The 126,585-nt window shown below is 41.6% G+C and overlaps 1 protein-coding gene across 4 annotated transcripts; it reads left to right on the plus strand.

Annotated features, from left to right (window-relative positions):
* Positions 1–2,119: 2,119 nt before the first annotated feature.
* On the plus strand, positions 2,120–72,149 carry oacyl (O-acyltransferase like). Of its 4 annotated transcripts, XR_012101215.1 has the most exons (16): positions 2,120–2,368; positions 4,802–4,941; positions 6,232–6,310; positions 8,947–9,088; positions 9,184–9,422; positions 16,873–17,043; positions 24,022–24,124; positions 31,824–31,925; positions 43,900–44,065; positions 50,743–50,822; positions 52,325–52,438; positions 53,722–53,848; positions 58,050–58,236; positions 61,254–61,396; positions 67,178–67,288; positions 67,989–68,097. XR_012101215.1 is itself a non-coding variant. In XM_073064178.1 (15 exons), the coding sequence occupies exons 1-15, from the start codon at positions 2,224–2,226 to the stop codon at positions 68,091–68,093; spliced, it is 2,043 nt and encodes a 680-aa protein (XP_072920279.1). In that variant the 5' UTR covers positions 2,127–2,223; the 3' UTR covers positions 68,094–72,149. The 4 variants fall into 4 exon arrangements, 3 of the variants coding, with proteins under 3 accessions (XP_072920279.1, XP_072920280.1, XP_072920281.1); XM_073064178.1 differs by lacking the exon at positions 67,178–67,288 and having other exon boundaries at positions 2,127–2,368; positions 67,989–72,149; XM_073064180.1 differs by lacking the exons at positions 6,232–6,310; positions 67,178–67,288 and having other exon boundaries at positions 2,129–2,368; positions 67,989–72,149.
* The last annotated feature ends 54,436 nt before the right edge of the window (positions 72,150–126,585 follow it).

The following is a 126,585-nucleotide window of genomic DNA, read 5'->3' on the forward strand; positions in this document are numbered from 1 at the left end:
ACATCGATGTCAGTGTCCTGATTAAGGGTCTCAGCCCAAAACATTGACAGTTTAATCTTTCCCATAGATGCTGCATGGCCTGCTGTGATCTTGCAGCATTTGTGTGTTGCTTTGGATTTCCAGCAACTGCAGATTTTCTCATCTTTGTGTTTATCTCTGTCACCCCCCCCCCCCCATACTTTGCTTCAACCACCTTAAAATTATGCTCTCTGGTATTAGTCATTTCCACAAAGGAACTGGAGTCTTGCTTAAGAAGTCAATATCAAATATGGATAGAAATAAAGCATATTCTCTGATAAAATGTACATAAAATATGTAGCCAGAGGTACTTCAGTGTGGAAAGGAATGAAATCACTCAAATTCAAGTTTAATTATCATTCAACCATACATGTATATAGCCAAATGAAACAGCATTTCTCTGGGACTAAGCACAAAATACATTACCAACAGCACACTGCACATTGCATATAGCACAAATAGCACATATGTTTATGATCTCAGAAAACCATACTGCCACAAAGGAAAAAAAAACATAGCCCAAGTCCCTGGGTGGCATGACTGTCTTGGCATGGTAAGTTGGTATGGACCAACTTGTTCTTCCACAAAATAAACCGTGGAGGGCATCACTGAGTGAACACCAGAGGGCAGCACCGAGTGAATACTGGTGAGCAGAATCAAATGAACACTAGACAGAAAGCGCTGACCAAAGGGGGCCAGCCCTCAACTTAGAACGGATTCCAGTGTGCCCACAGAGGCCTCTCCCACACTGCCTCAGCGTCTCCTCCCCTGGCAACTCAGGCTGGACTATGATATCGCTTGCAGAAAAGAGAAAGCTTTGATTTAATTATTGACAGCAATCAGTGCATGTGCTCTCTATCCGACAGTTAACAGGTAATATACACCTGTACACCAGCTCGTAAATGCAAATATTTAATCAGCCAATCATGTGGCAGCAACTCAATAGACAAAAGCGTGCCGACATGGTCTAGAGGTCCAGTCGTTGTTCAGAACAAACATCAGAATGGGGAAGAAATGTGATTCAAGTGACGTTGACTGTGGAAAGATTGCTGGTGAAAGACAGGGTGGTTTGAGTATCTCAGAAGCTGCTAATCTCCTGCAATTTTCATGCACAGCACTTGTGCGAGTTTACAGAGAATGGTATGATATATAAAATAACATCCAGTGAGCAGCAGATGCGTGGGCAAAAGTGCCTTGTTAGAGGAGACTGCCTAGACTGGTTCAAGTGACAGAAAGGCGATAATAAATCAAATAACTACATGTTACCACAGTGATGTGCAGAACAACCTCTCTGAATGCACAACATGTTGATCCTTGACGTGGATGGAGCACAGCAGCAGAAGACCATGAACATATGGTCATACTGGAGGTGTTGCCGTGTACTGTAGTTGATACAGAGACTTCAGTTGATCTTTGTAGGAAAGCTAAACCTTATTGTTCTTAGTAATAAGTTGCCTATTATTAAAAGCAACCTGGAAAACCTCAAAATAATATTATTCAATTTGGCTTGTCATGTATTTAATTTCTGGCTAATTGCCGCAACAAGCAATGTATTTACTATCGAATGCATGAATGCGAAAATGTAATTTCTAGTTCTCATTAGACCGTCTACTCTGCCTATTTCATTACAGCCACTCTATTTAGAAAGTATTGATTAGTTGTAAAGAAATTTTACAAGCTTTGTGAATTTACTAAAACATTTCATACTTTTTTCCCTTGTTGCAAATGGATTCAAGTGCTTTTATTTTGTTTCTTTGCAAATTTATTTCCTTGTAAAAATTTGTTTCCCAGCAATATTGAATTGAATGTCACTTCATTATACAACTTAATAGGGATTGTCGTCAATGGAAATCAGTTTGTAGTAAGCTCTCAACTTACTTGGATAAATTTGTTTTCACAGGTAATGACCATGACAATGATGCGGTGAATCAGTGTTGTCTCTGAAAAGATGCTGTGATTATTGTTCTCTCAGAAGGGAATTTAATCCTGTGGACATACGTGTCCTTCAGCAGAAAAGATGTTCAACAATTTTATATTTTCCTTTGAATAGGACCAATTTCATGCTTTAAATTTTCATGGTATAAATCTGGATCTTTTGACGTGCCATTTTGATAGTAGCATTAAGAGCTGATCTCAAATGACATCACAGATCATGTCCAGTATATATCCAAAGGGCAGCACTGGGAGATTTATTACCTAGCAAAAATGTTAGGAGTTTTAATATTTTTTATGCTGGCCCTGCAACAATGTAGGACTTTACATAGAAACCTCTCTTCAAAGTGCCTAGAAGATAGCATTAAGTTTCTTCAGGATCTTCATTCTGAGCCTCCAGAAGAATATGCCGTAATGAGTAAGTACATCAAATGCTGTCTTTTCCCAAGAAGTATTATATTGTGTTTAATCTAAGATTTAAAATGCCCAAGCCTATTGAAACTTCCTCATTCCCTTTCCCCACCCTCTTTGTTCTGATATCTTCCCTCTTCCTTTCCAGTTCTGAGGAAGGGTCTTGGTTCAAAAAGTTGACTGTTTATTCCACTCCATTGATGTGGCTTGACCTGACGAGTTCCTCCATCATTTTGTGTGTTGTTTTGGATTTCCAGTATTTGCAGACTTTCTCAAACTTAGTGAATTGAAATATTGATTTGAATATTGAAAGGCCTAGAGTGGACGTGGCGAGGATGTTTCCTATAGTGGGGGGAGTCTAGGATCAAAGGGCACATCCTCAGAATAGAAGAACATCCTTTTAGAAGAGAGATAAGGAAGAATTTCTTTAGCCAGAGGGTGGTGAATCTGTGGAATTTATCTCCACAGATGGCTGTGGTGGCTAAGTCATTGGGTATATTGAAATTGGAGGTTGATAGGTTCTTGATTATTGTGGATGTCAAAGGTTACGGGGAGAAGGCATGAAAATGGGGGCGAGAGAAGGAATAAAGCAGCTATGATGGAATGGCAAAGTAGACTTGATGGCCAAACAGCTTTATTCTGCTCCTCTGTCTTATGGTCTTAAGAGAATAAACTGGACCTCCAGGTGAAGAATCCACGTGAAATAGGATTACAGAATCACAGGAATGAAATGGAAATGAAACGGGGAATTGTGGACTTTGTGTTGTATATTTAGTGCAATTAAAGTTCAGATCTGAAAGAAAAGGAAATAAGGAAGAAATAGAATGGATCAAAAAGAAAAAAAAATATGTAAAGAGGCAGAAGATTAAGTTCATGTAAGTTGGCCACTATGTCATGTTGCCTGTGCCATTTCTGGAGAAAAGATGAAACTCAGCCAGAATATGTTCAGAATTTTGACTTCTGAGTGAAACCTTTCCTTCGTCACCACTCTTGTGTTTCTGGATTTAAGAATTCCATTCTGACAAGTAGGAAAGGAAGTATAGTACTTTGCCTTTTAGGACTGTATGTATTAGACAAAAGAATCAAATACACAAAGTACCTTTGCGGTATTGGTTGGGACGTTCAGAAATGCAGATTTTGAGTAGGTTTGGATAGTTGAACCAACTATCTTCCTTTCTTTACTTAGAGTGAAGTGGTAGTTTGGTTTATTAACATCTCATGCACCATGGTACAGTCTTGTGTATTGTTCATACAGATCAATTTATTACAACAGTGCTCTGAGGTAGTACAAGGGTAAAGAATAACAGAATGAAGTGTTACAGTTAGACAGTGCAGTGCAGGTAGATAATAAGATGCAAGATCTCAATAAGGTAGATTGTGAGATCAAGAGTCAAACTTATTCTACTTGGGAATTGTTCAATAATCTCATAACAGTGGGGTAGAAACTGAACATGTGCCTGGTGGTATGTATGTTCAGTGTCACCAACTCCAGCCTCCTGATAGCATCCCCTTGTACCTTAAATGTTTATTCTCTCATTACTCATTCTCTTTTCTTGTCGTACAATGACAGAAATTATCAACACTTTGTAACCTCCTATCAGACCATAAGAGGGAGCAGAATTAGCCCATTGAGTCTGCTTTGCTATTCAGTCATAGCTGACTTGTTAACCCTCTTAACCCCATTCTGCCTTTTCCCCGTAACCTTTGACACCCAGACTAATCAAGAAACTATCACCGTCAACTTTAAATATAGCCATAGCTTGGCATCTACAGCTGTCTGTTGTAATGAATTCCATGGATTTGCCACCCTCTGGCTAAAGAAATTATTCCTCAAATCTGTTCTAAATCCTCTAAGAGGACCACAATCTTGTTGTTGGGTTTGGAAGCTTGCGTGCCTCACTGACCTGGAAAGCTATGCTGGCTGGAGTCAGGGCTTTATGATTTGGCTCTTGGTAGGGTCGCCCATACCAAACAGGTCAAAGGGTAGAGGCCAGACTAAGAGCTGTCCACCGGTCCTCCAGGTTCGGGAGTTCAGCTCAGGTCTAATAACCCTGACTGTTAAACCAAAATTGCTATGGAAACAGCAATGAAAGAATCCTACATCTGAGTGTGACGGTACTCCCGAATCTCCACATGGGACTTGTATGACTGACAGTAGTGAAAACCAAGAGGAAGTTACTGACACAATGAAGGAAGCTCTGAACACCACCAGAGATGGAGGACCTTCACTGCTGCCCTAAATGCCAGTGGCATAATGGACAGTAAGTAAATTCTGATCTAAGCTCCTCCATTATAGGAAGCATCCTCACACCATCCACTCTGATGGCATTGATTTTGTCTTTATTTCATTACACCTACTGTTCCTTTCAGAACTTGCTTATGTCAAGAAAAGTCGTCAGCAACAAATAATAATGATATCTTTTTCTTTTGGGAAATTCAGTGTATGACTCCATTGGGAAGGAAAACAGCAATATTCTACACGGAAATATTGATCAATTGGGATCATATAGTGAATGCACCTCAGCTCAAGCTTCCTCCGGAAATTTTAGTGGACAATATTGTAAATTAACCATCCAACAGGTATAGCATCGCTCCTCAATCAATCAAACATTTGCTATCTGTCATATAGAACTGAATTAGTAAATTTATAGTAATTTATACTAATTTATATTAGATATCTTTTAAAAGTAAATTTATTATCAAAGTACATACTGAATATGTCACCATTTCCAACACTGAGATTCATTTTCTTGAGGCCATACTCGATAAATCTACAGAATAATAACCATAACAGAATTAATCAAAGACTGCCCAACTTGGGATGTTCAAGCAGAGTGCATAAGACAACAAACTCTACAAACACAAAGAAGAAATAAATAAGCAATGAATATCGAGGGCATGAGATGAAGAGTCCTTTGGTTGTGGGAACATTTTGTTGATGGGGCAAGTGAAGCTGTGTGAAGTTATCCCGTTTGGTTGAGGGGTATTAACTATTCCTGACAATGGTTGGTGAGTCCTGCGGCCCCTGTACCTTCTTCCTGACGGGAGCAGAGAGATTGATACAGCTTTCCTGTGACAGTGTTTCATGTAGGTGTGCTCAGTGGTGGGGAGGGCTTTACCCATGATGGACTGGGCCATATCCACTACCTTTTGTAGGATTTTCCATTCAAGGGCATTGGTGTTTCCACTGCAGGCTGGGATGCAGCCGGTCAATACACATCTATGGAAATTTGTCAAAGCTTTAGATGTCGTGCTGAATCTTCGCAAACTCCTAAGGAAGTTGAGGTGCTGCTGTGCTTTCTTTGTAATTGCACTTGCTTGCTGAGCCCAGGACAATTCCCCTGAAATAATAACACAGAGGAATTTAAAGTTGCTGACCCTCTCCACCTCTGGTCCTCTGAGGATTGACTCATTGTCCTCTGGTTTCCTTCTCCTGAAGTCTATAATCCGCTCCTTTGTCCCGCTGACATTGCATAAGAGGTTTTGTTGTGGAACCGCTCAGCCAGATTTTCAATCTCCCTCCTATATGCCAACTTTGGTTTGGCCTATGACAGTGATGTCATCAGTAAACTTGAATATGCCATTGGAGCTGTGCTTTGCCACACAATCATAAGTATATGTATTTAATGTTTCAGTAATATTGTAAATATGTTTGATTAAGCATACTAATTTGAATAATTCACTCTGGGTTATGTGTAAAAATGCGTGAATTACCTATGTCATGGGGCTACCACATGATAAGTGCGTGCCTCGATTAAAGTAAACTCGAACTATGACTCTCACTCCTGACTCTCTTGTTCTCCTTACAATTAATTTAATGTTTTGGGGTTATCAACCCTAACAATTACATTTTCCTTTTGTTTTGAATAGGGCAAGATTTACTATAATATTGCTGTTTGTATGCCCAGCTCTTGTAAGAGCGATGATATATTGATGCTTGAGTGGCTTGGTAAGATTGAAAAATCTGCTCTAATATACTAAATATCTGTAATATTCTATGGGTAGAGTAGTGGTTAGAGTAACACTTTACCGCACCAGTAACCAGTGTTCAATTCCCAGCTCTGCCTATAAGGAGCTTGTACCTTCTCCCCATGATCATGTGGGCTTCCTCCCTCATTTTCAAAAGACACACGGGTTGTGGTTAGTAAGTTGTGTGCATGCTGTGTTGGCATGGTGACGCTTGTGGCTGCCCCTATTGTTGGATGCATATGAATGTATGTACAATGCACATGTGACAAATAAAGCTAATTTTCTCCCTTAAAATCTTTATGTCACCTGCTTTCAATTGTTCTTTTAATCTTCATTCCTGGGTGTGCTGATTTGTGGGTGAGAAGGAGGCAAAATTCAAAGCTGAAAGTACATTTATTATCAAGGTATGTATAGATGATACAACCTTGAGATTCATCTCCTTACAGGCAGCCACAAAACAAAGAAACCCCACAAGAACCCATTAAAAAAAGACTAACAAACACCCAATCTGCAGAGAGAGAGAGAGAAAAAACCCCACAAATCGTGCAAACAATGAAAGCAGGCAATAGCATTCAGAACACAAATGAGTCCATAGACACGAAGTCCCAAACAGCAAGAGCAGGCCCAGAGTCTCAGCCTCAGTTCTTCAGGTAGCAGAGCAGATCATCACGGAGCATGCAGGCACTAAGCCGAGAGCAGCCGGAGCAGGCCACAGCCTCAGCTTCAGCGTCGCAGAGAGAGGAGTAAACGTCACAGGGCAGCGAGCAGCCCGACACAACCCTTGCCTCTGGTCCCAACACCCCGCCTTTTCAATCCGTCTGGCCCAGCCTACCTGTTACATATCCTGTATTTATTAACTTTTGAAGAAAAGTTGTACTTAAAGATGCAGAGGTTGTTATGATATCTCAAAAAATCCAACTCAGGCTATCTCAGTTTTAAGATGCAGAACAAATAAAAAAAAAACTTCCAATCACTGATTCCTGTGGTGATTGTCCCCTTGTGTGCAGTGTTTAACGTAATGGTCTCTACTTCATTTAAGTTCTAACTGCTTTTAAGCTACCTTTAAGGCTGTTTTCTTATAGTAGAGTACAGCCATGGTCGCTCGTTCAAAGTAGTTGCAATGAGCACCAGAGGTAACAAGGTTCTATTATAATCGGACAATGGGAATGCCCTTCAATCCTGCCCCCCCAACTTAAAAGTGTACGTAGACTCTTTTATTTCAGTTGGTGGTAAAGAAAATTAGTACTATTGTTGAGAAATTCCAAACCATGTAATTAAAATTAAAATTGAAAAATTAAAGTACTCATAAGAGACAAATTTCACTGTATATAACAGAGTGTATACTGTTAAAGTCATGAAACACTACCACACAGAAACAAGCTCTGTGGTCCATCTAAGCTGTTATTCTGCCTAGTCTCATCGACCTGCACCTGGATCATAGCCCTCCATACCCCTCCCGTCCATGTACTTACCAAAACATCTTTTAAATGTTGAAATCAAGCCTATATTCAGCATTTCTGCTGGAACCCTCTCCAGTCTCTGAGTGAAATAGTTGCCCCTCATGTTCCCCTTAAACAGCCTCCAGAATTGAGGCTCCATTTAGAACAGAGGTGAGGCTGATGAATCTGTGAAATCCTTTGCCGTTACAGTTGTGCAGGCCAAGTCATTGTGTATATTTAAGGCCGAGGCTTATAGGTTTGTGATTAATCAGGGAATCAAAGGTTATGGGGTGAAGACAGGAGAACGGGGTTAAGAGGGATGGTGGATCAGCCATGATGGAGTGGCGGAGCAGACTCAAGGGACTGAATGGCCTAATTCTGCTCAGAGGTCTATGGTGTATAGTCTAAACATTTCTCCTTTCATCCTTAACCAATGACTTCCAGTTCCACCCAACCTCGGTGGAAAAGGTCTTCTTGCATTTACCCTATCTAAAACCCTTCATAACTTTATATACCTCTATCAAATCTTATTCTCCTATAGCCCAGGGAATAAAGTCCGAAAGCAGAAGTCCAAGAGCAAAAAGTCACAGAATATTACAGGTTAGAGGCATGCCAATAGAGTGAAGGTTTTGGTATACCCTAGTATGGACAGAAGTAAGTCTGCAAAACGAGATCAAGCCCATCTCTGCTGCTTACTGGCTTGGATCAGTGTATTTGCAAAATGCTTGGGGTTTATCTATCCAGATCACATTCATGGACTGGAACAGGTTGTTTTGACCTGTGTAGTTCAGATTAGACATGTAATATATTACACATGCATATCAGCTATGTAATTCTCACTTACAGAAGTGGTTTCATAAACTTGTCAATTTATGTAACACTCAGGGAAACTGTTGTCTAATACTGTTATATAATTTCCCGCTAAATTTGGCCAGCTGAGACTGATTTTAAATTTTTTCTGTCAAACAGAACACGCACAAAGTATTGGAGGAACTTAGCAGGGCAGGCAGCATCTATAAAGAAGAATAAACAGTTGATGTTTTGTACTGAGAGCTAGAACATCAACTATTTATTTGTCTCTACGGAAGCTGCCTGATCTGCAGAGTTCCTACAGCATTTCCAGAGTCTGCAGGATCCCCAGTGTTTTATAGAACACTAATTTGTGTTTTATTTTCAGGAATTTTCACATTCAAGAACAGGTCCTTCATCGCTCCTTCACCAATGCTGTCATTCATCGTTGCCAATGCTACATACAGGGTGAAAAGTGTTTACTGCCAAAATAACACACCTCACATTGATGTCGTTGTTGGCATTTGTATGTATGTAATAGACGTATTCAATATATTATCACTTAACATCACATTTTTGTGTTTATATGGAGACTGCATCTTACAGTCTTTTCATTCTAAAACAGATTTGTTGCTGCTCTTTTCGTTGCCATGACGATAGCCGGGTCCATATTTATAACAATAAAAGAGTGGAAAAGCTCTGGCAAAGTAATGAAAGATGCTTTAAGCCCAGCTCACAAGAATTATGAGACAGTTTCATGTCACAAAATAAACGGTCAACAGCTACAAGAAGGTATCACAAACTGCAAGCTCGACTCACCAGAACATGGTGTAACCAACGAACCTGAGGAGAAAAGCAGAGTAGGTAAGTTTTTACTGGTAACTTGATGAAAAGAAAATGCAGATTGAAACTCGATCTGCATTAAGAATGAAACAACATACTGAGGAAATTCAAGAGGTTACTGCAGTAACAGTTTTCATTGTTATATTGGAGATCAATTAGAAAAGCCAGAGCTTCTAGTTGAAATTAACTTAAGTTGAGGCAAGTCAGCAACAAATCTTGTGCTCTGACAAAAGAAGTCAGCAGGGTAAATGTAAGCTCTTGTGAAAAGCAAAATCACTGTGGTTCAGCATGAGGTTTTATCATTTTAAATGGTGCTTCAACGTTGATGATGGCTTCTAGTCCAGTTTTGTGGGTTCTAGGATGGCTGATGAAGTCAATGTGGGAACCTCAGAGCCTGTCTGGATTAGAGAACATGTCCTATGAGGAAAGGCCGAATGAGTTAGGGCTTTGCTCTTTGGAATGAAGGAGGATGAAAGGTGACCTGATAGAAGGGAGAACTTTGTATAATTGACTCTGAAGCATTTTGAAATTTGTCCATATTCCTGCACATCGTTCTTTTACTCTCTTGGACAACCGCCTTCAGAGCCACCTCTGAAACAAAAAGTTAACAGTACAGATAATGCTATTGACGTTTAATTAAAAACTTCAATAAGTGTGGGCTTTTCTCCCCGGAGCAAAGGAAGGTGAGAGGTGACTTGATAGATGCGCACAAGACGATAAGAGGCATAGATAAAATGGAACACCAGAGACTTTTTCCCAGTATGACAATAAGACCTTAAGACTAGTCTACTGCCTTCTCCCCGTATCCCTTCATGCCCTGATCAATCAAGAATCTATAAAACTCTGCCTTAAATATATATAAAGACTTGACCTCCACAGCTGCCTGTGGCCAGGAATTCCACAGATTCACCACTCTCTGCCTAAAGAAATTCCTCCTCACCTCTATTCTAAATGGATGCCACTCTATTCTGAGGCTCTGTCCTCTGGTCTTAGACTCTCCCACCAAAGGAAACATCCTCTCCACAGCCACTCTATTAAGTTCTTTCAGCATTTGACAGGTTTCATTGAGGTCACCACTTATTCTTCTGATTTCTAGTGAATACAGGTCCAGAGCCATCAAACGTTCTTCATATGACAAGCTATTGAAACCTGAAATCATTTTCTTGATCCCCTTCTAAACCCTCTCCAGTTTCAGCACATCCTTTCTAAGGCGACAGCCCAAAACTGCTCACAATACTCCAAGTGAGGCATCACCAGTGCTTTATAAAGTCTCACCATTACATCTTTGCTTTTATATTCTAGTCCTCTTGAAATGAGTGCTAATGTCACAACACACAAAATGCTGGAAGAACTCAGCAGGCCAGGCAGCATCTATGGAAAAAAAGTAAACAGCTGAAGTCTTGGCCCAATTCGTCAACTGTTCACTCTTTTCCATAGATGCTGCCTGGCCTGCTGAGTTCCTCCGGCATTTTGTGTGTGTTGCTTGGATTTCCAGCATCTGCGGATTTTCTCTTGTTAGTGAATGGGCTAAAATAGCATTTGCCTTTCTCGCCACAGACTCAACCTGCAAATTAACCCTTAGGGAATCCTGCACAAGGACTCCCAAGTGTCTTTGCACCTCAGTTTTTTGTATTTTCTCTCCATTTGGAAAATAGTCATTGCTTTCATTTCTTCTACCAAAGTAAATGACCATACACTTCCTGACACTGTTTTCCCTCTGCTATTTCTTTGTCCATTCCCTTGCACCTCTACCTATTTTCATATCATCTGCAAACTTTGCAACAAAGCCATGAATTGCATCATCCAAATCATTGGCAGATAATGTAAAAAAAATCGGTCCCAACACAGATCCCTGTTGAACACTACTAATCATCGGTACCCAACTAGAAAAGGCTCCTTTTATTCCCATTCTTTGCTTCCTGCCAAGCAACCACAGTTTAATCCATGCTAGAATCTTCCCTGTAATACCATGGACTCATAGCTTGTTAAGCAGTCTCATGTGTGGCACCTTGTCAAAGACCTTCTGAAAATCCAAATACACAATATCAACTGATTCTCCTTTGTCTATCCTGCTTGTTATTTCTTCAAAGAATTCCAACAGGTTGCTCAGGCAAGATTTTTCCTTGAGGAAACCATGCTGACTATGGCCTATTTTATCATATTCTTTCAATTACCCCGAGACCTCATTCTTAATGATGAACACCAACATCTTTCCAACCAGTGAGATCAGACTAATTGGCTTATACTTTCCTTTCTACTGCCACGCTCCCTTCCTGAAGCGAGGAGTGACCTTTGCAATTCTCCAGTCTTCCGGAACCATTCCAGAATCTAGTGATTCTTGATAGATCATTACTAATACTTCCACGACCTCTTCAGCAACCTCTCTCAGAACCCTGGGGTGTACACCGTCTGGTCCAGGAGTCTTATCTACCTTTAGCCCTTTTAGTCTCCTTCTCTCTAGTAATGATTAATTCACACACTTCATGCCCCCTGACACCTGGAATTTCCACCATACTGATAGTGTCTTCCACAGAGAAGACTGATCCAAAATACTTACATTCCGTTTATCTGCCATTTTATTGTCTGCCAATACTACCTCGCCAGCATCATTTTCCTGCAGTCCGATATTCACGTTCAACTCTCTTTTACACTTTATGTATTTGAAGAAACTTTTGATACCTTCTTAGTATCATTGACTAGCTTACTTAAATATTCCATTTTTGCCTTCTTGATGACTTTTTTAGTTGTCTTCTGTTGGATTTTGAAAGCTTCCCAATCCTCTAACTTGCCACTAATTTTTGCTCTACTATATGCCCTCTCTTTGGCTTTCATGTTGGTTTTGACTTCTCCTGTTAGCCCCAGTTGTGTCATTTTGCCTTTAGAATACTTCTTCCTCTTTGGAATGTATATATCCTGTGCCTTCCAAATGCTTCCAGGAATTCCAGCCATTGCTACACTGCCGTCATCCCTGCCAGTGTTCTTTTCTAATCAATTCTGGCCAACTCCTCTCTCATGCCTCTGTAATTCCCTTTAATCCACTGTAATACTGATACATCTGACTTTAGCTTCTCCTTCTCAAATTTCAGGGTGAATTTAATCATATTGTGATCACTTTCCCCTAAAGGTTCTTCTACTTTGAGCTCTCTAATCAATTCTGGTTCATTGCACAACACCCAGTCCAGAATTGCAGATCCCCTAGTAGGCTCAACCACAAGCTGCTCTAAAAAGCTATCTTGTAGACACTCTTGAAATTCCCCCTCCTGGAATCCAGCACCAACCAGATTTTCCCAATCCACCTGCATATTGAAGTCCCACATGACAATTGTAACATTGTCCATTTGGCATGTATTTTCCATCTCCTGTCGAAGTTTGTAGGCCACATCCTTATTACTGATTGGGGGCCTGTATACATCTCCCATCAGGGTCTTTTTACCCTTGCAGTTTCCTAGCTCTATCCACAATGACCACCAATCCACTTTCCAACCCTATGTCACCTCTTTCTAATGATTTGATTTCAGTTTTTACCAACAGAGCCACACCGCCCCCTCTGCCTTCCTGCCTGTCCTTTCGATACAGTGTGTATCCTTGGACATTAAGTTCCCAGCTATAATCTTCTTTCAATTTTAGTGATTTAGTGTTGATTACACCATCATACCTGTCAATCTGCAACTGTGCTTCCAGTTTTTCTACCTTTCGATTTTATCCACATTTTACGTTGCAACTCATCCTGTTGATTGCCATTTTGCCCTATCAACAGCCTCTCCTCACTACACATTGCCTCTGTTTGCAAACCAGCTCGCTCATCTTCAGCACCATTATCCAGCATTCCTATTGGTCCTTCTTGCATTGAACTACAGACAGCTCAGGGCTCTGGCTACACCATGCTCAACCTTTTGATTCCTGAATTTGTCTGAGTTCTTACCAACATCTGTCTCCACAATCTCTCCACTAATTGCTCTAGCACTCTGGTTCCCACCCCCCTGCAACTCTAGTTTAAACCCCAGTGTGCATAAGTAACAAACCTTCCCTCTAGGATATTAGTTCCCCTCCAGTTCAGGTGCAAACCGTCCTTCCTGTTCAGGTCCCAACTTTCCTGGAAGAGATCCCAATGATCCAAAAATCTTATGCCATCCCTCCCACACCAACTCCTTACCGCATACTAAACTGTATAATCTTCCTAGCACATGACATGGCTAGCATTCCTGAGATCACAACCCTGGAGCTCCTGCCCTTTAACTTAACACCTAACTCCTTGAACTCCCTGTGCAGAATGTCGCCACTCATCCTTCCCATGTCATTAGTACCTACATGGACCACAACCTCTGGCTGTTCACCCTCCCACTTAAGAAAGTGAGGATTCAATCTGAGATATCCTGGACTCTGGCACCCGAGAGACAACATACCACCTGGGAGTCTCTCTCTCACCCACAAAACCTCCTGTCTGTTCCCTTAACTAATGAATGCCCTATCACCACAGAGTGCCTCTTTCTCCCCCTTCCCATCTGATTCACAGAGGCAGACTCAGTGCCAGAGACCCGACCACTGTGACTTTCCTCTGTTAGGTCATCACCCCCGACAGTATTCAAAGTGATATTCCTGTTGTTGAGGGGGACGGCCACAGGGCTATTCTGTACCGACCCCTTAACCCCTTTCCCCTTCCTGACTGCCTCCCAGTTTCCTGCGTCCTGCTCCTTGGGTGTAATACCTGTTTATATGTCCTATCACCCCCTTCAGCCTCCCGAATGACCCGGAGTTTATCTAGTTCCAGCTCCATTTCCTTAATACAGATTGTTAGAAGCTTAAGTTGGATGCACTTCTTGCAATTGTAGTTGTCAGGGACACTGGAGGCCTCCCTGCCTTCCCAAATCCCACAAAGAGGAGCATTCAACCATCCTGCCTGGCATCTCTACTGTCCTAGCTGAGCAGATATAAGGAAGGGAAGGGAGGAAAAAATGGCTAATATGACAGAGTATACTTTTAATGTGATTGGAGGAACGTATAGGGGGGCTGTCAGAGGCAGATTTTTTTACACAAGGAGTGGCGTGTTCATGGAACACACTGCCACGGATGATGGTAGAGGCAGATACATTAGGGAAAGGCAAGCGGAGGGCTACGCAGGAGGAACGGTTTGGTTGATCGTGGAGTAGCTTATGTCAGAACAACATTGTGGGATGAAGGGCCTGTACAGTGCTACATTACGTAGAACATAAAGCAGTACAGCACAGTATTGTTTATGTTCTAAAGAACTGTGCAAAAATCATTAGGCACATTTATATAGCTCAGTACTGTATTTGTCAACGTGGAGCAGAGAGTGCGATTGTAAATTAGGCTGGAGCAAAGGATGTTGGGAATGGTGAGGGTGGAGCGTTGTGGGAGGGTTGTGGGACAGGTGACAGAGAAGGAGTGCCAAGGGTGGGCAGTGACACGGGTACATTCACACCATCCCTGTGACACCAGGCAAGGTCATTTGATTCCAAACAATTGATTATTGCAGAATGTCTCTCTGGTGCTTCCCACTCCCTCCGCTCTCCCCTCCCCTTTTCCCAACCATGATTCCCCTTTCCCACTCTCAGTCCACGATAGAGACCCATATCAGAATCAGATTTATCATCACTTACATATGTCATGAAATTGGTTTGTATATATTTATATATATAAATAATATATCTCTAATACTTTTGCACAGCACTCTATGTACTTTGTTCTAATCAGCAGAAAAGTACAGGTCTTTGAATATTTACCCATAACTTGACCACTGTGCAACAATACCCCATTTGCTATAATGTTCCAAAATGCACACTAAAATTCACTCAACTTATTGAATCCAAAGCACATTTGTCTTTTTTTTAGTTCAACAGTGAAACAACACATTTGACAAGAGATCAGTTGCTAAATGAGGGATAGTTTCAATTTGTAAATTATTTGTAAAACTATATTGGCAATCTGCTTCTCATACAAGCTACATTCTTATATGGATAATTTGTGGTTGGTGGCTTGCCTCTGACCTTGAAGATACCTGTTCTCAGAGATCCATCAGGAAACATGGCACCAAGTTACCGTTTGGTGACGTTGTCCCGAAGGTGGCATGGTAGCCGAGCAGTCAGTGAATCACTTTATAGCACCAGCTATATAAACATATGAGGTGATGGTGAGGGCCTCCGTCGGTCAGAGTTGACCATGGATGTCGCATCCTAGCTGTCTAGATACACAGGCCTGGGCAGTACAATATGACGAGCAAGCTGTTATCCATGTAGCAAGCTCCCCCTCTCCATGCAACTGACGAATCCAAAGGAACGGCGGAGATCGATAGAGTTTCATACCAGCAGCATCACAGGAGTCGCCAGTCAGCATTCAGCTCAACGTAGGACTGCCTTAGGGACTCCAGTTCCGGATATTTCCTCAGGGTTTACTCCCAAAGCCTTCCCCATGAGTGGGCATAGCTGCAAGGCAGCGGAGGTTTGAGATCAGAGTTTTCCTTCCTCTAGATGAGCTGCCAACCATGGCTGACAAGCCCCATCTGCCTGAAGCAACCGGTTTTAAAGTGCCAGTCACCCGCCTTTGCTCCTTCTGTCAGTAGAAATGGTTCTGCCAGGCTTAGTAGCTAAGCCACACATGAAGGCCAGGAGCTGGTCTTGATTGTCAGAGGCAATTTGAGGTACACAGCATTGAGAGCATTTAATAGCTAGTGGGAGCTTGCCCTCCATTACCACACCCAACTGTAACAACCTTAACAACCCATATACATATAATGATTGGGGTTCAATTCTCACTGCTGTCTATAAAGAGTTCATATATTCTCCCCTTGACCACGTGCGTTTCGTTCAGGTGCTCTGGTTTTCCCCACAATCCAAAGATGTACAGTTAAGGTTTAAAAGTTGTGAGCATGCTACGTTGGTGCTAGAAATGTGGCAATACTTACAGGCTGCCCCAGCACGTCACAAACATTGGTGCAAATGATGCATTTCACTATATGCTTCTATGTTTCAATGTATATGTGACAAATAAAGCTAATCTTTATCATAGTGTCCAGCTGGTCCAGATGTTAACAAACTGTCTGAATAGCAAAACTAAATTAAACAAAATGGAACTTCATGGACTAATTTTATTTATTTTTATATTTAGAGATACAGTTCCCTTCGAGCCATGCCACCCAGCAACCCCCAACAATCCTGATTTTATCCTAGCTTAATCACGAGACAATCTACAGTGATCAATGAACCTACCTGGTACTTCTATGGACTGTGGGAGGAAACTGCAACAGCCAGATGAGACACACACAGTTACGGGGAGAAGAGAGGACACCAGGGTTGAGCAAGATGAAATAGTGTTGTGCTAACTGCTACACCACCATGGCACCCAAAGCCCTTTACAACACTTTAAAAGCACTTTACAACTTGGGTAACATCATGATTTTCCGAGAACGCGGTTACAGTTTTATTATAACGTGTTCTTTGTTATTTGGTCTTTGCAGGATTCCTTGAATGGATGCTGACAAGTTTTGCAATACAAAAGAGTATCCCTGCTGTGTTGTCCACCCAGGTCGCTGCAGGAAGCTACTCTGTGTTAAATGGGATCCGAGTCCTGAGTTTATTGTGGATCATTTCAGGACATGTCTGCCAATTTATCCTTCTCAATAATCTAGGTACCTTGGTTAATATTCAACATTATCTGTAAATGCATGTTTCCTTTTTCATGGTTTACTTTCATTAGCAAGATTAGATGAACGGGAAAGTGTCCTAAAAATGTTAATAGGGCTTGCTGTTAAACCAGCTTGTATTTTCATGAAGGAACTCCACTTGCAGGAACCCCAGACCATCAGGTTCAAGGACAGTTATTATTCTTCAACCATCAGGCTCCTGAACCAATGTGGACATCCTCACTCACCTCAACCCTAGACTGATTCCACAACCTACAGACCTGCTTTCAAGGACTCTGCAACTCATGTTCTCAGTACCAGTGGGATGTCTCAGGGATCTGTTCTGGGACCCTTACTCTTTGTGATTTTTATAAATGACCTGGATGAGGAAGTGGAGGGATGGGTTAGTAAGTTTGCTGATGATACAAAGGTTGGAGGTGTTTGGATAGTGTGGAGGGCTGTCAAAGGTTACAGTGGGACATTGACAGGATGTAAAACTGGGCTGAGAAGTGGCAGATGGAGTTCAACCCAGATAAGTGTGAAGTGGTTCATTTTGGTAGGTCAAGTATGATGGGAGAATATAGTATTAATGGTAAGACTCTTGGCAATGTGGAGGATCAGAGGGATCTTGGGGTCCAAGTCCATAGGACGCTCAAAGCAGCTGGGCAGGTTGACTCTGTGGTTAAGAAGGCATACGGTGTATTGGCTTTCATCAATCGTGGAACTGAATTTAGGAGCCGAGAGGTAATGTTGCAGCTATATAGGACCCTGGTCAGACCCCACTTGGAATACTGTGCTCAGTTCTGGTCACCTCACTACAGGAAGGATGTGGAAACCATAGAAAGGGTGCAGAGGAGGTTTACAAGGATGTTGCCTGGATTGGGGAGCATGCCTTATGAGAATAGGTTGAGCGAACTCGGCCTTTTCTCCTTGGAGCGACGGAGGATGAGAGGTAAACTGATAGAGGTGTACAAGATGATGAGAGGCATTGATCATATGGTTAGTCCGAGGCTTTTTCCCAGGGCTGAAGTGGATGCCACAAGAGGACACAGGTTTAAGGTGCTGGGGAGTAGGTACAGACGAGATGTCAGGGGTAAGTTTTTTACTCAGAGAGTGGTGAGTGCATGGAATGGGCTGCCAACAACGGTGGTGGAGGCGGATATAATAGGGTCTTTTAAGAGACTTTTGGATAGGTACATGGAGCTTAGAAAAATAGAGGGCTATAGGTAGGCCTAGTAATTTCTAAGGTAGAGACGTGTTCGAGAGCTGAGTTCACTCAACCTATTCTCATAAGGGCCTGTATTGTGCTGTAGGTTTTCTATGTTTTTATGTTTTTCTATGTTGCTACTGATTTATTTATTTATTTGCACACTTTGTCTTCTTTTCAAAGTTCAAAGTCCAAAGTAAAATTTATTATCAGTGTACATACACGTCACCACATACAACTCTGAGATTCTTTTTCTGTGGGCATACTTAGCAAATCTATAGAACAGTAATTGTAAACAGGATCAATGAACAACAAACTGTGGATAAATAAATAGCAATAAATAACAAGCATGAAACAACAAGATAGAAAAATCCTTAAATGTGTGTGTTTATCCTCTTTTCTTCAAGAGCTTGAACCTAGGGGTATGAGTCTTGAAGCACTTGTACCTTCTACCCGATGGCAGCATGAGAAGGGAGCATGGCCTGGGTGGTGAGGATCTTTGATAATGGATGCTGCTTTCTGCGGCAACATTTCATGTAGATGTGCTCAATGATTGGGAGGGTTTTACCCATGATCTACTGAGCCGAATCCATTACCTTTTGCAGGATTTTCCATCAGGGGCATTGGAGTTCCCATACCAGACCGTAATGTAGCCTGTCAGCACACTTTCTGTTGGGTCTGTGCAACTACATATCAATTACAATAAAACACACATGCGGGGGGATAGCTTTAACTGGTGCATTCACATTGCAGCAAAAGAAAGAGAGAGAGAACATTGCACATGTGTAGACAACATTGTATGCACAGAAAATTGATCAAAACATAGTGCTAAGGGAGGACGGGTCATTGCTCTAAAAGAAATAGATCCACACATTACACTTCCTCCCCCTTTAGATTAATGCAACATAAAACTGTATATGTACAGAACATTCATTTTTCCTTTCATAAACCCATATTTCAAACAAACATGCTTTCACAGTAACAGTCCATAACTAACTTCACAGTTCTAAAGATTCAGTCTTTTGGGTGGTGCCTTGTTTCTTTCAGGGTGGTGCCACTGGACCTGTGGAGTGGCATCAGATTTGGCAGGTGTCTTGTCTAAGACAATGTCCTCAGTTTCCGGTGTTATGTTGCTGTCAGTGACATCATCATCACCGTGAGGAAAGTCTGGCGACTGTAGACTCAAGTGTGCTCTTTGATTGAGTATCCAGTATCTGGTCCACATAATGTCTCCATGTCTGATCTCCAACATCCACTGTGTACATCAGTGGTCCAGTTTTTGTAGCTATTCTACCAGCTGTCTACTTGCCTTCTCGGTGCTAGGACTTCCTGTCCAAGCTCGAACCTCTTGTTGATTCACTTGGCAACTGGTTGAAATGTTTATTCTGTGCTTCCCACTGTAGATCTGGTTTCAGGAGGTCTGTGCGAGATCTCAGGTTCCTGCTCATGCAGATGTTTGATTTGTCATCACATGAACAGAGTTCTGATACACTAAAAAGGAAGTTGTCCACCTTGTGTTGTAGAGAAATGTCCTCCTTGTCCTTTGCTTTAATGGACTTCCTGAAGGTTTGGATAAACCTTTCAGCTAACCCATTCGTTGCTGAGTGCTGACTTGAAATGTCTGATGCCATTTTTCTTCGTGAGCATTTGGAATTCTTCTGACATGTTATCACTCACAATTTGCTCTGTTATGCCGTTTCTGGAGAAGATAGTCCTCAGGGCAGAGACAGTCTTAGCTAGGGTGGTTGACTTCATTGGCGTAACCTTTGGCCACTTCGAATGTGCATCCACAGCAATCAGAGACATGGAGTTCATGAATGGCCCAGCAAAGTCAATATGTACTCTTTGTCATGGTGAAGACGGTCCCTGTGGGGGCGCATTTTGAACTTCTTGCCATCCAAAACAATTTTTGGCCACGTTTTCAGTCTGTTTATCTATTCCATTCTCAAACAGCTTCTGAGTAGCAATAAGCAGCTTTGACAGTCTCTGCTTAGTGCTACCATGTGGGCTGCAATTGCCTGTTGAAGCCACACTGAGAGATTTGATTGAGTGATCTAGTTGGATTTTTCTCAAACATTCACATCCAGAAAGTACTGGCCTTCCACTTTTCAATACATAAAGCTCTAACTGCTGTGTTTGGCCTCCTTATTTCACATTTACCTTCAGTTTGCCTTTGGGAGGTGCTTTTTTGCCTATGTAGGTCTTTAACTGCTCCTGGCCTTCACCTGTGGCTTAGCTACTAGACCCGGTGGAACTGTTTCTACTGACAGTTTCTGCAGACTTTTTCTTTGAACCAACATTCATTTGCATCATGGGGAGATTTGCCACATTGATAACATCTTTGGCTTTTTGCAGCATTCAGGGATATTTTGTGCCGTTCACATTCCAATCTCCTTTTCTGTAGTTCGGCGGCATCCTTTGCTGTAGTCTGTAATGATATTGCAATGGTCAATGCCCGTTCTAAGGTTAGGTTTCTTTCTGCCAGTAGCCTCGTTTGATTGCTTTGACTATGCAAGCCACACACAAGCCTGTCACTTAATGCATCAGAAAGTTCACCTCTAAAGTCACAGTACAGTCGGCCCTCCTTATCCGCGGGTTCCGCACGCGCGGATTCAACCAACCGCGGATTGGGAAAACCCGGAAGCTCTCTATCCAGCACTTGTTGTTTGAGCATGTACAGACTTTTTTTTCTTGTCATTATTCCCTAAACAATACAGTATAACAACTATTTACATAGTATTTATTAGGTATTATAAGTAATCTAGAGATGATTTAAGGTATACGGGAGGATGTGCAGACCTGCAATACATTCAGAAATGGTTTCATTCATTGACTTGTTCCTTTTGTAAAATCTAAATCTCTCAGCTATTACCAGCAGTTTAGGGATCAAGTGATTTTGTAAAATTTTAACAATTTAATTGAACATCTTGCTTGCTGGCTTTTCAGTCATTACTAAGTTGCTGAAGAGGTGGTACATCGTTGCATCCATTAAGCTAAGAAGTGTGGATACTTTCTTTTGCTCCTCCACATTGCTTGTGTTACAGTACAGTTCAACCCTCTCGATATACGACTCCCTGTCTTCATTAGCGCTATCAAATTCATCAACTTCCCAACTCTCTTGACTGAAGCCATCAGCATGTTATTTTCACTTTAAATTCCATGTGTCTTTCACTGTTACTCACGGGTCCTTTGACTTTCTCGTGCTGTTTAACTCTCGCTGTTCTGTTCTGTAAATGCCAGTGCAGTTTGTGATGTTTTCTGACATTCAGGTTTGTACTCGTCACCGATTTGCTGTGTCTGTGCACAACTACATATCAATTAAATAAAAGCATGCCCATGGGAGATGGCTTTAACTGGTGTATTCATGTTGCAGTGAGAGAGAGGGAGGGAGATGGGGAGAGAAACAATGCACAGATCAATACATAGTGCTGGGGGAGGAATCCATACATCCATAAATAGATCCATACATCACACTTTCCATCATGCATCTATAGAAGTTTGCCAAGGTTTTGGATGACGTGCTGAATCCCTGCAGACTCCTGAGGAAGTAGAGGTGCTGTAATGCTTTCTTCGCAATTATATTTATTTGATAAGTCCAGGCAGGTTTTCTGAGAGTGACACCCAGGAATTTGAAGTTACTGAACCTCTCCACCTCTGATCCTCCGATGGGGACTGGCTCATGGACCTCTGGTATCCTTCTCCTGAAGTCTACAATCAGCTCCTTCATCTTATTGACATTAAGTGAGAGGTTGTTGTTATTACACCACTCAGCCAAGTTTTCGGTCTCCCTCCTGTATGCTGATTCATCACCACCGTTGATATAGCCACAGCAGTGGTGTCATCAGCAAACTTGTATTTTGTGTTGGAGCTGTCCTTAGCCACACCGTCATAGTAGAACAGGGGCTAAGTACACATCCTTGTGGTGAACCTGCACATGTGCTCTTTTGCAGATTGCTAGCTTGTCAGTCTTTGTTTATGTATAGTTTTCATAAATTCTATTGTACTTTATTTTCCTGTAAATGCCTGCAAGAAAATAAATCTCAGAGTTGAATATGGCGACATATCTGTACTTTGATAATGTGTTTACTTTGATTTGACTGACTTTAAATTGTCATTTGTAATACAGTATTTATAAATAATTGGGGTCCCTCTTCCACCCACCTGAGATATTTATCAGAAGCTCTGCATACGCAGGCCTTTTAGCATTGTCGATTATCTGTCCCATCTGTCCAACAATTTCTGACCCCCTGCTATCAGGCAGGAGGTACCGTAGCATTAGGGCAAGGACTGTTGGGACGGGAAACTGCTTCTTCCCTTAGGCCAAGAGAATATTGAACTCCCTGTCACCACCCGGTCTCATCGTTGTTGAAGAGCCAGAAATGACTTGTGTTGTAAATGTACCTTATTATTTGTTAATTTATTTATGATAATGTTGCCTTATGTGTGGTCTGTGAGTTGGATGTACTATGTTGTCCACCTTGGCCCAGAGGAATATTGTTCTTGGCAGAGTAAGGTCACAATTTCAAAGTTAATGTCTCAAATAAAGAAAGAATTATTTTTGTCACTATCTAACTGAAATATATAAGAAAATACCTCAGTTACAAGTCTAGCTAAAGCAACTCACCTTTTAAGCCACTGAAGTTTATAAAACCAGATATAGTTGCTGGTTTCCATTCAGGATAGAGAACATCATAGGTCATTTTCCAAGTCTAGACTCTGATCACTGATTAATAAGTAACTATACACCAGCACACAACCTGTACAATATTCTACCTATGCATTACAATGTTTTCCATGGTTACCACACTCCACTGCTTTCTTTAGAGCACCCATATGTAAATTAATGTCCATGAACTGCTGAAAGAAATTATTCACTTAAGCATAGAATTCACAAAGTAAAGTAGGAGGGTTTGTAAAACCTTTGTTTGCTCAATACTTTATAGAACAGAAGAAACCTGCCCCAAGAACTTCTATTTTTGAAACCTTTATTTGTTGCCAGCTGCTGTTTGTGGACAATGAGTTGGTTAGTAGAATCCTTGATCAGGGGAAGTATACCCAGCCAAAGACTTTTATCATTAAAGTGAAATAGTTTGTTGTTAACATGCCTGGTATGGAAACACCATTGCCCAAGAATGGAAAAGCCTACAAAGGGTGGTGGATATAGCCCAGTCCATCACAGGAAAAGCCCTCTCCACCATGGAGCACATATCCAAAGAGCACTGCCAGAAGAAAGCAGCATCCATCATCAAGTCCCTCCCACCATCCTGGCCATGTCCTCTTCTCTCTGCTGCCATTGGGAAGGAGGTCCCAAAGCCTCAGAACCCACACCTCCAGGTCGAGGAACAGTTATTACCCTTCAAACATCAGACTCCAGAACCAGCAGGGATGGATAGCTTCATTCACATTAACTCTGAATTGATTCCACAACCTATGGACATCACTTTCAAGGACTCTATAATTGTTTTCTCAGTGAAGTTCTATCTCTATTTTTCTCTCTCTCTTTCTATCTCAATTTCACTCTCTCTCTCCCTTTCTATCTATCTCTCTATCTCTTTGTCTCTCTATATCTCTATTTCCTTTTGTACATTGGTTGTTTGTCAGTCTTTGTGTTTAGCTAGATTTTCATTGATTCTGTTGTATTTTATTGTTCTACTGTGAATGCCAGTAAGAAAATGAATCTCAGGTTAGTATATGTACTTTGATATTAAATTTACTTTGAACTTTGAGCATTTAAATGGTTTATCCAAGTCTAAATTTATGACTTTCATTTCTTTTAGATAATCCAGTGCAATGGCTGTTGTCTGTTCCAAACAATGTCCTCTATATATTTTCACTTGGTGGCCCTTTTTATTTGTCAGTGGATACCTTTTTCCTAATTAGGTGAGTTACAGGAAAGCTGTGCATTGTTTTAGTAACCACTTGGTCAATGTTATTATCACAAGTCAGCCAACATAATGTTTAGTGAACTAATCTGCAAGGAAATCATGCCAATGCTGTGCACTCAAGAAGCACATTGCAGAGTTTACGTACTGATACACACAAGACACAGAGCTCACATACGCTGTGCATAGTTAATTTAAGGGCTTCACAGACGGTGTCTGGAACTTTATGTACATATTGTTACAGAATAAGAAATATGAAATGACTAAAAGCCCTTAAATGGCAACAGACTTAGAGCAGCGTTTATTGTTCTCTTACATGAGAAAATCTGCAGATGCTGTAAAGCGACACACACCAAGATGCTGGAGGAACTCAGCACATCAGGCAGCATCTATGGAAAATTGTAAACAATAGATGTTTTGTCCCAAGACTAGAGCACAGAACGGTACAACACAATGATGCTGTGTTGACCTATATAAACCTACTCTGTGATAAATCTAACTTTCCCCTCCTATACAGCCCATAGCTGTCTATTTTCTTACATCCATGTGACTATCTAAGTGTCTCTTTAATGTCCTAAATGTATCTGCCTCCACCACTGTCCTTGGCAGTGTGTTTCAGGCACCTGCTACTCTCTGTGTAAAAAAAAATCTCCCCTAAGCTTTCCTTCACTCAATTTAAATGGATGTCCTCTGGTATTGGCCATTGCTGCCCTGGGGAAAATATATTGGCCTATATACTATACCCAGTATTGAGGCTCAAGATCATCCCATCAGACACTTCCATTAGATATATGAGCAGAATTAGGCCATTTGGCCCATTGAGTCTGCTCTACCATTTCATCATGGCTGATGCATTTCCCTCTCAGCCTTAATCTCCTGCCTTTTCCCTGTATCCCTTCATGCCCTGACTAATAAAGAATCTATCAAACTCTGCCTCAAAAAGACTCAATGAACGGGCCTCCAAGGCTGCCTGTGGCAATGAATTGCACAGATTCACCAACCTCTGGCTAAAGAAATTCCTCCTCAACTCTGTTCTAAATGGATGTCCCTCTATTCTGAGGCTGTGTCCTCTGGTCCTAGACTCCCCCATCTTAGGAAACATACTCTTCACATCCACTCCATCTAGGCCTTTCAACATTTGATAGGTTTCAATGAGATGCCTCCCTCATTCCAGGGAGTACAAGCCCAGAGCCATCTCGGTCCTCATATGATAAGCCTTGAAATCCTACAATCATTCTCATGAACCTCCTCTGAACTCTCTCCAAAGTCAGCACATCCTTTCTTAGATAATGAGTCTAGTATGAAATAACTTTTCTATCACTTTGTTAGTCGAACAAGAATCATTCTGTGTGATGTTTTGTCAAAGTTGTGTAAGTATTGGTACTTGTTTCTACCAATAGACTCACACTACTGTATTTGTATATGGACTCATTTTGAAACTTACTTTTGTTACTGTCCAAAAAAAAACTTCCACCTGTCTAACATACAAATTGAAAGTTCTTGTACATGGTCTTAACTACCAAAGTTTTCAGTAACTGGACTTAACAATTCGGCAGATTCTGGAAATCCAGAGCAACACACACAAAATGCTGGAAGGTCTTAGCAGGTCAGGCAGCATCTATGGAAATGAATAAACAGTTGATGTTTCCAGCCAAGACATTTCTTCAAGACTGGAAAGGAAAGGGGAAGATGCCAGAATAAAAAGGTGGGAGGAGGAGAAGGGAGATAACTGGAAAGTGATTGGTGAAACCAGGTTGGTAGGAAAGGCAAATGGCTGGAGAAGAAAGAATCTGATAGGTCTCAGCCTGAAACACTGACTGCTTATTCATTTCCATAGACTACATTAGCTACTTCAACAGTTGCCAGCCTTGACTTTTTGGTCACATCAGGCATTCTTGTAGTTATCTTTCCTTCAAGTTTATCCATATCTTGTACTTTCTCTAATTAGTCATAAGCTCCTCAGGTTCACTCTTTCGTCAATTTTGATGGTGATGATTCTTCACCATCTTTATTGCCAGTGTACCTAGTAGGTTCTTGGCATTTAACAAAGCCCACTGCAGAGGGTCCATACAGAAATGTCATGATGTGTGCTGGCAATGTTGGAACCCTGAGCGGAGGAAAGACAGATTCCAATGCAGAGATGGCAAACGGAGTTTATTCATAAGAATTCCAAATGAATGTTGGTGACTCGGCCAAGCGACACTGCAAGACATATCATTCTCAAAACTAGGATCCTGTGATTAGCACTAATCAGGCGTCCGCTTAAATAATACAAGTAACATGGAATCCCTGAGCTTATCAAAAAGAATTAACAAGTTTGAGCAGAGAGCATCTGAAGACGGCATTACAGAGAGCTTGGGAAAAACTCAAGGAAATCTAAATAATTAACAAATCTCATTGAACAACAATTAACCAATTCAGGAGCTCTAAAAGCCTCTGAGCCCAACGCTCTCCATCGTCTCACACAGGCCCGAAGAGCTCATTACGCAAATGATGTGAAGCGCATGGTGATCCAATAGTGTCTGTGTTGCTTATTTAAGATTTCTTTAAGATTTATTTAAGACATTGAAGGGACAATAACGAAATTTAAATTGAATAAGTATCAGAAAAAATTTATAAGAATTGCTTTGGCAGTAGCCAAAGAAGTTATTGCAGTTACTTGGAAATCTGATTTAAATTTAACTATGGATCATTGGAATAATGAAATACATAGTTGTATTTCACTTGAAAAAATTACGTATAATCTAAGAAATGAATATGATATATTTTTGAAAATTTGGTTCCCATACTTACAAAAGATAGGATTAGATACATAGGTCCTTTGAAGATAAAATTATAGTAATTGGGGAAAGTGAAAATAAATATCAAAATTATTTTAAACTCCATGGAGCATGTGGGGATCCTCCGATATCCAGGCAATCTTTTTTTTCTTTCTTTAGATAAAGGTTAAAGGGGGGAGGGTTAAGGGGAGGGGGGAGGGTTAATATCATTTTTCTTACTATTTTATCACCACATTTATTCTTTGTAATCTCTAAACTTTAATAAATAAATAATATTTTTAAAAAAAGATTTCTACACAGATTACTACCGGAACTGTTTTATGCACGATTGAACTCAACGAGGATGAGAGCAGAGGGTGAGCCTGTGTTCAGTGCCGCCTGCCTCTCCCTTTAGCTTGCTACTGCCAGAGGAAGGTGCCAGATTTTTGGATCTTGTGCAAAGTTTGATCAGCACAGTTTGTGGATTGAGCTCGTTTTTAGAGGACTCTACGTTTCATGTTATATATGTTTCTAGTTGCGAGTTGCTCCTTTTGTTATTGCTATTTTGTCTGGGGTGGACTGGCTCAATGAATGCCACAGCACTAAACTGGCAATTCCTAGACTGTTTCAAGATCTACGTGATCTGATGTTTAAAATTCTAAGTGTTATTTGCTTGTGTTGTCCATTTGCACGATTTGCTCTTTTTTTTTGAGTGTTTGGTGTTTGATGCTTTCTTTGAACAGGTTCCATGGGGTTTCTCTATTTTGTGACTGTTTGCAAGAAAACAAAACTTAAGGTTATATACTGTATGCATACCTTGATAATAAATGTACTTTGAACTTTTGAACCTCTTTGCACATGACAGACAGAAGAGTTAAATTAATGGTGGAGTACGTTTATATAGGTCGGCAGAAGGTCGTGGGCCAAAGAGACAGCACTGTAATGTACTTTCCTTTGTTCCATTAGAAGAGCTCAAATTACATGTCATGGCATAACCTTCAAAAGAACAGCAACATGGAAACAGGGATTACTGTTAACAACCAATATTGTATTTAGAACATTGAACACTAAATCACAGTACAAGCCCTTCAGACCACCATGTTGTGCCAACATTTTAACCTACTCTAAGGTTTAACCAGTAACTGGTTCCTTAAGGTAGTTATAGCTGGGAGGGGTAGTGGAGATAAACTCCCACTAAATGCTCCCAATGGACTGAGTCTCAAATAGCCTCTGACAACCAAGTCTAGCTCCTGGCCTTTATGTGTGGCTTAGCTAGTAAGCCAGGTGGAACCATTTCTTCAACAGGAGAAGGGGCAAAGGTGGGTTTGATGGCACCTTAAAGCCAGTTGCTTCAGGGTGATGGTGTTCACCAGCTCACTTGGGAGAAGGAAATCTCTGATCTCAAACCTCTGCTGCTTTGTGTCTATATCCAGTCATGGTGAAGGCTTTGGGAGTAAACCCAGAGGAAAAATTTGGAGCTCGAGGCCCTAGGTAGTCCTATGTTGAGTTCAACCTGACTGGCAACTCCTGTAACATCATTGGTGTGAAACTGCAGTGGTCTCTGCCATTCCTTTGGCAACAGCAGGCAACAGCTTGCTCTCCATATCATACTGCCTTGGCTTGCATATTATGTGGAAAGCTGAAATACAACATCCATGGTCGGCCCCAGCCAAAGGAGAGCCTCATGATCCTACCTTTCCCTCCTACATAGCCTTCCATTTTTCTATCCTCCATGTGCCTTTCTAAGAGTATCTAAGAGAATGCACCTAATGTATCTGCTTCTACCAGCACCCCCATATAAAGAATTTACCTCTGATATTCCCCTATTCTGTCTCCCAAACAGCTTAAAATTAACAAATAAACTCTCCTCTAGAAGCTGCCTAACCTGCCGAGTACCTCCAGCATTCTGTGTGAGTTGGTCAACATTTCCAACATATCTTGTGTCCAATGTTATGTTGTAGCTGCATTCTGTTTTGAAATTTGAAACTTATGGCTGGTGCCTGACATTTATGGTGACATTGTGTAGCAGTGAGTTAATCTTCCTGATGGTTACTCAGACTGGGCTTAGCTATGGAGAGAAAATTTATCTCTTGTTTGAGGATTATAAACTGACTACATACCATGGCTAAGTATTCCAAACCTGGATAAGGAGCAGAACTAGGCCAAGGAATATACTCTTTTTTTGCTCTATACCACAGTAAATGGAAAGACTCTCTTTGGTATGACAGTAATTGTTCAATTACTGAATTCAATTGATGATTGGCTTTGTAAAATTTCAGTTCAAATTTCAAAGTAAATTTATTATCAAGGTACATATATGTCACCATATATAACCCTGAGATTCATTTTCTTGTGGGCATACTCAGGAAATCTATAGAATAATAACCGTAACAGAATCTATAAAAAAAAACACCCAATTCAGGTGCTCAACCAGAGTGCAAATACAAAAAGAAAGAAATAATAATAATAAATAAATAAACAATAAGTATTGAGAACATGAGATGAAGAGTCCTTGAAAGTGAGTCCATTGGCTATCGGAACATTTCAATGATGGGGCGAGTGAAGTTGAGTAAAGTTATCCTGTCTGGTTCAAGAGCCTGATGGTTGAGGGGTAATAACTGTTCCTGAACCTGGTGGTGTAGGTCCCGAGGCTCCTGTACCTTCTTCCTAATAGCAGCAGTGAGAAGAGAGTATGACCTGATCAGTGGGGGTCCCTGATGATGGACGCTGCTTTCCTGTAGCAGCGCTCCATGTAGACGTGCTTAATGTTGGTGAGGACTTTCCCTTGATGGATAATAAAGAACAAATGAGACAATAAAGATCTGTTGGTAAGGGAAGAGTGTGGGGGTGAGTGAGTGGAAATCAGTTGTGGATTGTGGTAAGCAGTTGGTGGGGGTGGGGTTAGGGTTAGGGTCTCCCAGGAGGGATAACTCTGGGTGATTGTCTTCCAGGTAATGTCAAGTATGTTGGTCATTGGCCCCTTAGGTATTACTAAGTTTTAAGTATTGCAGTATCTTGGCGAGGCCTGTTTTGGAGTATAGTATGCAGTTCTGGTCACCTACCGACAGAAAAGGTATCAATGAGATTGATAGAGTGCAGAGAAAATTTAAAAGGAAGTTGCCAGGACGTGTGGACCTGAGTTATAGAGAAAGGATGAATAGGTTAGGAACTTATTCCCTGGAGCACAGGAGAATGAAGGGAGATTTGATAGAGGGATACAAAATTATGAGGAATATTGAAAGGGTTAACGTAAGTAGGCTTTCTCCTTGAGGTTGGATGAGACTAGAACTAGAGGTCATAAGTTAAGGGTGAAAAGTAAAATATTTAAGGGGGGCCTTCTTTATTCGGGGGGGGGGGTGGTGGTGTGAGTGTGGAATGAGTTGCCAGTGGAAGTTGTGGATGCGGGTTTGATTTCTCCTTGGAGTGGCGGAGGATCAGAGGTAACTTGGCAGAGGTGTATAAGCTGATAAGAGGCATTGATTGTGTGAATACTCAGAGGCTTTTTCCCAGGGCTGAAATGGATAGCAAGGGAGGGCACAGTTTTAAGGTGCTTGGAAGAAGGTACAGAGGAGATGTCAGGGGTATGTTTTTTATGCAGAGAGTGGTGAGTGCGTGGAATGCGCTGCCGGCGACAGTGGTGGAGGCGGATGTGATAGGGTCTTTTAAGAGACTCCTGGACAGGTACATGGAGCTTAGAAAAATAGAAGACTAGGGGTAACCCTGGGTAATTTCTAAAGTAAGTATATGTTTGGCACAGCATTGTGGGCCAAAGGGCCTGTGTGGTGCTGTAGGTTTTCTATGTTTCTATGTTTAAGAAAAGTTTGGATAAGTACATGGATGGGAGGAGAATGGATGGCTATGGTCCAGGTACGGGTCAATGGGACTAGGTAAAATAATTGCTTGGCATGGACGAGATGAGCTGAAGAGCTTATTTCTGTGCTTTAGTGCCATAATAGTCCAATAGTCTATCTGTGTTACCCCACCCTTGAGGATTTCACCTTCACTACCTGACAAACCTCCTTTTGTCCAGCACACCAGCCACTTTCTCTTGCAGAAGGCTGAGGCTAAAGTAAGTTCAAGCTGGTTAAGATGCTCTCCCTCAGTGATTTTCCCCTCCAACACAGGCTTCTTTCCTGGTTCCTGCAACTCGTATGCTTAGCCTTATCCAGGAGATGTGGTGGCCGTAAAACAAAGGACAGATATTTGAAGTCCACCATGTGGTGTAGTTAATTTTTAAGTAATGTTTGAGTAACCTTGCATAGATATTGGTTGATTGAACATTGCTGTTTGTTTAAGTAATTTATTCCAGGTTGTATGTATAAATACGTGAATTGCAGTGCTCCCACGTGATATGTGTGTGCCTTATTTAAAGTAAGCACAAAGTTAGAAACACATTTCAGAATCACATATCTTCCTTTGATTTAGTTTACTATTTTGAAGTCACAAAAATAACGCACCACATCTACTGGATAAGGCTAAGCAGAATGAATTAAATCCACCACCTCTACTGGTTAAATAAAAACCTGTATAATTTAAATAATAAGCAGTTGCTTTATTTGTAACTGTTTTGTGTTTAAGAGTAAGCAAAGCTTTGCATTAAATTAATCACTAAATCACTGAAAACAGTTAAATTCAATTTTAACAATTGATTGGATTGCTACACGGTTTCGATTTGATATACAGTGAGTGGTGGGTACATGGAATGCACTGCCGGGGCGGTGATAGGTGCAGATGCATTATAGGCACATGGAAATCAGAAAAATGGAAGCTTATGTAGGAGGGAATGGTTAATTGATCTTAGAGTAGGTTAAAAGTCTGGCACAGCATAATGGGGCTGAACTCTGTTGTAGTGTTCTTTGCTCTGTGATTTAATAAAACAGAGAATAAGATTTATTAAGACCATACACTAATAGTAATTAATATTGTGATTGTTCCCAGTGGCTTACTGAGTGCCAGGACGCTTCTAAACATGCATCATCAACTTGACCAAGCGCTGGCCTTCAAGATCGTAAAGGATTATGTGATGAAGAGGTTACAGAGGTAAGCTTTAAAGACAACACCACTGGAGCTGGCAGCAGCCTTCATTACAAAGAGTTAACTCACGCAGCAGCTTGTGACATCCACACCTGCACGTTAAATTGTGCAACTCACCCATAATGCTGGAGGAACTCAACAGGTCAGGCAGCATCTATGGAGAGGAAAAAAGATTTGCTGTTTCAGGCCAAGACCCTTCATCAAGAGTCCAGCCTGACCTGAGTTCCTCCAGCAGTTTGCATTCAATTTCTTTATCATTCTGCCATAAACCTTTTAAAATTAGTTTACTTTGTGAGATACTTCACACGAGATCTGCATAGATAATATTGGCTGAAATCAGTTCATCAAGAAGGGTCTCAGCACAAAATGTCGACTGTACATTTCTCTTCATAGATGCTGCCTAACTTGCTGAGTTCCTCCAGCATTTTGCGTCTGTTGCTCTGGATTTCCAGCATCTGCAGAACCTCTTGTGTTTATAAACTGTGCAGCTCTGCAAGTTGGAGTCAGACATAACTCATTTCAGAACAGGAATTGCTGTTGCTGTGCTGACCGTCAGAACTGTCACTAAAATGGCTGCAATAGCATCAGCGTGAGATAGTTTTCTCTGGGTGCAGTCTCAAAATCAGTCAAATACAAAGAAAAAGGCTGGTATATCAAGAGTAAATGGGCTTTTATCAACATCATAAACAGGAGAAAATATGCAGATGCTGGAAATCCAAAGGAACACACAGCCCTGATGAAGGGTCTCGGCCCAAAACACCAACTGTTGACTCTTTTCCATAGATGCTGCCTGGCCTGTTGAGTTCCTCCACCATTTTCTGTGTGGCATCATTAGGCCTCAATAATTTCTTTTGCTTTGAAAAAATAATTTTATAGGTGAGCACATTTCTTTAGATGTAAATAAATTACAGGTATATATATATAAATAGATAGATATTTAGGGTATTTAAGACTTTTGCACAGTACTGTAGCAATTTTATGTATTGCATTGTATTGCTGCCACTCAAAAAAAAATCAAATTTCATGACATCTGTGAGTAGTGATAAACCTGATTCCAATATGGGTCTCTATTCTGGACTGAGAATGGGAAGGAGGCAGAGAGAGGGAAAAAAGGGAAGGGTGGGGAGGGAGTGGGAAGCACTAAAGAGACATCCTGTAATGATCAATAAAGCAATTGTCTGGAACCAAATGACCATCCCTGTTGTCTCAGAGCTGGGTGTGTCTATACCCGCTCCATCCCCCACACCTGGGACTCCTTCTCTGCTACGTATCCCACATCCTTGTCAGTCCCAGATTTACAACCTCGCTCTCCACTCCATGTTGACAAATATAGTACTGTACAAAAGTCTTAGATGCCCTAGTTTTATATATGTCTATATGCGCGCCTAGGACAGTGGTTCCCAACCTTTTTTATGTGATGGACCCCTACCATTAACCAAGGGGTTTGAGAACCTCAGGTTGGGAACCCCTGGCCTAAAACCTTTGCATAGTACTCTACTTTGAAATGTATGAAATATTTTTGTGTTTCTGTCTCTTTTATCTCCTCTCTTAAGTTGCAATGGATTGGATAATTCAAGTTTCCTTCTATAATACAATGATTCAGTGATTCTGTTTCTATGATTTATGCATCTCATTTGGATTTTATCTCTGTTTTATATTTTCCTTTTCAATCTAAAGTATATTGCTTGCCTTACACTTCTGGTTTAGAATCTGTGGGGTGGAAGTTCATCTCAGGCAGAATATGGCTTGGGATGAACTGCCTGTTGCCCCACATCCAAGATTTCATTGTTTCTATTTAGAGGCACAACACGGTAATAGATCCATCCGTCCCACCAGCACCACGTAAATATACTCATATGACCAATTAGTCTACTAACCCATAGGGCTTTCGAATGTGGGGGAAAACCGGGGCACCCAGGGGTAACCAGCCAGTCATGAGGAGAATGGACAAATTCCTTTCACATTCTCAATTAGGTCCCCACCCCTGCAGAATTATTTTACTCATTCTGTTAAAGCTTGAGAATTCTACATCACCATATAGGAGCAGGGGAGAACTCATTGTTATTACTTCATATTCTAAAGAATATCACAGAATGTTTGTTACTCCAACAATCAGCAGAACTTGATTGTTGATAGATACTGAAATCACGAAGAAAATATCAAGGTGCTTTGATATCAAGCAGGTGAACTGAGAGGTCACTTGATAGAGATGTACAAAATGATAAGAGGCATAGATAGTGTGGACAGTCAGACACTTATTCCCAGAGCTGAAATGGCTAATGAAGAGGGATATAATTTAAAGGTGATCATGTCTTCATGCCTCTGCACTCGACCCATTGACACACCACCTTAACAGTGATTGAGTTCCTCTTGTCCTTGCCTACCACCCCACACTCAGCACATCACTCTCTGCAACTTCCACCATCTCCAAAGGGATCCTACCATCAAACACATCTTTGCATCCCTGCTTTCTCCTCTTTCCGCAGGGATTGCTCCCTTCTCCATTTGTGCCTCCCCACTAATCACCTATCACCTTCCAGCTTTCTTCCTTCCCCTCCCTCTCCACCATTTTACTCTGTTGCATTCCCCCCTTCTTTTCCAGTCCCGAAGGTGGGGCTCAGCCGAAACGTCAAATATTTGTTCATTTCCTTAGATGCTGCCTGGCCAGCTGAGTTCCACCAGCATTTTGTGTGTGTTACTTTGGACTTGCAGCATCTGCAGACTTTCTTGTGTTTATATTGAAGGAAGGTATAGGGCAGGGGTTCCCAACCTGGGGTCCACGGACCCGTCAGTTAATGGTAGGGGTCTACGGCATAAATAAAGGTTATGAGCCTCTGGTATAGGGGGTGTCAGAAGTAGGTTCTGTACACAGAGAGTGGTGGGTGATTGGATCGCCCTGGCAGAGTTGCTGGTACAGCAGATACATTTAGGGTATTTAAGAAACTTTTAGAATAGCACATGGTTGATAGAAAAATGAAGGGCTATGTGGGAAGGTAGGGTTAGATTGATCTCAGTAATACACATAAAATGCTGGAGGAAATCAGCAGGCCAGGCAGCACCTATGGAAAAGAGTAAACAGTCAACATTTCGAGCTGAGGCCCTTCATCAGGACTGGAAAAAAGAGATGTAGTCAGAGTAAGAAGGTGGGGGAAGAGGAGGAAGAAGTACAAGGTAGAAGGTGATAGGATAATCGGGAGGGGGAGGGGAGGGGTGAAGCAAAGAGCTGGAAGTCCATTGGTGAAAGAGACAAGAGGTTGGAGGAGGGGTATTCTGCTAGGAGAGGACAGAAAGCCATGGAAAAAAGGGAAGAGAGAAGAGCACAAGAGGAAGGTGAAAGGCAGGTAAGGAGATATGGTTTTGAGAGGGTAACAGGAATGGGAAATGAAGGCGATGGGGCAATTATCGGAAGTTTGAGGAATTGATGTTCACACCATCTTAGATTGATCTTAAAGTAGGTTAAAAGGTCAGCACAGTATCATGGGCCGAAGGGTCTGTACTGTGCTGTGATGTTCTGTGTTCTATGAATGTGGTGTACAATCTAACATAAGTTTGAATAGAACTATTATTGTTCTGACATGTGAGGACAGTAAGAACAAATTAACTTAGACAGCTCATTCTAATTGACACAGATCTTCTCAGGACAAATAGAGTTGAAGGATATTCTCCCAGCCAGTACGTCTCCAGCTGAGACAAACACTCGGATGTAACTTTCCTCGTTGCAACAGGATTTAACCTTAGCATGTATGTGTCATCTAATAGCTTAGATTTATTATGACAGCTAATCATTTGAATTAAGAAGGATAGCTCATGGTATTGATAATCACAACATCTGTATGACAAAGAGAACTTTCTGGAGTCTGTGTTCATCACTGCCATTTCTTACCTTTGTATCTTACTCCCTGCACTCTTCATAACAATTACACTCCAAACAGGAATTGGAGAGATCAAATGATTGAAAATATTTGGACATTTTTTAGAAAAATGACACAACATGGCAATCTGCTTTCCACAAAAGAAAAGACAGGTCAATAGGTTAGTCTAATCATCAGAACTGAAGCCTCAATAATAAGAGAAGACAAATTTATAGGGCAAACATGAGGAAATCTGCAGATGCTGGAAATTGAAGCGACACACACAAAATGCTGGTGGGACACAGCAGGCCAGGGAGCATCTATAGGAAGAAGCTCTGTTGATGTTTCGGGCCGAGACCCTTCGTCAGGACAAGTTTATAGGCTGAGATAAAGGCATAGGAAACAATCAATATATATTCTAATCTTTGAAAGGAAGACAAAAGAGACAAAAGGTAAATTCCTGGCAACACACAAGTTACTGAAGTTACTCAGCAGGTCAGGCAGCAACTCTGGGAAAGAGTAAAATAGCCAACTTTTCAGGCCAAGACCCTTCAGCAGGACTGCAGAAAAAAGATAAGAAGATGGTGTAAGAAGGTGGGGGACGGGGGGGGGGGTGGGAAGAAGTACAAGGTAAGTGGTAGGTGAAAACGGGAGGGGGGAGGGGGTTACAGCAAATTCCTAATCACTTAAAAATAAACCTAGAACCTGTTGAACATGGGGCACTTAAAAAGCGATCATGCAGACAGCTGAAAATTACAAGTTCAAGGGGTCTGATGTGAAGAAAATCTAGAAGCCCATGTTTTCGAGTTCGGTAAAAGACCAGCATACCAATTGACTCTGTAAAATGATAAGAGGCATAGATTGAGTGGACGTCTAGTGACTTTCACCCCGGGTGAAGATTGCTCATGTAAGAGAGCATAAATTTAAGATAATAGACGTTTAAGAGATTCTTGGATAGGAGGAGGCCCTCTACTGGTTGAGATCAACCGTGGATGTTGAGTCCTTACTGTCTACGTGACACACCAGCCAGCTCAGTATGACATGGAGAGCAAGCTGTTGCCCATGTAGCACGCTCCCCCTCTCCACACAGCTGACAAACTGCAGAGTCCGATACGGCTTGGCACCAGCGGCGGTGCAGAAGTTACCAGACCGCATTGAACTCAGGGTTGCTCTAGGGACACCAGCTTCGTATTTCTACCTTGGAATTTATTCCTGAAGTCTTCCCCATGAGTGGGTATAACCACAGGACAGCGGAGGTTTGAGATCAGAGCTTTCCTTTTCCCAAATGAGCTGCTAACCTCGGCTAATGAGCCCCATCTGCCCAAAGCGACTGGTTTTAAGGTGCCGGTAACCTGCAATTGCCCATTTTCCTGTCAATAGAAATGGTTCTGTTGGGCTTAGTAGCTAAGCTACACATGAAGGCCAGTTGGTTGTCGGAGGTTACTCGAGGAGCATGCCCACATTAGGGACATTTCAGAGACTCTTCGAAAGGTACGTGGATGATATAAAAATGGAGGACTATGTAGGAGGGAAAGGTTAGATTGACCCTGAGGTAGGTTAAAAGGCCAGCACAACATTGTGGGCTGAAGGGCCTGTACTGTACTATGTTCAAAAATAGACATCCTTTCCAATCAGCAGAGATTCTTTCTGAGGAATCGGCAGCTAAAATATCGATTTATTTGTCATCGCCATGATTCTAGGTAATGAAACAAAAAAAATGATGCAACAAATGTGTATGGTTACTAATAAAATCCAGAATCTCCTCTTTTCCTGGGAACACAAGAGACTCCTGATGGTGGAACTCTGAAGTAACACGCAGAGGAGCTGGGGGCTCTCAGTGAGTCAGGCAGCCTGTATGGAAGGAAATAGACAATCAATGCTTCTGGTTAAGACCCTCCGTCAGGACTGGAAAGAAAGAGGGGAGATAGCAGTTTAAAAAGGTTGAGGGTGTGTAGGAGCAAACACGAGGAAATCTGCAGATGCTGGAAATTCAAACAACAACACACACAAAATGCTGGTGGAACACAGCAGGCCAGGCAGCATCTATAGGGAGAAGCGCTGTCGACGTTTCGGGCCGAGACCCTTCGTAATGCCCCTCCTCCCCTTCTTACCCCATCCCTGACCTATTTAGTTGTTTGCCTGTTCTCCATCTCCCTCTGGTGCTTCCCCACCCCCCCTCCTTTCTTTCTCCTGAGGCCTCCCGTCCCATAATCCTTTCCCTTCTCCAGCTCTGTATCACTTTCGCCAATCACCTTTCCAGCTCTTAGCTTCATCCCACCCCCTCTGGTCTTCTCCTATCATTTCGCATTTCCCCCTCCACCCACTACTTTCAAATCTCTTACTATCTTTCCTTTCGGTTAGTCCTGACGAAGGGTCTCGGCCCAAAACGTCAACAGCGCTTCTCCCTATAGATGCTGCCTCACCTGTTGTGTTCCATCAGCATTCTGTGTGTGTTGAGGGTGTGAAGGAGTCAGGCAAGAGCAGGTGGATGACAGGTTGATCCAGGCGAGGGAGGTGACAGGCAGGTAAGGGAAAGAGGGAGGAGAATGGAAATGATGTCAGAACCCAGAAGATGATAGGTGGAAGTGACAAGGAACTGAAGAAGATGGAACCTGATAAGAAAAGACGGTGGAACTTGGAGAAAAGGGAAGGATATGGGAAGGGGAACCAGTGAAAAGAAAATGTGGGTGATGGGCAGATGAAGAGGGTGGGGCAGGAGACAGAGATCAGGTGAATGGGGGCCAGTAGAATCTGGAGGATAAAAGTTGGTGGAGGAGAGGCAGAGGGGACAGGTTACCAGAGGTTAAAGAATTTGATATTCTTCCCAATGGGTTGTGGAACCAAGGTAGAATATAAAGTACTGTTGCCTAATCTGCACCTAGCTTTGACCTGGCAGTGGAGGAGACTGTGGACAAACATTTTGGTGTGGGAATGAGACAAGGGTTTTTGATTTACCTTAACTTTTTTAACAGGTACGGACTTCCTGTATTCAAAAAGTAGATGAAGATCTTTATTGGGATTTTTCTCAAATCTAATTCATCCTGAAATGTTCAGCCAGCGTTGATCAATCACAGTGAAATTCAAATATTTCAGCTTCACTCCATAATATAGGGTGCCACAGTTGCATTGTGGGTAGAGTAACATTATTACAGCACCAATAACCCGGATTCAATTTTGCCACTGTCTCTAAAGAGTTTGTACGTTCTCTCTGTAACCGTGTGGGTTTTCTCCGGGTGCTCCACTTTCCTCCCACATTCCAAAGACATACAAGTTACTAGATTAATTGGTCGTATGAGTGTAAATTGGCAGTGTGGGCTTGTTGGGTCAGAAGGGCCTGTTACTGCACTCTATTTCTAAATAAATAAATAAACTGGAAATAAAAATAACATCCCCATTCATTGGGGTGCCATCCTCTTAGCCATTAACCTTTGGCATTCGAGGCTACAGAAATCACCTTAAATTATTGTAACTTTTCAAGGCTGTTGCATACTGTCCCCAATGTCACTATTATTGCATTTTATACTTCTGCATTTGGTTTCCAAGTGAAAATTCCAAACCTCTTTCTGTATTCTGTGAAATTATAGGAGAGACGCAGATTCTAACTAGGTCATAGCCCACCAATCTCCCGCAGAACCTACAGACTTAACACATGTAACATTTTCTGAAAATTTGCTAAGGTTGTCATTACAGACCTACGCCATGTGCTGTAATTAGACCTGCCGTGGCTGAATGAACAATAATTGCTCTCAACCTCTGTAGTTCTGAATTATTTTAGATCACTGCTCAAGAACATCTATTAATTAACTGCACATAATTATGCAAAGCAATAAAAAAAGACAGAACATACAGTATATTTAAATAGTACTTTTCATCTCATCATAAAGTTAAAATTACCTTTTAAGTGTAATTACTGTTATTTAATGGTGGACAATGCAACCAGTTCACAGGCAGCAGGGTTCCACAAGTAACAGGAAGGTGGACAGCTAGGTAAAGAGTTTTGGTAAGGTAGCTTGAGATGTAGATATCAGTAAAACTATTCTCATTTTTAGTAAATAACACCGTGGTGGTTGTCCATCGTGTCTGATAATGACAAGAGAGTTTTGGAAAAGCCATTGCACTGGGGCAGTTCCACTCTCTCAACCTCAGAAGTCCAGGTCCAGTGGCACGAACAAGTGTCACAAACTGGGCTATTCCTTGGTTGCAGTGACATCTCTGATGTCCTCTGTGCCTTGTCATGTCCTTTGCTCTTCACGGAGTGCTGCAGGACTGCCCTCCTGGTGTTGGATCTCACTGTAGATCCCATCTGCCCAGTCTTCCGGAGCGGACTTCGCGTGCTAGGACAGGCTTTGTCCTGATCCCACCGGGGTACGAGGCTGTTAGGTACCCTCGCCTGGTTTAGCCTGCCTGCTGAAGTGGTGTACTGGCCTCTGGCCGCTGTTGCATGCAAACAGCTACCTGGAGCCACAGGTTAGAGTTGAGCATCCGGTGAGGACCAAAGGTGAGTGAGCTGGCCCGGAATGGACACAACAAGCCCCTTCACCAGAGATGTTACCCCTCCTCCAGGCAACCCATCCACCCCAAATAAATTACATGAAAATACTGTATATCTGTGCTTGATTTAGTGTCACATTGAAAGAACGTTTGTTTGAACAACCCATCAAAGCAGTTTAAACATAGAAACATAGAAAATAGGTGCAGGAGTAGGCCATTCGGCCCTTTGAGCCTGCACCACCATTCAGTATGATCATGGCTGATCGTCCAACTCAGAACCCTGTACCTGCTTTCTCTCCATACCCCCTGATCCCTTTAGGCACAAAGGCCATATCTAACTTCCTCTTAAATATAGCCAATGAACCGGCCTCAACTGTTTCCTGTGGCAGAGAATTCCACAGATTCACCACTCTCTGTGTGAAGAAGTTTTTCCTCATCTCGGTCCTAAAAGGCTTCATCTTTATCCTTAAACTGTGACCCCTTGTTCTGGACTTCCCCAACATCAGAAACAATCTTCCTGCATCTAGCCTGTCCAATCCCTTTAGAATTTTATATTTTTCAATAAGATCCCCCCTCAATCTTCTAAGTTCTAGTGAGTATCTTCTAAATTCTAGTGAGTTTGAAATGTTAATCCAAGAAGATGTGTTTAAACCATTAGCCGAGGCTTGAGCACACATTTTGCTGAACAACAGACATAGTAGTGACCGAAGATACACCGTAATTAAATCTTCAGGATCATGATGGTTCATAATATACTGATACTTGCAGTATCACTGAGTATCACTGATACTTTCATCAATATTATTGAAATTATATTTAGTAACATTGTGTCTTTTAACATGAAACCAAATGATGCAGGAAACCATAATGTATAAAACTGAATTCGAATATACAGTAGAACTTAAAAATTCTAGCTGTCTTGTTTCTGAATAGACTTTGGCTGCAATATTAAAGAGTGAAGTGTGCTTGTTGTTCATTTCACTGACAGCTGGCAATAGGATTAGCCCAGATTGCAGAACACTAACTATTTGATGCACATGTTCAGTGTGATCTCCTCTACAATGGGATGAGCGAACAATGAAATCAAGTGTGAGGCTATGAAGATATCATGTAGATAAGGCATTAAAACATCACGTTTCCTCCGTGTGCATCAGTTTCCTCCCAAAGATGTATAGGTTAGGGTTAGTGAGCTGTGAGCATGTTATGTTGGTTGTGGAAGTGTGCGGTGACTCTTATAGGCTGCTCAGAAATAGTCGCTGATTTGATTTGATGCTAACAGTGCATTTCACTTCATGTTTTGATGTACATGTGTCAAAGCTAAAGGCTAATCCTTAAATCTTTATTATCTTCTGAACGATATTTACATCAAAAGTAAAATGATTTAGCTTGCTTTTTATTTTAATTTTCTCAATTATGGGAATGACCCAAACCTTACATCCTGTTTAAAATTCCTGGTTAATTTTGTTTTTGTTTCAGGATTTCCAAAATGAAAGAATAATTATTAGAATATCTTAATTTTTTAATGTAAATCTAAATGTTTACATTTCCTTTTGTAATCTATGAAACAAATATACTGTATCACTACCTTCTACTCGAGTCCACTCATGCTAAAATTATTAATTGGCTGTGTTACCCTGCTGAGCATTGTGGGTAAGCTGTGTAATGTCTGGCGACACTTGTGGGCTGCCCCCAGCGCACCCCTGCTGTCACCATGCATATTCTGCCAAAATTCAACTTCCATTCAGTGAAATGCATCGCATCCATTAACAACCACCCCTCAAGTTTGTTGGTTGTTGACACAAGTGACTTATTTCACTGTATGTTTCGATGTACACGTGATAAATAAAGGAATCTTGAATTCTGGCAGCAAATGTCCCCCTGGGTGAGGTAGATCAGAAAAAGCAATGTAAACTGAAATTAGTTCTGCTAATTAAAAAAATTATAATAATCATATATTACCACAGCAAACTATGACAGGAATAGGTACAACTGTCAGCACTAATCATGATGCTTTATATATCTGTTATATTTGTGGTGGCCTTCTTTAAGATTTTCTAATTAGAATGAACACAATGTCAAGTCCGAGGTATAAGAGTTGCCTCAGGAAAGAGGTTTCACTGAAGAGCCATAGGCTGTGAAAATAGTTGCTCGATGATAGACCGACTTTATTTCAAAATGCGTAAGGAACATTTGTAAGATATATGCAGTACTGTGCAAAAGTCTTTTGCACACATACATATAGCTAGAGTACCTAAGTCTTTTGCACAGTAATCTAGTAGTTTTATATATACACTACACTGCCGCCACACAAAAAAAAACAAATTTCATGACTTTTGTGAGTGATAATAAACCTGATTCTGATTTTTTTTTATGTTTTACATTTTATTTTATTGAGATACAGCGCGGACTAGGTCCTCCAGCCCTTCGATCTGCGCCGCTCAGTAACGCTCAATTTAACCCTAGCCTAATCACAGGACAATTTACAATGACCAATTAACCTGCCAATTGGAATGTCTTTGGGCTGTGGGAGGAAACTGAACACCTGAAAGAAACCCATATGGTCACGGGGAAAACTATCAAACACTTTATGGGCAGTGCGGGAATTGAATTTGGGTCGCTGGTACTGTAAAGTGTTGTGCTAACCACGATGCTAATGTACCTCCTAATATGGGACTCTATTGTGGACTGAGAAAGGGAAGGGGAAAGGGAGAAGGGAATCATGGTTGGGAAGAGGGGAACGGAGAGGGGAGGGAGTGGGAAGCACAAAAGAGACATTCTGTAACGATCAATAAACCAATTGTTTGGAATCAAATCACCTTACCGGGTGTCTCAGGGCTGGGTGAGTCTGCGCCCCACCTTCCACCCCTGGCACTCCTTATCTGCCACCTGTCCGACACCTCTCCCATGGCACTCCATCGTCACCATCCCCAAAATCCTTTACTCCTGCCAGATTTACAAACTCGCTCTCCACTCCACGTTGACAAATACAGTACCGTGTAAATGGCTTAGGCATCCTAGTTACATATGTGACCTTTGCACAGTACAGTACTTTATTTCAAAATGTAAAGGGATCATTTTAAGACATATGGATACTTGTACAAATGGTAAGAGAATGTTGTTACATACAGTAGCATAATGTACAACACCTTGCAAGAGTAAATCATAAACACAAGAGATTTTGGAGATGCTGAAAATCTTGAGCAACGCACACAAAATTCTTGAGGAAGTCAGTAAGTCAGGCTGCATCTATGACAAACAGTCGACATTTTGGGACGAGAGCTTTGATATGGCAGGGATATCACACCTGATTCTCATTCTGATTCATTTTGTGTGTATTGATCATGTAAAAGTAATGAACTGTTTTTATTTTGCCTTTGTTTTGGCATTTGTACTCTTTGGAAATTTAAGCAGGAAAAATGGGGTTGAGAGGGGTAATAAATCAACCATGATGAAATGATGGAATAGACTCAATGGGCTGAATGGCCTAAATCTGCCCCTATGTCATATGGTCTTGTTGGCAGTGACATACTGGAAGGAACGCATTGTATTCTCTCCTTTGTGGCTTTGTTGTTGTAAAATGTAAATAAATTGTGTGCATTTAAATTAAATTAATAATGATTCTTTTCTGTTGTTTCCAGAATTCTTCCACTTTACATGTACACCATGTGCTTACTCATTGGGATGTATGCGCTTGTTCCATGGAAGTCCCTGGGAGAAGTTCCAAAGTCGCTCTTGGATAATTGCAGAAGGTCTTGGTGGACAAATCTGCTGTTTATTAACAACTTCGTTTTGATTGACCAACGTGTAAGTATTTTCAGCATAGAATGTAAAAGTTTTATCATTTTTGTTCATTTTTCCACACATGGTAAGCTAATATATGTATATTGAAGAAATGAAAAGACTGAAGGTGCTGGAAATAAAAAGGAAACATTCAACAGTTCAGGCAGCATCAGGAGAGATTTGGAGTTAGCACTTGGAGTCAAAGATCCTGTAGGAGCCATGTCACCTGTGCTTATCCATTCATAAACAAGAGAAAGTATGTGGATGGTGGAAATTCAAGCAACACACATCAAATGCTGGAGGAACTCTGCAGGCCAGACAGCGTCTATTCCTCCATCATTCCATTGATGATGCCTGGCTTGCTGAGTTCCTTCAGCATTTTGTGTGTGTTTTTCTATTTATATGTGTATTGTGGTAACTAGTTGCTTTAGTGGGGGTTGTGGTAAAAGCGAAGTTGTGTATTCGTGCTTATTTTGAGGCAGTTTGTGGCGGGACTGCGGAGATCATACCTTCATTGACTTTTGAGATGACGCTCAATAATGCTTAATTGTATGCTTGCTAGTTGCTAATAAAGTAATCGCAGGCTGGCGGCAATTGTTTTGTTTAGATTTGGGATCAATTTTGCCGCTACAGATCCTTTAAATGATAAACACAAGAGATTCTGCAAATACTGGAAATCCAGAACAACACTCAGAAAATGCAGCATCTATGGAAATGAATAATTATTTGACGTTTTGGGCCAAGACCCTTTTCAACCTTTCGATGATGCTGTCTGACCTTCAAAGTGTTCCAGCATTTTCTGTTTCTAATAATAGTGTGATTAGAACATAGAACGGTACAGCAGACGAACAGGACCTTCAACCCACAATGTTGTGTTGAACTAATTAAATTAGTAATCAAATACTCCTGCCTGCACATCCCTCCATTCTCAGTACTTTCATGTACATACCTAAGAGCTCTTGAACATGCGTATCGTACTTATCGTCACCACCGCCCTCTTGGTAAGTAACTTGTTCTGTACATCTCATTTGAACTTATTCCCCCTCCCATCTTAAACACAGGGGTTAAATTCAAAGGAGATGTACAGGGCAAGATTTTTAGTCAGAAGGTGATAGTGAAGCAAATGTGATACAAGCGTTCATGAGGCTCTTAGATCGGTCTAGTACCAATCTAAAAGCCTCTTGAAGGCTCTTAGATATTAGAACCCTCTGGTATTAGACATTTCAGGGGCTCTATTTCCACCTGCAGTCAAACTCTTGGGGAGGATAATGGGTTTAGCATGTATGTTGTACATGGCAAATTAGAGAAGAGTCTGGGTGTGGTTAAAATGAATTAAGTGTGAGGCGCATCACCTACCAGTGTGTAAATATCTGCCGCGATATTTACAGCAGTAGAACCTGTAACCAGATCGGCCATGGAAGCTTCATCAGCACATTTAAATTGGGGTCATTTATTTTATTTAGAGATATAGCACGGAGTAGGTCCCTCCTGCCCTTCGAGCCACGCCAGTCCAGCAATGCCACAACCCCGATTAACCCTAACCTAATCTCGGGACAATAGACCTACCCAATATGTTCTTGGACTGTGGGAGGAAATTGGAGCACCCAGGGAAAATCCACACATTCCATGGGGAAGAGGAACAGAAATTCCTACAGAACAGCACTGGAACTGAACTCCAAACTCCAGAATGCCCTAAGCTGTAATAGTGTAGTGCTAACCGCTACACTACTATAGAGTGTAATTGAAAACTTGATGTACAAGTATACGAACAGTTGTTGTACAGGTTTCCTAAGGCTGGGAAAAGTTGACAGAAAAATAAAGTTGAGTTTAGGTCCTCTAGCATGATGAAGGAAGGACCTGGCTCTCTCTCTTATCCATTGTCATAATGGCAGCCAACCTCTGTCTGGTTACTACTGCTCCTACCAATCCCCACATAAAGAAAAAATAATGAAGGTCTAATTAAGGTCTCAGCCCAAAATGTTGACTGTTTATTCTCCTCCATTGATGCTGCCTGATCTGCGGAGTTCCTTCAGCATTTTGTGTGTGTTGCTCTGGATGTCCAGCTTCAGTGTGTATAATCAAGCCCTTGCCATTAAATTAGGGAGACATTGAAACAACAGAAATTGCCGATTTTCTTGCGCCTTTCAGCAACTCTTTCCATTTTCCCACCACTTGTAAACATTGGGACAATAACTGAATGTACAGTAAATACAATGTTGACGAGCTTAGGTTCCGTAAGGTTGTTATAGCCAGGAGTATTAGTGGGGATAATCTCTCACTACCTGCTAAATGCTCCCAATGGCATGTGTCTCCAATAGCCTCTGACAACCAGTCCTTCACATGTGGCCGATGAACTAAATGAGTATTTTGCATCAGTCTTCACTGTGGAGGACACTAGTAGTATGCCTGATGTTGTAATGTGTGAAGGAAGAGAAGTGGGTGCAGTTACAATTACAAGAGAGAAGGTGCTCAAAAAACTGAAAGACCTAAAGATACATAAGTTACCCGGACTAGTTGAACTGCACCCTAGAGTTCTGAAAGGGGTAGCATTAGAGATTGTGGTGGCATTAGAAATTATCTTTCAAAAATCATTGGGCTCTGGCATGGTTCCAGAGGACTGGAAATTTGCAAATGTCACTCCACTCTTTAAGAAAGGAGGAAGGCAGCAGAAAGGAAATTATAGACCAGTTAGCCTGACCTCAGTGGTTGGGAAGATGTTGGAGTCAATTGTTAAAGATGAGGTATTGGAGTACTTGGTGACACAGGACAAGATAGTACAAGGTCAGCATGGTTTCCTTCAGGGAAAATCTTGCCTGACAAACCTGTTGGAATTCTTTGAGGAGATTTCAAGTAGGATAGATAAAGGGGATGTAGTGGATGTTGTATATTTGGACTTTCAGAAGGCCTTTGACAAGGTGCCACACATGAGGCTGCTTACCAAGTTAAGAACCTATGGTAATAGAGGAAAGTTACTGGCATGGTTAGAGCATTGGCTGATTGGTAGGAGACAGTGAGTGGGAATAAAAGGATCCATTTCTGGTTGGCTGCCAGTGAATAGTGGTGTTCTGCAGGGGTTGGTGTTGGGACAACTTCTTTTTATGCTGTATATAAATGATTTAGATGATGGAATAGATGGCTTTGTTGCCGGGTTTGCAGATGATACGAAGATTGGTAAGGGGGGGGCAGGTAGTGTTGAGGAAACAGGTAGGATGCAGAAGGACTTAGACAGATTAAGAGAATGGGCAAGGAAGTGGCAAATGAAATACAATGTTGGAAAATGCATGGTCATGCGCTTTGGTAGTAGAAATAAATGTGTGGATGATTTTCTAAACAGGGAGAAAATCAAAACATCTGAGATGTAAAGGGACTTAGGGGGTCCTTGTGCAGAACACCCTAATGGTTAACTTGCAGGTCGAGTCGGTGGTGAGGAAGGCTAATGCCACGTTAGCATTCATTTCAAGAGGTCAACATGAGCAAGGATGTGATGATGAGGCTTTATAAGGCACTGGTGAGGCCTCACCTTGAGTATTGTGAACAGTTTTGGGCCCCTCATCTTAAGAAAGATGTGCTGACATTGGAGAGGGTCCAGAGGAGGTTCACAAGGATGATTCCAGGAAAGAAAGGGTTATCATATGAGAAATGTTTGATGGTTCTGGGTCTGTAGTCACTGGAATTCAGAAGGATGAAGGGAGATCTCATTGAAACCTTTTGAATGTTGAAAGGCCTAGACTGAGGAGATGTGGAAAGGATGTTTCCCATGGTGGGAGAGTCTAGGAGAAGGGGGCACAGCACCAGGATAGAGAAGCGTCCTTTCAAAACAGAGATGTGGAGAAATTTCTTTAGCCAAAGGGTGGTGAATTTGTGGAATTTGTTCCTACATGCAGCTGTGGAGGCCAGGTCACTGGGTGTATTTAAGGCAAAGATTGATAGGTTCTTTATTGGACATGGCATCAAAGGTCACGGGGAGAAGAGCCGAGAACTGGGGTTGAGGAGAAGAAACAAAAGGATCAGCCATGATTGAATGGCAGAGCAGTCTTGATGGGCCAGATGCTCCTATGTATTATGGTCTTACGTGGCTTAGATACTAAGCCCAGCGGAATTGTTTCTACTGACAGGAGAAGGGGCAAAGGTGTGTTACTGCTGCCTTAAAACCAGTCACTTCAGCCAGATGGGGCTTGTCAGCTGTGGTTGGCAGCTCATCCAGAAGAAGAACTCTGATCTCAAACCTCTGCTGCCTTATGTCTATAGCTATTCATGGAGAAGACTTTGGGAGTAAACTCCAAGGAAAAATCCAGAACTGGAGTCCCTAAAGCTGTCCCATGTTGAGTTAAATGTTGACTGGCAACTCCTACGAAGCTACTCGTGCCAAAGTGTATCGGTCTCTGCTGTTCACCGGATGTGTGGAGAGGGGGAGCCTGCTACAGGGAAAACAGTTTGCTCTCCATATCGTACTGACCAGGCTTGTGTACTACATTGCATATCGCATTGACAGCTGGCCAATATCCATGGCTGACACGGAGCAGCAGAGGATATCAGTTAAAGTCTTTATAGGTTTTAAAGAAAATAGGATGGATATTGCATTTGTTTTGCCTTCGATCACATCTCTGAATCATATGCAAATTACTTTTGATTACATGAGAGTAATTGGAGTATATAATCACACTACAATTATATACAGTTATCACTCTCGGGTTGGAGGAGCAACACCTCACATTCTGTCTAGGTATATGATAGCATGAACGTCGAGCTCTAACTTTCTCTAACTTCTACTAATTTTTACCTCTCTTCCTTCTCGTTCCCTCCTCTTTCATTCCTCACTCTGGCTCCCTCTTCCCTTCTCCTACCAGCCCATCTCCTTCTGGTGTCCCTTCTCCCTCCCTTTATCCCACGGTCCATTCTCCTCTCCTATCAAATTTCTTCTTCTCCAGCCCTTGACCTTTTCTACCTATCACTTCCCGGCTTCTCACTTCATCCCCTCCCCCACTCACTTGGCTTCACCTCTCCCCTTCTAGTTTGTCTTCCTTCCCCTCCCCCCAGCTTCTTATTCGTCTTCTTTCCCCCTTCATTTCCAATCCTAATGAAGGGTCTCGGCCAGGAACACCAACTGTTTAATTCCATTTTGAGTGTGGTGCTTATCATATAAATGTTTAGTACCATTTGATCTTTAACTTAAGTCACCATTATGAATGTAGCTGCATTTATTGAGGGCTGTCGGGATTTTCATATGAATGTTATAAAAGCAGACATGAAAGGGGAAGTTTGAATAGGTTCTGAGGGCTGTGCTCCAGCTGAAGGTCAATGGGATGAGATACATTGACAGTTAGGCGTAGGCTGGAAGGGTGGAGAGCCTGGTTCTGTGCTGTAATGTACTATGTACTTCAGACAACGGGCATTTGCATCAGTACATGTGTGGTCTCTCAGTTCAAAGTCCTGATGAATTGTAAAACAGTTCAAAGCACCTTACACAACAAAAGCTCCTGTTACCACCCCCCCCCCCTTAGTAATTTTCTGCTAGTTATACAGGTCTTCCCCAAGTTACATTGGCTTAAATATGAGTGAGCCCTAATAATAATACTAAATTCTAAAGTCAGATGTACATACGTATGTTCTTTACAGAAACAGGCCCTTCAGCCCATCTAGTCTATGCCAAACTTGTAATCTGCCTAGTCTCACTGACCCGTGCCCAGACGATTGACTTGCATACCCACTCAGTCAGATATCTCTCTGTCTCTCTCTCTTTTGCAAATCAATCTTATCTGCTTTTGATGCCATTTTGTTATACTAGTGGCGTACTTGTTATCTACACTACTCTTGGTCTAAAACATTGACTGTTTATTCCCCTCCATAGATGCTGCCTGACTTGCTGCATTCCTCCAGAATTTTGTGTGTGTTGCTCAAGATTTATAGCATCTGCATAGTTTCTTGTGTTTAGGACATTTAAGAGACTCTTAGATAGACGTAAGAAGAATGGTGGGTTATGGGCAGTGTGGAAGGAAGGGGTTAGATTGATTGTGGAGTAAGGTTAAATAGGTTGGTGCAGGACGGTGGGCCAAAGGGCCCTAACTGTGCTGTACAACTCTATGTTCTAAATTGTCTCAACTTCCTTTCAGTCTGTGGAGACGGTCCGATCGAGAGCCTGCACTCTTCTCTGTCAGAATTGCTTTCCAAGATGGGTTAGGAACCTGCAGAATTTGGGATCCATTCCAAAGTTAAAGATTAGTTTAGTTTTATTTGTTGCGTGTACACGTTTGTACATCGAAACATCAAAACTTACACAAAACATCAAAAATGCCTTATGTAGTCAGTGACTAACACAGTACAAGGATGTGGGGGGGGGGGGGCAGCCTGCAAATGTCACCATGCTTCTGGCACCAACGTAGCCGGCCCACCATTTGTATGTGTTTGTGTGATATTGTACGTCTTTAGAATGTGGGAGGAAACAAGAGCACCTGGAGGAAATCCCCGGGTCATGGGGAGAATGTACAAGCTCCTTACAGACAATGGTGGGAATTGAATCCTGATAGCTGATCACTGGCGCTGTAATAACATTACAGTAACTGCTACACTAAGGTGCCTCTGCACTTACAGAGGTCACATTCCACGTAGGGGCAGGATGGCTTGTCAGCAATACCCAAAGACGTAAAAGAAACATAAAGGTCCCTTTCTGACATGAAATAACTGGAACAAATCTGTCGTTGCAGTGCATGGGTTGGACATGGTACCTTGCAAATGACTTTCAGTTTCATATCACAACTCCGTTCTTCATTTTGCTCCTCTACAGGTGAGTGTTTATTATTTACTCACTTCCTAGGATGTTCCACTGCCTGTAAACTGGTTGCAGGGTCCTCCATTAATAAGCTTGAAAAGTAATTAAATGGTATTTGAAGATAAAGCAATTAGCTTTTTATTTATCACATATGCATCGAAACATATATTGTTTACATAGAAAAATACAGCACAGAAACAGGCCCTTTGGCCCACAATATTGTGCCAAACCAATTAATTTAGTAATTGAAAGGGCATCTCTGTTAATCCGCTCTACCTACACAGTGTCCACATCTTTCTATTTTCCTCACATTCATGCAGCTATCTAGATGTCTCTCAACAGTCCCAAATGTTTATGCCTCTGCCACCACCCCCAGGTAACGCACCCACCACAATCTGTGTAAATAAAACTTGCCCCTCACATCTCCTTTGAAATTATCCCCTCTCACCTTTAATGCATGGTGATACTCTGGTATCAGACATTTCAACCCTTGCCAAAAGATTTTGTCTGTCTACTCTATCTATGCCTCTAATAATCTAATAACCCTTTATAAGATCTCCCCACAGCCCCCGCTGCTCCTCGGAAAATCATCCAAAGAGGGAAAGAAAACTTAGTAGACAATTAACCATTTGATGAACCTCTTTGAAAGCACTTCTATCTACACTAATTTTTCATTTAAAGCCTGGTGCAAAATTTAGAATGGATAGAGAGCACGTCTGTGATATTCTGTTGTAAATTTTAGGAAACTACCTGAACAATTTTTTTCACATTTAGAGAAGGAGTTCCCAACCTTTTGTATGCCATGGACCAACACCCAGGTTGATCCCAGGTTGGGAACCCCTAGTTTAGAGCATCTTTGGAAACTAAAGTTGAAATTCTTGATGGTGTAGCATAGGAGAAAGTTTTGCTATTGCATGAAAAGAATCTCTTTATTTAAGATTAAGTGAACAGATCTCAAAAAACTTTCTTGATAGTAACTTGTAGAAGAGGTTTACGAAGATGTTGCCTGGTTTAGAGGGAATATGCTAGAATGAGATGTTGGACAAATGTGGGTAATTTTCTCTGGAGCAGCAGAGGCTGAGGGGAGATCTGATAGAGGTTTATAAGATTATGAGAGGCATAGATAGAGACAGACAGTATCTTTTTCCCAGGGTTGAAATGTCTGATACCAGAGGGCACGCATTTAAGGTGAGAGGGGCTAATTTCAAAAGAGATGTGAGGGGCAAGTGTTTTTACATAGAGAGGTGGTATGCCTGGAACGCACTGCCTGGGTTGGTTTAAGGGACATTTAGATAAGCACACAAATGTGAGGGAAATGGAAAGATAAGGACATCATGTAGACATAAGGGATTAGTTTAGCTGGCCATTTGATTACTAACTCAATTGGTCTAGCACGACATTGTGGGCTGAAGGGACTGTTCCTGTACCATTCTGTCCTATGGTTAGTAGATGGAAGTGAATGTCATTCCCATCTCTCACCAACATGAAGTAACATGTAAATGTCTATTTCTATTCAGGAACAGAATGCTTATGTTTGCCCTGGCAGGATTTCTCTTGATGACCTGTGTTATTGTTACTGCTTTCGTCTCATGGTTCTTCAAGTTGCCAGTTGGACTTCACTTAGATGCCAGGTAAATACCGGACTATTGCAGGACTTGGTAATATTGTAAAGCCTAGATATCCCCTTCATTAATATCAAGAGATGATTGCTTCGTGAGTGCTGATAACATTTCTGCAGTCTTTGTTTATAGAAGTGTTATACAATGTTTTAGTAACACACACAAAATGCTGAAAGAACTTGTCAGGTCAGGCAGCATCTATGGAAACAAATAAAGAACTGACTTTTCAGGCACAGACCAGCATCTGTAGAACCCCACACAAAATGCTGGAGGAACTCAACAGGTCAGGCAGCATCTATGAAAATGAGTAAACAGTTGACGCTTTGGGCCAATATCCTTCTTCAGGACGGAAAAGGAGAGGGAAAGATGCCAGAATAAAAAGGCGGGGGAGAGGAAGGCGTATAACTAGAAGGCGATAGGTGAAGCTACGTGAGTTGGATAAATAAAGGGCAGAAGAAAACGAAGGAATCTGCTATGAGAGGGGAGTGGACAATAAGGGAAAGGGAATGAGGAGGGGACCCAAGGGGAGGTGACAGGTAGGTAAGAAGAAGTAATAGGCCAGAGGGGGAGGGAATTTTTTTACTGGAAGGAGAAATCGATATTCATGCCATCAGGTTGGGTCACTGACAGAAGTTCAGAAGTGTCAAAACCAGCACTGTTGTAGACAGTAGACAGTTGTACCTAATAAAGTGTATGTTCTTGAATAGGTAGCTCTTGGAATGTACTCTAAACTAAAGTATTACATTACAAGGGTCTATCACAGGGGTGTCAAACTCATTTTAGGTCACGGGCCGGATTGAGCAAAATGCAGCTTCATGCGGGCCGGATCAGTCGGACGCGTGCGAACGCAGCTTTCGTTGCCTCCGTTTTTTCAGCCTGCTCTCACATGTCTCAGTCTCTGCTATAACTACAAAGTGTTTCACTTTATAAATTCCGTTTCTTATGAAGAAGACTGCTGAGCAAAACTGCCGAATAAACACTAAAAACCCTGAAAACCTGGTACCTGAATAAACTCAGCATTAGCCATATCATACGCCATAGGCGCTTCAATTACTGGGGCCAGCTTTAATAGTAATTAGATATTATCTCGCAGGCCAAAGATAATTCCACCGCGGGCCGGATTTGGCCCGCGGGCCTTGAGTTTGACATATATGGTCTATCAGATTAATTTTGAAGTCTCTCATATTAAAGTATGGAAGTTTTGAACAGTGACCCTTCACCCACAATGATTTAATTTGATAATTTGTCTCAGTATCACTGTCTATTACTAAGCAGTACATAATATTTATTTTCAGATTGCTTTCACACGGAGTATACAACACTCAATACTACGTAAAGCCTTATTGTCGCTATGGTCCATTCTTAATCGGAATCATGTTGGGCATTTTACTGCATCACAGAAAAGGTCCTTTGCTGACCAAGGTACTTACTTTAAGACAAAAAAAAAATCGAAAAAAAGGGTCGATGACTAACTTTGGCTTGGGCCTGAGTAGTATGAATAGTTCCATATAAATATTTGAAAATGATTGACTATGTCTTAGTGGAAGTTGGACTACATAGTTATTTAAATATTTTTATTTACTTAGAGATACAGCAGAGAATAGGCCCTTCCAACCCTTTGAGCCGCACAGCCCAGCAGTCCCTGATTTAATCGTAGCCTAATCACAGGACAATTTACAATGACCAATTAACCTACTAAACAGTACATCTTTGGATTGTGGGAGGAAACCGGAGCACCCGGAGAAAACTCATGCATTTTCATGGGGATGACGTAGAAACTCCTTATAGATGACATTGGAATTGAACTCCGAACTCTGAGGCCCCGAGATATAATAGTGTCGTGCTAACTGCTACGCTACCATGGTGCCCATATCATGAATATTGATATTGTCCATGTGGATATTAGTATATAAAAACTAAGGACTTTAGAACTGAGAATGTGAGCTGTCCTAGGTACCTAATAAAGTGGCCACAGAATGTATAAGACCCTAAGACATAGGAGCAGAATTAGGCCATCTAACCCATTGAGTCTGCTCCGAAATTCAATCATGGCTGATCCTTTTCTTCTATCTCCTCCTCAACCCCAGTTCCCGGACTTCTCTCCCTGTAACATTTGATGCCATGTCCAATCAAGAACCAATCAATCTCTGCCTTAAACACACCCAACGACCCGGTCTCCACAGCTGCATGTAGCAAAAAATTCCACAAATTCACCACCCTTTGTCTAAAGAAATTACTCTGCATCTCTGTATTGAAAGGGTGCACCTCTATCCTGAGGCTGTGCGCTCTTGTCCTAGACTCTCCCACCATAGGAAGCATCCTTTATACAGCTGTCTAGGCCTTTCAACATTCGAAAGGTTTGAACAAGATCCCCCCTCATCCTTCTGAATTCCAGTGAGTACAGACCCAGAGCCATCGAATGTTCCTCGTATGATAACCCTTTCATTCCTGGAATCATCCTTGTGAACCTCCTCTGGACCCTCTCCAATGCCAGCATATATTTTCTTAGATAAGGGGCCCAAATCTGTTCACAATACTCAAGGTGAGGCCTTACCTGTGCCTTATAAAGCCTCATCATCACATCCTTGCTCTTGTGATCCTTATGTATGTTTGTGATCTTCTGCTGCTGTAGCCCATCCACTTCAAGCTTCAATGTGTTGTGTATTTAGAGATGCTCCTCTGCACACCACTGTTGTAACACCTGGTTATTTGAGTTACTGTTGCCTTCTTGTCAGCTTGAACCAATCTGGCCATTCTCCTCTGACCTCTCACATTAACAAGGTGCTTTCATTCACTGGATGTTTTTTGTTTCTTGTACTATTCTGTGTAAACGTTAGAAACTTACAAGTTTACAGAGAAACTCTAGATTCCAGGAAGGATTGGAAGATTGATTGTCTTCCACTGCCAATTCTTCACCTTTCTTGCATCTAGGAAGGATTGGAAGATTGCCTGTCCTTCCACTGCCAGCTTTAGAGACTGCTGTGCATGAAAACCCCAGGAGATCAGCAGTTTCTGAGATACTCAAACCACCAACAATCATTCCACAGTCAAAGTCACTTAGATCATATTCCTCATTCTAGTGTTTGGTCTGAACAATAACTGAACCTCTTGACCAGGTCTGCATGCTTTTAAGCATTGAGTTGCTGCCACTAGATTGGCTGATTAGATATTTGTATTAATGAGCAGGTGTACAGGTGCACCTAATACGAGGAGTGATTGATAAACACATTACATATAGTAGAAGGAGTCAACTTTAGAAAACCTAGCACATTTATTTTTCACCCTCCCCTAGTGTTGCCACCATGTCCTCCTGATCCTCTTTGGGTGACAAGCCCTTGAGCCCGAGGTAGTGGATGACTGCACAAAGGCCGATGTTGTCCATTTTCTCAGATAGTGCTTACATGCTGTATAACTCATCTCCTTCTACCTTAGGCTACAAACTTATCAATCGTCCCTGCTGTGGACCACTTTCTGGAGGTGACTCCTACAAAGAAGGGATCTGTATGCTCCATGACCGCTGGACTAAGTGTATAAATGTAGGAGGAGACTATGTTTTCTAAAATTGACTCCTTCTACCTTAGGTCACGAACTTATCAATCACCATTGTGTGTATGTCGTCATGTACAGCTCTCCAAAGACTCACAATCCATTGAGGAAGGAAGTGTTTCCTTAACTTAGTTTAAAGTGGTTAATTCTTTGCCCTAATACTGTGCCTTCTGGCAATTGTAAAAGTTCTCTATTCCACATCATTAAAAAAACTTCCTAACGCAATGCACCCATAATCAGTACAAGGATTCTGAAAAAAAATTCTAGTTCATTTAAAATCTATTTAGTATTATTTTGATTATTCTGTTATTTACCTAAAAGAAAGATTGTGGTCACTAACTAGTCACCTAACTGTCTCTGTGGCCCTTGTGTTTCTCCCTCCCCTCCCCCCACCTTTTAACTCTCCTCCTCATCTTTCTTTCTCCAGTCCCGCTGAAGGGTCTCAGCCCAAAACGTCGACTGCACACTTTTCCATAGATGCCACCTGGCCTGCTGAGTTCCTGCAGCATTTTGTGTGTGTTGTCTGTGATCCTCAGCTGTGGTTAGGATTTACCATTTCCTTTCTCCTGCTTATCCTTTCTATACTCCAAGTTCTGAATATTCTCTTTACCTTCTTTGAACTTATTTATTTAATCAATCTATTTTTAGCTGGTTCAATCATCTAATTATAGTTTTCAATCTGTTTAATATCCTTCAAGCTAATTTTCTAGACGACACACTTATCACTGGAAGCCAAGCAGTAACTGGAGCTGTGGTACTCCCTTGCCAATCACAGACTTCCTGTGAAGTTGTGCTTTGAATTTTCTTTTCTAGTTTTCATTCTCATATCTGTTCCAAATTGGGAGCTGTTTTTTTTTGTTCTGTCCGCTTTCTTTTCAGAAGAATAGAGGACCATAAGGCACGGGAGCAGACTTAGGCCATTCAGCTCAATGAATCTTCTCTGCTATTCCATCATGGTTGATTTAGTATCTCTCTCAGCTGCATTCTCCTGCCTTCTTCCCATAATCTTTGACACCCTGACTAATCAAGATCTATCAACCTCTGCTTTAAATACAACCCAATGGCATGGCCTCCAAGGGCATCTGCGGCAACAAATTCCGCGATTCACCACACTCTGGCTAAAGAAGATCATCCTCATATACATTCTAAAAGGACATTCATCTATTTTGAGGCTGTATCCTCTGGTCCTAGACACCCTCGTCACACTGGAAACGTCCCCTCAATGTTCACACTATCCAGGCCTTTCAATATTTGATTTTCCTCTCAGGTCTGATTTTGCGGTGGCTCCATGTCTAAGGCTATTTGGTGCTCAGTATCTCTTTTTGGAAAAGTGGTTAGGACTTTCTAATGTCTATTCTAAACTGTTATTGTCGCTTAAATTTATGTATGCCGTATTACAATTAGAGTGGCAGAGTCTCTACCAGAGGAATGTAAAGCACTCCTTCCCTCCGCTAGCCTGCAGGTCACCCTTGCGGAAAGTGTAGCACCTACTTAGCCCCTCGATCAGGGTCACATGAAGCCATGGGAGCACGTGGTGGTGGAGCATGTCACAAGTCCTGGTTATGCGACCAGTGACACCAGGCAGATAATCTCTGAATTGTATTGAAAATGGCTTGAGTCACCTGTCCTGTAAAAGTCTCTGCCCAGAGGAAGGCAATGGCAAACTACTGTAGAAAAATTTGCCAAGAACAATCATTGTTAAGGTCATGATCATGCACGTCATAAGACACGGCACATAATGATGATGATGTGTTACAATGATAAAACGCTATTGTTGGAGGCCGAAGAAGATGGCCTGTCCTGGAGTTAAAGGACTGTACATGTGTGTGTGGATGGGATCAGGAACGTGTTTTGTTGTATATTGTGTTCTGTGCTGTTCTGGCAGGCATTGTGCCTATATTGTGTCAGCGGCGGAAGTGTGGTGACGCTTGTGGGCTGCACCCAGCACACTCTCAGCTGCGTTGGGTGTTAACGCAAATGGCTCATTTCGCTGTATGTTTCAATGTACAACAGATAAATAAACTTGATTTTCTTGATCTTGATCTCAAAAACAACCTAGAAGTACTCTCTTTTCCAGACCTCTGCCCTTATTGGATGGCTGTGCTGTCTGACCACAATGGCAGTGGTAGTTGCACTGGGCTATGCACTGGATGACTCTGTCAAGTCATATTCTGTGGCCCCTGTGCTCTATCAAGCGTTGCACAGGATTGCCTGGGCAGCTGCCGTAGGCTGGATCATACTCGTGTGTGAAGAACGACATGCAGGTACAATTATGACAAAATAACAAATGACCTTAGCAATACTTCAGCTGTTAAAAACTTCAGTCAGATCTTTAACCTTACGATTCATAAAACATGGAATGCTACAGCACAGTACAGGCCCTTTGGCCCACAATATTTTGTTTAACTTTTAACTTATTCTAAATTCAATCTAACCCTTCCCTCTTCACAGTGACTCAATCTTACTATCATCCATGTGCCTATATTAGTGTTTCTTAAATGCCCCGAATGTATCTGCCTCTACCAACACCCGTGGTAGTGTGTTCCATGCACCCACCACTCTCTGTGTAAAACATCTAACTCTAACTTTCCCCCTATACATTTCTCCAATCACTTCAAAATTAGGCCCTCTTGCATTAACTATTTCTGCTCCAGGAAATTGACCAAGAAGGCAAGCTATTGCCGGATTAGGACCTACCATGATCTTTATCTTTTGGGTCCTGGTGATCAACAACTTGTGTCTTGTGTTCCTGGTTTGGTTCCATCCAGTGATGTTAATTGAAAATATTCCTCTGTGTGTCAAATATAGGCTTTCTCCGCAAAGACAGATCTGTCAGTTACCATTGAAACATAGAAACGTAGAAAACTACAGCACAATACAGGCCCTTTGGCCAACAAAACTGTGCCGAACATGTCCTTACCTTAGAAATTACCTAGGGTTACCCATAGCCCTCTATTTTTCTAAGTTCCATGTACCTGTCCAGGAGTCTCTTAAAGGACCCTATTGTATCCACCTCCACCACCGTCGTTGGCAGCCCATTCCACGCACTCACCACTCTCTGCGTAAAATAATTTACCCCTGACATCTCCTCTGTACCTACTTCCAAGCACCTTAAAACTGTGCCCTCTCGTGTTAGTCATTTCATCCCTGGGGAAAAGCTTCTGACTATCCGCATGATCAATGCCTCTCATCATCTTATACATCTCTATCAGATCACCTCTCATCCTCCGTCGCTCCAAGGAGAAAAGTCCAAGTTCACTCAAACTATTCTCATAAGGTATGCTCCCCAATCCAGGCAACGTCCTTGTAAATCTCCTCTGCACTCTTTCTATGGTTTCCACATCCTTCCTGTAGTGAGGTGACCAGAACTGAGAACAGTACTCTAAGTGGGGTCTGACCAGGGTCCTATATAGCTGCAACATTACCTCTTGGCTCCTAAACTCAATCCCACAATTGATTAAGGCCAATGCACAGAATGCTTTCTTAACCACACAGTCAACTTGTGCAGTAGCTTTGAGCGTCCTATAGACTCGGACCCCAAAATCCTTCTGATTCTCCACACTGCCAAGAGTCTTACCATTAATACTATATTCTGCCATCATATTTGACCTACCAAAATGAACCACCTCACACTTATCTGGGTTGCACGCCATCTGCCACTTCTCAGCCCAGTTTTGCAACCTATTAATGTCCTGCTGTAACCTCTGACAGCCTTCCACACTATCCATAACACCTCCAACCTTTGTGTCATCAGCAGACTTACTAACCCATTCCTCCACTTACTCATCCAGATCATTTATAAAAATCACGAAGAGTCAGGGTCCCAGAACAGTACCCTGAGGCACACCACTGGTCACTGACCTCCATGCAGAACATGACCTGTCTACACCCACCCTTTGCCTTCTGTGGGAAAATCAGTTCTGGATCCACAAAGTAATTTCCCCTTCGTTTCTCAATAATCCTTGCATGGGATACCTTGTCAAATTCCTTGCTGAAATCCATATACACTACATCTACTGCTCTACCTTCATCAATGTGTTAAGTCACATTTAGTCAGAATTTAAGCATAGTGGAGTACTTACAATGTACAGTACTGTGCAAAAGTCTTCAGCACATAAATATATCAAGAGTCCCTAGTGCACTGTACTGTATTTGTTGACATGGTGGGGAGAGCAAGTTTGTAAATCTGGCAGGAGCAAATGATGTTGGTAACACTGAGGGACAGGTGGCAGAGAAGGAGTGCCAGCGGTGGCAGGTGGCATGGGTGCAGACACACCCAGCCCTGAGATACCAGGCAAGGTCATATGATTGCAAACAATTGTTTATTGATCATTACAGAGTGTCTCTCTGGTGCTTCCTGCTCCCTTCCCTCTTTCTTCCCCTTTTCCCAACCATGCCTCCCCTCTCTGTGCCCCCCTCCCACTCTCAGTCCACAATAGAGACCCATATCATAATAAGGTTTATCATCACTCACATATGTCATGAAATTTTTGTTTTTTCTTGTGGCAGCAGTACAGTGCAATACATAAAATTAGACACCCTGGCAGTATATATGTGCCTAAGAATTTGCACAGTACTGCAAAGACTGCAAAGATGAATGGTGAAAAGCTGATGGTAAAAGTCCTGCCTGAAAGCTTACAAAAAGTAGTAGATGCAGCCCGGTGCATCACAGGTAAAGCCCACCCCACCATTCAGCACATTTACAAGGAGCGCAGTCGCAGGAGAGCAGAGCCATCATCAATGACCACCACCATCCAGGCCATGCTCTCTTCTCGCTGCTGCCATCAGTCAGGAGGTACAGGAGCCTCAAGTTCCACACCACCTGATTTAGCAAACAGTTATTACCCCTCAACCATTGGGCTCTTGAACCAGCAAGAATAACTTCACTCACCCCAACACTGAATTGATTCCACAACCTACTCACTTTCAGGGATTCGACAACCCGTGTTCCCAATATTTATTGTTATTATTTTGTTTTTTTTTGTATTTGCACAGTTTGTTGTCTTTTGCACACTGGTTGTTTGTCTGTCTTTGTTTTCATTGACTCTTAGTGTTTCTTTGTATTTACTGTGAATGCCTGCATGAAAATGAACCTCAGGATTTTATTTTGAATTTTAAAAATGTAACTTGGGTCACATCAGTTGTTCCCAGTTTAAGTAAGCAGTGTTCAAGTATTCCAGTAATAAGACTGATAAACATTTCTTATTCGGAAGTTAATTGGTCTAATCACAGCTATTAATCAAACTTACTTTGTTTTATTTCTTATCAATTTTCCCCTTAGGGTTTGTTGGTACTTTTCTGTCCAGCAAGTTATGGATCCCCCTTGCCAATATCAGCTATGCCTGTTTCCTGATACACCCTGCTGTGATAGATATGTATTCTGGGCTACAGGAGACACTCCTTCATTACACAGACATCAACATGGTGAGTTATTCCATAATTTCTCCTGATTTGATTCTGGGACTATTTGTGTATCTTCAACTACAATAAGAATTGGCATTCATATCCTGATGTCCTGGAGAGTTTTTACAGTTTTGTCTTCAAAACTTGCAATGTATGGCTAAACAAGAGCAAACAAGCCCACACACAGTTGTACAGCAGTTAGTAGTGGTTAGCATATGAGGCCCGGTACTCACTGAGTTTAAAAACCCATTGAACATTGAAAGGCCTAGATAGAATAATAGAATGGATGTGGAGAGGATGGTTCCTGTAGTGGGGTAGTCTAGGACCATAGGGCACAGCCTTAGAATAGAAGAATGGGGGCTGGCATTCTCATTGAAACCTATTGAATGTTAAAAGGCCTAAATAGAGTGGATGTGGAGGGGATGTTTCCTATAGTGCGTGAGTCTAAGACTGGGGGCACAGCCTCAGAATATAGAGATGTCCATTTAGAAAGGAGATAAGGAGGAATTTCTTTAACCAGAGGGTGGTGAATCTGTGGTGTTCAATGCCACAAGTGGCTGTAGAGGCCAGGTGATTGAGTGTATTTAACCATATAACCATAGAACAATTACAGCATGGAAACAGGCCATCTCGGCCCTTCCAGTCCGTGCTGAATGCTTAATCTCACCTAGTCCCACCTACCTTCTCTCAGCCCATAACCCTCCATTCCTTTCCTATCCACATACCTATCCAATTTTTTTTTATATGACAAAATCGAACCTGCCTTTACCACCTCTACTGGAAGTTCATTCCACGCAGCTACCACTCTCTGAGTAAAGAAGTTCCCCCTTGTGTTACCCCTAAATTTTTGCCCCTTAACTCTCAACTCATGTCCTCTTGTTTGGATCTCCCCTACTCAATGGAAAAAGCCTATCCATGTCAACTCAATCTATCCCCCTCATAATTTTAAATACCTCCATCAAGTCCCCCCTCAACCTTTACGCTCCAAAGAATAAAGACCTAACTTGTTCAACCTTTCTCTGTAACTTAGGTGCTGAAACCCAGGTAACATTTTAGTAAATCTCCTCTATACTCTCTCTATTTTGTTGCCATCTTTCCTATAATTCGGTGACCAGAACTGTACACAATACTCCAAATTTGGCCTCACCAATGCCTTGTACAATTTTAACATTACATCCCAACTCCTATACTCAATGCTCTGATTTATAAAGGCCAGCATACCAAAAGCTTTCTTCACCACCCTATCCACATGAGGTTCCACCTTCAGGGAACTATGCACCATTATTCCTAGATCACTCTGTTCTACTGCATTTCTCAATGCCCTACCATTTACCATGTATGTCCTATTTTGATTATTCCTACCAAAATGTAGCACCTCACACTTATCAGCATTAAACTCCATCTGCCATCTTTCAGCCCACCCTTCTAACTGGCCTAAATCTCTCTGCAAGCTTTGAAAACCTACTTCATTATCCACAATGCCACCTATCATCTGCATACTTACTAATCCAATTTACCACCCCATCATCCAGATCATTAATGTATATGACAAACAACATTGGACCCAGTACAGATCCCTGAGGCACACCACTAGTCACCGGCCTCCAACCTGACAAACAGTTATCCACCACTACTCTCTGGCATCTCCCATCCAGCCACTGTTGGATCCATTTTACTACTTCAATATTCATACCTAACAATTGAACCTTCCTAACTAAACTTCCATGTGAAACCTTGTCAAAGGCCTTACCGAAGTCCATATAGACAACATCCACTGCTTTACCCTCGTCAACTTTCCTAGTAACCTCTTCAAAAAATTTAAGATGGAGGTTGATAGGTTTTTGATTGAACAGGGCGTCAAAGATTACAGGGAGAAGGCAGAAGAATGAGAGTGAGAGGAAAATGGATAAGCCAGGATGAAATGGTGAAGCAGACTTGATGAGCTGACTGGCTTAATCCTCCTATGTCTTATGGTCTTTTTACAGCTTGGGGCGTCAAGAGTTCAGAGTTCAATTCCAGTGCAGTCTGTAAGAAATTTCTGTGTTCTTCCTGTAAGCATTTGGGCTTCTTCCAGGCTCCTGTTTCCTCGCACTGTCCAGAGACACACCTACTGGAGGGTTAATTGGTGATTGCAAATTGTCCTGCGATTGGGATAGCATTGAATGGTTTAGTTGCTGGGCAGTTCAGCTCGTTGGGTCAGAAGGGCCCTGTTCCACACTGTATCTCTAAATGAAATAGAAATTAGGACTTTTCGCCAAATGTGTGGTCAGAAAAGTAGGTTCTTAAAGAAATAAGGGGAAAAAAAACTTGGTTAGACCATATTTGGAATATTGTATTCAGTTCTGATTGCCTCATTATAGTAAAGATGTTAAGCTTTAGAGGGAGTGCAGAGAAGGTTTACCAGGATGCTGCCTGGATTAGAGGGCACGTCTTATGAGGATAGGTTAGTGAGCTAGGGCTTCTATCTTAGAGTGAGGGAGGATGAGAGGTGACATGGTAGAGGGGTACAGGATGATAGGAGGCACAGGTCAAGTGGATAGTCTGAGATCTTTTCCCAGGGTGGAAATGGCTAATACCAGGGGACATAATTTTAAAGTGATTGGAGGAAAATATAGGGGGGATGTCAGAGGAATGTTTTTTAGGCAGGGAGTGGTGAGGGTGTGGAATGCCTGCCAGGGGTGGTGACAAGGGCAGGTATATTAGGGGCATCTAAGAAACCGTAGATAGGCAAAAGGATGATTAAAAAGTGGAGGGTTGTACAGGAGGGAAAGGTTAGATTGGTCTTAGAGTAGATTAAAAGACCAGCATAACATCGTGGGTTGAAGGACCTATACTGTTTTGTATGTTCTATATTGAAAATAAGAGCAGCTGGAAAAGTTTTGTGGGTGAGGGTTTTAAAATGGACTTCCTGAACATATGACCTTGGCAGATGAAGATAAGGTCACTGATGATGGAGGAATTTAAGTTGGAGAAAAGATGGTAAAATTCAGAGATATCAGAACCTTGAAGGGTTGGAAGATATTACACGGACAAGGATGGGTGAGATCTCAGAGCTGTTTCAAATTTGAAAATAGGAATAAATATAAAATTGAGCAGCCTCTGGACTGAAAGGCAAACCAAGTCAACAAGCACAGGATAGTAGATGAACAATGATAATCAGTAAATGTATATGCAATGGACCTGTATCCTCATGGAACTACAAGGGACTGCAGATGCTGAAATTTGAAACAACAAATAAAATGCTGGAGGAACTCAACATGCTAGGCAGCATCTATGGAGGGAAGTGGACAGTTGTAGTTTTAGATCAAGACCATACGACACAGGAGCAGAATCAGGCCATTCATTCCATCGAATCTGCTCTGTTATTCAGGGAAAATAGCCTGCTTTATTTTCCCTTTCAACCCTATTCTCCTGCCTTTTCTTCAAAACCTTTGACACCCTTACCTATCACCCTCTGCTTTTAAGATACCCAATGAAATGGCCTCCACAGCCATCTCTGGCCATGAATTCCACATTTTTAGCCTCTGGTTAAACAAATTCTTCCTCTTCTCTGTTCTAAAGAACAGAGTTCCAGGGGTTCCCAACCTGGGGTCCACGACCCTTCAGTTAATGGCAAGGGTCCATGGCGTGAAGAGAAAGGTTAGAAATTCCTGTTCTATTCTGAAGCTGTGCCCTCTGGTCCTAGGCTCTCCCACTAATGGTAATATCCTCTGCACCTCCGCCCTATCCAGCCACACTAATACTCAGCAAGTTTTAACATGTGGTAGAAGACCCTTCGTCTGGACTTGAAGATAGGTGGAGATAGCTAGTATAGGGACAGAGTGGAGCAAGAATTAGGAGGTGAGAGGCGGATTCAGGTAAGGAGATGGATGTTGATAGGCAGATGAAGGTGGGTTTGATGTCAGAAACTGGATGATGACGGGGGAAGTGACGGAGCTGAAGATGGTGAAATGTGATAGGAGAGGACCGTGGAGCACTGAGCCTGTCTTTTCTACATAGCACCCAGCAATCATTAATTCACTCTGAGATCATTGACAGGGCTTGTGTTCAGGACATTGAACATTAGAGAGTTGGAAGGTCCAGCTCTTCTGAGGACAATTTATATTTAAAGGTCAGCACTTACAAAGAAATTGGGTGGGCATTGAGCAGGTTATTCACAGATTGGATTAATATCATGACTAGGAAAGATTATATTTTATGATGAATACATTCTAAGGTGCATTAATTAAAACTTGCTAATTTATTATTACAAGGAATAGATTTTAAAACTTCTTCTTTCAAATGTTCCCTGGTTCACAGCAGAGTTTGCTCAGTAGTATGCAAATGACTTTGATGGGGAGATCATAGAAAGAAAACATTAAATAAAATCCTCGGTTTTCTTTGCCAATTATAAGACCATAAGACCATGAGATGTTGGAAAGTAATTAGACCATTTGGCCCATCAAGTCTGCTTTGCCATTTCATCATGTCTGATCCATTTCCCTGTCAAAGCCACTCTCCCTGTATCCCTTCATGCCCTGACTAATCAAGAATCTATCATCCTCTGCCTTAAATATACCCAATAACTTGACCTCTACAGCTACCTCTGGCAACGAATTCCACAGATTCACACTATCTGGCTAAAGAAATTCCTCCTCATCTCTGTTCGAAAAGGATGCCCCTCTATTCTGGGGCTGTGTTCTCTGGTCTTAGACTCTCCCACCATAGTAAACATCCTCTCCACATCCACTCAATCAAAACCTTTCAACATTCGATGGGTTTCAATGTGTTAAATTGAAATTATAAGGGAAATCATTCTAGAGTTAATGATACTCAATGTAGTAAAAATAATCTAATCCCAGGATAAAATATGATTATCTCAATGATATTTTCTGTATTTTTATACCATGGATTCTCTTCGATGCTGCTCCTTTATTACAATTAGACTTGGCAGTGGAGATGACAGTGACAGGCAAAGAACAACACTGAGGAAGTTCATTCCCTTCACCATCTAAACATGTTGAGAAAAGCTTTGTACCCAAAAGATAACGTTGTTAAAAATACATTCAGTGGCCACTTTATTATGTACCTAATTCCTGTACCTAATAAAATGGCCACTGAGTGTATATTTGCTGTCTTCAGCTGCAGAAACCCAACCACTTCAAGGCTCAATATGTTGTGCATTCAGAGATGCTCTTCTGCACACCACTGTTGTAATGTAAAATACACACCAAACGCCGGAGGAACTCAGCAGGTCACCAAATGAAAAAATAGTTGAATTTTCAGGTCAAGACACTTCATTGGGATTGGAAAGGAAAGGGGAAGATGCCAGAATAAAATGTAGGGGGTGGGGTGGTGGGAACGGAGGATAAGCTAGAAGTTGAGAGGTGAAACCAGGTGGAAGGGAAAGGTAAACAGCTGGAGAAGAAGGAATCTGATCGGAGAGGGGAGTGGACAATGGGAGAAATGGAAGAAGTAGGGGCAGCAGGGGGTAGTGCTAGGCAAGTGAGGTGATTAAAGGGGAGGAATGAATGGACAGGTGAATCACAGAGGGAGTGTTCACTGGGGAAAGCAGAAAATGGAGGGGTTGTAGGAGGAAAGAAAAGATCTGTTTGGGATGGGATCCTGTTGAAGATGGCAGAAGTTGTGGAGAATGATGTTTTGGACATGGAGGTTAATGGGTTGGTAGATGAGGACAAGAGGAATTCTATCCTTGTTAAGGTGGTGGGAAGAAGAGGTGAACATGGATGTCTGGAAATGGAGTAGATGCAGGTGAGGGCAGCAATGGCGGAGGAAGAGTAACCCTGTTCTTTGAAAAATTAGGACATTTCTGATGTTCTGGAAAGGAAAGCCTTATCCTGGGAACAGATGCGGCAGAGATGATGGAACTAAGAGGAGGGAATGGCACTCTTACATGAGACACTTTGGGAAAAGGTATAGTCAAGATAACCGTGGAATTCAGTAGTTCTATAAAAGATGTTGTTTGACAGTTTGTCACCAGAGATGGAGGCAGAGAGATTGTAAAAGGGGAGAGAGAGGTCAGAAATTACCAAGTAAATTTGAGGACAGGGTGGAAGTTAGAGGCAAAGTTGATGGAACTGTTGAGCTCAGCATGGGTGCAGGAAGCAACACCAACGTAGTCATCAAAGTAGAGCAGGGATAGCTGGGGAGCATTACCAGGGAAGGACTGGAACATGGATGGTTCAGCTGAGAAATTGTTATCTTCCTGTCACTCTGGCCATTCTCCTCTAACTTCTCTCATTAACAAGGCATTTTCACCCTCAGAATTGCCACTCACTGGATGTCTTTTTTTTTTGGTTTCTTGCACCATTTTCTGTAAAAATTGTCTCACACTGTTGTGCGCGACAATCTCACAAGATCAGCAATTTCCGAGGTACTCAAACCACCCATCTGGCACCAAAACTCATTCCACAATTAAAGTCACTTAGATTACATTTATTCCCCATTCTGATGTTTGGGCTGAACCTCTTGACCATGTCTGTATGCTTTCATGCATTGAGTTGCAGCCATACGATTGGTTGATTAGATATTTGTGCAGGTATACAGTTGTACCTAATAAAATGGCCAGTGTGTGTATATACAATACCAATATTCTCTTTTTTTCTTCTCCTAGTTTTACCTCTTCATTGGTCACACGGTTTTGGCACACATCATAGGATTTGCATTATGCATATGTATTGAAAATCCTGTTCAAGCGTTACGGAAGTACTTCCGATAATCGTATTCTAGACTTCAAGTAATAACCTCCTTATCGACTTCCCTGAAGATTCACCATTTAAACTTAGTTGAACTTAGTGGATTGAAATGGTAAATCTTTAGCTCTCAAGAAAATTGCCTGCCTTTTTAAAGAACATCTCACTTTTAATGCTTCTAAAATTCTTAATATCTATGTGCTTATGAAATGCCTACAAAAAAGGTGGGAGGCATGGAATGGATCTTAGATCTCAAGCTGTGTTGGAACTGGTCTTGTTGTGATATTGTACCATCATTCTTCTTATAAGTATTTCAGTGAATTAAGTCTCTCAGATAGCTCAATGCAAAACAACATCTAGGATTAACTTTCAATTCCATTAATGATATGGTATTTCTCATTAAAGTTTACTACTTGAAAATATATATAGTATTGACTTTTGTCATTTAGAAATAACAAGCTACCTTATTTCTGTTAGGTTGTCATAGTCAGGAGAGGTATTAAATGCTCCCAATGGCATGCATCTCAAATAGCCTCTAACAATCAAGTCCACCTTCTGGCCTTCACGTGTGGCTTAGCTACAGAGCCCAGTGGGACCATTTCTACTGACAGGAGAATGGGCAAAGGCAGGTTACTGGTGCCTTAAAACCAGTTGCTTCCGGCAGATGGGGCTCGTTGGCCATGGTTGGCAGCTGTTCTAGGAGAAGGAAAACTCTGATCTCAAACCGCAGCTGCCTTGCAGCTATACCCAGTCATGGAAATAGCTTTGGGGGTAAAGCCAGAGGAAAAATCCAGTGTCGGAGTCCTTAAGGCAGTCATACGTTGAGTTCAACACTGACTGGCAACTCCTGCAATGCCACTAATGCCAGTGTGTATTTGCTTCTGTTATTCCTTTGAATTCATCAGCTGTGTGGAGAGGGGAAGCCTGATACATGGGCAACACATTGCTCTTCATATAGTACTACCCTGGCTTGCATATTAATATAGACAGCTTGGACACAACATCCATGGTCGACTCCAACCAAAGGAGGGCCTGCAAAGCTACAATTTTGTTTATTAGCATTGACAGTGAAATGGTAATTTCTCATTTTTGAGCATTTGATATTAGAACAAAACAATTACTATCATTCCACATCACACAAAAGGTATTATATACATGAAGTTGAAATATTTGTAAGATCATAGAAGACACAGAAGATAGTACGTTATGAGCTGCAGGCAATCCTAATTGGTTTTACACGCAAATTATCTGTTCGTAGTTTCCTGCACTGAAGTTTCTCTATGGCAAAGACTGTTGAATCCTCCTTGACCTGTGTAGTGCTACTGGAGAGGAAGATCATTTCTACACTTTTCTGTAGTATCATATACGGCACTCTGTAACATCTTTGGAATAGACTATTGTGTCTCAGAAGACTTGATAAAATACTGACAATTCTTACAGTGTATAACTGAGTTGGGTTAATACTTTTTTTGGAAATGTTTCTCAAATCAATAAAGACAGGAGGAAAGCACAGAACCATTAGTTATGTAGATTGTTAGTGCACTAAATGTACTTGTTTTAAATGTTTTCGACTGCACTTAAGAAGAATGTTACTGGAATGATGTGTTACAGAGTGTAGAGCCCAGAAAGTTTTACTGAAATCAAATATTACTGTTTTAAAAGATTTGTGTTTCATTATTGCTTCAAATATTTCAAAGATTCAAAGACTGTAAACTCATAAAACCTCAAGCACAGATTCACGCGTCGACATCACCTAATTTCTCAGCTTCTAGGTCTCTTCAAAGTGTAGCTACTGAAATATTCAACATGCATTGTTATTTAGGGAGATCACCGACTATCATACCCCATAAAGTGTTTAAGTGGAGCCGCAGGAGATGGCTCAGGTCCTCAATGAATATTTCTCCTTTATTTTTATTGTGGAGGAGGACATATGGACTTCAGACATTGTGATATTTAATGGCAAGTCTTGGGCATTGTCCTCATTACAACAGAGCAGGTACTGACTGTCTTAAAGCATGTAAAAGCAGATAAATATCCAGGCCAAAAGACATTCTGTAGATGCTAGAAATCTAGAGCAACACACACATCATGATCTCAGCCTGGAACGTCAATTGTTGTTGAAGCCTGACCTGCTGTGTTCCTCCAGTACTGTGTGTGGTGTGTGTGTGTGTGTGTGTGTGTGTGTGTGTGTGTGTGTGTGTGTGTGTGTGTGTGTGTGTGTGTGTGTGTGTGTGTGTGTGTGTGTGTGTGTGTGTGTGTGTGTGTGTGTGTGTGTGTGTGTGTGTGTGTGTGTGTGTGTGTGTGTATATATATATATATATATATATAAATAAATCTCCAGGGACCAACAAGGAATATTCAAGAATACTGTTGAAAGCTGGAGAAGAACTTGCTTGAGGCCTTGCTGAGTTATCTGCATCATTATGGTGATGGGTGATGTTCTGAGTCTGGATGGAGGCTAATGTTGTACCTTTATTTAAGAAGGCCTGCAAAATAAAACCTGGGAACATTAGACCAGTAAGCCCAACATCTGTGCTAGGTAAAGATAAAATTTAGCTTTATTTGTCACATTTATATCAAAACATATGGTGAAATGCATCAAATGTTTAACTGCCAGTTACTGGAGGAAATTCTGAGGGACAAGATATATAAGTCTTTATATATAAAGAGAAATAGGGGTTGATTATTGAGCGACAGCAAGGCTTTGTGTGTGGGAGATCATGTCTGAACAATTACATAAAGTATTTGAAGAAGTAACCAAGAAGGTTGATGAGGGCATAATAGTTGGTGTGGTCTATATTGCGGAACAATCATCAACTGGTGTAAGTTTGGCAATTCACCACTCAAGTTTAATTAATCAAAGCTTGCATTTTATTGTGAACGCACAAACATCATCATAACTACTGTCTGTTGACCCTAGGCCAACAACTTAAAACATAATTTCTTCTGTTCCCTCTCTACCAATTCTTTCAGAATACTTGTCCAATTTATAGCATGGAAATATGGATTACCCACTGGCCAAATGATTGGTCCTTTTTTTCCCAGCCCCTGGAATGGGGGCCTTCCTTGTGATAATTAGTCTCCAGAGTTCTCACTGCTTTGCATTTGAAGCCCCTCATTTTTATACTCCCTCCTTTTCAGTTCAAATGTTGCATTTCAATTTTAGTCTTGAGGCAAGGTAATTTGATTCCAATCAATTGATTTATTGATCATCACAGAATGTCTCTCTGGTGCTTCCCACTCCTTCCCTTCTCCCTTCCCCTTTTCCCAACCATGATTCCCCTCTCCCTGCCCACTTCCCTGTCTCAGTCCACAATAGAGACACTTATCAGAATCAGGTTTATCATCACTTACCTATGCCATGAAATTTGTTTTTTTTTTGCTGCAGCAGTACAGGGCAATATGTAAAATTACTACAGTTCTGTGCAAAGGTCTTAGGCACCCTAGCTATGTGTATGTACCTAAGGCTCTTGCACAGTTCTGAACATAGATAGGAAATGTTCACAGGGATATGAACCAAACTTGGACAAATGGAACTATCCTAGAGAGGATCAGAGTCAGGGTTATTATCACTCTTATCTGACACAAAATTTGTTGTCTTGTGGGAGCAGTACAGTGCAAAGACATAACATTACTATAAACTACAAAAGAAATAGATGGTAAAAAACAAAAGGGGTTAATGAGGTTCAGTTAATGGGTCGATGGACCATTCAGAAATATGATGCGGAGGGCGTGTGCCAGTTGGCAAGCATCCTTGATGATGGATGCTGCCTTCTTGAGGATGCCTTTGGAAGATGTCATTGATGCTGGGAGGGTTGAGTTTGTGATGGAACTGGCTGAGTCTACGCCCCTCTGGAGCCTCTAGATTCTCTGAATCTAGGTGGGCATGGATCAATTCATCAAAAGTCCAGTTTCTGTCCTGTGTTTCTCTATGACTATTATTGTCTTCATGTCAATAGTTCTCAAGTAGCAAACAGTAAAGACAATTTGCAAAAACTCCAAGAGGATAGCAACCAAATATTGTAGCAATTTAGAATTATTATTTGTCTTCTGTATTAATAAATGACATTTGCTGAAATTAAGTTTTCTTTGAAGTTATTCCTTTCAGTGCAATCTTTGTATATGCTATTATCTTCCATGAGGCACAATTATTGGATCTTATCTCAATTACTGTGGTAAAAACAATGAAACTGGAAGTCTACAGTGATTCTAATGCTAATTACAAATATTTCAATAATGCTTGAATTTCCTTTTCTTCTTCACGGTGCTGTTAATAGCTGAATCTTTTTATTTCTCTGAGAGCTTTGTTCATGAATGAACTGCCTGGAACAAAAATAACATACTGTTCCTATCATTTATCTCCTTGAGTTTCCTTAACATCTTGTTGTTCAAACTTTTTAACCAACTCTGAAATCAATCTAACACTTCAGCCCTCCAGTTCTCTATAATCTATGTGCCTATCTAAGAGTCTATTAAGTGTCCCTAATGTACCTGCCTCCACTACTACCCTTGGCTGAGTGTTCCATTGGTTGGGTCAACTATGGATGTTGTGTCCCAGCTGTCTGGTTGATACAGAAGCCAGGACAGTACAATGTGGAGAAGAAACTGCTGCCGATTAGCAGGCTTCCCCTCACCAGGCAGTTGATGCATCCAAAGGAATGGCAGAGATCGGTACAATTTGGCACCAGCAGTATCGCAGGAGTTGTCAGCCAATGCAAGACTGCCTTAAGGAATCCAGCTCCATATTTTTCCTCAAGGTATACTCCCAGGGCCTTCCCCATCAAAAGGCAGCATATGTTTGAGATCAGAGTTTTCTTTCTCCTAGATGAGTTGTCAACCACAGCTGACAATCCTCCTCTGCCCAAAGTGATTGGTTTAAGATGCCAGTAATCCACTTTCCCCCCCTCTCTTGTCAGTAGAAAAGCTTCCTCCAGGCTTATTAGCTAAGCCACACATGAAGGCCAGGAGCTGGACTCGGTTATCAGAGGCTATTTAAGATCATAAGACCTGGATATAAGAGCAGAATTAGTTTATTTAGCCATATCGAGTCCACTCCACAATTTCATTGTGGCTGATACAATTTTCCCTCTCAGCCCCAACCTTCTACCTTCTCCCCATATTCCTTCATGCCCTCTCCAATCAAGAATCTATTAACCTCAGCCTTAAATATACGTAAAGACTTGGCCACAATAGCTGCCTGTGGCAATGAATTCCACAGATTCACCGCTCTCCGGCTGAAGAAATTCTAAAAGAACATCTCTCTATTCTGAGGCTGTGTCCTCCTGTCTTAGACATTTTTACCATAGGAAATATCCGCTAACTCTATCAAGGCTTTTACCATTTGATTGGTTTCAATGAGGTCATCTCTCATTCTTCTAAATTCCAGTGAATATAAGCCCAGAGACATCAAAACTCTTCTAAAGGCAAGCTGTTTAATCCTGGAATCCTTTCTATGAACCTCCTTTGAACCTTCTCCAGTTTCAGCACATCCTTTCTAAGATAAGGTGCCCCAAACTGCTCAAAATTCTACAAAGTGAGTCCTCACCAGTACTTCATAAATTCTCAAAATTACATCCTTGCTTTTATATTCTAGACCTCGTGAAATGAATGCTAACATTGTATTTGACTTCCTCACCGCAGACTCAACCTGCAAATTAACCTTTACAGAATCCTGCACAAGGACGTCCAAATCCCTTTGCACCTCAGATTTTTGTTTTTCTCTCCATTTAGAATATAGTCAACCCATTCATTTCTTCTACTGAAGTGCATGACTATATACTTCCTGACACTGATTTCCATCTGCCACTCCTTTGCCTATTCTCCTAGTCTAAGTCCTTCTGTAGCCTCCCTATTTCTTGAAAACTATGTGCCCCTCCACCTATCTTTAAAACATCTGCAAACTTTGTTTCAAAGCCATGACCTCCATCATCCAAATCATTGACATTTAACATAAAAAGAAGCAATCCCAATTTAGACACCTGGGAAAAACCACTAATCACCAACAGCCAGCCAGAAAAGCCTCCCTTTATTCCCACTCTTTGCCTTCTGCCATTCAGCCACTGCTTTATCCATGCCAGAATCTTTCCTGTAGTACCATGGGCTGTAGATTGTTAAGCAGTTTCATGTGTGACACCTTGTCAAAGGCCTTCTGAAAATCCAAACAGACAACATTAACAGATTCTCCTTTGTCTGTCCTGCCTGTTATTTCTTCAAAGAATTCCAACAAATCTGTCATGCAAAATGTTCCCTTGAGGAAACCATGCTGACCTATTTCATCATGTGTCTCCAGGTATCCCAAAACCATATTCGTAAGAATCAATGCTAACATCTTCCCAACCACTGAGGTTAGACTAACTGGCCTATGATTTCCTTTCTTCTGCCTCTCTCCCTTCTTGAAGAGTGGAGTGACATTTGCAATTTTCAGTCTTCTGGAACCATTACAGAATCTAGTGATTCTTGAAAGATCATTACTAATGCCTTCACAATCTCTTCAGCCACCTCTTTCAGAACCCTAGGGTGTACACCATTTCGTCCAGGTGACTAATCTAACTTCAGACCTTTCAGTTTCCCAAGAACCTTCTCTCTAGTATGGTAACCACACATTTCATGACCCCTGACACGTGGAACTTCCACCATACTGCTAGTATCTTCCACAGTGAAGACTGACGCAAAATACTTACTCAGTTTGTCGGCCATTTCCTTGTGCCCCATTACTACCTCTCCAGCATTATTTTCCAGTGGTCCAATATCCACTCTTGCTTCTCTTTTACAATGTATGTATCAAAAAAAAAACTTTTAGTATCCTCTTTAATATTATTGGCTAGCTAACTTTCGTATTCCATCTTAACCTTCTTAATGACATTTTTAGTTGCTTTTTTTGGTATTTAAAACCTTCCCAATCCTCTAACTTGCCACTAATTTTTGTTCTATTATATGCCCTCCCTTTGACTTTTATGTTGGTTTTGACTCCTCATGTTATCCACAGTTGTGTCATCTTGCCTTTAGAATACTTCTTCCTCTTTGCAATGTATATATACTGCCCTGTCTAAATTGCTACCAGAGATTCCAGCAATTACTGCTCTGCCATCATCCCTGCCAGTGTTCTTTTCCAATCAATTTTGGCCAACTCTTCTATCATGCCTCTGTAATTCCCTTCACTCTACTGTAATACTGATACATCTGACTTTAGCTTCTCCTTCTCAAATTTCAGCGTGTATTTGATATTATGATCATTTTTCTCTTAAGGTTCTTTTACCTTGAGCTCTCTAATCAATTCTGGTTCATTGCACAACACCAAATCCAGAATAGCTGATCCCCCAGAGGGCTCAACCACAAGCTTCTCTAAAAAGCCATCTTGTAGGTATTCTAGAAATCCCTCCCTCTTGGAATCCCACACCATACTGATTTTCCCAATCTACCTGCATATTGAAATCCCCATGATTATTGTAACATTGCTCTTTTGGCGTGCATTTTCTATTGCCCATTGTAACTTGTAGACTACATCCTTTCTACTGCTGTGTGGGGAGGGGGGGGGGGGTCTATACATAACTCGCGTCAGAGTCGTTTTACCCTTGCAGATCCTTAGCTCTATCCACAACAATTCAACATCTTCTGTCCCTATGTCACCTCGTTGTAATGATTTAATTACATTTTTTACCAGCAAAGCCATGCCATCCCCTCTGCCTTCCTGCCTATTCTTTCGGTACAATGTGTATCCTTGGACATTAAGTTCCCAGCTATAATGTGGGATGCCTACAACATCATACTTGCCAATCTGTAACTGTACTACAAGTTCATCAACCTTATTCCATACTCCTTGTGCATTCAAATATAACACTATTAGTCTTGTATTCACCATTTTCTATTTTGTCAGCCTTTTATGTTGTAACTTATCCAGTTGGCTGCAATTTTGCCCAATCATCAGCTTCTCCTTGCTAGGAGTCTCACCACACATTGCCGCTGTTTGTAAACCAACTACCTCATCTTCAGCGCTATCACTCTGGTTCCCAATCCCCTGCCAAATTCGTTCAACCCCACCCAAACAACTCTAGCTAACCTGCCTGCAAGGATTTTAGATCTCCTCGGATTAATGTGTAACCCATTTGTTTTGCACACCTCTATTTGAGATGCCTGCCATTAAGAACATTTAATAGGTAGTGGGAGCTTATCCCCGCTATCACCCCCTGCTATAACAACCTTAATGCACCCACTAGACTCTGCCTAAGAAACCTAACTCTGACATCTACCCTCTATACATCTCTCCAATCATCTTAAAAAGATGTCTTCAAGCCGCAGCCATTTCTACCCTGGGAAGAAAGCCTCTGCTGTCTACTCTGCTTTTTGCCACTTTTCAGCTTTTATACCTCTATCAAGTCATCTCTCATCCTCCTTTGTCTTTCCCTCCCCCACTTTCTGCAGGGATCGCTCTCTATGCAACTCTCTTGTTCACTCGACACTCCCTAATGATCTCCCTCTTGGAACTTACCTCTGCGATCATAACAGCTGTCACACCTGTCCCCACATCTTCTCCCTCATGATCCTTCAGGGCCCCAAACAGTCCTTCAAGGTGAGGTGTTGCTTCACATGTGAGCCTGTCAGGGTCATATGCTGAATCTGGTGATCCCAATGCAGCCTCCTCTACAGTGGTTAAACCTCATGTAGATTGGTGGACTGCTTCATTGAGAATCTTTGCTCCGTCCGACGCAAAAGGTGGGCATTCCTGATGGCCACCCATTTCTATATACGTTCTAACTTGACAACATTCTCTAATTTCCAGTAGTTTTTCCTCCTTCCCTTCTCTCTTTTTCCATTCCCCATTCTGACTCTCCTTTTACCCTTTCTATTCTTCACCCCTGCTCATCACTTGTCTTTGGATCCTCTCCTCTGTCCCTTTCTCCCATGGTCCTCTGTCCTCTCCTATCAGATTCCTTCATCTTCAGCTCTTTACCTCTTCCACCTATCAATTCCTATCTCTCACTCCATTCCCCCCCCCCCCACACCCACCTGTCCCCTCACCTGTTTTCACCTATCACCTGCCATCATGTGTTAATTTCCGTCCCCTACCTTCTCATTCTGGCTTCTTCTCCCTCACTTCCCTGTCCTGATGATGGGTCTTGGTCAGAAAAGTTGACTGTTTACTGCTTTCCATGCTGACTTCCTGCAGCACCTTGTGTTTGTGTTCTGGATTTTCACTATCTGCAAAATTTATTGTGTTTATAGTTTCTAATCCTAGCAAATCTCCTCTGCACCCTCTCTAAAGAGTTCACATCCTTCCTATAACGAAGGTACCAGAACTAAACACAATACTCCAAGCATCGAATGAAACAGAAGATTGGTAGGTTGAGTTGTTGGGTTGCTTGCTGAGCCTGGACGTTAGGGCGTAAGCGTTTCCTCACCAATTGAGGTGATATCATCAGTGTGCAATTGAGCGTTGTTTCTGTGCTTGCATTTATACTGGTCTGACTTGTTCTGATTATGTAGCTGTCAAGCTGGCTGCTAGTCTCCACTGGGTCCCAGCTAACCAAATAGCTGAGAGATTTCCACTGGCCTGTATCCCTGGTGTCCTCAGCTATCCGTGGCTCACCTCTCGGCCCCAAACTCATAGACACATAGGTTTATAAATTGTGTCCAGTTCAATATGCATGTTAATAGAGTCTGCCATTGAGAACCAAGTTTCTCAAAATTCTCTTGATTTCTTGTTTTATGCTTCTGCTGGGATTTTTGTAGTTTCCCAGATGAACTCGTGACCTTCTTGGTCTTCATGTACTGAGAGGAGTGACAGAGGATCGTGTCCTGTTATGAAGTGTCTTTATTCTCCAAGAGTGGTCTAACTTGTGTTTTGTAGAGTTGCAGTTTACACTGTTGCAGTATTCAACCTACACTGCTACATTAGGGGGCTCACTGACTGTCATCTTCCATAAAATCAGACATCATCTGCTTCTTCAGCTCACAGTGGCAGCTAGACCAGCAGCGGGCATTTGCCACCATCTCAACCTTCTCCAAAGTGCAGCCAGCCAAAGACTGCACTGTTTGGCCATCAAATCCAACATAGAGTTATTCAATAACAGGAAGCAATTATATCCCCCAGTGACTGAGCATCACAGAACTTTTCCGATTGTAAATTTTCAGCAGGCAGCCTCTTCCAATGAATCACGTAATTCTTATCTAGTCATAGCTTCCTGTCATCTTTTAAGGATCATGCTGGGATATGATTCCTTTTCAAATGACCAATCACACTGCTCACACCCACATCAAGATATTGGTATTGGTTTATCATTGTCACATGCACAATGAGAAGCTTGTCATTACATAATTAGTAATTCTAAGAGACAGAGAACTTAGAAGAGTATAACAGATATAATCTATCAAACGGTGAGAAGCCTTGATAGGGTGGATGAGTAGAGGATGTTTCCTACAGTGGAAAAGTTTAAGGCCAGAGGACACAGACTCAGAATATAGGGGTGTCCTTTCAGACAGAAATGAGGAGGAAGGAGTGGATCTCTAGGGAGCTGCATGCAATGAGTCCTCATACAGCAGCAACACCTTCCATGTTTAAAAATTTACCTGGATGCTGCCTGGACTAGAGAGTATATCTTATGAAGATAGGCTGAGTGAGCTAGGCCTCATCTCTTTGGAGTGAAGGAGGATGACGAGAGACTTGATAGAGGTGTGCAAGATGATAAGAGACACAGATCGTGTGGACAGCCAGAGACTTTTTCCCGGGGGGGAAATGGCTAATACAATGGGCATAATTTTAAGGTGATTGGAGGAAAGTATAGGGGGGATGTCAGAGGTAAGTCCTTTATACAGGGAATGGTGAGTGCGTGAACAGCCCTGCTAAGCGTGCCTTGGAATTTTTTGCAGCTTTATCATTAACATTTCCAATATATGGCTAAACAAAAGCACACATGGCCTCCACGCTAGTGCAGCTATAGTGATTAACATATGAGGAGCATTTGAACGCCCTGGGCCTGTACTCACTGGAATTTTGAAGAATGAGGGGGACCTCATTGAAACCTATGAAATATTGAAAGGTCTGGATAGAATGGATGTGAAGAGGATTTTCCTATAATGAGGGAGTCTAGGACTTGAGGGCAAAGTCTCAGAATTGAGAGATATCCATTTCAACCAGAGATGAGGAAAAATTTATTTAGCCAGAGTTCAATAGGTTTCAATGCATACATTCATGTCAGAGAAATGTATACAAAATACCTCCTGAAATTCTTTTTCTTTGCAAACATCCACAAAAACAGAGGAGTGCCCCAAAGAATGAATGACAGTTAAATATTGGAACCCCAAAGACCCCATAAGCAGCAGGAAGGCAACAACACCACTCCCACCAGCAAAAAAACCATCGACACCCCCCACCGAGCACTCAAGCGTGCAGCAAAGCATCAATAAAGACACAGATTTGCAGTACCCCAAAGACTACTCACCTACCCGGTAATTCGACTTACCACAGGCTCTCTCTCCACCTAACAAGAGAAAAAGAGGTGTCTCCTTTTCGAAGCAAGAGGGAAGACATAACAAACAACTCTCCGATTTATGGTGTTAGAAGTCTCTTGCGTCGCTTCCTCCAAGCTCTGTGCTTGAAGAACTCAGGTCTCTGGGCACACAGCAAGCAACCAGCTCACTGCTTTCGATCTTCCATCTCCCATGATCCACCAGACGGTGGCACTGACCTCAAGTCCACCTGCCACCAGAGCCACGAAATGCTGGCATCCTGAAGGCGCACTAGCCTTCTAGGCCGCGTCCTTGGTATCATTCCTGCAAAGAACCGAGGTCAGCATATAACTCCAGGTCAGGGTCTTCAAAAGGAAAGAAAGGAGATATTAAGGATAGAATTAGAGCTGTTTCCAAAGATGCAAGCAAAGGAGTCGCCGTTAGGCGCCATCATCCTCCCAAGAGTAGTGAATCTGTGGAGTTCATTGCCACAGAGGGTTGTGTGGGCCATGTCATTTAAGGCCCAGGTTAATAGGTTCTTTTGAATAATCAGAGCGTCGACTTTATGGGGAGAAGGCAGGAGAATGGAGTTGAGAGAGAAAATACATTAGCCAAGATGGAATGGTGGAGCAGACTTGATGGGCTGAATGGCCTGATTCTGCTCCCATGTCTTATGAAACAAAATATTTGGTTTCAAAGGAGAATTATCGAAACAGTAAATAAATATCAGCTCATCGCAAGTGCCCAAGTCTTGCTGATTTTCCACTTAAGTTTGGAACCTCGACTGTTCTGTCACCGTCACCGCTTCCTGATTATGAAAGGCTCCCTCTTTTCTCCATCTCAGAATGTGATGTCCTTGCAGGATGCTTTTGTTAAGCCTGGAGCTCCAGACTGAGATACCAACCTGTGAGCCTACAACTGTGGGGAAGTATGGCCACCCTTCTTGAGGGAGGTACCTTTAAGAGATTTATTTTAGTTTAGTTGTTATCAGCTCCCTCTAGTGATTAGAAAATGCCACAAAAATATACTGGCTTTGAGCATCAAGATATATTGTTAATAAATGTTTTACTGTGAGATTTCAATACACACAGACTACTTGAGGGACTCAGCAGGTCAGGCAGCATCTATGGAGGGAAATGAATGCTCAACGTTTCCTGCTAGACTGGAAGCGAAGAGGGCAGAAGCCAGAATAAAAGGGAGGAAGGTGAAGAACATTGTGGGGTTGGGGGTGGAGTAGGGTTTGTTGGTGGGTGGGTTGATAGGTGAACTGAAGTGAGAGAAGGGAGGCAGGAGGGTGGGGAAATGGGGGCTAGAGGGAATAATGTGAGAAGCTGAGAGGTAATAGATGTGGTAGGCAAAGGGCTGAAGAAGAAGGAATCTGACAGTGGAGGACAGTAGACCACGGAATAAAGGGAAGGTTGTGGGGAACTAGAGGAAGGAAGGTGAAAGTAATGGGTGAGGGAGGGGAAAGAGAAAGAGTGACAGGGACAGGTGGATGAGGGGAAATAGATGGGGAGGGGCAGAAGTATCTTTCCGTAAAATTCCTGAGCTGAGTTGTCATGTGGGAAGCAGGCACTGGTTACCCTCAGCTGTAGGAAGAAGACAGGCATGGTAAGAGAGGTTAGGATCATTTACTGCAGCCCTGCCAACAGGTCACGTGGCAATGTGGGCAAAAATGCCCAGCTGGTTTTACTTAAATTCCTTAAATGCTGTTATAGCATCCAGAGCTCTACCAAGATTGGTGGCTGGATCTCAATAGGACTTCATCCAACCTTATTGAGCTAATGTGACTGACTGAGCTCGAAAATCTGTTGAGACAAGACAGTAGTCCCTTCGCCCTGCACCAGAACCAAAGTACTCCATACCCCTCCCATCCAAGTAGTTATCCAGACTTCACTTAAATGTTGAAAAAGAACCCACATCCACCCCTTCCACTGGGAGCTCGTTCCACATTCACAACACCCTCTGAGTGAAGGAGTTCCCCTCAGCTTCCCCTTAAGTATTTCACCTTTCACCCTTAACCCACGACCTCTAGTTCTAGTCTCACCCAACCTCAGTGGAAAAAGCCTGCTTACAGATACCCTATCTATACTCCTCATAATTTTGTATACCTCTATCAAATCTCCCTTCATTTTCGAAAGCTCCAGGGAATCAAATCCTAACCTACTCAAACTTTCCTATAACTTAGGTCCTCGCTGTTTTGATTTGATGCAAATGCATCATTAGCATCAAATCAAAACAGTGAGGGTTGTGCTGGACAGACAAGAGCTGCCACACTCCTGCGGCCAACATCGCATGCCCCAGCTCCCAACCCTAACCCGTACGTCTTTGAAAAGTGGGAGGAAACCGGAGTACTCAGAGGAAGCTCATGTGGTCATGGGGAGAGTGTACAAACTGTGGCGGGTACTGAACTCCAAACTTACAGCTGATGTTAATAGAGTTATGCTAACTGCTACACTACTGTGCAGAGAATGACATTGCTGAGGCCGAGAACAATCGTCCCGGAAGAAATCAGAGGAAATCCCTGCAGTTTGGTAAAGCAACATTATGGGTCTTTTACGTCACTGGAACTCACAGATGTGGCTTATTGTTTCATGTATCATCCAGAAGATGACAGTTCCTATAGTAGAGCTCTGCCTTACTGCTGCACTGATGCATAAAACATATCAAGTAAAGTTCTGCATGGTGCTTTAAAACCATAGCCTTCTGGCACAGATTAAAGAAACAATCAATTCAGTCCAGTTCACATTATCCTGTTGACTGCATGGGGCACTAATCTAGAATCCTGGATGATTCAAATCTTTGACAAACTATATTTAAAAGATCAATGACAAGTACTATCAATAATCAGAATCTGATTTATAATAATTGACGTCGTGAAATTTGTTGTTCAGGGGCACCAGCACAAAATACAGCAATGTATTTTATTTGAGGTTATAATAAAAATATACAGTATAATAAACAAATAGTGTAAAAATAATGCAAAAAGGAAGCAAAATTATGAGGTAATGTTCAATGTTCATAGACCATTCAGAAATGTGATGGTGGAACAGAAGAAGTTGTTCCTGAAACATTGAGTGTGGAACGTCAGGCTCCTGTGCAGGGATTCCCAATGCTTTTTTGTGCAATGGACCAATACCATTGTCAGGGGACCATGGACCCTAGGTTGGGAACTCCTGCTCTAAAAGGAAGGTAACCTGGCAACATCCCAAAGAAGAGAAGCGGTGAGAATTTGCTAAGTGTTTTTGTTTGAGTTTCAGCTGAAACCAATGCATATTTGAAGATTATTAACAGTCACTTCCTGTTTCGATGTAATGTGTGCCAATGATGTACACGGTACTGTGCCAATCTCGGAACAATCTAACCCTTCCTTCCTACATAACCCTCCATTTTTCTATCATCCATGAGCTATACAAGAGTTCTTAAATGGCCCTAATTACCTTCGTCTACCACCACCCCTGGCAGGGCAGTCGCCACTCTCTGTTTAAAGAATTTACCTCAGACATCCCCTCCCCCATACTTCCCTCCAATCTCCTGGTATTAGCCATTTCCACTCAGGGAACAATAACTCTGACTGTCTACTTGATCTATGCATTTTATTATGTTGTACACCTCTGTCAAGTCATCCCTCATCCTCCTTCAAACAAAGAAAAAAATCCCTAGCTCATTTAACCTACCCTCATAAAGCACGCTTTCCAATCCAGGCAGCATACTGGTAAATCTCATCTGCCTGCACCCTCTCTAAAGCTTCTATATCCTTCCTGTAATGAGGTGACCAGAACTGAGCACAACACTCCAAGAAATATATACATACTTCCATTGTCACAGCCACAGATTCGGCAGCGCAGCAGGTACGGCAATTGCACTTGTGAATATATACATATCAGCTAATTATTATTTAACGGTATTTACCTCTATGCTTTTCCTCATACTGCTTGTTGAGACTTGAGCAAAGCACAGCAATGTTGTGCTGGTATCTTGCATTTGACCTTGCCTGAGAAATTAGACTGTCAATATTCGTTTTATATTTAGTGATTCCTTTCAGCCACAGTGCTGGCTTTGTTTTCCGTTTGAGAGTTTTAGTTAGTGGCCCTGTTTGGCCTAGCGTTTATCTTTTTCCTTTCCCTCCAACTGTGTTCGCATTAAAGTCTGTGAACTATCGACCTGCTTCAGTGTTTCTTGCTCCGCACTTGGGCCTATCGGAACGTAGTGACATCCGCCACCAAGAGTATAATCCTATCAGACCTGTTGTGGTGAACTACATATACCTGTCTGGACACGCCCCCTGATGACTGCTCCTGTGGCTCCTCCCACAGACCCCTGTATAAAGTTGATGGAGGTCTGAGCCCGGCCTCTCTGTCTCCAGGATGTAGTATAGTGGTCACTCACTGCTTGTTCCTTCTTCCAGTCAATAAAAGCTGATATCTCACCTTTACGTCTCAGAGAGAGTTATTGATGGTGCATCACCTGTCACATATGGAAATTGGTTTGTTGTTGGATTTATAAAGCATAGAGCTAACAGAATAATCATTCGGTTGTCATGTGCCTTGTCGTATGATGTAGCCGATCATGGTCTTTCCATGGTCATGATTGTTTTTGGCAAATTTTTCTACACAAGTGGTTTTCCATCCCTTCTTCTGGGCAGTTGGGCAGTGTCTTTGTGAGATGGGTGACCCCAGTCATTATCAATACTCTTAGGGGATTGCCTGCCTGGTGTCAGTGGTCGCATAACCAGGGCTTGTGATATGCACCAGCTGCTCATATGACCATCCACCACCTGCTCCCATGGTTTCACGTGACCCTGATCAAGGGGTGAGGCAGGTGCTACACTTTGCCCAAGGGTGACCTGCAGGCTAGTGGAGGGAAGGAGCACCTTACACCTCCTTTGATAGAGACATAACTTCATCCCTCCACCCTAATCAGAGTAATAGAACACAGAAACAGGCTCTTCAGCTTAACTTGTCTGCACCAACTAAGATGCTCATCTAAGATCGTCCCATTTACCCATGTCTGGCCATGATCCTCTAAAGCAGGGGTTCCCAACCTTTTTTATGCCATGGACCCCTTCCATTAACTGAGTGGTCCTTGGACCCCAGGTTGGGAACCTCTGGACTAAACCTTTCTTATCTATGGACTTGTTCAAGCTTGAGAACCACACAGTGGCTCAGAGGTGTAGTGGTTAGTACCTACACCTTATAGAGCCATTGGTCAGGGTTCAATTCCCAGCACTGTCTGTAAGGAGTTTGTACGTTCTCCCCATGACCGCATGGGTCTCCTCTTGTCCTTATCTACCACCCCACAAGCCTCCACATCCAACACATCATTCTCCGCAACTTCCACTTTCTCCAAAAAGATCCTACTACCAAACACATCTTTAGTTCCCACCATCTCCCCCTGCCATTGTCTGCTTTCCACAGAGATTGATCCCTCTGTGATTCCCTTGTCCGTTTATCCCTCCCCACTAACCTTCCTCCAGGTACTAATCCCTGTAAGTGGTCAAAGTGCTACTCCTGCCCATTCAGCCCCTCCATCACCTCGATTCAGGGCTCCAAGCAGTCCTTCCAGGTGAAAGGACTGTATCTGTATCCGTGTATCTGCTGAGGTTGCTATTATGTCCGATGCAGCCTCCTCTACAGTTGTGACACGCATAGTAAGTTGGAGAACCACTTCCCCTTTCCATTCCCGTCCTGAAGAAAGGTCTCGGCCCAAAACATTGACTTTTTGTTCATTTCCAGGGATGCTGCCTGTCCGGCTGAATTCCTCCAGCAATTTGTGTGTGATACTTGGAATACTGTGTTCAGTTCTGGTTGCGTCAGTATGGATTAGTTAATATGTCTTATGAGGAAAGGTTGAGCAAATTCGGGCTTTCTCTTTGGAGTGAAGGAATATGACAGGCGACTTGATAGAGGTTTTTAAGATGATAGAAACATAGAAAACATGCAGCATAATACAGGCCCTTCAGCCCACAAAGCTGTGCCGAACATGTCCCTACCTTAGAAATTACCTAGGGTTACCCATGGCCCTCTATTTTTCTGAGCTTCATTTACCTGTCCAGGAGTCTCTTAAAAGACCCTATTGATCCACTTCCATCACCGTCACTGACAGCCCATTCCACACACTCACCACTCTCTGTGTAAAAAAACTTACCCCTGACATCTCCTCTATACCTACTTCCAAGCACCTTAAAACTATGCCCTCTCGTACTAGCCATTTCAGCCCTGGGAAAAAGTCTCTGACTATCCATACGATCAATGCCTCTCATCATCTTATACACTTCTATCAGGTCACCTCTCATCCTCCATCGCTCCAAGGAAAAAAGGTCGGGATCACTCAACCTATTCTCATAAGGCATCTCCTCAATCCAGGCAACATTCTTGTAAATCTCCTCTGCACTCTTTATATAGTTTCCACATCTCTCCTGTAGTGAGGTGACCAGAACTGAGCACAGTACTCCAAGTGGGGTCTGACCAGGGTCCTGTAGAGCTGCAACATTACCTCTCGGCTCCTAAACTCAATCCCACGATTGATGAAGGCCAATGCACTGTATGCCTTCTTAACCACAGAGTCAACCTGTGCAGCAGCTTTGAGTGTCCTATGTACTTGGACCCCAAGATCCCTCTGATCCTCCACACTGCCAAGAGTCCTACCATTACTACTATATTCTGCCATCATATTTGACCTACCAAAATGAACAACCTCACACTTATTTGGGTTGAACTCCATCTGCCACTTCTCAGGCACTTGCATCCTATCAATGTCCCACTGTAATGTCTGACAGCCCTCCACACTATCCACAACACCTCCAAACTTTGTGTCATCAGCAAATTTACTAACCCAATCCTCCACTTCCTCATCCAGGTCACTTATAAAAAATCACAAAGAGAAGGGGTCCCAGAACAAATCCTTGAGGCACGCCACTGGTCACTGACCTCCATGCAGAATGTGACCCATCTGGAACCACTCTTTGCCTTCTGTGGGCAAGCCAGTTCTGGATCCACAAAGCAATGTCCCCTTGGATTCCATGCCTCCTTACTTTCTCATTAAGCCTTGCATGGGATACCTTGTCAAATGCCTTGCTGAAATCCATATATACTACATCTACTGCTCTACCTTCATCAATGTGTTCAGTCACGTCCTCAAAGAATTCATCAGGCTCGTAAGAAATGACCTGCCTTTCACAAAGCCACACTGACTATTTCTAATTATATTATGCCTCTGTGAATGTTCATAAATCCTGTCTCTCAGGATCTTCTCCCTCAGCTTACCAACCACTGGAGTAAGACTCACTGGTCTATAATTTCCTGAGCTATCTCTACTCCCTTTCTTGAAAAATGGAACAACATCTGCAGCCCTATAATCCTCTGGAACCTCTCCCTTCCCCACTATTGATGCAAAGATCACTGCCAGAGGCTCAGCAATCTCCTCCCTCGCCTCCCACAGTAGCCTGGGGTACATTTTGTCCGGTTCTGGTGACTTATCCAACTCGATGCTTTCCAAGAGCTCCAGCACATCTTCTTTCTTAATATCTACATGCTCAAGCTTTTCAATCTACTGTAATTCATCCCTACAATTGCCAAGAACCTTTTTCAAAGTGAATATTGAAGCAAAGTACTCATTAAGTGCCTCTGCTATCTCCTCCGGTTCCATACTCACTTTTCCACTGTCACACTTGATTGGTCCTATTCTCTTACATCTTATCCTCTTGCTCTTCACATACTTGTAGAGTGCCTTGGGGTTGTCCTTATCCTGTCTGCCAAGGCCTTCTCATGGCCCCTTCTGGCTCTCCTAATTTCATTCTTAAGCTCCGTCCTGTTAGCCTTATAATCTTCTAGATCTCTATCATTACTTAATTTTTTGAACCTGCTGTAAGTTCTTCTTTGCTTCTTGACTAGATTTACAACAGCCTTTGTACCCCACAGTTCCTGCAACCTACCATCCTTTCCCTGTCTCATTGGAACGTACCTATGCAGAACTCCACGAAAATATCCTCTGAACATTTGCCACATTTCTTCCATACATTTCCCTGAGAACATCTGTTCCCAATTTATGCTTCCAAGTTCCTACTTAATAGCCTCATATTTCCCCTTACTCCAATTAAACGCTTTCCTAACTTGTCTGTTCCTATCTCTCTCCAATGCGATAGTAAAGGAAAGAGAATTGTGATCACTATCTCCAAAATGCTCTCCCACTGAGAGACCTGACACCTGACCAGGTTCATTTCCCAATACCAGATCAAGTACAGCCTCTCCTCTTGTAGGGTTATCTACATATGATACAAAGTATTATTAGAGTGGACAGCCAGTGTCTATTTTTCCAGGGCAGTAAAGGCCATTACCAGAAGAGATCAGTTTCATGTGAGTGGAGGAAAGTTTAGGGACGATGTTAGAGGTAGGTGCCAGATGCAAGAAGGTGCAAGCACATCAGAACCAACAGATCAGATCGAATCTCTGGAAAACTGAATCTGTTGACGATGGTTGTTGAAAATGTGTAACTAACAGAAGAAAGAGGTTCAATTAATTGCCCCAGTGTGCTGGAAGCCCAGCATAGTAGTACAGGTGAATTGATTGCAAACATTATCAGCCAGAAATGCCAAGAACCATTCTCACCAGAGATACTCCCAACCTTCAGCCAGTTTGACACACTCCACATGTTAGCAAGACATGGCCAAGAGTAATACTGCAAGAAAGGCCATGGGAACACATCAACATTCCATTTGTATTTGTCATCATCTTTTGCACCATTTACTTACGTTGTAACTTAAAGTAATTCTTATATCTTGAATTGTACTGCTGCCACAAAACAAATTTTAAGACATACATCAGTGATAATAAACCTGATTCTGATTGTATCCTTGAATTAAATGGATATCTAGCCATGCTGTCCCATTATTTCTGCTTAAGTAGCATTTTCCATGAGACCTTAAGAGATATGTGCAGAGTTAGGCCATTCAACTATCAAGTCTGTTCTGCTATTTCATCATGGCTGATCCATTTTCCCTCTCAACCCCATTTTTCTGTCCTCTCCCCGTAACCTTTCACACCCTGAATAATCAAGAACCTACCGACCTCAGCCTTAAATATGCCCAATGACCTGGCCTCCACAGCCACCACTGGCTAATCAAATTCCTCCCCGACTCTGTTCTAAATGGACATCCCTCTATTCTGAGGCTGTGCCCTCTGGTCCTGGACTCACCCACTATAGGAAACATCCTCGCCACATCCTTTCAACATTTGATAAGTTTCAATGAGATTCCCACATCATTCTTCTAAATTCCAGTGAGTACAGGCCTGGAGCCATCAAACGCTCCTCATACGATAACCATTTCATTCCCGGAATCATTCTCGTGAACCTCCTCTGAACCCTCCCCAATGTCAGCGCATCCTTTCTTAGATAAGGGGCCCAAAGCTGCTCAATAATAATTATTTTATAAATAATATGAATAATTACAAAACTATTCTACGTCTAGCAAGTCAAACCCAATCTATACAATTACCTCAGCATCAACCAGCTCCCAATTATCAGGTTTCTTCATTGCTATTGTTACTAATGGTTTATTATAGACACAGGTTTATTATTGTTTATTATTATTATTATTATTATTACACCAAACTACAGTAAAAGGTTTGCCTTGGATATTGTTCATGCAGGTCAAATCACTTCACAGAGCATTCAGGTAGAGTAAGATCAATGCAGAATAAAGATTCATTTTTAAAATATGTTGCATGTACATCGAAACATCAAATAAAGTGTAAAAGCAACAGAGAAAGCGCAGCACGGGTAAGTAATGAGGTCAAGTCCATTTTATCATATAAGAGATGTGTTTAAGTGTCTGGTAAGAGTTAAAGTGTCCCTCAGCTTGGTGGTACGTGCTTTCAATGGGAGGGGCGAGAAGAGAGAATGTTCAGGGTGGGCGAGGTCTTTGATTTTGCTGGCTGTTTTATCGAGAATTGTAGAGATAGAGTATAGAAGTACAAACCCGCTATGTCTGCCCAGAAGGATTACAGCAGCAAGAGTAATGACGAACTGCAGCTCCTAAGACCACTTCCGGATCACAGCATCCATGAATCTCTTGATGATTGAAGTCCAGGAACTCGCCATGCATTCGCACTCAGAGAACAGCTCTGCCACTGAGACGATACCATTTGTAAATGGTGATTCACCGTTATCTTCCCAAGGGCAATCATGTCATGGGCATTAACTGCTGCCCCTCATGAGCAACACCCACATCTATGAGTGATGAAAAGCAAGTTCTCTTTAGGGAGCTGTTGCTTCTGCTAAACTGTTTTCTGCTATATCTATTTATGACATATTAATATTAAAACTACTGATGATTTTTGTTACCTGCTTTGTCACAAGATGACAGGCTGCCTACAGAGGGACATAAACAAGTGATAATATAATATACCTCAGAAATGTTTTTGGCATGGAACAGAACGTATTACACTGACAAGTAGACTTTAAATGAAAAATTTAAATGATGAATGCTCTGTCTAGTAGGTCGATAGTCAAGTATTAACAATGTAATCACTGAGCAGTACAATCGTGCTTCCTTTATTAAAGTAATTAATGCAGACAAAAATGATATATTTTGCATAATTTACATGCCTTGTGAAGAGAGGACTGCAATGTGACCCAAGAGAGCTTGTTCAGTGATTACAAGTTTTTTTTGCAATAGAGAAAATGTTTCCACCTGCTGAAAGGTTAAGAAAAAAGGGATAGTCTTGAGAAGAAAAGGATGAAGAAAAGGCACTAGAGAAAAAAGGACTATTACAAGGGCAAACAAGAAGTATACAAAATTATGAAGGGTATAGATAGGGAAAGTTGCAGCAGGCTTTTTCCATTGAGGTGGGGTGAGACTACAACTAGAGGTCATAGGTTAAGGGAGAAAGGTAAAATATTTAAGAGGAACCTGAGGGGAAACTTCTTCACTCAGAGGGCGGTAAGAGGGTGGAATGAGCTGCTCGCAGAAGTGATGGATTCGAGTTCAATTTCAGCATTTAAGATAAATTTTGTCTCTAAGAGTTTCTTAAATGTCCCTAATGTATCTGCCTCTACCAGCACTCATTGCAGGTTGTTCCATGCACCAAACACTCTCTGTGTAACAAACCTACCTATAATATCCTATCTCTACTTTCCTCCAATCACCTCAAAATGATGCCCCTTCGTATTAGCTATTTTCACCCTGGCAAAAAGTCTCAGCCATCCACTCTATCTACGTCTTTTACCATCTTGTTCACCTCAAACAAGTCTTTCTTCCAATCACCTTAAAATGAAGATAGGGTAGAATGAAGAAAGAGAAAAGGACAGGAAGCATTGTGGAAATTTTCTATAGCTCTCTAAGCTACTTTGGCAGTGTAGGGCTCTGTATAAATCAGGAAAATTGATTAATACAGGAGTAATATATTAATTATGATATGTTGACCTTTATGGATTTGATTTCCAGGGTAAGGTTGGATTATTCATTTATACTGTGCTCTGTTGAGACTGAGTTGGGATAGTGGATGCTGGTCTGCTTATTGTGAAGAATAGACTTGACAGAAACTGCGTGGCAAAGGTTTAGTGGATTGATTCCAAAAATGACAGGGCTTGAACTATGAAAATAAGTCAGGAAGTTGGGCCTATACAATCTTTAGTTCTGAAGAACAGAAGATAAATTTCAGAGAAAAGTGTAAAATTCTTGCAGGGCTTGAAAGAATAGATGGACGTAAAATATTTTCCCTCATAAAATTTTTCAGAATCTGGGATCACAGACTCAAGATAAAGGTCTGGCCATTCAAAACTGAGATGGGAATTACTTCAAGCACAGAATTCTCTTCCTATGAAAGGAAGTTCAATTGCTAAGTATATTCAAGGCAGAGAATTATATTTTTTGGACCTTAAGGGAATCAAGAAATATTGGATTAGAACTGAGAAGTATTAATGAGGTAAACATGAATGTTGGAGTAATAATGGTGGTTGTCCATCGTGTCCAACAACAACAGGAAACCTGTATAGGAGAGCTTTTAAAGTGGAAAACCCTTTACACTGGGGCACTTCTACTCTGTCAACCTCCGGAGTCCAAGTCCAGTATAACAAACAAGCATCACAAACTGGGGTCTTCCTTAGTTGCAGAGGATGACCATGACGTCTTCTGTGCCTTGTTATGCCCTTCGCTCTCCACGGAGTGTTGCAGTACTGCCTTCCTAGTCATCGGATCTTCCTGTAGATCTTATCCACCCAGACCTTCGCATGCTAGGACAGGTATGAGGCCACCAACTAACCCTCACCTGGATTAGCCTGCCTGTGAACCTGGATGTGGCTGGTATAGCATGCAAACAGTTGCTTGCTGCCAGAGGTGAGAGTCATACGTCCGGTGGGCACCAAAGATGAGTGAACTGTCCCAGAATGGACATGACAAGCCTCTTCACTAGAGGTGCCACCCCTCCCTGGATAGTCCATACACCCCAAATGATGGATTGGGCCAAGTGCCTCCTTGGGATTTATTTTTTCTGTTCTTTTGTTTAAAACCTTTATTTATGACTTAACATGCTCATTAATAAATCCAGGAAAATGCACCTACCTGAAGGCCTGCAGAGAAGTGGAACTTGCTACCGTACGCAGTATCTGAGGTCAGCTGCTCAAAAAAGGAAGTAAGAGAAGTCAAGTCACTTTTTATTGTCATTTCGACCATAACTGCTGATACAGTACACAGTAAAAATGAGACAATGTTTTTCAGGACCATGGTGCTACATGAACAATACAAAAACTACATGGAACTATGTAAACCAACACAAAAACTACACTAGACTACAGACCTACCCAGGACTGCATAAAGTACACAGAACAGTGCGGGCATTACAATAAATAATAAACAAGACAATGGGCACAGCAGGGGTCAGTAGGTTGGTAGTCCAATGGCTTGGGGGAAAATCTGTTACATAAATAAACAGCTGAATGGAGGCGTCTGGGATTCCATCTGTTTCTGTACTCCCGCTGAGTATTTCGTTGCCAGAAATGTAGTCCAATTTAATGTCCATTGGAGAGCAGAATGGATGGGAGAGCTGGCCGGCTAGGGCTTGCTTTTCTCCTGGCACAGACTCCTGCCCACTCGCCTCGCTTCCACTTCCTCGCACACCGCTTACGCTGTCCCCACCTCCGTCCACCGGCATCAAGCAACTCTGAGGACCGCAGGCCCGATTCCCTCAGCAAGCAGACATTGGAGAGCAGAATGGATGGGAGAGCCGGCCGGCTAGGGTTTGCTTTTCTCCTGGCACGGACTCCTGCCTGCTCACCTCACTTTCGCTTCCTCGCACACCGCTTACGACGTCCCCAACTCCGGCCACCGGCATCAGGCAACTTCCAGGACTGCAGGCCCAATTCCCTCAGCATAAGAAGGAATATAAATCAGCCATGATGGAATGTGGTGGTGCAGTCCCAATGGGCTCAATGGCCTTATTCTGCTCCTATGTCTTACGGAGTGTGAACTCACAGGGCTGGATGACAAACAGCAGAGGCAAGAGGGCATTCCTCTGAAGGGCACATACCAGCAAAGACCACTCTGTTCAAATGAACTGTTTCTGGCCCACAAGATTGACTTGCTTTGACAAGCTACAGGAATATTTCACCAATAGTGGCTGGCACAACGCTTTACAGTACAGGTAGCCCAGGTTCAATTCCCACCGCTGCCTGCGAGGAGTTTGTATGTTCTCCCCATGACCACCTGGGTTTCCTTCGAGTGCTCCGCTTTCCTCCCATTCTCCAAAGTTAAACAGTACTGGCTGGTGGGTTAATTGGTCATTGTAAACTGGCCTGTGATTAGGCTGGGGTTACATTGGGGGATTGCTGGGTGGGGAGGCTCGAAGAGACGGAGGGCCTGTATCTCAATTAATCAATCAGTAAATAAATTGGAGCTTGGGGTGCTCATAATCATTTATTGTCACAGATTACATGAAAGGAATTGAAACTGAAAAAACTAAACGGTGGTGGTGTGTGTGTTAGTGTGTAAGTGTGTAAGTGTGTAAGTGTGTAAGTGTGTAAGTGTGTAAGTGTGTAAGTGTGTAAGTGTGTAAGTGTGTAAGTGTGTAAGTGTGTAAGTGTAAAAATCACAATGCAAGGAGAATAGAATATAGACCATTACAGCACAGTACAGGCCCTTCAGCCGAATGTTGTGTTAATCTACTCCAATATTCAACCTAAGCCTTCCCTCTTACATAGCCCTCCATTTTGGAGAATAGTAGCATTGTGTTGATGTTAATTTGTATGAGCTGGCACTAACCATGTGGCTGTTTGTCTGAATGTATGGACAGATGCACAGTATCACTTATTGTGGTTGCCTCTGATTGATGTGGCACCAGTGCGATTCATTCCACAGAACATCCATGCACACAGATGTAAGGTGCTTTGAAGTAACCTAATATAGCAGCTTCAATTGAAAATAACTTGGCAACAAACTGTATGGTTTTAAAGATTAAAGATTTTTAAAGAGTAGATTTGTTCTTCACATCTATATTGAAACAACGAAAAATGCAGTGAAATGCATCGTGAGTCAACAACCAGTCTTGTCCGAGGATGCACTGGGGGCAGCCAGCAGGTGTCATCACACTTCCAACACAGAACTCCCACAACTTACTAACCCCAACCTGAATGTCCTTGGAAACTGAGATGAAAACTGGAGCCCCCAGAGGAGGCAAGGCAAATCTCATTAAATAAAAACACAAAATGCTGGCAGAACTCAGCAGGCCAGACAGCATCTATGGGAGGAGGTAGTGACGACATTTCGGGCTGAAACCCTTCATCATCATGTCATTAAACTTAATTATCACCGATTCAGTAAAACACAGGTCTATGCTCTAGACTAGCTTCCTAAACCATTGGCAGGAATGGACTGCATTCTTCAGGGGTTCTCAAATGCACTCAGTGAACACATTATTAGGTACCTCCTGTACCAAATAAAGAGGCTGCTGAATGTATGTTTGTGGTCTCCTGCCCATCCACTTCAACTTTCACATGTTGCACATTCCAAGATGCTCTTCTGCACACCACTGTTATAACGCATGATTATCTGAGTCACTATCACCTTCCTGTCAGCTTGAACCAGTCTGGTTGTTCTCCTCTGAGAGCAGCAGCCTCTGAGGTACTCAAACCAACAATCAGTTCACAGTCAAAGTCACATTTCTTCCTCATGCTGATGTTTGGTCTGAAGGACAATTGAACTGCAACCATGTCCATATGCTTTTATGCACTGAGTTGTTGCCACATGATTGACTAATTAAATATTTGCATTAACAAGCAGATGAACAGGTGAACCTAATAAAATTAATCTAAGGGAATTGGGGTGCAGGAATTCACATTAAAAGGGTTGCTGAGCATGGGTGAGAGAACACAGGTCAGGGTATTTTTAGTTTTCTTAAGGGTTATAGGGGTTTTTATATAGGATATGATGGATAAACAGGAATAGGGTACTAGGATGGCTAAAGATGGGAGGATAAAGTGTAGGTTAGGGTATGTGTGTGTGAGATTGGGTGAAGGGATTTTGAATGTGAGTCTATCGCACACTCCAGAGCAGAAGGATGCGGTAATGCACCATTAAGCTGCATGCCAACTGCCGTAAAACAAGACAGAGAGAGAGAAAACCTGATAAAGTGGCTACTGAGTGTGTATTTGGAGAGGGAATACATTTAGAGAAACGGGAGGAGGAGGAGTTTAAAGGTTAAACACCAGGTGTGATTGCAGAATTTTGCAATCATGATTTCTGGATGTGGTCTAATTCTGGTGTAGACTGATGTTATTTGGTTACAAGGCTGTAGAAGACATCTGGTGTTCTCCCTAGTCTCTTTCCTATGAGTTATCTTATCACATAAGTGGGATCCTTTAGACTTCCCTGTACTATCTGGAAAACTCTTTGACTTAAACCAGTTCAGCCAAATGCAAATTTTAAACAAGCACAAATACAATTAAGTTAAAGATGGAAAAGCAAATCACCAGTATAATGAGGCCAGACTCAAGTAGGAGGAGTAATAACTCATATACTGTTTGGGTAGCCTCCAACTTGACAGCATAAACATTGATTTCTCTAACTTCTGGTAATTTCTGCCCCTCTCTTTTTCCACTCCCCTTTATAGCTCCCATCTTACACCTTCTGCTCACCTGCCATCATCTCCCTTGGATTCTCCTTCTCCTTCCCTTTCTCCCAGTGTCCACTCTCCTTTCCAATCAGATTCCTTCTTCAGCTCTTTACCTTTTCCACCTATCCCCTCCCAGCTTCTCACTCCACCACCCACCCACTTCCCCCTCACCTGACTTCATGTATCACCTGCTGGCTTGTACTCCTTTCCCTCCCAGCACCTCCTTACTTTGGCTTCTTCTGCTCTCCTGTCCAGTCCTGATGAAGGGCTGTAACTTCAACTGTTTATTCCCCTCCATCGATGCTGCCTGACCTACTGAAGTTCCTCCAGTATTTTGTTTGTGTTACCAGTATAGTGTTATGCTCCTTGTAACCTAAGAAACCTTTGGTCTTAAGATGTTTTCTCTTTTTAGTGTTGTTAATGAGGTGAGTGTGTATGTGTTGTCAACTGTGAATAAAGATCAGATGAATAAGGATATTTCAGCTTGGAAAGTATACTCCTGAGAGGCTAAAATGTTAAAAGAAAAGCTAACAAAATTGGTAAGGTGGGTGGGTGGGTTGGCGTACTCAGAGTATTGAAAATCAGATTAATCAGAATTAGAATCAGGTTTATTATCATTGACATACATGATATGTCAGCCAGTGGAGTGGTGTCACAGCAACAACCTTGCATTCAATGTCAGTTAGACCGAAGAACTGACTGTGGACCTCAGAGAGGGTAAGACAAGGTAACACAAACCAATCCTTCTAGAGGGATCAGTAGAGGAAAGAGTGAGCAATTTCAAGTTCCTAGATGTCAACATCTCTAAGGACCTATCATGGGCCCAACATATCGATACAGTTACAAAGAAGACACCCGCAAATTCTGCATCACCATCTGGTATTGGGGTGGGGGGGTGGTGGTGTGAGTGCTGCTCATGATTGTAAGAAGCTACAGAAAGTTGTGAACTCAGTCAGCTCCATCATGGACCACTAGCCTCTGTAGTATCCAGGAGATCTTCAAGGAGCAATGCCTCAAAAAGTCAGCATCCATCATTATGGAACCCCGCTACCCACGATATGCCCTCTTCCCATTGCTACCATCAGGAAGGAAATACACACTCAACAATTCAGGAAGAGCTTCTTTCCCTCAGCCATCTGATTTCTGAACGGACATTGAACCCACGAACACCGTTTTTTGCACTACTTATTTAACTACTAATTGTATATAAACAAATTTCACGTCATGTGCCAGTGCTATTAAACCCAATTCTGATTCTAATTCTGAAATTTGTTGTTTCGTGGAAGCAATACAGCATGTTACATAAAAATTACTGTATGTTACAAAAGTAGAAAGAAATAGTGCAGAAGAGAAATAGTGAGGCAGAGTTCGTGGACTGTTCAGCAATTTGATGGTTGGGGAGGACAGTTCCTAAGGAATTGAGTATGGGTCTTCAGGCTCCTGTACCACTTCCCTGACAGTACTAATGAGAAGAGGGCATGTCCGTGGTGGTGAGAGTCCATCACAATGGATGCCACCTTCTTGTTGCACCGCCTTTTAATGATGTCCTTGGTGGTTGCTAGGGTTACATGCTCACAGTTTGAACACGGGACAGTGGGATGATGTAATAGTCTTGCGAATGGAATGATGTAATTTTCTCATGACCGTGGGGTGATGTTATGTCACATGATGGCATTTTCCAAACGGTATTTAAACCAAGCCCGCGGTCTGTGATGCAGTTCTCATTTTTATTTTTGTGCAATGTCGTTGTTGCCAGTTGGAGGTGTGGAGATGCCACCGGTTTTGTTTGTTGCTTGTTTATTTTTCCCTTACAGTCCAGTATCGGAGAGTGAAGGCATTACCGGAGTTATCCAAATTCAAAGGATTGGATAAAGTTAATGTCGTTCAGCGTCTTGGGAATGATGGACCTTTTGTTTTTGGACTTCGCTCAGGAATTGTGGCATGCACATTTGAGTTGAACCCCTGCAAGGTCGGGAAGGTTTGTGCAGTGACCACCCTCCAGTCAAAAGGGCAGTTCCTTTTATTTCCTCGTGATTTCTGTGAACAAGGCATCTACCAGCTGTGGGATTGGCCGATTTGTCATTACTTCGAAGGAAACATTTGTTTCGGGGAAGTCTCTCCTTACTGACTGTATAAATCACGTGGACTTTTGAATTTATCACTTTTTTATCACAAGTTTTGAGCAGAGGTTATTAAATCTCGGGATTTGTTTTAAACCCTGTCTCAGTTTCATATTCATTGCGGCTGCATTCATAACAGGAGGGTTGTGACCGTGATGAAGCTGGTTGAGTCTATAATGTTCTGCAACCTACTGCGATCCTGTCCATTGGAGCCTCCATACCAGACAGTGATGCAGCCAGTCAGAATGCTCTCCACAGTACATCCGTAGAAATTTGTTAGAGCCTTTGGTGACATATCAATTCCCCTGAAACTCCAAATGAAATACAGCCTTTGTTGTGCTTTCTCCATGATTGCATCAATATGTCGGGCCCAGTATTCAATTAATCTGTGATCGGAATCAAGGCAAAATACAAAATAAAATACTTTATCATGTATGTTTTAATAACAGCCCAGAAATTCCTGACTACAGCGACCCATTGAAGATTGGCATTCATGACTCACTGCTTCCACATTTACCTTGAATAGATCATGAGGAGCTGAGAGGATGGGTGTGGAACAGAATCTCATGAACACAATATAGAACTAGGGGTAACAGCTTAAAAAGTAAAAGATCACCCATTTAAGCTGAAGATTATAAAACCTTTTTCCTCATACTTTGGAACTCAAATGACCTTGGCAAAGGATCTTTGGATATTTTTAAGGCAGATGTAATAGATTCTCGATAACCAAGGAATAAAAGATTACTTTGATACAATGAAATGTTGTAATGAAAACAACCATGGCCTCATTAACTAACAGAGCAGACACAGGGATCTAAGAGGCTTGCTCCTTAATTCACATTCCCTTTTGTAATGCTGACATGTTCAAAGAGGAGTTTTTTCAGCCAGATGCTCTGTGTAGCCCTTTTGTAAGGATCTCTAGCGAACTCAAGTGCAGGAAACACAGTGATTTCAGCAATTCAAACAAAACTAAATGACTTAGTAAATAAATTAACTAGAAAAACTAGCAAGAGCTCAGGAAGACTGTACAGAATCTTGATGAATGAAAATCACTGAAGAACTCGATCTGAATTTCACCTGACAAGGAACCACAACGAACCATGCCCCACCCCGAACTGAAATACACCCTGGAGCACGTGGGAATTCAGGACACTGAAGATAATGTGCTAATTAAATTGTCCCAAATTACAGAAAAGTGAAAAATACAAAGAGCATAACAATCCCCATGATCTCAAATGAGACACTTGTAAAAAAAAATTCATAAAACCAGAGCTTGTGTAAAGAGAAACAAATAGACACCAAGGATAAACAATTCAAGGACCATGCATATCCACGAGCTGTCATTGAGCAAATACAAACCACAGAGAAACTGACAAAAAATTCTTTTTAAGAACAAATTTTGGTTGTAACACCACAGTCAAAATTATCTAATAATTGGAATACTTGTGCGTGTATGACTTAAAACAATTTCATAAAGTTATTACTATCAATGTATGTATGCCTAATTTATTATTATCAATATATGCATGCTTTATACAACCTTGAGTTTTGTCTTCTTACAGGCAGCCACTAAACTAGGAAACCCAACAGAACCCATTAAAACAAAAGAAGACCATCAAACACCCAACGTGCAGAGAAAAAAAGGGTGGAAATGGCTAATATGAAAGGGCATAATGTTAACGTGATTAGAGGAATGTATGGGGAATGTTGGGAGTAGGTGTTTTAAATTGATAGTGTGGAAAGCACAGCCAGGCATGGCAGTAAAGGCTTAAACATTAAGGAGATTTAAGAGACTCTTAGATAGGTATATTGATAAAAAGAAATGGAGGGGTATGTGGGAGGGAAGGCTTGGAATGATCTTAGATTAGCTTAAAATGTCAGCACAGCATCATGGGCTGAAGAGTCAGTATAGTGCTGTACTGTTCTATGAATTGACTTGAGACAGTTTCAGGGAGCGGACACCACATCGTATGTGCTGAGGAACTGTCACCAGTTCCCACTCAACAACTGAGGCGTCCAATGTCAAAGAATGGTCAGGAAAACGCTAGTAAAGGGACATAAAGAGGCTGCAGACTTTTGTATTTGCATAGGAATTCAGAACACGGAGGCAGTTATGTAGAGAAATGCTGCCAGTTCTGTGAGGACTTGCTAGCATTTCCCAGCTGTCCTATTAGAATGAAAGGCCTTGTTTGTTTAAGACCATAAGACAACATAAGACCATAGGATATAGGAATAGAATTAGGTTATTTGGCCCATCAAGCCTGCTCCACCATTTCATCATGGCTAATCCATTTTCCTTCTCAGCCCCGATATCCTGTCTTCTCCCCATATCCCTTCATGCCCTGACTAATCAATGATGTATCACACTCTGTCTTAAATACACATAAAGACTTGACCTCCACAGCTGCTTGTGGCAATGAATTCCACAGATTCACCTCTCTCTGGCTACAGAAATTCCTCCTCATCTCTGATCTCAAAGGACAACCCTCTATTCTGAGGCTGTATTCTCTGGTGTTGGACTCTGTCACCACAGGAAACATGCTCTCCACATCCTCTCTATCAAGGCCTTCCACCATTCGATTGGCTTCAATGAGGTCACCCCTCATTTTTCTGAATTCTAGTGAATACTAGGCCCAGAGCCATCAAAAGGTCCTCATATGACAAGCCATTCAATCTTGGTATCATTTTTTGTGAAACTCCTTTGAACCCTCTCCAGTTTCAGCACATCCTTTCAAAGGCAAGGGTCCCAAATCTGCTCACAATACTCCAAGTGAGGCCTCACCAGTGCTTTATAAAGTTTCAATATTGCATCATTGCTTTTATGTTCTAGTCCTCTTGAAATGAAAGCTAACTTTGCATTTGCCTTCCTCACACAGACTCAACCCACAAATCAACCTTTAGAGAATCCTGCACAAGGACTCCCAAGTCCCATTGTGCCTCAGATTTCTGAATTTTCTTTCAATTTAGGAAATAGTCAATCCTTTCATATTTTCTACCAAAATGCATGACCATACACTTCCTGACGCTGTATTTTATCTGATATTTCTTTGCCCATTCTCCTAATCTAAGTACTTCTGTAGCATCTCTAATTCCTCAAAACTATCTGCCCCTCCACCTATCTTTGTATTCTCTGCAAACTTTAACAAAGCCATCAATTCCATCATTGCCATATAACATATGGAGAAGGGGTCCCAACATAGATCCCTGTGGAACACCACAATCTACCAGCAGCCTACCAGAAAAGGTTCCCTTCATTCCTAATCTTTGTCTACTGCCAATTAGCCACAGCTTTACCCATGCTCATATGATGGGTATATACTATACTTTACCTATACTACCGTGAGCTCTTAACTTGTTAAGCAGCCTCATGTGTGGCACCTTGTCAAAGGCCTTCTAAATACACAACATCAACTGATTCTCCTTTGTCTATTCTGCTTGTTATTTAGAAAAAAATTCCAACAGACTTGTCAAGTATGACTCCCCTTTGAAGAAAACATACAGATTATGCCCTGTATTATCATGTGCCTCCAAGTACCCCCGAAACCACATTCTTAATAATCGACTCCAACATCTTCCCGGCCACTGAGGTCAGACTAACTGGCCTATAGTTTCCTTTCTTCTGCCTCGCTCCCTTCTTGAAGAGTGGAGTGACATTTGCAATTTTACAGTCTTCTGGAACCATTCCAAAATCTAGAGATTCTTGAAAAATCATTACCAATCCCTTCACAATCTCTTCAGCCACCTCTTTCAGAACTCTGGTGTGTACACCATCTGGTCCAGGTGACTTAACTACCTTCAGACCTTTCATTTTCCCAAGAATGTTTTCCCTAGTAATGGTAACTTCACACACCTCGAACCTCCACTATACTGCTAATGTCTTCCACAGTGAAGACTGATACAAAATACTTACTTCATTCATCCACAATTACCTTGTCCCCCATTACTACCTCTTCAGCATTGTTTTCCAGCGACCCAATATCGACTCTCGCCTCTATTTTATACTTTATGTATCTGAAGAAACCTTTCCTGCTTAATGACTTTTTTAGTTGTCTTCTGTTGGTGTTTAAGAACTGCCAAATCCTCCAACTTTGCACTAATTTTTGCTATATTATGTGCCCTTTCTTTGGCTTTTATGTTGGCTTTGACTTCTCTTGTTAGCCATGGTTGCATCAACTTGCCTTTAGAATACTTCTTCCTCTTTGGGATCAAAATATCCTGTGCCTTCCGAATTGTTTCCTGAAATTCCAGCCATTGCTGCTCTACTGTAATCCCTGCAGTGTTTTTTCTCCAATCATTTCTGGGCAACTCCACTCTAATGCCTCTGTAATTTCATTTACTCCACTGTAATACTGACACTGTACATCCAACTTTACCTTCCTATCAAATTTCAGGATGAATTTGATCATATTATGATAACTTACCCCCTAAAGGTTCTTTTACCTTCAGCTCTCTATTCAATTCGGATTCATTGCACAACACCCAATCCAGAATCATTGATCCTCTAGTGGGTTCAACCACAGGCTGCTCTAAAAATCCATCTCATAGTATTTAACTCCGTACTTATCATTGTACTGCTTGTCGAGACTTGGACACAGCACAACAACACTTCGCCGCCTGTTGGCGTTCGGCCTTGCCTGAGAAATTGGACTGTCGAGTCAACTGAATCTGAAGACGAGTGGTATTCGTTTAATATTTAGTGGTTCTTTTCAGCTGCAGTGTAGGCTTCATTTTTCCATTTGAGAAGTTTAGTTACAGCCCTGTTTGACCTAGCGTTTATTGTTTCCTTTCCCATTTAACACTGTTCGCATAAAAGTCTGTGAACCATTGACCTGTTTCAGTGTCTCTCGCTCTGCACTTGGGTCATATCGGAACGTAGTGACGTCCGCCACCAAGTGTATAACCCTATCAGACCTGTCACATATGGGAACTGGTTTGTTGTTGGATTCATAAAGCACAGAGCAAACAGAATAATCATTCGTTTGTCATGTGCTTTGTCGTATGATGTGGCCAGTCATAGTCTTTCCATAGGCATGATTGTTCTTGACAAATTTTTCTACACAAGTGGTTTTCCATCCCTTCTTCTGAGCAGTTGGGCAGTCTCTTTACGAGACGAGTGACCCCAGTCATTATCAATACTCTTATGGGATTGTCTACCTGGTGTCAGTGGTAACATAATCAGGGCTTGTGGTATGCACCAGCTACTCATACGACCATCCACCACAAGCTCCCATGGCGTCATGTGACCCTGATCGAGGGGCGAGGCAGGTGCTATACTTTGCCCAAGGGTGACCTGCAGGCTAGTGGAGGGAAGGAGCACCTTACACCTCCTTTGATAGAGACATATCTTCATCCCTCCACCCTAATCAGAGTAATAGAACACAGAAACAGGCTCTTCAGCTTAATTTGTCTGCTCTAACCAAGATGCTCAACTAAGATCGTCCCATTTACCCATGTCTGGCCATGATCCTCTAAAGCAGGGGTCGATAGTTCACAGACTTTAACGCGAACAGTGTTAAAGGGGAAAGAAAACAATAAACGCCAGGCCAAACAGGGCTGTTAACTAAAACACTTAAAAGGAAAATGAAGCCTACACTGCAGCTGAAAAAAACAACTAAATATTAAACGAATACCGCTAGTCTTCCGAGTCAGTTGACTCGACAGTCCAATTTCTCAAGTAAGGCTGAATGCAAACAGGCAGCGAAGAGTTGCTGTGCTGTGTCCAAGTCTCGACAAGCACTATGACGCCAAGTATGGAGTTAAATACTATCACAATGAAATAATAATTAGCTGACACGTGCATATTCACAATTGCCGTATCTACTGTGCTGCCAAATCCGTGGTTGTGACACCAGGTGTCTCTTGTGCCCACAGAATCTCACCTCTGTTCCTCTGACTAAGGAATCTCCTATCAACGCTCTTCACCCCTCTGCTCTTCTGAGCCACAGCACCAAACTCACTGCCAGAGACCCAGTCACTGTGGATCTCCTCTAGTAGGTTGTCCCCTCAATTGTATCTAAAGTTATACGTATACTTATTGAGGGGAAGAACCATAGGCATACTCTGCACTGGCTGTACACTCACCCCCCCCCCCCCAATTCTCCTGACAGTCACCCAGTTACATATCTCCTGAAACCTTGAGGTGAGTATCTCCCTGTAGCTCCTGTCAATCACCTCCTCATTCTCCCACATGGGCCGAAGGTCATCGAGCTGTGGCTCCAGTTCCTTAATATGTTCTCTTAGGAGATGCAGCTCGGTGCAGCTGGTGCAGACATGTTTATCCGAGAGACTAGAGGTCTCCCAGAATTCCCACATCCCACACACAGTACAAAACATTGCCACTGGAGCCATTCTCACTAAATTACTATACACTAACAGACAAGGAGTGAACAAATAAGAAGAAAAAGAGAGAAGTTTACCAAATATTTCACCTTGCCCAAGCCTGATCTTGTCTAAGCGTGATGAGCCAAAGCCACTCTAAACACTGACACACTCAAAAGAATGACCACTTTACTTGCAATTCTATTATTTTTATTCACTTTTTCTAATGAATCCCCCTCATTGTTTGGTTGCAGCCCAACTCTGAGAAACTGCTGTGAAGCTCTGCCTTTTAAATCTTGGTTGTGGACCTGATTGAAAAGGTCTCTCTATTTCGGCACTCCCACTAGTTGATTGGCCACAGTTCAATTCCCAAATGTTATGATTTTATGATTCTATCTCTACTCTAAGACCTGTGATTCTATTTCAAAAATTCAAAATTGAAAATAAATTTAATATCAAAGTATATTTATGTCACCATATACAACTCTGGGATTTATTTTCTTGCAACCGTACTCAGTAAATCCCAGAACCATAATAGAATCAATGAAAGACAATGAGCTAACAAGATGGAAAAACAATCGATGTGCAAAAGACAGCAAATCCTGCAAATACAAAATGATCAAAACCTTTCCTCATATTTGAAAATCTTCCAAACCCTTGTCATTGTCAGCCAGAACTGTTTGAACATAGAACATAGAATACAGAACAACACAACACAGCTCTTCCGGCCCATTATATTGTGCCACACTTTTAAAAGTTCAAAAAAGTTTGAAGTAAATTTATTATCAAAGTATATAATTTATATGCCACCACATACAACCCTGTAATTCATTTTCTTGCAGGCATTCACAGTAAATCGAAGAACCATAATAGATTCCAACAGGGCAGACAAACAATTAATGTTTGGCCAATCTCCTAAGCAACAACTCATCATTTATTTACTGGACATTGAAGTTGATAAGAGGGAACGGATTTGCAAAAATATATGAGGCTTTCTGCAACAATTCTGTTTTATTATTTTTTGTAGGACAATTTTATCTTCTTCTTCCAACTCAATCTAATATCCACTTAGAGTCCTGGAAAATGTGGTGGTCAAGATGCTGGTCAAAGCCAGTGATTTTCCGCAGTTAATTATCATTTGAATTATGCTTTCAAGAATATAGATCTGTAAGTCAATGGGTCATACAAGTGACACTTTGATAACGTTCCAGTGATTTGAGTGCATGATGTTTGATCAAAATTAAAGCTCAAAAATAGAATTAGTTGGATTGAGATGTTGCAGAGTCAGGGGAATGTGGGTTTTAATCCCATTGGTTACTAGAAATGGTAACAGGAAACATAACTCACAAAATGGATGTGAGATTTTTAAATATGTTATTTTACTATTTCTACCATCTCATTAGAGCCCATGGATAGTAAACCTGTGTCACACATGTCCAAAATGGCATGCCGGCTTGGTACCAGCGGAATAAATAATTTTAATTTTTCTTCTCTGGCCTTTGATGTTAATCCTTACCTCCTGTACTTAATAAAGTGGCCACCGAGAAAATGTTTGTGGTCTTCTGCTGCTATAGTCCATCCACTTCAAGGTTTGACATGTTGTGCATTCAGAAATGCTCTTCCACACACCACTATGGTAACTTGAGGTTACTTGAGTTCCTGTCATCTTCCTGTCAGCTTGAACCAGTTTGGCCATTCTCCTCTAACCTCTCTTATTTAACAAGGCATATCACACATAGAACTGCCACTTACTGGATGTATTTTGTTTCTTGCACCATTCTCTCTAATCTCTAGAAAGTGTCAGGTGTGAAAATCCCAGGAGATGAGCAGTTTCTGAGATACTCAAACCACCCCATCTGGCACCAACAAAAATTCCACAGTCAAAGTCACTTAGATCACATCTCTTCCCCATTCTGATGTTTGGTCTGAATAACAACTGAACTTCTTAACAATGATTGGATGCTTTTATGCATTGAGTTGCTGCCAGATGATTGGCTGATTATATATTTGTATTGGCAATCAGGTGAACCTAATAAAAATGGCCTCTGAGTGTATGTTTAATTGTCAAATAAATTCTTCAATCAGGTATTGGTCAGGATACCAGAATTTTAACCAAGGGCATATATACAACTACGTCAGAGAACTATAATAGTAGAAGATATAATTTAGCTGAAAACCTAGTTTCATCTAAATGTCCAAGTTCAAACCAATAAAGTAGTGTCACTTTTTTTCAGTATAAATAATAACAAGGCTTCTTATCAATATTCTTAATCATAAAACTGATATCATGGTCAAAGGAATCAATGAATAGGAAGCAAATAGAACTGAAATTGAATAAAACACAAAATAAGTAAAAACACTGCAGATGTACTGTATATATTTTTCTAAACTACTTCTGCATAACTACTTCTATTTGTGCTCAATAGAAGGGTAAACTCATTAGTTGCTTAAAAGCAAAAGAAATTTGTACTTTTGATCTGTTATTTCTGCTGCAGTAATAGAAGTAGTCCACAAAAAAATCATAAACTGTCATGACAGACCACCCACGTTCCAAACATTGACTAGCTGGCATCTGCAAAGAATAGTGCTAGCTTGGACCTATTTAAAATGAATGAATTATCATCGCTGCTGAAGCAGATGACCTTAAGGAGAAAGTGCTATGAGGCATACAGGCTGAAAGAGCATGCGCAAGGAATACAGGATTCCTGGTGTTAAATGTAGGGATTAGTCCTTGGTTCTTCAATTCCTTTTCTACAATTAGAGTCATAGAGCAACACAGCACAGAAACAGGCCCTTTGGCCCATCTAGTCATAGCAAACTATTAATCTGCCGAGTCTCATCTACCTGGCACCCAGACCATAAGCCTTCCATACCCCTCCCATCCATGTACATATCTTTTTTTTTGGTGGCATCCATCGGTCTCGAGAGACCATGGATCTGCGCCTGGAGTTTCCAGGGCACAGGCCTGGGCAGGGTTGTATGGGAGACCGGCAGTTGCCCAAGCTGCAGGCCTTCCCCTCTCCACGCCACCGATGTTGTCCAAGGGAAGGTCACTTCTCTTAAATACTCTTAAATGCTCTTAAAACTTCTCTTAAATGCTGTATTCATATCCATATTCTTCACTTCGCTGGCAGCTCGTTCCACAATCACACCACCCTCTGAGTGAAGAAGATCCCCTCAGGTTTACCTTAAATGTTTCAGCTTTCACCCTTAACCCATGACCCCTAGTTCTAGTCTAACCCAACCTCAGTGGAAAAAGCCTGCTTGCATGTATCCTATCTAAACCCATCATCGTTTTGTATATTGCTATCAAATCTCATCTCTTTCTCTTATATTCCAGGGAATAAAGTCTTAATTCCCAGTTTATCTCTATCCAATTCCCGAACATGTACATTGTCACTTTGTCACATTGTCCTCTGTTGCCTGCAAGGAGTTTGTACGTTCTCCTCATGACTACATTGGTTTTCTCCAGGTGCTCAGGTTTCCTTCCACAGTCCAAAGATGTACTAGTTTGTAGGTGAATTGGTCATTGCAAGATGTTCCATGACTAGGCTAGGATTAAATTAGGGGGTTGTTGGGTGATGTGGTCTGAAGGGCCGGAAGGGCCTATTCCATGGTGTGTATGAATAAAATGTATTCAAAATTATATCTATTGAGCACCTCTCTACCATACCAATATTTCACCTTCCATTACTGAATGATCCTACTCACACAATAATTCCCCTATATTTTTATTGTAGCTTTTATTTTCCCACTGTTGAAATAGCTTTTTGATATTTAATTCTTCTCAGGGGATGAAGGGGGGATGAAGTGAGAAGCTGGGAGGCGATAGGTGGAAGAGGCAAAGTGCTGATGAAGAAGGAATCTGATAGGAGAGGAGTGTAGATCATGGGAGAAAGGGAAGGAGGAGAGGCACCAGTGGGAGGTGATAAGCAGGCGAGTTGAAGAGGAGGGCTGAGAGTGAAACCAAAATGGAGAAGGGGGATGTGGAGGAAATTACTGGAAGTTCATGATATCAGGTTGGATCCTACCCAGACAGAATGTGAGATGTTGCTCTTCCACCCTGAGAGTGACCACATTGTTCCAGTTGGATATATTACAACCTTCTGGTCTTAATATTCAATTAAACTAGTTCAGGTAACTTGCTATTTCTGTTTTTATCAGAACTGCCATTAACATTACCTTCTGGTAAATATTAACACAAATTTTCTTTCTCCACAGACACTGCCTGACCTGCTGGGAATTTCTGGCATTTTCCTTTTGCTTACCAGTTCAGCAATAATTCTGATCAAAATTTCACAGCTTTTACATCTCCTGTTTGCATCCATTACTCTAATTACCTTCCTTACTCTTTTCATTTAATAGCTCCACAAACATTGGAATTGCCTAGTCAATTTTGCTTTCTCCTAACCATATTGCCTTCATTACATTCAACCCTCCTCCACATTCTTTGTAATTTAGAAGTAAATTGTTTTCTCACCTACCTGTCTTGATCCAATGTGATAATTCTAGTTCTTGTTCCACAGATGCTTGCTGATTTGCAGAGTATTTTCAGCATTTTCTGTTTGTAATACAATCCATACACCCTTCCAGTTTGTTATTTTTCACTGCTGGGAGTATTCACGTCTGAACTCCACTGAAGTTTCTGCTTTTTCAGTTAAGAGTAAGGCCGGTTCCTCTTACCCTACTGGATAATTCTTCTTTCTCCTCTGCTAACATTTGGGCTCCTTTCTTATCATACATTTGGTAATGACACTATCAGCCCAACTGAGCAGATCAGCCTTCTTCCCCCTTCACTAAATACTGACACCATTCATCACCTTGAACCTGAATTTTCAAACTCAAGGTTTCTTGAACCTTTGAACTTGAAGTAGAATACAGGGTTAATGATAGGATTCTTAGCATTTTGTCAAAGAGTCATAGATCTATAGGGAAGTACAGCACAGAAACAGGCCCTTTGGCCCATTTAGTCCATGTTGAAACCATTTAAACTACCTACTCCCATCAACCTGCACTAGGACTATAGCCCTCCGTATCCCTACTATCAATGTACCTATCCAAACTTCTCTTAAATGTTGAAATCAAGCTTGCATGCATCACTTATACTGACAGCTCCTTCCACACTCCCACAACCCTAAGTTCGCCCTTAAACTTCTCACCTTTCACCCTTAACCCATGACCTCTGGTTTTAGTCCCACCCAACCTCAGTGGAAAAAGCCTGCTTTATCCTGTCTATACCTCTCATGATTTTGTATATCTCTATCAAATCTCCTCTCTTCTATTTTCTAAATAATACAGTCCTAACTTATTCAATCTTTCCATATAGCCCAGGTTTTCCAAGCCCGGCAATGTCCTTGTAAATTTTATCTGCACTCTTTCAACCTTGTTTACACCTTTCCTGTAGGTAGGTGACCAAAACTCCACACAATAGTACAAATTAAGCCTCACCAATGTCTTATACAACATCAACATAACATCCCATTTCCTGTACTCAGTACTTTGATTAATGAAGGCCAATGTGTCAAAAGCTTTCTTTATGACCCTATCTACCTGTGATGACACTTCCAACAAATTATGGACCTGTATTCCCAGATCCCTTTGTCTTACAACATTCCTCAGTGCCCCACTGTTCACTGTGTAAGACCTACCCTGGCTGGTCCTACTAAATTGCAAAACGTTGCACTTGTCTGCTTTAATTTCCAGCTCCCATTTTTCAGCCCATTTTTCCCCTGCAAGCCAAGATCACCTCCCTTAATGTCCATTACATCCCCAAACATTATGTGATCTGCAAATTTGCTGATCCAGTTAACCACATTACCATCCAGATCATTGATACAGATGACAAACAGCAAAGCACTGGTCATTGGAGCAAACCACTAGTCACAGGTCTCCAGTCAGAGAGGCAACCCTCTACTCCCACTCTCTGGCTTCTCCCACAAAGCCAATGTCTAATCCTGTGGAGAAACAATATCTTTGTTATCCTGTATCTTTGGTTTTCTTTGAAAGAATTCCAGGGTTTTCTTTGCTTTGTGACTGTCTGTGGAGAAGATGAATGTCAAGTTTGTATATTGCATACATACTTTGATAATGAATTTACTTTGAATCGTTTGAAGTCCATAGATTCCTCAAAGTTGTCACATGAGTTGATAGGGTAATTAAGAAGGTGTGTGGTGTGTTGGCCTTCATTAGCCAGGGGACTGAGTTCAAGAGCCATGATGTAATGTTGCAGCTCTAAAAACCCTGGTTAGATCACACTTGGAATAATGTGTTCAGTTCTGGTCCCCTCATTATAGGAATGATGTGGAGGCTTTAGAGAGAGTAGAGAGGAGATTTATCAAGATGCTGCCTAGATTAGACAGCATATTTTATGAGGATAGAATTAACAAACTAAACTTTTCTCTCTGGAGTGAAGGAAGGTGAGAAGTGACTTGATCAAGTTGTATAAGATGTTAACAGTCATAAGCAGACTTTTTCCTGGGATGGTAATGGTTAATATGAGGGGCCATAAATTTAAGGTGATTGGAGGAAAGTGTAGGGGAGATGTTACACTTAGTTTATTTTACAGAGAATGGTGGATGTGTGGAAAGCGCTGCCAGGGGTGTTGATAGAAACAGATACATTAGAGATATTTAAGAGGTTATTAGATAGGCACATGTATGAAAGAAGAATGGAGACTATGGGGGATGGGTTAGATTGATCTTAAAATAGATTAAAATTTTGACACACCATTGTGTGCAAAGGACCTTTACTGTGCTGTAATGTTCTATATTCTGTCACCCACCTTCCTAAACCACATCGTGATTAGTTATCACTTTGATAAGAACTGGAATTCACCCTTGCCTCATGCTGAAAAACTACCTCTGCCTGCTGGCCAGTCTCCCTGTCAACTTAATTCCCTTATCAAGCCAATCCACCGCAACCTCTACTGATTCCAGGCTCTGACTGCTACCGAAATAGCAAACACCAGAGGGCATATGTACAAGATTAGGGAGGAAAGTTTAGGGGAGACATCAAGGGTAAGTTTTTTACACAGAGGGTTGTGAGTGCCTGGAATGGCTTGCCAGGGATGGAGGTGGGCCTGTACTGTGCTGTAGTGTTCTATGGTTCTATGGAAAGGAATCTTCACAAGAATTTTCATTGATGCTAACCACTGGCAAGAACTATATCTGGAGGAAATAAGTCCTTGGTAGAGCTGAGCTGAGGAAGGTAGACATATTAAAATATTTGGTAGATAATGCTAAAAAATAGATATTTAATTTCAAAACTCCATCTGCATGAAACACCGTGTGATATACCTACGAAAGACTGATGATAACTTTCATGTTTAACCTTGTAAATTATAAAGGAAATAGTTGTAAAAATGTGCAATATGTACTTTCAAAGTTTTAAGCTTATCTCTAGTTCCCATGGTGTCTCAGTGACGTTCACATTTCTGCTCACGTAAACCCACAGGTCCAAAGTAATGAGATCAGCGGTTGACATTCTGACGATTCAATGAATGACAAATAATGAAACTAATTCAAAATTAATTCTGTATCAGCTCTGAGGTTTTCAGCACGACAAACAAAGGAGATGTGTTTCTTATTTCTCTGAGCTGTGAAGTGGAACTGCTTTCATACATTTAATCGTTTCAAACCCAATTGTACAAATTTCGCTCAATCAGATGGAAATGAGTTGCCTGTAGAGGAGCTTCCAGTTGATCATTAATATTTCTGTAACATTTAGACTTGTATAATTATCTGAATTTATTGTCCAGTAATTGGTATACTTAAACCTGATAATTACCATGATAACTTGCTAAGTATTTAAGTCTATAGATCACATTGTAAAGAAAATGGAAACTGAAGGTGTGGAACATTTTTTTGTAAAGATGATAAACTTCATTTTTACACACAGTAACAGTTAATTGCTCGTGTGGTCAAGGTACAAGAGTTTAAATTGTGATTAAAAAGTCATCTTGCAGAAGACTGTTTGTACTGGTGTTTTACTAAATGTAATTGCCCAAGGACTGATTGAACTGAGAGACATGGAGAGACTTCCATTAACATTTGCATGGATGTAAAATGTTTTAGCAATATTTCTTCTGAAGCCAGGAAGATGTAGACTGTGATTATTTGTGGATAATCCACTGCAAGTTTGAATATAAAAAACATCTTTTTTATACATAGACACTCAGTGGCTTCTACATTAGGTAACTCCTGTACCTAAGAAGGTGGTCACTGAGTGTAAGTTCATGGTCTTTCGCTGCTGTACGCCATCCACTTTAAAGTTTGATATGTTGTGCATTCAGAGATGCTCTTCTGCACATCACTGTTGTAATGTGTGAACATTTCAGTTACTGTCACGTTCTGGACAGCGTGAACCAGTCTGGCCATTCTCCTTTGACCTCTCTCATTAACAATGCATTTTAGTCTACAGAACTGCCACTCACTGCAAGTTTTTTTTTTGTTTTTCATACCATTCTCTGTAAACTCTTTGTAGCCTTTTCCAGCTTCATGCACTTCCACAATTCTTCTAAAGTGCTCTGAAAGCTATTTTGATTGAGGCGTGGTGCACATAAACAGATCCTTCCTGAGAAGACCAGGCTCTGACCTTGTGAGTCTTTTTAATAGGGCAGGGCACCTCTACAACCCACACCTCCAATCTCATCTTATTGATTAGAACACCTGACTCCAAATACCTTTTGTAGAAGACATTACCCCAGAGGTTCCCAAATATTTTCCAACAAAAATAAGTACTATTGGATCATTTCCTCAACAAATAATGAACAAGTATAATACTTTTTGTGTTATTTATTTAATTGGCTTCCCTTTATTAGTTTTAGGACTCACATGAAGATCTGATTACATTTTAGGTCATACTTATGGAGAAGTAGAGAAAATTCTACAACATTCACAAACTTTCTAGCATCTCTGTAACTCTGCAGGTCTTTGAGACACTCAAGCCTCCAAACCCTACGATAAGGTTGTGGTCTACTTATCTAACTATCTTTGTTTTATTTCCACAGTTTGCCTTCTTTTGCACACTGGTTGTTTGCCAGTCACTGTCTGTAGTTTTTCATTGCATGTCTTTGTTCTACTGTAAACGCCTGCAAGAAAATGAATCTCATTTTGGTGACACATAGGTACTTTAATAATAAATTTACTTTGAACATTTGAAGCTATTTTTATTATTATTCCAGCAACAGGAGTTCTAGATGCAGCTTCCTTTGAAAAGAGAATTTAGAAAGCTAGGAAGAAAGCTCTGAAACAGGACCTCCTGGGTAGTAATTTCTGGATTACTGCCTGTGCCATGCACAAGTGAGGGCAAAAACAGGATAATCTGGCAGATAAATGTGTGGCTGAGAAGCTGTTACAGGGGTCAGGGCTTCAGATCTCTCCTGGGGGAGGTATGACCTGTTCAAAAGTGACAGGTTGCACCTGAACCCGAGGGGACCAATATTCTCACGGGCAGGTTTGTTTGAGCTGTTGGGGAGGGTTTAAACTAATTTGACAGGGGGGTGAGAACCAGAGTGAAGGGACTCAGGATAGGATAGATGGTAAAAAAAACAAAGATGGTGTGCAGTCAGACTGTAAGGAAGAACAGGCAGGTGATAGGACAGTATTGCAACCAGTAGGCTGAGTATCAGTGCATTGGGGATGCAGAATCAGAAAGGGTAGCAAATACAGTACTCAAAGTGTTATGTCTCAATGCACAGAGTATAAGGTGATCTTGTTGCACTAGTACAGATTGTCAGGTATGATGTTGTGGCCATCACTGAATAATGGCTGAAGAATGGTTGTAGTTGGCAGCTGAATATCCAAGGTTACACATTGTATTGGAGGGATGGGAAGGTAGGTAGAGGGGATGGCCTGGCTTTGCTGGTAAAGAATGGAATCAAATCAGTAGAAATATGTGACATAGGACTGGAAGTTGCTGAATCCTTGTAGATTAAGTTAAGAACCTGTAGGGGTATAACTTCCCTGATGGCAGTTTATACAGGCCTCCCAACAATAGCTGGGATGTGGACCACCGATCATAACGGGAAATAGAAAAGGCATGTCAAAAGGGCAACGATATGTTAGTCATGGGAATTTCAACATGCAGGTTGATTGGGGAAATCAGGTTGTTAATGGATCTCAAGAGAATTAATTTGTTGAATTCATATGAGGTGGCTTTGTAAAGCCGTTTGTTGTTGAGCCTACTAGAGGATCAGTTATATTGGATTGGGTGTTATATATGAACTGAAGGGGAATAGGGAACTTAAGATAAAGGAAACCTTAGGAGGCAGTGATCACAATATGATTGAATTCAACTTGAAGTTTGATAGGGAGAAAGTAAAGTCTGACATAGCAGTATTTCAGTGGAGTAAAGGAAATTACAGTTGTATGAGAGAGGAGCAAACACGAGGAAATCTGCAGATGCTGGAAATTCAAACAACACACACAAAATGCTGGTGGAACACAGCAGGCCAGGCAGCATCTATAGGAGAAGTACTGTTGACGTTTCAGTCCTGACGAAGGGTCTTGGCCCGAAACGTTGACAGTACTTCTCCTATAGATGCTGCCTGGCCTGCTGTGTTTCACCAGCATTTTGTGTGTGTTGTTGTATGAGAGAGGAGTCGGCCAAAATAAATCGAAAGGAGCTGCTGGGAGGGATGTCAGCAGAGCAGCAATGATGTCTGTTTCTTGGAAAAATGAGGAAGGTGCAGGACATGCGTATTCCAAAAATTAAGAAATACTCAACTGGTAAAATAGTACAACCATGGCTGACAAGAGACGTCAAAGCTATTATAAAAGCAAAAGAAATGGCATACAACAAAGCAAAAATTAGTGGGAAGATAGAGGATTGGGAATTTAAAAAAAAACTTGCAGAGAGCAACTGAAACAATCATTAGAAGGGAGAAGGTGAAATACGAAAGCGAGCTAGCAAATAATATCAAAGTGGATAGTAAAAGCTTTTTCAAGTATGAAAAACATAAAAGAGAGATGAGACTGGATATACAACCACTAGAAAATGAGGCAGGAGAAATAATAACGGCGGACAAGGAGATGGCAGATGAACTAAATGGGTATTTTGCCTCAGTCTTCACTGTGGAAGACACTAGCAGTGTGCCAAGTGTTGAAGGGTGTGAGGGAAGGGAAGTGGGTGCAGTTACTATTACAAGGGGGAAGATGCTCAAAAAGCTGGAAGACCTAGAGGTGCATAAGTCACTTGGATCTGATGAACTGCACCCTAGGGTTCTGAAAGAGGTAGCAGTAGAGATTTTGGAGGCATTAGCAATGATCTTTCAAAAATCATTGGACTCTGGCATGGGACCACAGGAAAAGAAAACTGCACGTGTCATCCACTCTTTAAGAAAGAAGGAAGGCAGCAGAAAGGAAATTATAGACTAGTTAGCCTGACTACATAAAGCTACAACTACTTTGCATTAATGGAAAGTATGTTGCCTAAGCTTGACTCCAAAAAATCGCTTGCTTAATGGACATTAACTCATTCACGGTTTGGGAGTGCTTGCACTGAATGCCCACTTTATTAGGTACAGCTGTACACCTACTCATTAATGCAAATATCTAATCAGCCAGATCATGTGGCAGCAACTCAATGCATAAAAGCATGCAGATGTGGTCAAGAGGTTCAGTTGTTGTTTAGTCCAAACATTTGAATGGGGAAGGAATGTGGTCCAAGTGGTTTTGATTGTGGATGATCGTTGGTGCCAGATGGGGTGGTTTGAGTATCTAAAAAATTTGCGATTTGGAATTTTCATGCACAACAATCTCTAGAGTTTGCAAAAAGTGGTGTGAAAAGCAAAAAAAAAAAATCCAGTGAGTGGCAGTTCTGTGAACAAAAACACCTTGGAGGAGCATTAAACTAATTAGAAAACTAATTTGACAGGGGATGGGGACCGGAGTGATAATGCTGAAGATGAGGTAGCTGGTTTACAAATAGAAGTAATGTGTAGTAGTAGAGGCTGGTGGTAGGGCAAAATTGCAGTCAATAGGCTGAAGTTGCAATGTAAAAGGCGGACAAAATTGAAAAGGTGAATACAGGACTGAAGGACAGGGAGGAAGGCAGAGGGGAATGCATTGCTTCATTGGTTCAAAGATGAAATCAAATCATTAGGAAGATGTGACATATGATAAGAAGGTGTTGAATTGTTGTGGATAGAACTATGGAACTAAGGAACTGCAAGAGTAAAAAAACCCTGAAAGGAGTTTAGGAGTTGTATATAGAATCCCAAACAGTAGTAAGGATGTGGTCTACAAATTACAATGGGAGATAGAAAATGCATGGCAAACGGGCAATGTTACAATAGTCATGGAGCATTTCGGTATGTAGGTAGGTTGAGAAAATCAGCTGTGTGTAGGATTTAAAAGGGGAATTTCTAGAATGTCTACAAGATAGCTTTTTAGAGTAGCTCATGGTTGAGGCCACTGGGGGATCTGCTATTCTGGACTGGGTGTTGTGCAATGAACCAGAATTGTTTAGAGAGCTTAAGGCAAAAGAACCCTTAGGAGTAAGTGATCATAATATGATCAAATTCACCCTGAAATTTGAGAAGATAGAAACTAAAGTCAGATGTACAATATCAGTATTACAGTGGAGTAAAGGAAATTACAGAGGTATGAGAGAGGAGCTGGTCTAAACTGACTAAAAAAGAACATTGGCAGGGTTGACAGCAGAGCAGCAATGGCTGGAGTTTCTGGAAGATATTTGTAAGACACAAGATATTTACATCCCAAAGAGGAAGAAGTATTCTAAAGGTAAGATGACAAAACTGTGGCTAACATGAGAATTCAAAGCCAACATAAAAGCCAAAAGTAGTGCATATAATAGAGAAAAATTAGTGGGAAGTTGGAGGATTGGAAAATTTCTAAATACCAGCAGAAGATAACTAAAAAAGTCATTAATAAGGTCCAGATGGAATACTAAAGTAAGATAGCCAATAATATTAAAGAAGATACCAAAAGTTTCTTCAGATACATAAAGTGTAAAGGAAAGGCAGGTGTTGATATCAGACCATTGGAAAACGACGCCGCAGAGATAATAATGGGGGACAAGGAAATGGCGAACAAACTGACTAAGTATTTTGCATTAGTCTTCATTGCGAAAGACACTAGCAGTATGGTGGAAGTTCTAGATGTCAAGGGACATGAAGTGTGGGATATTACCATTACTAGATAGAAGGTTCTTGGGAAACTAAAAGGTCTGAAGGTAGATAAGTTACCCAGACCAGATGGTGTACACCCCAGGATTCTGTAAGAGATGGCTGAAGAGATTGTGGAGGCATTAGTAATGATCTTTTATGAATCACTAGATTCTGGAATGGTTCCAGAACACTGGAAAATCACAAATGTCACTTCACTCTTCAAGAAGGGAGAGAGGCAGAAGGAAAAAAACATAGGCTAGTTAGCCTGATCTCAATGGTTGGAAGATGTTGCAGTCAATTGTTCAGGATGTGGTTTTGGGGTATTTGAAAGCACATGATGAAATAGACTGTAGTCAGCATAGTTTCCTCAAGGAAAAATCTTGCCTGACAAATCTATTGGAACTCTTCAAAGAAATAACAAGCAGGGTAGTCAAAGGAGAATCATTGAGGTTGTGTATTTGGATTTTCAGACGGCCTTTGACAAAATGCTGCATATGAAGCTGTTTAATAAGCTACGAGCACATAGTATTATAGGGAAGATTCTAGCATGGACAAAGCAGTGGCTGATAGGTAGGAGACAAAGAGGGGGAATAAAGGGAACCTTTTCTGATTGGTTACGGTGACTAAGGGTGCTCCACACAGGTCTGTGTTGGAACTGATTCTTTTTACGTTATATGCCAATGATTTTGATGATGGAGTTAATGGATTTGTTATAAACTTTGCAGATGATATGAAGATAGATGGAGGGCACTTAGTCTTGAAGAATTAGAAAGGCTACAGAAGGACTTAGAATGGGCAAAGAAGTGGCAGATGGAATACAATGTTGGGAAGTGTATGGTCATGCACTTCAGCAGAAAAGATTAAAGGGTTGACAATTTTCTATATGGAGAGAAAATCTGGGAGTACAGTTAGACGAGAAGCTAGACTGGACTGCCAACACAGATGCCTTGTGCAGGAAGGCACAGAGTCGACTGTACTTCCTAAGAAGGTTGGCGTCATTCAATGTCTGTAGTGAGATGCTGAAGATGTTCTATAGGTCAGTTGTGGAGAGCGCCCTCTTCTTTGTGGTGGCGTGTTGGGGAGGAAGCATTAAGAAGAGGGACGCCTCACGTCTTAATAAGCTGGTAAGGAAGGCGGGCTCTGTCGTGGGCAAAGTACTGGAGAGTTTAACATCGGTAGCTGAGCGAAGGGCGCTGAGTAGGCTACGGTCAATTATGGATAACTCTGAACATCCTCTACATAGCACCATCCAGAGACAGAGAAGCAGTTTCAGCGACAGGTTACTATCGATGCAATGCTCCTCAGACAGGATGAAGAGGTCAATACTTCCCAATGCCATTAGGCTTTACAATTCTACCGCCAGGACTTAAGAACTTTTTAAAAGCTATTATTAATGCTTTTTGAGATAGTGATTTAGATGCATATCATATTTTTTACTGAGTTAAGTATTGTATGTAATTAGTTTTGCTACAACAAGTGTATGGGACATTGGAAAAAAGTTGAATTTCCCCATGGGGATGAATAAAGTATCTATCTATCTATCTAAAAGACTGAGGCTCAAAGGGGCTTGTGAGTCCTTGTGCAGGATTCCCTAAAGGTTAATTTGCAACTTGAATCTGTGGTGAGGAAGGCAAATGCAATGTTAGCATTCATTTCAAGAGGACTAGAATATAAACACAAGAATGTAATGTTGAGACCTTATAAAGCACTGGTGAGGTCTCACTTGGAGTATTGTGAGCAGTTTTGGGCCACTTATCTTAGAAAGGATGTGCTGAAATTGGAGAGGGTTCCAAGGAGGTTCACAAAAATAATTCCAGGATTGAATGGCTTGTCATATGAAGAGTGTTTGATGGCTCATGGCCTGTATTCACTAGAATTCAGAAGAATGAGGGGTGACCTCATTGAAACCTATCGAATGGTGTAAGACCTTGATAGAATGGATGTGGAAAGCATGTTTCCTAAGGTGGAAGAGTCTAAGACTAGAGGACACAGCCTCAGAATAGAGGGGCGTCCTTTTAGAATGGAGATGAGGAGGAATTTCTTTAGCCAGGGAGTAGTGACTCTGTGGAATTCTTTGCCACAGGGAATTGTGAAGGCCAAGTCTTTATGTATATTTAAGGCAGAGATAAATAGATCCTTGAATGGTCAGGGCATGAAAGGATACAAGGAGAAGACAGGAGATTGGGACTGAAAGGAATATTGGATCAGCCATGATGAAATGGCGGAGCAGACTCAATGGGCCAAATGGCCTAAATCTGCTCTTATATCATATTGTCTTATGGTCTTATTAATGAGAGAGTGCAGGTGTGTAGTCTAGTGTAGCCTTGTGCTGTCTCACATAGTCTAGTGTAGTTTTGTTTTGTTTCATGTAGCACCAGGGTCCTGGAGGAATGTTTTTTCATTTTTACTGTGTGCTGTACCAGCGGTCTATAGTCGAAATGTCAATAAACTTGACTTGACTTGACAGAGGAGAGTGACCAGATGGGTTAAAGCTGACAGGAATGTTATATAACTCAAATAAACACATGTTACAACAGTGGTGTGCAGAAGAACATCTCTGAACACACAACACGTCAAACATGGAAATGGATGGGCTTCAGCAGCAAAAGACCACAAAGATATAGAAGTACACTCAGTGGCCAATTTATTAGGAATCTCCTGTACCTAATAAAGTAGCCACTGAGTGTATAATCTCAATTACAATAAATGAAAATAAAAAGCCAACTAAAACATGATTCAAGAATATGCTAGTACATGTTACATTGGCAATAACGAAATATTTTCTATAACCAGATTCCTCACTGTTTGAAATGACATTATTTTGACTGTGAATGGTAGTTTTTCAGAAATTAACTTTTTACTACATTCTTTTAACAGTACATTATGTTGACAGTTATGAGATTGTATTGCATTTCACCAGAGACACACAAGTGTAAGACTATTTATCAGACATCAAAGCCTGATGGGATCCTAATTTAATGACTTGCAAGCCATTTCATGTAGATACAGTATGTTATGTCAAGTCCAAGAAAACATTGTATGTCATCACTTCTCTTTTGTTTTATTACAATCATTATTTTGTTTGCTTTTCTTAGTCTCTCTCTATGGAATCATGGTAAAAATATTACCATTATTGAAGGTTGTTGCAAACATATCAGATTTTCAGTTTGCCTTGAAGGCATCAACATAACTAACGTAGACAGATATACTCCATAATGCCTCATATTTGCTCTTTAAATGTCACTAATGAATGAGCTGGCCAGTTTTAACCCACTCCCTCTGCTTTGGCTTCTAAAGGGAGATGCTTTTTACTGAGCAAAAATACCTTGTAATTGAGCCTACTTAGGGTATCAGCTGTTCTGGATTGGGTTTGGTTAGGAAGTTTAAGGTAAAGGAACCTCAGAAGACAGTGATCACAATATGATAGAATTCACCCCACAATTTGAAAGCGAGAAGCTAAAATCAAATGTATCAGTATTACAGGGATAAAGGGAATTACTGAGGCACGAGAAAAAGTTGGCCAAAGTTGATTGGAAGGGACACTATCAGGGATGAAGGCAGAGCAGCAATGGCTGGAGTTTACGACAGCAATTTGGAAGGCGCACGATAAATATTTCCCAAAGAAGAAGAAGGCAGGATGATGCAACTGTGGCTGACAAGGGAATTCAAAGCCAAAGGAAAAAAGAGGCATATAATAGAGTAAAAATTAGTGGGAAGTTAGACGATTGGGGACATTTTAAAAGATGACTTATGAAGATAAGCTAGCCAATAATATCAAAGTGGATACCATTAAGTTTTTTTTCAATTACATTTTCCAACCTTCTGGACTTAATATTGAATTAAACAATTCAGTAACTTGCTATTTCTGTTTTGTCAGAACTGCTGTAACATTCATTATTATCGTTTTGTGCTGTATCATGTGACATTGGTGATATCTCCACCCCGCTACCCAGAAGTTAATAGTATCAGGAGAAACACACCGGACTGGTTGGAGTCATTACTCTTGCGAAGGAAGACGGTTGAGGCTGTTGGAGCACAAGCACCCTAGCTTCGGGATATCACTGCAGGAGTCATGCAGGACACAGTCCCAGGCACAACAGCCTTCGGCTCTTTCATCCTTCGCGTCAGAAGAAGGGATGGCAGCTGACAATGTCCAATACTATTTTCAACTGCTCAACAAGTCACTGAGAATCTCAACCAAGTCTGATGACCTTCCCTTGCGAATGCAGTTTTCCACACCCCTAGTAATGTAAGGTAGATTCTTGACCTCACAATCGACCTCATTATTTATCTTGAACTTTATTATCTATCCGCACTGTGGTTCCTCTGCAGCTATTATGCTTAATTTCGCATTGCTATTGTTTAATCTTGTTCTGCCTCAATGCACTGGGTAATGCTATGACCTGTGTGAACATAGTTCAGGATAAGCATTTCATTGTATCTTGGTATATCTGACAATAATAAAGCAAAGATAATTTTCTCTGTAATAGACGGTTGCAAGCCCGGATGCGAAAGGAGCAGGGTTGGGCACAGGGTTAGCCTATCCCATGAAAACCCAGACCTAAGAAATGCCAACAGAAGCTCCAAGGACCTCATCCCTGGGAGAGGAAGGAAGACATATAATGGGCTACATCAGGAGACAGCTTGGAAAACTGGCCCAGGACAGATGTCTCAGGCAAGCTGCTGTCAGTGGCCTATGCCCCAGTAGGGGTGATGGGCTTAAGGAGAAGAAGCAGAGTCACACACAATGGCAGTACCCTCTTTAAACTATTAATTATCGTTATCTGAATATTTGTCTATGACCAGAACACAACTGGAATAGCCACATACCATCACTAAAAGGCCAGATCAGAGACATGACGCCCTGTGAGAAGTATTGATCCTCTGATTTCCTTGGTCTTCCCACCATCCAAATAGCACACGTCAACAACATGAGGGAATACTCTCTGTTTGATTGGATGCTCAGCGAATTGCAGAGCTGTTGAAGATGAGTAGGTGGAGAGGAGACACATTTCTCCTGACGGTAATATGCACTCCATGATTTTGAGAGCTCCAAATTGCTCCAGGTCACGGGTTTGTTTACCTCTTGGTGGTACATTGATTTGTTACCTCTGGTGATTAGTCCAATGACAGTGATGTCCACCTTATCAGTTTTACTGATGGATCTTTGGAGACGCAGTCATTAGTGTATCAAGGAAATATGAGAAGGGTCAGAACATACCCCTGTGGTCCACCATTGCTGACTGAGAGGGATGCCTAGTCTCACATTGTGCTGCCTGTCTTTGAAGAAGTTTGTGATCCACCTGCCAATGGGACCTGGTATGTCAAGTTCATGAAGTTTCCCTTGCAGAAGCTCAAAGATGGTATTGAAGGCTGAACTGAAATCAACAAAGAGAATTCTGCCATGTCCCTGGGGAGTCAAGGTTTTATACTCTGAAGCCCAGGCCAATATTAACTGTATCATCTACTGATCAGTTGGCTCTTCAGCAGATCTAGAAACAATTGAGTTATAGATGTAATAAATGACATGACCAGCCACCATACATTCTGTAATAATTTTCAAGAATCCTTGGGGCTGCAGTGTTGTAGCTTTGTCAAGCATTGGGAATATCAATCCCCACCTCTTCTTTGAATTACAAGAAGCCCACGAACACAAAGTTCTAAATATTGTCTATCTTGACAACGTGGAGGACTGAGACTCCCTCCTAGAGTTTTCCCTTTCCAAAAGGACTAAGTAGTGTGACTACTATTGAAATTTTTATCACACGTAGCACATTCTGCAAGTTGATAGGCTGGTTAACGAGGAGTATGGTGTGTCAGCCTTCGTTAGTCAGGGGATCGAGTTGCAGAGCCACGTGGCAATGTTACAGCTCAATACAACTGGTTATACCACACATGGAATATTGTGTACAGTCCTGGTCGCCTCATTATAGGAAGAACGTGGAAGCTTTAGAACGGATGCAGAGGATATTTACCAGGATGCTGCCTGGGATAGGGAGTACGTTTTATCAGGATAGGTAGAGTGAGCTGGAGCTTTTCCCTTTGAAGTGAAGGAGGACGACAGGCAACTTGACAGAGGTGGTTAAAGTAAGAGGCATAGTTCAGGTGGACATCACCATTTTCCCAGGGAAGCAATATGAGAGACATCATTTTAAGGTGATTAGAGGAAAGTATATGGGCAATGTCCGAGGGTAGTTTTTTCACAGAGTTGTGGGTGGGTGAAATGCACTGACAAGAGTTGTTGCTAGAGGCAGATACATTAAAGATATTCAAGATACTCTTAACATAGATACATGAATGAAAGAAAAATGGAGGATTGCGCAGGAGGGAAGGGTTAGATTGATCTTGTAGTAGTTCGGCACAATATTGTGGGCCAAAGGGCCTGTACTGTGCTGTACTGTTCTTTTTTCTATGTTCTATTTCATCCAGTGAACAATTGGAAATAACCATGGAAAAGTATGTGAAAATGGATTGTATCCATTATTATTTTGTCCACAGTGCTTTGCAAAAGTGGATTTACAATTTCATAGATCTTAAGCCATTTAATTTTAAAAACCATATTGCAATTCAATGGTTATGAGACACTTGGAAGTTACGAGATCACTTAGAACGATCACAGGGGACATTTTAGTTGAAAATAAAGTTGTAGCAAAGGAAGAACAAATTGTTCTTAGCTGCAATTTAACCTTACAGAAATAAAAAGGAGCAGGCACATTGTTTAGTGTTGAATTTTAGTGCCTGTTCATCCCTTTGTATTTAAAACTCAGGCGCCCTCTATTGAAAGGATTAAGAATTACAATTTATTGGTTCGTATATAGATTTTCAAGGGAACTGTGCAGTTTATGGTCAACAGAGGAGAGTAGTGATCAGTGCAATCGTTTACAGAGCCACTGATCACTGATCAGAGTTCGATCCCTGCCCCTGTCTGTAAGGAGTTTGTATGTTCATCCTGTAACCGTGTGGGTTTCCTCTGGGCGCAAGACACATAATCAAATTTTTAGGAACAGTTTCTTCCCCTCCAACATTTTTGAATGGACAATGAACCAGCCCATAAACACCACCTCACTATTTTTGCACTACTTACTTAATTTAGCTTTTCAAAATATATTTCTTAGGGTAATTTATTGGTTTTTGTCTATTGCAGTGTATTTCTGATGCAAAACAACTAATTTAACAACATATATCAGTGATAATAAACCTGATTTTTATTCTGATTCTCCTGTATCCTCCCATATTTCAAAGACGTACCAGGTAGGGTTGGTATGATGTGATCATGCTACGTTGGTGCTGGAAGCAAGGCGCCAATTGCACACTGTGCCCAGGATAACCCTTGAACTGTGTTGATCGTTGATGCAAAAGATCACATTTGACTGTACAGTATGTTGTGTTGTACATGATCAGGAATTGTTATTACCCCTCAACCATCAGGCTATTGAACCAAAAGAGAGAACATCACTCAAGTTCACTTCATCATTAAAATGCCCCCACGACCTATAGACTCACTTTTAAGGACTCTTCATCTCGTGTTCTTGATATTTATTGATAATTTATTATTATTATTTCTTTCATTTTGTATTTGCACAGTTTGTGTTTTTTGCACACGGGTTGAACACCCAAATTGGTGCTGTCTTTCATTGATTCTACTATGGTTATTATTCTATTCTAGATTTATTGAGTACGTCTGGAAGAAAATTAATCTCAGATTTGTATATTGTAACATATATGTACTTTGATAATAAATTGACTTTGAACTTTAAACATGCGACCAATAAAGTTAGTCAGCTTAATCTTTTTTTTTTGCGGCATCCTATCCCAACACTCTTTTCTTTCACAAAGACACCGTTAAGGGTTTAAGACGGTGCTTAACAGTTCAGCCGTACAACTGTGTGCAAACGTAATCAGCGACAGCACATAAGCATTTCAACGTGGACGTATCCAATTCCATTCATCCAGTGCACATGCAAGTAAGAGCAGGATTTGTGATTTGTATTGAACTCAACATTGATAGTCTTGGTTTCCCAATGTGAAAATTGTGAACTCTTTGACCACTGGGGTAGTTGAAGGCCTAGTGTCTCCATGTTCGCGTCTGAATCCTTGTCCGCTGGAGGCTGGGGGCCAAAGGAAACAAACTATCTTGGGATTTGAGAACTAGGTAGGTGTATGGGTGGGAGGGGAGAAAGGGACTGTTTTGTTGTGTTCTGTTTTGCTGTGCTCTCTGTTGTTCCACTGAGCATTGTGGGCACAATATGTTGGCGTCGGACTGTGTGGTGACACTTGCCCCAGCTCACCCTTGGTTGTTAATGCAAACAATGCATTTCACTGGATGTTTTGATATGAACATGATAAATAAACTTGAATCTTGAAGGTTTAATTTTGTCTTTTTTGGTTGTGGAAAGTATCTTAATTTCATGGACCTGCAATATAGTCAGCTTTTCTCACGTGGGTGAAGATTATTTCTTAATTAATTGAAGATTGGAGTCTATGAACCAATGACATGTTTGTCCAATCCAGAGGGTGGATAATACTCAATTACATCGATGTGACTCAGGCCAAACAGGGTAAGAAAGCAGATTTTCCTCCCAGAAGGTTATTGTGGATCAAGTCTCTTCATTGTCACAAACTCGAGGATGAGCCCAAGGAAGGCATCTGACCAAGATCGGGCACTTGGCCGAGTACTAGAGACCTGAGCTGATCAACTGGCTGACCATTGGATGATTTGGATCTGCTTAAATTTGCCTACCAACACAACAGGTCCACAGCAGATGCCATTTCATTGGCTCTTCCTTCAACCCTGGAACATCTGAACGGTGAAGATGCATATGTCAGGATGATCTTCTTCATCTTCTTCAAGTGCAACTGTAGCATTTAATACCGTCATCAACTGAAAACTATTCAATAAGCTTCAAGACCTTGGCCTCAATACTTTCTTGTGCAATTTGATCCTCGATTTCCTCACTTGCAGATCCCAGTCAGTTGGAATTAGTAACAACATCTCCACAATCTCCATCAGCACAGGTGCATCTCAAGGCTGTGTGCTTAGCCCTCTGCTCTACTCACTTTATACTTATGACTGTGAGGCTAACCACAGCTCCAAAGGCATATTTGAGTTTGCTGATCACTGTAATTGATCAACGTTTGCTGAATCAAGTCCAGCATATAGGAGGGAGAGTCAAAATCTGCACGCGTGGTGCCACAACAACAACCTCTCACTCAATTCAGCAAGACCAAGGATCTAATTATTGACCTCAGCTGGAAGAAATTGGAGGCCCATGAGCCAGTCCTCATCAGGGGATCAGAGATGGCGAGGGTCATTAACTTTAAATTCCTCAATGTTATCATTTCAGAAGTCCAGCAGCTTAGTGCCATTATGAAGAAAGCACAGCAGCGCCTCTACCTCCTTAGGAGT

Source organism: Hemitrygon akajei, chromosome 13, assembly GCF_048418815.1.
Source record: "Hemitrygon akajei chromosome 13, sHemAka1.3, whole genome shotgun sequence".
Lineage (NCBI taxonomy): Eukaryota > Metazoa > Chordata > Chondrichthyes > Myliobatiformes > Dasyatidae > Hemitrygon > Hemitrygon akajei.

Coding starts and splice junctions, on each gene's coding strand:
- oacyl (XM_073064178.1), top strand. CDS start 2,224: ATGTTAGGAGTTTTAATATTTTTTATGCTGGCCCTGCAACAATGTAGG. Junction 17,044..24,021: donor TATCCTTCTCAATAATCTAG/GTACCTTGGTTA, acceptor CATTTCTTTTAG/ATAATCCAGTGCAATGGCTG. Junction 52,439..53,721: donor GGACTTCACTTAGATGCCAG/GTAAATACCGGA, acceptor ATTTATTTTCAG/ATTGCTTTCACACGGAGTAT.